The sequence below is a fragment of the Malus sylvestris genome, chromosome 4 (genome assembly GCF_916048215.2).
Source record: "Malus sylvestris chromosome 4, drMalSylv7.2, whole genome shotgun sequence".
NCBI lineage: Eukaryota > Viridiplantae > Streptophyta > Magnoliopsida > Rosales > Rosaceae > Malus > Malus sylvestris.
Genome location: NC_062263.1, coordinates 16,520,443 through 16,664,621, shown reverse-complemented (window position 1 = coordinate 16,664,621; position 144,179 = coordinate 16,520,443). Strand labels below are relative to the sequence as shown.

General features: G+C 39.0%; 6 protein-coding genes and 3 long non-coding RNA genes across 11 annotated transcripts; 5 read left to right on the top strand and 4 right to left on the bottom strand.

The window, feature by feature from the left end:
- Positions 1-29,083: 29,083 nt before the first annotated feature.
- On the bottom strand, positions 29,084-35,006 carry LOC126617708 (uncharacterized). The gene is made up of 8 exons (XM_050285750.1): positions 34,816-35,006; positions 32,389-32,482; positions 32,048-32,240; positions 31,546-31,598; positions 31,269-31,359; positions 30,573-31,171; positions 29,700-29,951; positions 29,084-29,450 (listed from the first exon to the last, which is right to left on the bottom strand). Exons 2-7 carry the CDS (start codon positions 32,440-32,442, stop codon positions 29,841-29,843), a joined length of 1,101 nt encoding a protein of 366 aa, XP_050141707.1. The 5' UTR covers positions 32,443-32,482; positions 34,816-35,006; the 3' UTR covers positions 29,084-29,450; positions 29,700-29,840.
- A 417-nt stretch (positions 35,007-35,423) lies between these two features.
- On the top strand, positions 35,424-37,624 carry LOC126618460 (uncharacterized). The gene is made up of 3 exons (XR_007621725.1): positions 35,424-35,769; positions 36,388-36,456; positions 37,097-37,624. It is a non-coding gene; the product is annotated as an uncharacterized LOC126618460 (long non-coding RNA).
- A 9,665-nt stretch (positions 37,625-47,289) lies between these two features.
- On the bottom strand, positions 47,290-103,266 carry LOC126618457 (uncharacterized). 2 transcript variants are annotated; one of them, XM_050286538.1, is made up of 4 exons: positions 103,235-103,266; positions 103,075-103,130; positions 48,477-48,575; positions 47,290-48,326 (listed from the first exon to the last, which is right to left on the bottom strand). In XM_050286538.1, the coding sequence occupies exons 3-4, from the start codon at positions 48,543-48,545 to the stop codon at positions 47,430-47,432; spliced, it is 966 nt and encodes a 321-aa protein (XP_050142495.1). In that variant the 5' UTR covers positions 48,546-48,575; positions 103,075-103,130; positions 103,235-103,266; the 3' UTR covers positions 47,290-47,429. The 2 variants fall into 2 exon arrangements, with proteins under 2 accessions (XP_050142495.1, XP_050142494.1); XM_050286537.1 differs by lacking the exons at positions 103,075-103,130; positions 103,235-103,266 and adding exons at positions 48,868-49,037; positions 49,212-49,307.
- On the bottom strand, positions 55,494-59,100 carry LOC126618458 (uncharacterized). Its single transcript, XM_050286539.1, has 8 exons — positions 58,943-59,100; positions 58,666-58,726; positions 57,184-57,326; positions 56,985-57,082; positions 56,823-56,904; positions 56,663-56,718; positions 56,125-56,243; positions 55,494-56,015 (listed from the first exon to the last, which is right to left on the bottom strand). The coding sequence occupies exons 2-8, from the start codon at positions 58,709-58,711 to the stop codon at positions 55,852-55,854; spliced, it is 708 nt and encodes a 235-aa protein (XP_050142496.1). The 5' UTR covers positions 58,712-58,726; positions 58,943-59,100; the 3' UTR covers positions 55,494-55,851.
- On the top strand, positions 60,214-62,094 carry LOC126618461 (uncharacterized). Its single transcript, XR_007621726.1, has 3 exons — positions 60,214-60,522; positions 60,924-60,982; positions 61,976-62,094. It is a non-coding gene; the product is annotated as an uncharacterized LOC126618461 (long non-coding RNA).
- LOC126618153 (autophagy-related protein 8C-like) lies at positions 102,264-103,487 on the bottom strand. Its single transcript, XM_050286243.1, has 5 exons — positions 103,423-103,487; positions 103,235-103,316; positions 103,075-103,130; positions 102,537-102,655; positions 102,264-102,427 (listed from the first exon to the last, which is right to left on the bottom strand). Exons 1-5 carry the CDS (start codon positions 103,485-103,487, stop codon positions 102,264-102,266), a joined length of 486 nt encoding a protein of 161 aa, XP_050142200.1.
- Positions 103,488-106,480: 2,993 nt separating this feature from the next.
- Positions 106,481-106,955, top strand: LOC126618151 (L10-interacting MYB domain-containing protein-like). Its single transcript, XM_050286242.1, has 2 exons — positions 106,481-106,810; positions 106,905-106,955. Exons 1-2 carry the CDS (start codon positions 106,481-106,483, stop codon positions 106,953-106,955), a joined length of 381 nt encoding a protein of 126 aa, XP_050142199.1.
- Positions 106,956-121,198: 14,243 nt separating this feature from the next.
- On the top strand, positions 121,199-121,913 carry LOC126618459 (uncharacterized). The gene is made up of 3 exons (XR_007621724.1): positions 121,199-121,458; positions 121,542-121,639; positions 121,815-121,913. It is a non-coding gene; the product is annotated as an uncharacterized LOC126618459 (long non-coding RNA).
- A 7,627-nt stretch (positions 121,914-129,540) lies between these two features.
- Positions 129,541-132,852, top strand: LOC126618456 (serine/threonine-protein kinase PCRK1-like). Of its 2 annotated transcripts, none has more exons than XM_050286535.1 (5): positions 129,541-129,730; positions 130,506-130,910; positions 131,397-131,654; positions 131,801-131,923; positions 132,036-132,852. In XM_050286535.1, the coding sequence occupies exons 2-5, from the start codon at positions 130,554-130,556 to the stop codon at positions 132,639-132,641; spliced, it is 1,344 nt and encodes a 447-aa protein (XP_050142492.1). In that variant the 5' UTR covers positions 129,541-129,730; positions 130,506-130,553; the 3' UTR covers positions 132,642-132,852. The 2 variants fall into 2 exon arrangements, with proteins under 2 accessions (XP_050142492.1, XP_050142493.1); XM_050286536.1 differs by having other exon boundaries at positions 130,495-130,910.
- The last annotated feature ends 11,327 nt before the right edge of the window (positions 132,853-144,179 follow it).

The window sequence follows — 144,179 nt, the reverse complement described above, 5'->3', positions numbered from 1 at the left end:
AATTCTTTATGTGTTTTCTACGGATGCATACTTAGTAAGCATATCTAGGATTCTAACGCTACGAATATGTGTGTGCTTGCCCTTGTAGAATGAGGACCTACATATGTTCTAGAGTAGTACTTGTTAATTGCGATTAACATGTGAACCAATTTCTAAGATAAGTAAGACAACGCCAGTACTTACGATGCCTTCTGATGACTCAAATTCTTTTCGTTCTTAATGATTTCTACTTGTTAAATCTATGAACACGCCATTCTAGATTGCATGCTAGGGACTAAGTTAAGTTGAAAACGTCATTCTCTTAACATACTACATATGAAAGAGCAATAGGTTGAGTTCTAACATTGAGCCAACTTGAGCATCTTCATCCGGAAATAAAAGGAATTTGAATGAAACATAACATGTTTGCATGATTATTTGGTGGTGGATAGCAATTCCCCTAACTCGTTTTTCTTAATTTGTGAACTACTTAAAATTTGTTTCTGTCCTGTTTTTGTTCAATTTAATTTAAATAGCAAATCGACTCCAAAAATCCCAAAAATTTGTAAAAGTGTAGCTCTGTGTGTCTAGTGTCTTCATATAAAATTTCGTAGAATTTAGGTAAGTGTAAGTTGGTCTAATAATTATTTTTTTGGTGGCTGGTCAGTAGGGACAGCAACCAGTTTTTGTGACATTTTAAGTAGTTAGATAAAACAATCTTCTACGGGAAAGACCCTTATTTTCATATACTACAATTGACAAATCTTATTGTTAATGAGGAAAATCAATAGGACATTTGTGTGCTACTTTGTTGTGTGTTTTTAATCTTATCACAATCCAATCGCAACAAAATGACATTCTCTTTTATGCAACCGCTCTAACTTGACATCTTCTTTGTATATATTTTTCTTCCTATCTTTTCACTATTTTATGTCTAGCAAGTTATTGAAAATTTTTGGGATGATATTTTCTTAAGGGGGTAGATTGTTAGGACCCATCCCTAATTTTACGATATTTTAATACTAAAAGTGTAAAATAACTAAAATGCCCCTAGAGGCAAAAATGTTGACTTACATTGATTGTTGTGTTGTGAGAAGTATGCCCCATTCTTGTACTAGACGTTATGAACGCGTGGGCACAAGCGGAACTGAAATTGGAGTTATAGTGAAGATTTTAAGAACTACGAAATTTGAGGGTATTCTAGTAAATTTATATCTTAGATATTTTCTTCTATTATTATAATATTTTATATGGGATTTTTGATGGCCTATGTGGCCCACACCCCACTTCTTATTTCCTTTCTTGCTCCGTGTCCTTTTTTCTCCGACACTCTCGGACTCTCTTGAACTCTCTCCCTCTCATCTTTCTCTCTCGTCTATCTTCTACCCTCTGAAAATAATTGACAAGTGCATCATGACCATTTTACCGTCCACCGTCCTAACGAGCTTCGATGCCACCAACTTTCTCTTTCAAACTCTCTTCTATCAACTTTCTCTCTAAATGGATCTGGAATATTCCTATAATATTTTTTGGAATTTTTCACGTGTTGATTTTTTGGGTTTTGCTGAGACCCCTTCTAGGCTAATTTTGATGCCCCCGAGTCCATTTTTGGCATTCGTTTAGTGAAAATTTGAAGTTTTGACGTATTTGACTGCCTTGGCTGCTTGGTTGACTTTTTGGTTGGCTGTTGATTTTTTACAAAATTTGCTCGTGACCCTTGTTAGGATATTTTGACTTGCTGATTCTGAATCTAGCACCCATATTTACGGCCATGAATAATATTATATGGGCTAGAATTATGAATTTACCATGGAATGATCATACTTATGTTATTGCTCATCATACATGGTTACACTGGTGTTTGTACTCGCCCAGGGCCACGGGCAGCCTCATGTATATGTTCATATCGTAACTATACACTCACCTTGGATCCATGGTAGGTGCCAGTCCTGTCCTAAATTGCTATAGGCAGTTAGGATTCGTATGTGATGTGCATATCGCCAGTCTTCACGTCATTGTAGTATTAGAGCGTAAATCATTATTACACCCAGTTCTGTTTTTGTCAGAATATCTCTACATGACTCGTGTGTCAGCATACTTGATGAGCACCAGACGTTATATGTTTTATATGCGAATGGGGACCAGCCGGTGGAAGAAAGAATGTTTTAAGGTGCGTAAAATGGATTTTTTTTTTCAGACTATTTGTTCACACATTTAGTGTACAAAAGGGATTTGCAAATTAGGCCATCCAGATACAATGAAGCTCAAATTTAATCTGCCGTTCAACAATGTATGCACTACCAATTTTTTTTATTTTTATTTTTGAATAATGATTTTATCTACACAAACGGGGGGTGGGCAGTGTGCTAAGCCTCACAATGGGTTAGCAATAATGTAGTTCAAATTCGCCTTTGGTGAGAATCGAACTAAAGACCTCTTACTTATAAATAAAGAGAAATACCACGTACTACAGTCTAGCGGCATGCCCTACCATATTTAAACTAAACACAAGAGGGGATAGACAAGGACATTCAATAATGTCTGGAAACTAAACTCGAGAAATTAGTTTATAGACTTTTTGAATTTTTTTAGTGAATGATGGAGGAAGGAATAACATACAATATTACAATTCAGTTAGTTTTTTCCCTCAAAAATCTTCTTTATTTTTAGAAGAATAGGTGTCACTTCTGTTTGGTTAAGTAACCATTCACAAAACCTTGCATTGCGTCACTTGGTTTATACATTTTAATCAAGAGGTGCCACTTCATACATATATATAAAACATGTCTTTTCAATTTGAAATTCTGAACTGGGAATTTTCTTTTTTTGAATAAACGATATTATCTACACTAAGGGCTAGCAATAATTTGATAATTAAACTTCTAAAGTATGTTTATGAGGTTTTTTATGAGTTAGATACCAAGTATTAATATTTAAAACCAAGGGGATCTTACCCTACCTTTGAAAAGGTACACAAATTTGAATTTTGAAACAGTGCCGACTAATCGTTCGACACCTTCGACCCGTCTGTTAATAAGTCAGAGAGACGGTCTTGCATCGACCGGGTGCCAACTTCCTCTGACCACTCGGGTTTCTCTGTTGTAATTCCCAAATTTCTCCTTTTGTTTTGAAAAATTTCCGATACACACTATCGTCTCATGTTACTAGGCACGTATAAAATTATATTTGCATAACTTTATATTATTAGCCCTCCGATGACGATGACAATGAACATGTTTCATATATGTGGAGCCAAAAATATTCACAAGGCGACACGTGGGTTTTTTGGACAAAAAGGACAAAAATACCCTCGAGGCATACCAGAATTCCTACGCACAAGCAGCAGGCAATCATCTTTCAATCAAGTCAAAAGTGCCCAAAAAAGGTAACAATTAAAAACCTCTTTCATCAAATCCTTTCTATAAGGTATTTCCCAAAACCTAGTATTTTCTATTTCATTATTTAGCTAATCAATTAGCTAAATAATATATACCTACCATATTTCCTAAAATCTTCCTTTAAAATCATAATAATTGACTAATTAAGGGATTAATTCCTAATCAATTCCTTAATTGTCAATTAAAACATCCATTCAACCCCAAAAACAAGTGAAGGGCCGGCCACCTATTGTTAGAAAAGGAATTGGCCATGTTTTGTTTATCTCTTGATATTTGCCCATTTCATCCCATTAATTAGCTAATTCATTTGGTAATAATTTTATTTTGCCAAATTAATTAGTCAATTAATCACATAACTCCCAAAATCATCTTAAACCTAAATTAAACCCAAAAAACCCTAGCCACCTCCTATCCCTATAAATATACTCTCATTCTCAACAAAAAGGAGATTCCAACACTTTGGCAAAAATCCCAAAATTCTCTAAACACTATTTCTCTCTAAATTCTAACTTTGGCATCGGAGGTTCTTCGGCCAAAACCCCCCCATTCATTGTGGGCGCGTGAGGCTTTTGGCCTTAACCTAAGGTGCTACTTGTTTTGTAGGTGCAAAATCGTCCAAGATCGAGGAGGAGAAAATTTGCATCCACAAATTGGTGCTTTCATTGAGAGTTGAAATCCATACTCGTAGAAGACTCTCGCACAAAAAGGTTTTTTCTTTATTTTCTAGTCCATTTGAATATTTTTCATACGTTCTTATTATTAGAATTTTTTACTTGCAAAGGTTCTTTGATAAAACGTATAAGCAAAATATAATGGCTAGAAATTTAGAAAATTCCACAAGTGAAAATTCTAATGTTCAAGAAATGGGATTGCGGAGATCCGTGAGGCTAAATGCGACAATAAGGGGAGCGGCATCATCATCACGAGCTTCCACCATGGGAACCACCGTGGTGGCTACCTCGGTAGCCACCCGCGGCGAGGTCCATGGTGCCTTCACCACGGCCACCATGGGAACCACCGCGGTGGCTACTTCGGTAGCCACTCGTGGCGAGGTCCATGGAGCCTTCACCACGGCCCGGAGATCCGTGAGGCAAAATGCGACAATAAGGGGAGCGGCATCACCACCACGAGTTTCCACCATGGGAACCACCGCGGCCCGAGCCGTGCCATCCAAGGCTCACGGTACCAAGACCACGATCCAAGCCGTACCATCCAAGTTTACGTGGACCCAAGCCCAAGCCTCGCATTCACATGCACCGCGCATTGAGCAGCCTGCTCCCGTCAAGCAACCCACTCTCACGGCCCAACCTGCTCCTGCCGAGCAGCCTGCTCTCGTGACCCAGCCTGCTCCCGACGAGCAGCCCACTCCCGTGGCCCAGCCTGCTTTCGTCGAGCAGCCCACTCCGGTGGCCCAGCCTGCTCCTGCCAAGCAGCCCACTCCCATGGCCCAGCCTGTTCCTGCCAAGCAGCCTGCTCTCGTGACCCAGCCTGCTCCCAACGAGCAACCCACTCCCGTGGCCCAGCCTGCTTTCGTCGAGCAGCCCACTCCCCTGGCCCAGCCTGCTCCTGCCAAGCAGCCCACTCCCGTTGCCCAGCCTGCTCCTGCCAAGCAGCCTGCTCTCATGACCCAGCCTGCTCCCGACGAGCAACCCACTCCCGTGGTCTAGCCTGCTTCTTTCGAGCAGCCCACTCTCACGGCCCAGCCTGCTCCCGTGGCTTTCCAAGCAGCCCAAGTCGACCCAAGACTATCTCAACCATCCAGACCTACCATCGAGCCGGGGGCATTCTCACCATATTTTTTTGCGGATTTGACATTTCCCAATTCAAATCTCGCGCCCGGAGTCTACCACATTTCCACTGCCCAAGGAGGCGCATTCCTTCCAAGCTCTTCCAATCCAAATGGCGAATAACACTTGTCTCGACAAGTCATAGAGTTGACGAGCGCCCTTGCACAACAGACAACTTTGGTGAATCAACTTTTGCAATGCATCGGGATCCAACGTGCCCCGGACGAGGTATCCCGAAGTAGGACAAGGGCGGACGAACCTTTCCAGCAGCGTCCCGGCAAGCAGCCATTTAACCAGCCACGAGCCAAACGTTCAGGCAGTGTACATTCCCGATTGGGCCCCCGAGATAGCATATATTCCCGTCTTAGCGCGCGGAGGAGCGTGTACTATCGACTAGGCCCACGGATGAGCATACATTCACGGTTGGGGTCACACTCCGATAGTCAACATGAGCAACCTTTCGGACAAAGTGTTCATTTGCGGCTAAGCCCACAAGGAGCATCATCCACCTCACATCAGAGTAGGCAGCACGACGGACGGAGAGAAGCAGTCACTCAATCCAGCTCAAGTTCAACCAGCAGCCTGCGAAGAACTCGCTCGCCTGCTAGGAACGCACCACATGCACTGCATCTGCGGCGTAGACGAGCCAAACACATGGAAGAACAGCCTAGACCAGCAAGTCATGGCTGGGGGCAGCCGAGAGCTCCGATACCCCAACAAAGGCAAATTCAGGAAGAAGTAGAGAGACTCTTGACCAAGCGATTGCATGGTTTCCAACGCAACGAGGTCACCGACGAGGCACTACGACGGAACATGACCAACATAAGCAGGTCACCCTTCACAGACGAGATCGAGCAGGTAGAGCCTCCACGAGAGTTCAGCATGCCACATTTCACATCTTTCAAAGGGGATGAAGACCCGGAGAGACACTTAAAGCGCTACCGAAGCGCAATGATCCTTTATCGAAACAACGATGAGCTTATGTGCAAGATATTCGCCACCACTCTACAAGGCGAGGCGCAAGATTGGTTCTACACCCTGCCGCCACAATCCATCCGGAATTTCTACGAACTTTCTTTGGTTTTCACCAAAGAATATTCATCCTATCGCTCGATCAAAAAGAAATCTGATCATTTGTTCAACGTCAAGAAGAACCCAAAGGAGTCACTTCGCGACTATGTGAGGAGGTTCAAAGTAGAGAAGGCAAAAATAGTCGGATGCAACGACTCGATAGCTAGAGCAGCCTTCCAAAAAGGACTTCCAGCAGACCACCCGCTATTCAGAAAATTGATCATGAAAGAAGATCTAACTCTGGCAGACTCTTTTGCTTTGGCAGAGAAGTATGCACTTTGGGATGAGGCTCGCCAATGCACATTCAAGGACTTGAAGAAGTACCCGACATCACCTCCCTAGAAGCAGCGGAGGACTTATTCACATGTTTGCCGGTATCTAAAGTAGCAATAAGCTCTACCATCATGCGAGAAGAGATGGGGGCCCGACTACCTGTATTCCACAGTTACCTGTATTCTACAGTTCAAAAGCTCTCCTCGATGTTATTAAAAATTCAAAAGCTAACTTTGGCGATAGTTGTTGCAACCCAGAAGCACAAGTTTTACTTTCAAACGCATGCAATCATCCTAATGACGTACTATTCTGCCCAATCCAGACGCGCGACGATAAAGGCGTAGACCCTGGCGGATGTAAAGTTTTCTGACGAACGCAACACTGGAAGGACACACTCGAAAGCAAGTTTTGTCCTCGTCACCCTAAAAGATTCTACATAGGAGCAACATGTACCGGCAGTTGAGTACCATTTCTTGCTGCGCATCACACGACCCTAGCCGACCCTTGCTCAATGATTCAACTCTAGAGTGGCCCAATACCGGCAGTTGAGCATCTCCTGTTGCGTATAACATGGCCCCATCTCCACAACTCCCTACTGCGTCTTCACGCCGAGCCTAGGTGACGCAACAGAGCGGCCCAATGATGCCTCAGAAGTAGCCGAGCACACTCTAGCTGCGCCTACTCCACCTGATGGAGACTTCTGGCATTTGCATGTCGACGACGCAGAAAAGCCTTCATCACTGCCGGCAGAGAATGCTCCAAAAAGATGGATCCCATCTGGGAAGGTCCGTACAAGATCAGCAGAGTAGGGGGCAAGAGTAATTACACCCTCACCACCATGAAGCGGCAAAAAGATTGAAAAGAAATGGATGGCCTACAATCTGAAGAAGTACCATGTGTGACCTCCCGCTACATCAAAACCCGAAGACTCAATAAGCTCGACGGGCACCACCTCACAAGCTGAGGACTATCCAGTTGTTATGCAGTTCCTACCTTACAGCTAAAGTTCTCGTTCGTTTCACTCGTTTTTCAATGAGGAATTTAGAAGTAATCACAACTTGGCTTGACTGCATGCTTATAACAACTAATCACTCCTGCACTTCAAAAGAAGATTGCGCCCTTCTTAGGGACTCATCGCAGGAATTGCGCCCCCCGAGGGACCAACCATGCTCTCCAGTGCGAGAGGGTAAACCAATTCTCCGACACCCATATGGGTCAGCTCTCCAAGACGGGAGGATAAACTTTACACTCCGAATATCCAGACGTGGATGAGCCTGGCTGCCCTAGTATAACTAGATGCACGATGGCTTGCGCCGGGATTCCTAGAAGTAGCCGCAATGGTCTTTTTCAAGGCTTAGCTAACTGAAGGATTTTGGGTCTCTTGGCCTAATCCGTAGGGAACCGGGCCCTAGAGACGGAGAGGGCACATTACGCAGTACATCCGATGGACGGCTGCCCTGGAATCCTAAAGCTGCTACCGAGTGCACTAAGGTAGCCTACGGATTCCAGAAGACTGCCTACGGCTTGCCCTTCAAGCAGTAAAGTCGCGCTAGACTTATACAACCGCACATTCTTGTGAAAGGTTAAACAAGCTAGCGCGTATATACAAAGTTTTATCCACTGTTGACATGCTACGTAGTCGATAAGCTTCACCTCTGCCAAGCGCAGAATAGCCTACACCAAGTCCTAGAGTGTTGTGATACTTGCTACGCAACCTACGGAATTGAAGAAAGTCAAGGTTAACAGCCTAGTGGTTACGCGGACTTGTCTGCTTCTATAAGTAAGGCATCCGGCTGCCAATCCTATGGCTAACAACTTTGCAAAGTTCTACACCAACACCTACGGCTGCATAGGCTACGCGAGCTTGTCTGCTTATAAAAAAGTAGCATGCCTGCCACTGGTCTATCAAGTCTAAAGGTTAGGGCATGAACAAAAGAAGTGAATATGAAGAAAAACGAAGTAAAACATGTTTATAAACAACTAGCAAAGGCTGAAGGAGTTCAAGCAAAACAAGAGCTACAAGGGAAAACAAAGAAAATCCTAAAGGCTACCTAAAATACTACACTACAGCAGCTTGGACATCCCACGACTACTCGGTCGCCACACCTTCAACAGCCGTAACGCTCTTAGCAGCAGCATCATCCAGCGCTTCACCCCCGGCTGCCCCAGTCTGGGCACTAACTTCTCCAACTACTTCACCAATGGAAGCCTTAAAAGTAAAAGCAAGCAAGTCTTCCGGAGAAATAGAGAATGTCTTAAAACCTCAAGCCCATCCTTCTCACCCTTCAGTTGCTCATTCTTCTCAAGCAGACTAACACGGACGCGCTGCAGCTCATCCACTCTCTTCTTAGCATAAGTAGCGAAACGAAGCTCAGAAATTGCAAGCTTAAGATCTTGAATCTGAGGCGAATCAATCTCAGCAGCAAAGGGAGCAGGCTTTGGCGCCACTTTAGTAGCAGAGTCCACCTTACCACTCTTCATAATAGCAAGTCTCTACAAAGGTGAACCGGACTTGGCTCCCAAAGAACGTCCTGGTACAGACTTCGGCACTGGGGGCATGATAAAACCTTTACGCTGAGTAATCTTATCCACAATTGTACTAGCCATTCTCAACATGGAAGACGCCACATGCTCAAATCTAGCAGCCTTACATTTCTTCCCATTGGAAGAAGTCATGTCAATCACATACCTCTTGGTAGCAAACGGACCCTCATGAGCAGCGAAAGAAGTCTTTGGTTTTTTCTCAGCCGGCATCTCTTGAGCAAGCAGAGAAGATCCATTTTCCCACCTTCATTTGCAGCAGGATCCACAACAGTGATTGGACGAGCCAGTGCATCCGCTTTGATCCTATTCCCCTCATCTTTTGGGAACAGCCCACGTTTCTCCTGACGAAAAGAGTTAAAGTAGCCAACGTCATTCGTGGTACCTAGCAGGGAAGTTCAACCCAACATTCCAGCAGTTCATGAGGTTCGCAACCTCTTCATTTCTCTCAATCACCAGCCTGGCCCGAGTCAGGTCCAAGAGCCCAAATGACGTGAGCCATGCGGCTCGCCTAACACTGTGCCCTAGCGCCACAATCCTCGACCCCAGCTGCACAAGCTGCCCTTGGCTCAAGCCAAGCCAAGCTGCCCAAGCAGTGGTCCTTGCCACGACATCTCCTCAGCTCATGCCGAGCCAGCTCCGGGCCCCTGCCAGCCGACGTGCCACACCACCCCGACGGCTACCCCGCAATAGCACTATCCAAGAATAAGGCAAGAAAAATTAAATTTTTCTTACATTGGTGCGGCACGAGGAAGACGAAGAAAGTAACGAAAGACGGTCCTTTGCACGGGCAAGATGTATAAGATTGCTAGAGGAGGGGGAACAAATATCCTCTAAGCTATCTCTCTCTTGTAGGGTAGAATAAATCGCTCTCCAAAGTTGATTTAATAACCCACTTAAGGTGGACTTAAATAGGCTTTGAGAGAAATTTATTTCCCTTTCCTAGAAGGATCTAATTTCCTATTAAAGAGAGAATCTACATCAAAATAGGAAGCAGTCCTAAGTTTCCTAAAGCAAGAAAATCTCTACACCTGCCACCCTTTTCTGCGAGCAGCCCAACAGGTGTGGGGGCATTTGTGGAGCCAAAAATATTCACAAGGCGACATGTGGGTTTTTTGGACAAAAAGGACAAAAATACCCTCGAGGCATACCAGGATTCCTACGCGCAAGCAGCGGGCAATCATCTTTCAATCAAGTCAAAAGTGCCCAAAAAAGGTAACAATTAAAAACCTCTTTCATCAAATCCTTTCTATAAGGTATTTCCCAAAACCTAGTATTTTCTATTTCATTATTTAGCTAATCAATTAGCTAAATAATATATACCTACCATATTTCCTAAAATCTTCCTTTAAAATCATAATAATTGACTAATTAAGGGATTAATTCCTAATCAATTCCTTAATTGTCAATTAAAACATTCATTCAACCCCAAAAACAAGTGAAGGGCCGGCCACCTATTGTTAGAAAAGGAATTGGCCATGTTTTGTTTATCTCTTGATATTTGCCCATTTCATCCCATTAATTAGCTAATTCATTTGGTAATAATTTTATTTTGCCAAATTAATTAGTCAATTAATCACATAACTCCCAAAATCATCTTAAACCTAAATTAAACCCAAAAAACCCTAGCCACCTCCTATCCCTATAAATATACTCTCATTCTCACCAAAAAGGAGATTCCAACACTTTGGCAAAAATCCCAAAATTCTCTAAACACTATTTCTCTCTAAATTCTAACTTTGGCATCGGAGGTTCTTCGGCCAAAGCCCCCCCCATTCATCGTGGGCGCGTGAGGCTTTTGGCCTTAACCTAAGGTGCTAGTTGTTTTGTAGGTGCAAAATCGTCCAAGATCGAGGAGGAGAAAATTTGCATCCACAATATACTATCCTTGAATGGACATGAAAAGGTGACTCACACAGCAAAATCCTTTTGTGTTGGATTGACTTAATTTGTGTTGGTGAATAATATAATTCCACCTGTAAAGGTGGAAGGATGGCTAATGTGGACAACAAAAATGGAACCGGATCCCCTCTGGACCTAAATAAACTGAGTCTCCTGAGCAAAGGATCCGAATTGTTGAAATTTGATCTAACGGCTACAAATAGAGGGGCCCTCTAAAAGTTATAGTAATTGTAGCCGTTAGATCAAATTTCAACGGTCCAGATCCTTTAATCCTTAGGCTCAGTTTATTTGGGTTCAGAGGAAATCCAGTTCCAGCAAAAATTGCTCTCAAATCTCAACCATCCCTAACTGATCGACATATTTAAATATTTATTTAATGTTGCATAATATGAAATTCCACTAAATTTATTATTTAAAGGTGAATAATATGAAATTCCTCTAAATCTTGTCTCAAATTTAGTGGAGACCCCATAATTACTCATTTTCCCCTTCCTCTATATATTAGCAAACTCCTTTGCTGGCTAATCACTCATCAACCCATAAAATTATATCTCAGTTTATGATAAATCCTCTCTTCCGGCAGTTAATTACCTTATTAAATATGAAGGTGGTGGCATTTTTATTTGTTGTGGTGATGGCCAGCTCTTGCTTGGCAGCACCAAGGAGGGCTATGTTGGGAGGAATGTATGGGCAAGAGCAGCTGCAGTACCACCGTGTCGAAGGTGGAAAAGCCATGGAGAAGAGCAGTGCTAAGTACACGGGAAGCAGCTTGAACAGCCACAATATCAACAACCACCATAACATACCTAGGCAGTTTTACGACCCCAGTGGCGGAGATGGTGGTGATGATGATAATGGGTAATATCGACCTAGTACTTCATCGACGTGGGGTTCAACGCTCACACTAGCTAGTCCAATGTCAAGTTAGTACTTAACAGATGTGGAACTCAACGTACGCTAGTAGAAGGAAGGGTGTCACAAGTCCTGCCGGTGGAGGGTAATATCTCTATGTGAATACTAAATGTATGATCTTTGGTGTGATTACTTGTTATAATTTGAAGTGGAGTGAGTATACTTTCTATAAGGTTTGATGCACATCTAGTGGTCTCTAGACATGGTATTTCTGCAGAAGTAGGGAGGTATGCCAAGACTTGAGATAATGTAGACCAAAAGAAATCGGGTTTTTACAATTTTAAAGTTGAATATCAATTGTTTGATTCTCTCCAATGAAGAAAAGAAGAAAACAATGATAATGAAAATGCAAAGATTATAGTGCACAAATCATGTTCTCGGTGCTTCTCATTTCATGCATTCACTCCATTACAAAATAACCGTTAGGCTAGAGAGAATATAGGAGAGGCTATCAGCTCATCCAACCATACATTTACAAAGTCCTATGAGACCTTGCCACATGCTCACATCTGAGCCTAAGACTAAAGAATCAATCTCAGCCCTTGATCTTTAACTAACAATTGCAACATCAACAAGATGTTAATTAAAACTAAATAAATCAGTTTAGACCTTAACAACTAACACTCTCATCTAAGGTCTTAATTGATATCACACCTAGCTTTCTCCTCAAGCAACCGAGGTTTGGTGAAGATATCAGCAAGCTGCTCCTCACTTTTGTAGTATTGCAAATCAATGGTTCCTTCCTGAATTACATCTCCGATAAAATAATGAAACTTTCTCTCGATATGCTTGGACCTTAGGTAAAATACTGGATTCTTTGACATAGCTATAGCTGAAGTAATATCACACATTAGTATACTAGGCTCAATTTGTTCTTCTCCAAAGTCTTGCAATACAAATCTTAGCCAAATGGCTTGAGTTGTGGCCTCAAATGCACTCATATACCCTACGTCAGTTGTGGAGAGTGCTACACTTTGCTACTTCACTGATGCCCAAGAGTATATGCTCACTGCCAAAGGTGAAAGCATAACCAGAAGTGGATTTCATGTCTTCCTCATCTCCACTTCAGCCATTGTCACATAAACCAATGAGTAGTGTTCAATTTCGCCTCTTGTAGTTTATCCCATAGTAAATTGTTCCCTGAATATATCGCAGAACCCTCTTTGTAGTACCAAGATGTTTGGTTGTAGGAGAATGCATAAATCTAGCAAGAACAAAAGCTAAGTACATGATATAAGGTCTTGTTGCAGTCAAATATAAGAGGTTGCCAACAGTTTTCCTACACAATTCCTTATATGTTGCTTCATTTCCATCATTTTTCCACATTTTATCAGTAGGAATTAAGGGAATTGACACTGGCTTGCAGTTCTTTAAACCAAATTTATCAAGGAAGTTCAGTGCATAATTCTTTTGATGGATAAATATGTTCCCTTCTTGCTGGATTACCCCAATGCCAAGAAAGTGATGCAACAAATCCTAATCAGTCATTTTATACTTGCTCATCATATAACATTTCAATTCTTTAGTCATCTTAGTACAATTCCCAGTGTAGACAATATCTCAACATAAATTGACACAATTAGTGTTCCTTGGTCTACTATGTGTTTAACATACAAAGTGGCCCCGCTGGACTTTTCTGAAATCCACATTGCAACAAGTAGGTGTCAATATTGCCATACCAAGCACTAGGGGCTTGTTTCAACTCATATAAAGCTTTCTTCAACTAGTACACTTTATGTTCTTCAATTTTGACCATAAAACTATATGGTTGATCAACATAAACCTCTTCTTCAAAAACTTCATTTAAGAAAACAGACTTGGCATCTAACTAATAGAGCCTTCATCCCCTCTTTGCTGCTAATGCAATCAGTGTAGTGTCTAACCTAGCCACTGGTGCAAAAGTTTCATTGAAGTCCATTACAGGCTTCTGAATGTACCATTTGGCAACTAACCTTGCTTTGTGTTTTTGCACAGAACCATCCAAATTAAGCTTGGTTTTGAAAATCCATTTTACACCCGCAATTGGTTTTTCACTTGGTCTATCAACCAACTCTCAGGTTTTTTTATTTTATTTTTTTTTTCCAATCATGGCAATCTCATCATTCATAGCCTTCTTGTAGGTTTCATCTTGAGCTACTTCATTGTAGTTTTCTGAATCAATCACACTGAGTTTGCACTGAAGAAACACTTCATTCAAATCTCTCCACTTCTTTGGAGTAGTATCATAAGTATCTGCAATCTTAATTTCATTTCTGGATTCTGAGATGTGAGGAGTTGAACTATGATCACTCATCTCAGAATTAGTGATTACATTCTAAGTAATGGAACCAACTTCATGGGAGTGAACCACAGAGTAGGGACTATGAACAGGCAGCTTTAGAGAATCAGAATCATTCTCAATCTCAGTAATAGCCACTGCCATCCTCTTCACTATCCCAAGGTACTGTTACATAAATTATTTATTGGATTTGCAAACTATTTAGAAATAAAATTTAAAAAAGAAAAAAAATATCATGGTTTTATTTCCCAAACCCAACTTAATCTATTGCCTAATGTAAAACAACCCAAAATTACCTGTCACCAGTAGATATTTCTAGTAATTAAAATTCTTAGTGGTAATGATTTCCAAATTTTATTGTTCCACTTTCACCAAGTGGAGGATCAAATCAAGAGTCTAAAAATGATATGATTTTCTTTCATAGCGATAAGAGATAACAGTAAAAATATATTAAACATAGTTGGCAACTTGGTAAGTATGATTCAAGATTACAAGGAGCTTTTATAATATATTATGCATGTAGTCAACTATCCTAGTGGATAGGGTGCTATGGGTTTCCACCATACGTTTGCATGCTCGAAACTCTCTTCACTTCTAAATTATTGTAATTGTTCTAAATTAATTTATAGACTTTGTAGTTTTTGGTGAATGATGGAGGAAGGAATAACATCGAATTCAGTTAGTTACTCAACCACATTACGTGCGCGTTGCAGGTTGTGAAGTCTAAACTTTTACATTTAACTTTCCATGTCAAATATTGTAATTGAACGGGGGGCGGGGGGTGGGTTGGGAAGGGAGTTCAATTTCTTCACATGCATCTCTTATTGGGGAGTTGGTTCACTTATCTGTATATTTTGTTTCGGTATGATTGTATAATCTTTTGCTAACCCTTATCCGATGTGCTTCTTCTACTCATGCCATATGTTATTTGCTGCCTATTTGAACATTGCATGTGATGTGCCGCTTTATCTTTGTCTTACCATGACAAAATGAGTGAGAAAATTTTTAGTTCATACCTTGCAAGCTTTTTTACCCGTGATAAATTTCACTTGTTCTTGTCAAGAGTTGTTCTTTTGCAGGAGTTGTTACTTGGTCTTCTCATGTGGATTGATGTTCTCCTCTTAAGTGTGGGTGAGTGAAATTAGTTATAAGCTTGGGTAATTTTTCAAGGAAAGCCAAAGGGGGAGATTATGAAGTCTAAACTTTTAGGTTTGGCTTTCCTTGTCAAATATTGTAATTGAACCACACACATGTTCAATCTAGTTTTAGGCTATTCTCTTTTTATAGGTCGTGTCTGCTGAGAAGAAATGTTCAAGAATTTAGCACATCTCACTTCAAAAGGTTTTCTCATGCATGTGCATCTCATGTCTACATTCTTGCTACATTTTGACTAGTTTGTTGTGTGGATCTTTGTATGAACCTTATTTGCATTAGTGAATTGGACTTAATGAAGAGTCCCCGATTTTTTAACCAAAGGTGGGTTTTTCTGGCCAAAAACTTATTGCGTCTTTTGTCTCTTAAACTTGTTCACATATTTTATTTACTAGTATATGTTTCATGCATCATTTGAGTTGTTAATTGATATATGTTTGTGACCAAGATTACACTGCATATTATATGCTATGAATTGAATTGTTATTGACTAAGATAACTTGTAGTGAACTAAATTTTATTTGTAATTTGTGTTTGGTTAACTGACGAATTTGTACTTATTTGACTAGTCAATCCGGTATACTTTAATTCATAATTGTTTTGTCACTGTTGTTTGAACTAATATGTAAATGTGTTCAAGTTTAGGATTTTGTGTTGTGAAATTGATTTGGGCAGATTCTAATTAGTTGTATGTACTGGTCAACCTAGATCTGCTCTTGCAAATACACTTTCTATCACTGTCTAACTTGTAATTAGTTGACCAGCTCATTTGACTAATCTACTGTGTAAAATTAAATTTTTATTTGCAGGATATTCCACTTGGTATCAATTTCACTGGTTTTAAAATTACGTCAAATGTTTTATTTAAACAATGTAAATATGATTTGAAAAGTAATACTATTTAAACTGGAAATGTTCAAAAAATTGTTGAACACATAGATGAAAGTGTGTGCGAAAAAGTTTATAAAATTTATGGTCATGTATTTAGGAAAAAAAGGTCAGAATCACATATTTGAGTTTAGGCAGTTTCTAGCTTTGTGTTGTTGCTTCCAACATCTGTAAAAGAAAAATAAAAAATAGTAGCAGGGTTTAGTAAGAAACTATTACAGTATGCCATTAAAAACTCTCTATTGAAGACTTTGCTGTAAAGGAAGAAACTTATCAATCTGTTAAGGACAATGTTTGTCGCAACAAAGATTGCAGTATAGAATATGGACTCTAGACTAGTAGTTGCTGGTATTGTGTTATTTACATGCAAAAAATGTTGCAACCAGACATTTCAGTTCGGTGGTTTCTAGTTTTGCATTGGCTTGCGAGGTGGTGCCCGTCGAGCTGCTTGAGTCTTCGGGCTTTGATGTAGTGGGAGGTCACACATGGTACTTCCTCTCATATTGTAGGTGTTCTACTATTGTTTTTATCTCTTTGTCGTTCATGGTGGCGAGGGTGTAACTACCTTTGCCGTCTACTCTGCTGATCTTGTACGAACCCTTCCCAGATGGGATCCATCTTTTTGTTCTCTGCATGTAGTGATGAAGGCTTTTCTTAGGACTAGATCTCCGGAGTGGAACTACTAGATCTTGGCCTTTTTGTTATTGCTGGAGATGAGCTACTGTTGGTAGGCTGCAATGCGAGTGATGACATTCTTGCATTCCTCATCTGCCATATCTAGATTTGTGGCCATTTTCTTTCCATTCTGCTCGATGCTTGGCAGCAGAGTGCTAATACTTGGCACAATGACATTGGGATGAATGATTGCTTTTGAACCAAATGCCAAAGAGAACAAAGTTTCACAGGTTGCTTATTGTTTGGTTGTGCAATACGCCCATAGACATCCGGGAAGTTCGTCTGGCCATTTTCCATTCTTCTCAAAGAGGGATTTCTTGAGGCAGTCAAGAATTGTCTTGTTATATGCTTCGGCTAGCCCATTTCCTTGGGGATACCTTGGCGTGGACATATGCTGCTTGATGCCATATTTCTGGAAGAACTTAACCAAATCTTTGCCAACGAATTACGTGCCATTGTTTGCGATGATGGATTGAAGGATGCCAAATCAGCAAATAATGTTCCTCCATATAAAGCGTTCTATGTCCGTCTGAGTTGTGGTTGTCATAGGCTCTGCTTCCACCCTCTTGGTGAAGTAGTCGGTTGCCACTATCATCATGCCTCTGCCCCCAGTAGCGGGCAACATTGGCCCTACCAAGTCTATTGTCCACTACATGAACGACTAATAACTCGTCTGCAGGTGTAGTTCGCTGGCAGGTAGTGCTAGTACCAGCTTGTAATGTTGGCAACGGTCGCACTTTTGTACTAATTTCTTAGTGTTTTGATGCATAGTAGGCCAGTAGTAGCCTACGTTAACAACCTTATGCGCTAAGGATCGGCTTTCAGGGTGATTTCCACAAACATCTTCGTGGATTGAACTTAAAACCTTTAGGTCGTCAAGAGGCGATAAGCAGCAAAGATGTGGGCTAATGTAGGATCTTCAGACGCGAATGTCATACCACATGTAATGACGTGCTGCCTTTGTTGGAGCTTTCTAGACACCAATCTTTCCATGGAGAGTGTGCCACTGACCAGGTAGTCTATAATGGATTCTTGCAAGTTTGGAATTGTACTAACTTATGACACTTTGGCTGCTGGCTCCGCCTTTATGCTCTGCTTGTCTAGATATTCCACCGAAATAGAGCGTTTGAGTTGATGGTCGAGGGCAAAGGCTAGGCCGGCTAGCGCGTCCATGTGGGCATTGTCTGCCCACGGAACTAGAGTGAGGGTGTAAGTCTGAAACTCCTCAAGTTATTTTCGTACCTTCTCTAGGTATTGCGCCATCTTCGAATATTTTCTCGTATACTCCCTAGTAGTCTAGCTAGTGATTAGCTGGGAATCAGAATGAATTGCAAGCTTTTTCACTGCTAAGTCATTTGCCATTCGAAGGCCTGCTAGTAGGGCTTCTTCCTCTGCTTCAATGTTGGATGCTTTTAAGCCTAGAGTGATTGCCTGCTCAAGCATTAAACCGTCTGGGGTGACAAGGACCACGTTAAATCCCGAGCCCTTGTAGTTGGATGCGTCGTCGATGTGAAAATGCCAGAAGTCACCATCCGGCAAAGCAGGCGTGGCTAGGCCATGCTTGGTTGCCTCTGGGGCATCGTTGGGCTGCTTTATTGTGTCATCTAGGCTAGGCGTGAATTCTACCATGAACTTCGCCAAGGCTTGGGCCTTTATTGCCGTGCGGGGATGGAAAACTAAATGGTATTGGCCAAGTCTCAACGCCCACTTCATTACTCGTTGAAAAGCATCTGGACCATATAAGATTGATCGTAGAGGATACTGAGTCATGATGATGACTATTTGAGCTTGAAAATATGGTTTAAGCTTTCAAGTCGCAACAACTAGCATTAAAATTAGTTTCTCGATCATTGGATATCTGGTTTCCATATTGAGAAGAGCTTTATAAGTGTAGAATACCAGCAATTGGGCCTCCAACTCTTCTCGTATGAGAGCAGAGCTCACTGCTACTTTAGAGACTGCCAAGTAGATGTATAAGTCCTCCACTGCTTCCGGCTTAGATAGTAAGGGAGGTGATGTGAGATACTTTTTTAGGTCTTAGAAAGCTCTTTCGCACTCATCATCTCATTTGTCCTATTGTGCCTTTTTATTGCTTTGAAAAAAAGGCTTACATCGATCGGTGGACTGCGAAAGGAAGCGGTTGAGCATGGCTGCTCGTCCGGTCAAGCTTTAGATCTCATTCAAGGAAGTTAGAAACTTCATATTTAGGATTGCTCGGATCTGGTTGGGATGTGCTTCGATTTCTCGTTGGGTTACTAGGTACCCTAAGAATCTACATGAAGATACTCCAAATGTGCATTTGGCTAGATTGAGATCTTATACTTTCTAAAGATGTCGAAAGTTTCCGCCAAGTTGCCGATGTGGTCTGATCCTTGCTTGCCCTTCACCATGATGTCGTAGACGTAAACCTACATGATTACTCCAATTTTCTTCTTGAACATCATGTTTACCAGTGGTTGGTAAGTGGCTCATGCGTTCTTAAGGCCAAATGGCATGACCTTGTAGCAGTAGGTTCCTCGCTCAATCACGAACACGATTTTCTCCTTATCCGGCTCGTGCATGGATATTTGGTTGTAGCCAAAGTACATGTCCAAGAAACTGAGCAGTTGGTTCATGGAAGTTGAATCCACTAGTGGATCAATTCGAGAAACTAGATAAAGATATTTCAAGCATGCTTTGTTGAGGTCGGTGTAGTCTACGCAAACCCTTCATTTGCCCTTCTCTTTCTTCATTACTAGCACGATGTTGGTAAGCCATGCTAAGTGTACTACCTCTTCTATGAATCCGGCTTCCAATAACTTGTCGATTTCTGCTTCGATGATCGCCACTCGTTTGGGTCTAAAATATCTTCTCTTTTAGATTACCAGTTTGGTAGCGGGGTTGATGTGCAGTTTGTGGCAAGCTATCTTGGGGTCGATGTTAGGCATGTCGAAAGGTGACCATGCGAAGACGTCACGATTTTCCCTAAGAAAAGCCGTGAGTTCCTCATTTTCTTTTGGGCTCAGACGTGAGCCGATTCTAGCAGTCTTCTTTGGCTGCTAATGATAAAAAATGATGTGTTCGGCATCCTCTTTGAGTTTTTATCCCGTCTCGTCTGTTTGCGCGTTAATTTAGACACCATCTTCTTGATCTATCTGCTGTAATTGCTATTTGGTAACTTCCTTTTGGACCTCGGTTACCTTTACAAGGGTAAATGTCTTCTTTTTTTACTCATTTAGTACTTGCACACTGCATCGTCGAGATGTGGCCTGGTCAGACTTGATTTCTCCAACTCTTCATCCCGGCATGTGGAATCGAATTTTTTGATACTTGATGGAGGTTACGGCATCCAAGTTTATCCACCAAGGTCACCCTAGAATCCCATTGTAGGGAGATGGGTCGCTTACTATCATGAGCATCTGCTTTAAGACAACTGGCGGTGTTCTCATGTCAAGTGTAATGTTGCCGATGACAATCGAGGTATGTCCGTTGAATCCGGTAAGTACCTCTGCTCGCATATGATTGTGTTTTCCAGGCCCATTTTCTGAATTACTGAGAGCTGAAGTAGGTTAACCGCACTTCCGTTGTCAACCATCATTTTGTCGACTATAGCGTGGGCTAGTTGGACGGATACCACTAGTGCGTTGTTATGTGGGAAGTCAATGCCCTCGGCATCTTGCTCAATGAAGCTAACGATAGGTCCAGGTTGGGTGTTGATTGCCTAGACCTATGAGACTAATAAAGCATGCTAGATCTTTCTCTTCTTAGAGTTGTTGGTGGCCCCAAGTGCTCGGACTAGGCGAAGATGCCATTAATCCGAATTGTCTTAGTTGGCGGCTCTTCGTCGATGTCTGTGTTCCTTCTAGGCTACGCACCTGGCTTGTCTAAGTATATGTACCTTGCCTTCTTTCACCAGTTTCTCTAGGTATGCGCAATACTTGGTATGGTCCAACTTGGAGGTATCTCTATTTGATTGCTTCAGTAGCTTGAACCAAGGTTCGCTCTTGATGTTGCGGAAGATTTGGTGGATCAGGATAGAGAACTTAAAGTAGTTCTTGGGTATCGGGCTTCCTTTAGTCGGGGATCGATCCCTATGCTTGGCCTCATGCCTGCTTTGTTGTTGTACTACTTCCCGTCCTCCTTCTTTTGAGCTACTGCCGATTCTTTTTAAGGCTGCTCAGGTGCCTTGTCTGCTCACAGAGCCTTGTCCCAAAGTGCATGCGTCTCTGCTAGAGCGAAAAAGTCTGCCAGAGTTAGATTTTCTTTCTTGATCAATTCTCCAAACAACTAGTGGTCTGCTGAGAGTTCTTTTTGGAAGGTTGCACTAGCTATCGAGTCGTTGCATCTGACTACCTTTACCTTCTTTGCTTTGAACCTCTTCACATAATCGTGAAACAACTCATTTGGGTTCATCTTCACGTTGAACAAATGATCAAACTTCTTCTTGATCGAGCGATATGATGAATACTCCTTAGTGAAAACCAAAGAAAGCTCATCGAAACTCCGGATAGACTGTGGCGGCAAGGTGTGGAACCAATCTTGCACCTCGCCTTGTAGAGTGGTGGCGAATATCTTGCACATGAGGGCATCGTTGTTTCGATAGATGATCATTGCGCTTCGGTAATGCTTTAGGTGTCTTTCTAGGTCACCATGTCCTTTGAAGAATGTGAAATGTGGCATGCTGAATTTGCGTGGAGGCTCTGCCTGCTCAATCTCGTCCTTGAAAGGTAACCTGTTTATGTTGGAAATCACGCAATCGCTCAGCCAGAAGCCTTTCTACTTTTTCCTGAATTTGCCTTTGTTGGAGTGGCGGAGCTCTTGGTTGCTCCCGGTCGTGACCTACTAGTCTAGGCTGCTCTTCTATGGGTTCGACTCCTTTATGTCGCAGATGCGGTGCATGTGGTACGTTCCTAACATACGAGTGAGTTCTTTGTAGGCTGCCAGTTGAACTTGAGCCGGATTGAGTGACTGCTTCTTTATGTCTGTCATACTTCATACTCTGATGTGAGGTAGAGGATGCTCCTTACGGGCTTAGCCGTGAATGAACACTTCGCCTGGAAGGTTAGTCATGTTGATTATTGAAGTATAACCCTAACCGTGAGTGTATGCTTATCCATGGGCCTAACCGATAATGTACGCTCCTTTGCGCGTTAAAACAATAGTATATTTATCTCGGGGGCGCAATAGGGAGTGTACACCACCAAAACGCTTAGTTCGTAATTGGTCGAAAGGCTACTTGCTGGGATACTACTGGAGAGATTCTTCGTCTACCCTTGTCCTACTTGGGGACACCTCGTATGAGGCATGCTGCATCTCGATATGCTGCAAAAGTTGATTTACCAAGGTTGTCTGTTGTGCGATGGCGCTTGTCAACTCTATTACTTGTCGAGACAAGTGTTGTTCGCCATTTTGGTTGGAAGAGCTTGGACGGTATGCGTCTCCTTGAGTAGTGGAAGTGTAATGGACTCCGTATGCAAGATTTGAGTTGGGAAATGTCAAATCCGCAGAGAAATGAGGTAAAACTATCCCTGGTTCAATCATCGATCCAGAAATCTAAAGTCGGGACTGTTAAACCAGTCTTGGACCAGTTTGGATTACTTGGAAGGCCACAGGTGTGGGCTAGATCTCGGATTGGGCTGCAATAATAGGTCGGGCCACTGGCGTGGGCTGCCCCGCATGCAATGCACGTGGGCTTTGGGCCTTGGCTCGACTCAGGAACACACTAGGCTTGCGCTGGCCTTAGGCCAACGAGTGTTGGGCCGCTTCTCCTATCGTAGCTGCTTGGTTATGAGCCTACTTAAGTTAGGCCGTGCTAGGCTCTTTTGTGGCGTGAGCACCTGGGCTTGCAACTATAAGGTGACGCCTTCACCGTGGGCTTGAGCTTTACCAAGGGCCGCTGCCGTGGTTGCTACCGTGGTGGCTACCATGGTGGTGCCCCATAGGGGTGGTGCCACTCCACTCGTCGTTGCGTTGAGCCTCGTGGATCGTAATGGTCTAAATCCTTGAATGTAGGAAGTTCCATTCATTATGGTTTCTAAATTTCTAGTAGTTGTACTTTTCTTTTACGTTTATTCAAAGAACTTTATAAAAAATTCTAGGAATAAGAACGTACAAAGAATCTACAAATGAACAAGAAATTAGAAACTTTGAATGCGAGAGTCTTCTTCGAGTGTGTGAATTAAGACCCAATTAAAGCACCAATTTGTGGATGCAAATTTATGTCATCTTCTCCTCTGACGAAAATGCACCTGCAAAATAATAATACCTAAGATTAAGGCCAAAAGCCTTACAAGCCCACAATGAATAGGGGGGACTTTGGCAGAAAAATCTTCGATGTCAAAGTTAGAATTTGAAATAGAATGTGTTTGGGAATTTTTGGGTAGAGAATGACTTAGCATTTTAGTGGGAAAACATGGATATTTGTAGGGGAGTGACCTACCCTATTTGGAGAATAGGGGCCGGCCACATATGGTCAAATTGTGAGTGTAATTGCAAGATATTATTAAATAGGAAAATTGGGAGTTACCTTTTGAGTGAGGATTTGATGAGAAGTGATGAGTGGGTTTTGAATAAATACCATTTTGATCACCCTTGACTCTTTCTTGATTGAGCCGTTATTGTCCGTTGCATGAGCGTGGGAATCCCGGTGTGCCTTGAGGGTAATTTTGTCTTTTTTACCTAAAAGTATACGTGTTACCTTCATAATTTTCTTAATTATTTTTTGCTCCATAATTTACATGACTTTATATTATTAACTCGAAACGCTACAATGACGATAAACATGTTTCATATCCTATCCTTGAATGGACATGAAAAGGTGACTCAAACATCAAAATCCTTTTGTGCTGGATTTACTTAATTTGTGTTGGTGATAATATAATTCCACTTGTAAAGGTGGGAAGGGCGGCTAATCTGGACAAGAAAAGTTGCTCTCTAATCTCAACCATCACCAACTGATCGACATTTTAAAAATTTATTCAATATTGAATAATATGAAATTCCACTAAATTTATTATTTAAAGGTGAATAATATGAAATTCCATTAAATCTTGTCTCAAATTTAGTGGAGACCCCATAATTACTCATTTTCCCCTTCCTCTATATAATTAGCAAACTCTTTGCTAGCTAATCATACATCAACCCACAAAATTATACCTCAGTTTATGATAAATCCTCTCTTCGAGCAGTTAATAATTACCTTATAAAATATGAATGCGGTGGCACTTTTATTTGTTGTGATGATGACCAGCTCTTGCTTGGCAGCACCAAGGAGGGTTATGTTGGGAGGAATGTATGGACAAGAGCAGCCGCAGCACCACCGTGTAGAAGGCGGAAAAGCCATGGAGAAGAGCATTGTTAAGTACCCGAGAAGCTGCTTGAACGGCCACAATATCGACAACCACCATAACATACCTAGGCAGTATTACAACAACCCCAGTGGAGGCGATGGTAGTGATGGAGAAAATGGGTAATATCGACCTAATACTTCATCGACGTGGGATTCAACGCACGCTAGCTAGTACAACGTCGAGTTAGTAACTTTGTAGATGTGGAACTCAACGCACGCTAGTACAACCGAGGGTGTCACGAGTCCTGCCGGAGGAGGGTAATATCTATATGTGAATACTAAATGTATGATCACTTGTTATAAGTTGAAGTGGAGTTAGTACTTTATGTAAGGTTTGATATACAACATCTAGTGTAGTCTCTAGACATGGTATTTCAGTAGTATGAATAGACTTGCGATTATGTAGGCCAAAATAAATCGGGTTTTACAGTTTTAAAGTCGAATATGTGTTTGATTCTCTCCAATGTAACAAAAGTGGATAAACAAATATGAAATGTTTACTTACAAAAAATGAGAATGCAAGTGCCAGGTCTCATTCTAATTTCTAAAAAATTCTATACGGCATGATATACAACATCCAGTGTGTTAGAATCTGGTATTTTGTGTATAATTTGATGATGATTTTGTTGAGCTCAGAAGAAAAGAAGAAAACGAGGATAGTGAAAATCCAAAGATCACATAGCACAAGTCATGCTCTCGGTGCTTCTCATTTCATTCATGTACTCCAGTTCAAAATAGCCGTTAGGCTAGAGAAAATATAGGGGAGCGAGCTCATCCAACCATACATTTACAAAGTCCTGTGAGACCGTTTCACATGCTTACATCTGAGCCTAAGACTAAAGAAACAATCTCAGCCCTAGATCTTTAACAAACAATTGCCACATCAAAAAGATGTTAATTAAAGCTAAATAAATTAGCTTAGACCTTAACAACTAACACTCCGTTCAAAAGTCTCAACTGATTTCTCCTCAAGCAACCGAACCTGTCCTCTGCCAATGGTTTGGTGAAGATATCAGCAAGCTACTCCTCACATTTGTAGTATTGCAAATCAATGATTCCTTCTTGAATTGCATCTCGGATAAAATGAAACTTTCTCTTGATATGCGTGGACTTTTGGTGAAATACTAGATTCTTTAACATAGTTATAGCTAAAGCATTGTCACACATCAATGTAGTAGGCTCAACTTGTTCTTCTCCAAAGTCATGCAATATAAATGTCAGTCAAATGGCCAGATGTAGCCTCAGATGCACTCATATACTTTGCTTCAGCTGTAGAGAGTGCCAAACCTCGTTGTTTCACTGATGCCCAAGAGAATGCCCATTGCCAAAGGTGAAAGCATAACAAGAAGTGGATTTCATGTCATCCTCATCTCCACCCCAGTCACTGTCACATAAATTAATGAGCAGTGTTGAATCTACCTTCTTGTAGTTTATCCCATAGTCAATTGTTCCCTAAATATATCTCAAAACCCTCTTTGCAGTACCAAGATGTCTAGTTGTAGGAGAATGCATGAATCTAGGAAGAGCACAAGGTGAGTACATGATATCCAGTCTTGTTGTAGTCAAATATAAAAGGCCGCCAACATTTTTCCTATACAATTCCTAACATGTTACTTCATTTCCATCATATTTCCTCAGTTTATCAGTAGGAGTTAAGGGATTTGACAATGACTTGCAGTTTTGTAAACCAAATTTCTCAAGCAAGTCTAGTGTATACTTCTTTTGACGGAGAAATATGCTCCCTTCTTGTTGGATTACCCTAATGCCATGAAAGTGATGCAGCAAATCAAATCAGTCATCCATACTTGCTCATCATATTACATTTGAATTCTTTGATCATCTCAATACAACTCCCAATGTAGACAATATCATCTACCTATATTGACACAATGAGTGTTCCTTGGCATTCTCCGTGTTTAACGTACAAAGTGGCCTCACTGGGACTTTTCCGAAATCCACATTGCAACAAGTGGGTGTCAATATTGTCATACCAAGCTCTAGGGGTTTGTTTCAACCCATATAGAGCTTTCTTCAGCTTGTACACTTTGTGTTCTTCATTTCTGACCATAAAATCATCTGGTCGATCAACATAAACCTCTTCTTCAAGAACTCCATTTAAGAAAGCAGACTTGACATGTAACTGATATAGCCTCCATCCCCTATGTGCTGCTAATTCAATCAGTGTCCTTATAGTGTCTAACCTACCCATAGGTGCAAAAGTTTCATTGAAGTCCATTCCAGGCTTCTAAATGTACCCTTTGGCAACTAACTTTGTTTTGTGTTTTTACATAGAACCATCCAAATTAAGCTTGGTTTTGAAAATCCACTTTACACCCACAATTGGTTTTTCACTTGGTCTATCAACCAACTCCAAGGTTTTAATTTTTTTTTTCAATCATGGCAATCTCATCATTCATAGCCTTCTTCTAGGCTTCATCTTGAGCTGCTTCAGTGTAGTTTTCTAGATCAATCACACTGAGTTTGCACTGAGCAAACACTTCATTCAAATCTCTCCACTTCTTGGGAGTAGTATCGTAAGTATCTACAATCTTAATTTCATTTCGATTCTGAGATTTGAAGAGTTGAACCATGGTCACTCCTCTCAGAATTAGTGAATACATTATGAGTACTAGAACCAGGTTCATGAGAGTGAACCCAAGACTAGGGACTATGACCAGGTAGCTTAAGAGAATCAGAATCATTCTCAATCTAAGTAATAACCACTGCATCTTGTTCACTGTCCCAAGGTACAATTACATAAATTGTCTCCTTGGTTTATTCAACTTTGCACTCTCATCAAATACAACATTCCTTGAGACAATGATCTCGTTGGATTTCAAATCATAAACCATGTACCCCCTTTCTCTGGTTCCATAGCCAACAAATATTCCCTTATGTCCAGCTTTATCTAATTTATGTCTTTGCTCTATCTAATTTATGTCTTTGCTCAGATGGGATGTGAGTGTAGTATATTGAACCAAAGATTCTCAAATGCTCGACTCCTGGCATTCTGCCACTAAAGTCCTCAATGAAGTTTTGTTCTGCAAAGTTTAGTGGGACATATATTTAGTAAGTAGACTATAGTGTGCACTGCCTCATCCCAGAATTACAATGGAAGCATTTTCTCATATAGCATAGTCCTTGCCACCTCCACAATGGTTTTGTTCTTCCTTTCAGCAGTTCCATTTTGTTGTGGAGAGTATGCCACACTTAATTCTTCTCAATTCCTCCATCCTCACAAAATCTTTCAAATTCTAAAGAGATGTACTCCTCCTCTATCACTTCTAAGCCTTTTCAGTTGAAATCTACATTGTAACTAACCACGGCTTTAAACTTCTTAAATATCATAAACACATCAGACTTGTTCTTTAGGAAATAAACTCAACACATCCTTGCCTTGTCATCAATAAGGTAAGGAAATACTTGTTCCCTCCAACGATCTTTGTCATTGGCCCACATACATCAGTATGCACCAGTTCTAAAGGATTAGATTCCCTCCAAGTCTTGTCTTTGTCATGCCTCTGTGAGCTTTTCCTGTAGCACATCCTTCACATACATGATCAACGCCTGACAATTTTGGCAAGCTATAGACCATTTCTTGCTCTTGAAGTAACCTTAAACTTTTATAGTTTAAGTGACCAAACCTCATATGCCACCTCCAAGAAGAACCAGCAATAGTAGCTTTGTTTGCCATCACAGGATTCAAAGATTCAAATGCTAAGGGAAAGCATTTGTTGCCCTTCATTGGCACAGTTGCAATGTCATCCTGCAAGTTTCTATATCCATAGATGCAAACCATGAAATCTCCAAACAAAAGCCAGTAGCCATGCTCCACCATCTGCCCTACACTCAGCAGATTTTCATCTAATCTAGGCACAATCATAACTTCAGGGATGTATCTAGAGCCCATCTTGGTTTCTACAATCAAAGTTCCCTTGCCAACAGACTCCACAAGTTCACCAGTTCCCATCTTCACGTTGCATCTCACACTTGTATCAAAGTTGATTAAGTGTGATTCATTACTAGTCATGTGCTTGCTACAACCACTATCTAGATACCAAATCCCATGATTCACTTGCGGCTTCTTGACAAACATAGAAAATCATGGCAGTGTCCTGAACTTGATTTGCATGGTTGACTACCTGAGTCTTCTTTGGTTGGTGACAATCCCTCATCATACGTCCAAACTTGTTGCAGTTATGAAACTTGATTTTCCCTTTGAACCAACATTCTCCATAATGAGCTTTATCACATAACTTGCATTTCTGTTTGCCCATATTTGTGTTCTCACCTTGCCTCTCAGCTTGCAGCGGTTTGTTTTCCCAATTCTTAGGCTTAGATTTCCAATTGTTCTTAGCTTTTGCTAGAACCTCCCTGTGCTTAAGATTTATTCTAAGCACCAGAATTTACACTCATGCTGGCAAATGCTCTCTCAGCACCCAAAGAATCTTCCACATGTCTATTTAACCTCTGCTCATAACTCTTAAGAGATCCTACAACTTCTTGCACGGTCATGCTCTGGGTGCTTCTCATTTCATTCATTCACTCCAGTACAAAATAGCCGTCAAGCTAGAGAGAATATAGGAGAGCCTATGAGCTCATCCAACCATACAATTACAAATTCCTATGAGACCTTGCCACATGCTCACATCTGAGCCTAAGACTAAAGAAACAATCTCAGCCCTTGATATTTAACTAACAATTGCCACATGAACAAGATGTTAATTAAAGCCAAATAAATCAGTTTGGACCTTAACAACTAACATAATGTAGTCTCTATACATGGTGTTTCGGTAGAAATATGTGTTCAATTCCGAATTTCATGCAGACGATCTTTTTATTTTGTTTTTGTTCCAAAATTTAGAGCAGAAAAACCTAACACCTGATCAAACCCGCAAAATGCAGACATTAATAATTTCCTAGCACAAGCAGCATGGATCGAAGTTTTCAAATTATCCGAAGCAAATTTCTACAAAAGTAAACGGGAGTGTGAAAACGTCAAATACAAAGCTCTTGCTTGCAATAGAAAATTTTGCTCAACTGTTGCAGAGATGACTAGTGAATACTGATTTACTGCACCAGTGATATTGACTTTGGCAAAGCACTCATCTCCTTTTGTTCAACCTGTTGTAGCCAAACGACACCTGGACAAGTTTAGGTTACATGACACTTTCTGTATCCTAATATGTAAAAGTACAAACAGATAAAAGTCTAGCCTCGTTCTTCAGTTCCTTTCCACAGCTCCTTAAAATATTTCTCCATTTGTCCTGCAGCGTGCACAAGTAGTGAAGTTAGAAGTTAAAATGCAAAGGCAACTGTTCAACTGAAATTCAACTCCTATCCTGTAGAACACAAAATGGAGAAAGCTAGTAGAAATCTGGACTGTAAATTGCGCATGACGCCTTCACGGAGCCTGCCCCAATTTAGGGGGGCCTGCGCTCTGCGTAACTGGTCCTCTCCATTTTCTGTGCAAATGGAGAGCATATTATTCCCATTATTGGAAAGCTGTGATGTACCCTGAGATCTAGTGGTGTGCAATAAGGAGAAGATGCAAATAGGAGCCTTTTTATATCTGTCCATTGCCCAACTCCGTATTGAGAAATACTATCAACCAATGTCGTCACCTCAGAGGCAGTCCACATCCTTTGATTCTTCCTTCAATCGTGCTTTGTCGATCTTTTTCTTGACACATAGTCATCTTCAGATTCAGATGTCAAAAGTTGCTCATTGGACTCATATGACTCGTCAGATTCATCGCACTCAAGCATCTGTGCAGAATAACAAAGACAATTGAACTTCTGAAACTGTGGCGTTACATGACCTAAAAGAAAATTTCACAACACTATTGATAATCATAGTTGTTCAAAGAAAAAACACAAATTCATTCTGATTTCTATATTTTTTTCTTTCTTTCCAGTCAATAAACATCACAACTGCCCGGAAGCACGCCAGCAAAACACAAAGTTAAGAAATGAGAGACATAATGTCAGGATAGATTTACAACTCCTGATACATTTAGAGTGCTAGTTTTCTTTGGCTAGGCATAATGCAGGATAGCAGTAGCCATGGATTCAATAGATTTTAAAGCTAAAGCAACACGCTCACATCGAATTCAACGCTATTTAGCAGGCACAAAGGAATAGTAGACCAACAGTCCAGTTCTACATGAAAATGTATAGCAATCTGCAGACGGTCATAGTTAAATTTCACTGTTTATGAAATTACTGATAACTGTTAAGAAAAATTAAAGCAAACATGGAAAGAGAAACAACCATACAACTAGACTAGAAAGACAGAGGACAAAGAAGTTGGGAGAAATTTTCTTCCAAAAATTTCAAATTTAATGTAATAATACTAATAAATATGTGCAGGGTTGAACATTTTCCTACCGAAATTGATGCATACTTCTTTCGACGTGCTCTTTGCTTCCTGAATTCAGCCAGTGTCTGGTTTTCAGAAATTAAATCATCCCCGGTTACTAATGCCAATGTCCTAGGCCTCAGATGATGATGTTTATTTTGTGATCTGACCTTCGAGCGTCGACTCTCTATAGCAGTAACAGCAGAACAATCTTCCCTCCCCTTGGAATCTTTTGACATCTTGTCCGAAAATTCCTCAATGTATCTTCGAGTAGGCTTACGTGGTCTTTTCTCCTTAAGAAAAGCAGCAGACACCATTCCACTTACTGAAGGTTTTTCATCAATATCTAACTCATCAAGATTTTGTAAAATGATTGAAGCAGGATAGGCGACTGGTGTTCGACGTCTTTTTTTCTGCCTGAAGTTTCCATGGAACCCATGAGTTACTGCCTTGTCAATAGAATTATTCTTGCATTCAAATTCTTGAATAGTCACAGTTGACGATTCAGATATCCCAACAGCACTGTTACTTAATCCTGGAGACTGACTTGCAGAACTTGAGTTTGTTTTACGTGATCCTTCACAAGAACCAAAACCCGGTTCAGAAGCTTGTCCCATGAATCCAATATCTGCACTCGGGAAAGAAATAAAGCATTAGAAAACACAAGCAAAGAGAAAGCAGACCATAAATGTTATTATGATGAGACAATTTACAAAAAATTTCACCTAGAAGATAATTATCGCAAGGGCTTGCAAGACCATTTATTGCATGTATATCGTCCACTTCATCAACTTCATCCAGCAATCCGTCAAGACCCTACTAAATCACTATCCCATCAAAACAGCAATCACATACGCGAATATTCAGCATCTAAATAGACCCAGCATCCCCTTCAAGTGTTACATCAAGTGTTATAGAGAAATGATGCGACATAATACTTGAAGGGGTGCTAATTTCACGAAGAGATCTGATATATGTTTATCCACGAAGTTAGATACATACTCCAAGTTCTAATTCATTGTGTCTTCCCTGAGGATGAGCAGAAAGCAACCCACCTTAAGAAGACCAAATAATATACAGCATTAGATTGAGAACAGACGCAATGCCAAAAATTTATTTAGAAAAATGAAACCAAAATACATTGTATGGTCCGAACTCAAAGGCAATTACCCGACATCAATTTCGATTAAAATCATTTGATGTCTATTTTATCATCAAAGAAACAAGATTTCATTACATGCTGTGCTGGTGTCAAATGACTCAAATGTTAAAATCCATTGTACAATCTTTTTCTTCCATTTTATATTGGTTTTTTCAGTAAGAGGGTCTTCCTGAGAATCTAACTTTAGGGATCGAAGGTCAAGAATTTAAATAATACACGTTCAAAGTGTTCATATTTCACATGCTTCATACAAAAGGAAAAAAAAAAACTAGGAGGACTTAGTGTTATACGTTTAACTAACAAGGGCACCGAAACCGCAAAAGTAGCATTTAGTAGCATTACCACTGCATGTATTAAGACCAAAGTCATATCCACAGGAAAAATCTTCCATGTTCAAGCACTGTCCTGCATTCTCCTTGTCAAAACATAAGACGCCATCTACCGTAACATATTCACTTTTAGGTTCGGCTAGTAAATGCTCAATAGTTTCGGATTCATCTTCTAATGCAGGATCGAAAGAATCTTCCACTTTCACCTATAACAAAATTGAAGAAAATAAATTATACAAGTGACAATCCCACTCAAGGAACTAAAGGGAGACGTAATTTTAATCACTAAGACTTGTGAGTGCACAGAAGCATGATAAATAAAAGCAGTTCCGTAAAAAACTAACAGCTCCTCACCCTCTGGGGTTTCATGTTGACGAAGTTCGTACGCAAATGTGCTTCATGATCCATGTCATATTATGCATGTCATATTATGCTTCTAAAATTGATCCTGCAGTTCTAAGCATTCATCAGTTTGATTGCCTCGAAAAACAACCAAGATAGACAAAATATGCAGATTCCGTTAAACAGCGGAGTACACTAATACAACAACAGAAATTATCTTCAAAGCTATTCTAAACAACCACACATCGAATATCGTTACTAAGTTCAGTCTCCTTAACATTCGAGTTAAGTTCGAACCACCATTCGAGAATATATGAAATCGTTCGCTGTCACTCGATGGGGTGTATTAAATTTGTATTTTGAGAGATTTTAATTCCTTTTACATATCTAAGGTTAAGCTTTGAAAGGAAGAAGTGGTTGTAACTTTGAAAAAGATGAAGCATAGAAAAGTAGTGGGCTGAGATGATATACCGTTGGAAGTGTGTGGAAAGTCTTGGGAGAGATGGGTATAGCATGGCTCACAGACGTTTTCAATAGGATTTGAAATCAAAGAAGATGCCAAATGAGTGGCGAAAGAGCACTTTGGTGCCTATCTATAAGAATAAGGGCGACATACAAAATTGCATGAACTATAGGGGTATTAAATTAATCAGTCATACAATGAAGGTCTGGGAGAGAGTAATTGAGCATAGACTAAGGCAAGAGACACGGGTGTCGGACAACCAATTTAGGTTCATGTCAAGGCGCTCAATCATGGAGGCAATCTATCTCTTACGAACATTGATGGAGAGATATAGAGATATGAAAAAGGATTCGCACATGGTCTTTATAGATTTGGAAAAAGCGTATGATAGGATCCCAAGAGACATTCTTTGGAGGATTTTAGAGAAGAAAGGAGTACGTGTAGCATATATCCAAGTTATAAAGGATATGTACGACACAGCAAGGACTGTTGTACGAACTCATGAAGGACAAACCGAAAGCTTCCCCATAACTGTAAGGTTACATCAAGACTCATCTTTAAGTCCTTACTTTTTTGCATTGGTAATGGATGAGTTAATGGGACATATTCAAGACGATATTCCTTGGTATATGCTTTTCGCATACGATATAGTGTTGATAGATGAAACTCAAGAATGAGTAAATGTGAAGCTTAACCTTTGGAGAGAAGTGTTGGAATCTAAAGATCTTCGCCTAAGTCGGTCAAAGACAAAGTATATGGAGTGAAAGTTCAATGCAAACGAAGGCTCAAATGTTGTGTGACCGTCGTACGCCACTGAAGCTCAAGAAAAAAAATTATAGGATGGCAATAAGGCCAACAATACTTTATGGCATGGAATGTTGGGCGATGAAGCATCAACACGTACATAAAATGGGTGTAGCGGAGATGAGAATGTTTTGTTGGATGTGTGGGCACACGAGAAATAATAAGATTAGGAATAAGGATATCCAAGGTAAAGTAGGAGTAGCCAAAATTGAAGGAAATATGAGAGAAAATTTGGACATGTGAAACGAAAGCCTATTGACGCTCCAGTTAGAAGATGCGATTACAGGACAGAGGTTCAGGACCGAAGAGGTAGAGGAAAACCTAGAAGGACTTCGGAAGAGACTCTAAGAAAATATTTAGAGTACTTGGATCTAACAGAGGACGTGACACAGAACCGAGTGCAATGACGTTGTAGGATTTATATAGCCGACCCCATTTAGTGGGAAAATGCTTTGTTGTTGTTGTTGTTGTTGTTACATATCTAGGGTATTTGTAAAAGTGCATGAATTGTGAAACTGATCGTGCAGAAGTGCACATAAATAAATTATTATAGATGATGTTAGTTTGTAGTTTTGGCTTGGCTAAGTAACAAGTCTATTGGGGGCATGGCTAGAATTTATAAATTTTGGTTTGATTGTTTTGAGGTTTAGCTTGTTGGGGTTTGAACTTTTGTCTCCTCCTTAAATGCTACAAAAAAAAACATTATGTCCTTAATTCATATACTATGCACACAATTAATTGTAGGTGACAAATAAATAATTGGTGATATTATGGGCATCCAAAAACTATAAAATGTGTGAAGTAAAACTTTATTAAAAAATTTGCTTAGGGAGAGTTTAGTCACTAAGTTTTTTTTTAACAAACAATATTATTTACAGGTGGTCTTAGCAAAACAACAGACTAGTAATAATGTGGTTGAAATTCACTTTTGACGAGAATGAAACTTAAAATCTCTCATTCAAACTGAAGAGAAATATCATTAGATTGTTGTACTAACCACTTGTTAGAACCTAGTCACTGAGTTTTAGTTAGGAAAAAAATAGTTATGTAGAGTTTTAGCTACAAAAAATTAAATTTCACGAAGTAAAATCATATTTTCATAAAATTTTACTACTCAGTGCTTGTTTTCTCAGCAGCAAAACAAAAAGTAAAAAGTGGAATGCAAACAATACCTCATCAATGAGCATGGAAACCCTAGCCAGCTGAAAGCTTGCCGATCTGTGATCTCACCGACAATACAAAAAATGAAGATCTAGCAGAACTCGGAGGTAGCCAAGCGGGGACACCGAGATCTGACCATAGAGAAATCCGTGGGAATGTTCGAAACCGAAAGGCCTCATAAGCGCCAAAAAGCGACACGAAGAGATGGAGGAGGAGATGGTGGGAAATAATGAATAGAATAGTGACAATGACATAGATAGTAGTGAGTGTGAACTGGGGGCAGTTTGGGTATTTTAAATTTGGATTCTTCTTCTCTGTTGTTTGTACTGCATGTTTTAGTGGTACTAGTTAGGGGTGGGCAAACGGGTACAGGAACCGCGGGTTGAGACAGGTAATGGCGGTTCGGGGCGCATACGGGCCGGTTCTTAATTTTGTAAAAATAGATCGGGGCGGGTCGGGCCGGGTAATTGAAGTATTCAATCCAAGTCGGTTCCAAAAGTGTAGGAACCGCGGGTACCCGGACCGGCCCGTGTGTGATACAATGGACGGACAAGATTTAAGATACATCTCTCCATCCAATCTCAACCGTCTGTTTCAACCTAGCCAATTCCACCTCTTGAGTTCAAGAAGCACCCTCTTAGACTTCAGTCTCTCAAATTCTCAGACTCTCCCTCGACTCCCTCTCCCTATCCCTTCCTTCCCTAGACTTCAACTCTCATACTCTCTCAGTCTCATTCACACACTTACTCTCACAGTGCTCACCGCCGTCGGGACCAACACAATAGCACCATCAACTCCGCTGTCGCGACCACCATCACTCACCCCATCACCACCGTCGAGCTCCAACTCTCAGACTCTCACAGCGATGTCGCGGCCAACACAACAGCACCACTTCCGCCGTCGCGACCACCATCATCACCCCATCATCACCGCCGTCGCAACCACCTACTGCTACTAAAATTTAGGTAATTTTGAATTAGGTTTTATTATTAATGTGAATTTCTGGTGTAGGGATTTTAGGGATTTGCCGAAGCAAGAAGAGGTTGCTGTGGAACGGGAATCGTAGATAGAGACAACGTCACTGCTGTGCAATACAAACTCAGTCGGAACTTGTTCCAACGTGACTCAATACGTGTTTTGGGATAGCGTCCATCAATCTCAAGCCGCTAACTAACCATTGGATAAGAGGATTATACAAATCTTTCTGTATCTCAAAAAATGTTTAAAGACTGCTACTACTTGCTTTTAAATACTGCTATGTTCTGATTGATTTAGCTAAACAGTTTTAACGGAAGAGATTTTATACAGAACCAATTAGATTTAGCTAAACATTTAGCAAATCTTTTGCAGTGTTTTGCAAATTTACCAAAAGACAGCACCAAAATGCTTTGGTTAGGCGTAGCTACTTATAGGTAGTTAGTTTGGTTTTGGCAATGTTCATCATACGGTTTTTTATTTACCATTCTTCTGTTCTTTTATGTATGAAGATGATCTGTTTATAACACAAGGATCGTATTTAAGAAGTTAAATTATGTTTTCCTTTTTGTCTTAACTGATTTTGTTTTCCCTTTTTTTCCTTGTAGGCACTCCATGGACTGAGGAGGAACATACTAACTACATAGCTTGGTAAAGGTGATTGGCTGACAATATAGGTGCCAGCATTGGTCTTCTTTAAATTGAAAGTAAGTGATTTAGTTTAGACCTACATTTACCATGGGGAAAAACACAAGAAATGTTATCTCTCTTTTCTTTTTTTCTTCCATGAAATAGATTGGTATTTGGCTGTCATGTCTGTAGACTCTGTATTGCTGTTTTCAGATTGCATTTCTGAGTCTTTAGCTATTTGCATTTTTCTAAGGCTCTTGGTGGTTTTAACAAAGCTACCGAGTTATATTTGTTATACATGGTTTTGGTTAATTCCATATGTCACTGGTCCTCTCGTATATTTTCTTTAAAATTTGTATATGTCATAGTGTGGGAAGTTAAGAGTTCCAGTCACCTTGTTAGATCCCTGTTAGTACAAAAAATAAACCTTTGAAGTAAACAACTATCTATTCAACTTCACTAATCTAAATAGTTCACTCATTGTAACACTATATTGGATGTGCTCCTAGATTTCGTCATCAACATTCATCCGTTTTTAGATTTATAGGATGCACTAGCTTACCCAAGTCATTGCACTTCATGTTATGTTAATGATGTGTTATTCACAAATTTGAATCCTTACGGAAACCTGTCAGATAATTTGACATTTTTTCACTGTTTCTAATAAAATCTGTTTATGTTATGCAGGACACAAATCTGTGCAGTTTTTTCAAACTGCAATCTGTGCAATATGTGCAATCCGTGCAGCAAACATTTTTAAACAGTTAAAAAAAAAAGGACTCGTGTACCTGGACCGAACCGGCCCGTTTCAACCGGGCCAGGTAAGGTCCATTTCTTATTTTCATAATTGTAATGCCCGGCCCAGCCCGCCCCGTCTCCTTTAATTTAGGGTCCGGTCCGGTCCCTTCAAAAATGGGCCCGTGCCCAGCCCTAGTACTAGTACCCAGAAAGTAAGAGAAAGGTGGCTGTGGCCAACGAGGACCCGTTGCCGACATTTAAACGGGGTTGTTGGCGATTGTGGTCATCAACGTTATGATTCGTTTGACGACGTTATGGAAGCATGTGAAAGCCGACCATATATTTTATTTATATTACGATAATATTATGAAGATTAAATTTATAGATAAAATTTATAAATTAAATGATGTATCATTAATAAGAATGAACACATTTATCAAAACTTAAGTAATAATTCAATCATCAATTTCCATATTATTTAGTTTACAAAATTTTACCTATAAATTTAATTTAGCTCTCATTACTCTTTATATATTTATTTTTAAACAGTTTACCATGATATCTTCGTGCTAATTAATATGCTCCAAGTATCAAATTATTGATTAGAAAAAATTTAAAGACCATTTAAATATAACACAACTCAATGTCAAATTTGCTTAATTTGTATTTATTATGATATGTTTGCTTAAACTTTGAGAAGATTACACACACACACACACACTTAGTTCTTAATATTTCAAGTATTAGATTATAAATTCTAACTTGAGCGCCTTATAACTTTAATTTTATATGTGCTAGTAAACACATAGAATGTCAGGGTAAAAAAAGTGTATTAACGCATAGGGAATCAGAGTTAAAAAAAAACGCATAGGAAGTCGGGAATAAAAAAAACATGTAGGAAGTCAGGAGTAAAAAAACACATATTAAACGCATAGGACGTCAGAGTAAAATAAATGCATAGGAAGTAGGCCTGGCAAATGGGTCGTGTCTGTCGTGTTCGTGTCGTTTTCGTGTAACACCTGTTATCTTAACGGGTCGTGTCGTATCACACCTGTTATCTTAACAGGTCCTTAACAGGTTGGGTCACTTTACCCAACGGGTAAAGTGACCCAACCCGTTATGACCTGTTAAGAAATATATATTGTTTTCTTATATTTGCACATACCACACTTTGCCACATAAATATTACTTCAAAACATTAAAACACATAATTTAATATATATATATATATATATAATTATATTATATTATATAATTATTTTAGTTTTTAGGGGTATAAAATTGTTAAATTAATATATATAATTATTATAGTTTATTCATACTTTCATTAAGTATAACATAAGATTTTGTGATATTCACTAGTGTAATTTTTTAAATTGAAGATCGAATTCATTCATTGTATTCATATAGGGTCAAGGAGTGTAGCTGTAAAAAATCATCAAAATCGGAGTTAAAATAAGCGTTAAATCGTGATTTTTCGTTTTATAACTGTAGAAAAGTTTTGCCCCATTACTTGATCTATGAATGTTTGTTTTTTACAATTTTTGGCGTATGCGATCTTGAAGTATATATAAACATGTTTGACGATTGGATCGTTGAAACTAGTTTCATAGAATACGTATCCCATCAAAACAATAGATTCATTAACACTTAAGAGTTTATTCTTACTTTCATTAAGTATAACATAAGATTTTGTGGTATCCACTAGTGTAAATATTTTAAATTGAAGATCGAATTTATTCATTGTATTCATATACGGTCAAGGAGTGTAGCTGTAAAAAAATCATCAAAATCGGAGTTAAAATAACTGTTAAATCGTGATTTTTCTTTTTATAACCGTCGAAAGGTTTTGTCCCGTTACTTGATCTCTATATTTTTGTTTTTTGCAATTTTTGGCGTATGCGATCTCGAAGTATATAAAATCATGTTTGACGGTTAGATCGTTGAAACTAGTTTCGTAGAATGTGTATCCCATCAAAACAAGAGATTCACTAAAATTTAAGAGTTTATTTATAATTTCATTAATTATAACATAAGATTTTGTGGTATCCACTAGTGTAAATATTTTTAATTGAAGATCGAATTCATTCATTGTATTCATATAGGGTCAAGGAGTGTAGCTGCAAAGAATCATCAAAATTGGAGTTAAAATAACCGTTAAATCGTGATTTTTATTTTTATAACCGTCGAAAAGTTTTGTCCCGTTACTTGATCTCTGAATGTTTGTTTTTTGCAATTTTTGGCGTATGCGATCTTGAATAATATACAAACATGTTTGACGGTTGGATCGTTGAAACTAGTTTTGTAGAATGTGTATCTCATCAAAACAATAGATTCACTAACACTTAAGAGTTTATTCATACTTTCATTAAGTATAATATAAGATTTTGTGGTATCCACTAGTGTAAATATTTTTAATTGAAGATCGAATTCATTCATTGTATTCATATAGGGTTAAGGAGTGTAGCTGTAAAAAAATTATCAAAATTGGAGTTAAAATAACCGTTAAATCGTGATTTTTGTTTTTATAACCGTCGAAAGGTTTTGTCCCGTTACTTGATCTCTATATGTTTGTTTTTTGCAATTTTTGGTGTATGCGATCTCGAAATATATACAAATATGTTTGACGGTTGCATCGTTGAAACTAGTTTTGTAGAATGCGTATCCCATCAAAACAATAGATTCACTAACACTAGAGAGTTTATTCATAATTTCATTAGTATAACATAAGATTTTGTGGTATCCACTAGTGTAAATATTTTAAATTGAAGATCGAATTATTTCATTGTATTCATATAGGGTCAAGGAGTGCAGCTGTAAAAAATCATCAAAATCGGAGTTAAAATAACCGTTAAATCGTGATTTTTCGTTTTATAACCGTCGAAAAGTTTTGTTCGGTTACTTAATCTCTGAATGTTTATTTTTTACAATTTTTGGCGTATGCAATCTCGAATTATATACAAACATGTTTGACGGTTGGATCGTTGAAACAAGTTTTGTAGAATGCGTATTCCATCAAAACAATAGATTCACTAACACTTAAGAGTTTATTCTTACTTTCATTAAGTATAACATAAAATCCACTAGTGTAAATATTTTAAATTGAAGATCGAATTCATTCATTGTATTCATATAGGGTCAAGGAGTGTAGCTATAAAAAATCATAAAAATCGAAATTAAAATAACCGTTAAATCGTGATTTTTCGTTTTATAACCGTCGAAAAGTTTTGTTCGGTTACTTGATCTCTGAATATTTTTTTTTTGTGATTTTTTAATGATGCGATCTCGAAGCATATTCAAACAAGTTTGACGGTTGGATCATTGAAATTAGTTTCGTATAATTCGTATCACATCAAGTTCAATGGTGTATATATATATTTATTAAGTATATTTAAATCTATTTATTTTGTACGTATAATTATTATAGTTTTTAGGGGTATAAAATTTAATTTAAATATATATATATATATATAATTATTATAGTTAATATTTTGGGGGTATAATTATTATAGTATATATAATTATTATAGTTAATTTAATATATATATATATATATATGATTATAGTATTTTTTTAGGGTTATAAAATTATTAAATTAATATTCTGCTTATCGTGTATCGTGTTACCCACGTGTATACCCGAATCAACCCGTTATCTTAACAGGTGCTTATCTAGTTACCCGATAACGACCCGATTCGTTATCGTGTCGACCCGAACACCTGTTAATTTCATGTCGTGTCGTGTCGGGTTATCGGGTCGTGTCAGGAATTGTCAGGCCTAATAGGAAGTCAAGGTCAAAATTATCTTTTACCCTTATTAAATGCATGGACATTTAAGAGTCAAAAAGGAAGTCAAAGAGTCATAACTCAGAGCTACCTTTTACCTTTATTAAGGGCTAGTTTGATATTACTGTACTGTTTGGATCCAAAATAATACTTTGGGCCGAGCCCATGATTGTCCTTGGTCCAGTAAAAAGTATCAGGAATATCCCCACTTTGGGTTCGACCTAGTGGAGTTCGGTCGAATCCTATCAGAAGATGGTTTCGCTTAGATAAGGGTGAAGTGGCTGAATCATAGTACCATAAGGATTCTTCAGAAGCTAAGGATGCTTCAAATCAGAAAAGATGTCGAAGGTCAAGGGTTGAATTTGAGTGATTAAGAAGCTTGGTTCAAAATCCTATAGGAGTTATGATTGGTCGAGACCTAATCAGATTGAGTTGAGGAATTCTAGTCCAAGTGAAATTCCAACTTGTTCATCGAGGAAATTGCTACAATAAATAAAAAAGGGAGTGCATTATTCAAAGCACCTTCAAATCAACACACCACTACCCTGCACAAAAACAACCTCTCAAACACCTTGAGATTTTTATTTTCTTTTTTCCTACCCCAACACATCTTTAATTTGGATAAATAGCACTGTGAAGGCAACTAGCAACATCTTCAGTTTAGCCTCTGAGGTCTTGTATTTTGAGACATATGCACGAGTCTCAGTCAATCTCGAACTGTGATCAGCATTCATCACTTTCTTCCTTGCTTTTTCTTGTTGGATAGTTGCACAAACATTGTTGAATGTGGGAAGCTCTTGACTCATCAAGATGTGACTCCTTAGATCCTCATACTCGGAGTTCAAACTCCCCAACAACTGGTAGATTTTGTCTTCCTCGGCTGGTTTTAGGAGAATGGTAGGATTTGTGGTATGTGGAAGGTATACATCCAACTCATTCCACATGGCCTTGAGGCTTCCAAGATGTTGAACAAATGTTTTCCCTTCTTGCTGGGCACTGATAATGTCCTTCTTAAGTTGAAAGACACGTGCATAGTTGTTTTGATTTCCATACATATCCTGCAAGGTTTTCCAAAGCTCACATGAAGAATTGTAGTAGTTAAAAATCTCAGCAACATGTTTCTCCATGGTGTTGAGCAGCAAAGACATGACAAGTTAATCCTTGTAAAGGCATGCACCTTATGTAGAGGACGAGCTGACTGGAGCTTCCACACTTCCATTTACAAACCCTAATTTCCCTTTGCCTCTGAAAGCTAGTGACACAGCTCGAGACAAAGGAAGATAATTAAACTCATTCAAGAGAACTGAGCACAAGCGTTGATTGGTGTTAACCTCGACGTCTGAGAAATTTAAATGAGAGGTATGCTAGATGTCACCCCCAATATTTATTGAATCTTCTTCAGCCATGGCTTAAGGTTGAAGGAAAGATGTAGCAGAAAGAATGGCCAGAGGCAGGTTACAAAACCTGCTCATATTCCATTAGGTGCACACACTCTTATTCCAACAAACAATGCAAAGGACAAAAGAAACAAAAAAATCTCCCCCTTCAGTAATGCAAAAAAAAAAAAAAAAAAAAATTGACAAGGTAGACTATTTGACTGAAAGTTCAAATTTTTTTAACCCATTTGACTATTTTTGAAATCTTTACTTTCTAGAGTTTGTTTCATGTTTATGAGTGTTAACTGAAAAGGTTTTTGCAGCCATGATGATGACACATAATGTGTAATGTACTTTGTTGGTGTAGAATGTTTCAGGTCGACGGGCCGAGGGCCCACTCCAACAACACGGATATTGTCCCCACTTAACCACCTGCACAATCCTCGGGTGTGAGATTTTATCACAAAAGACCTCGATGTTAGTTAGAGTGGGGTAATTCTATTTAAAGTACTCTTCCTCATTCCCTCTGTCCGATGTGGGACAATTGGTTTCAACACTCCCCTACACATCAGTAACCACATGGAGACATGTCAGGGCTCACCCATCGCGCGGGGCCAAATGAGGACCCACCCAATCACGTGGCATCTTTGGCCTACGTGGAGCCATGTCTGGATTCACCCATCGTGCGGGGCCAAACGGGTACCTACCCAAGCACGTGGCAGTACAGGCCCGTCCCTTAGCTTTGCTACCATGTATAATTTTTCAGGTCGACAGGCCAATGGCCCACTCCAACAATACCGATACTGTCCCCACTTAACCACCTGCATAATCCTCAGGTGTGGGGTTTTATCACAAAATGCCTCGGTGTTAGTTAGAGTAGGGTAATTCTATTTAAAGTACTCTTTCTCCTTCCCTCTGTCCAATGTTTGGTTTCAACAATTGGTCAGATAAGAAAGGTTTCATTTGATGCCAACATCCCCTGATGATAACAAACTGGAACCTGGCATGTCTACGGAAATGGAGCACAAGCGAGCACGTGATGGTAGTGATGAGGACCTCGATGTGCTTCCTGCTTTTGGTTGATGAGTTTTCATGCATTTCAGTTTTCACTGTTACTATTTAACCATCAAATTTTAGAGACAATGTAGTCCATGATCAATTTGTGGTAACCACTTAATGAATTTTATATTGAGTTCTTACAATGGAAAAGTTCTTTGTAATTCCTTCATAGAATGCGCTATGTTGACATATGTTGCATATGGGAATCTGGCCCTGGGTATTTAGTGTATTCAAAATTATTAGCTTCCTTAAAACTCTGTATGTCACGCGTAGCATGCCGTTATGTTAAAAAACCTTTTGCACCCACAAGGCGTGTGCAGAAAAACTAGTATGATAAAGGAGAAAAGACAAAAAAGGAAAAAAATTGAACATGGGATTCAAACCTCCACGTTTCCTCGCACGCATAGCATTGCTTTTTCCCCTAACTTCCCACTCCCACATTAGTATTTCCTCTACATCTTTGGCGTAGCAAATAGAGAACTTTTTTAGTGACACATGGTGTACCATCCCGTATTCCGGTCACATTGAAAAGTCTCTCTTGCAAACAGAGCGAAACAGTTATATAAGCGGTCAGCAAAAAAATGGGTACAAAATCCCAACGACGTGGCTTCATAAACTCAACTAGAAGCTTTCAAGAGAAGAGCAAATGAATTTTCAATACAAAAATGGAGTAGTGGTTTTGGATTTTTATTTTTTATTTTAGGTTTACTTCTGAATTCATAAGTTAATAATTCCTTTTGATTTTTGTTTTGGTTCTCCCAATCGCTCCTACAGTGGGTAATTATCCTTTTTTATCTTCCAGATTCATCCCTTTTTATCTTGCAGATTCATGATGAAAGAACACGTTCATTCATTCGGTCAACGCTTTAGGGTTTTATGGTGTCAAAATCGCATCGTATTTGTTTTGGATTTTTGCTTTTGCTTCAAAATTGACTGAATCAATCTTAATGGGTCGTATATTGTACAAAGGAGTGTTATGTAGCGTTCCATATTCCTATGAATAGCAATACCATTGTAGTTGTTTCTTGGCACCATGAAGATGTAGTTGACCCACGTCAATCTACTTTCTGCGTGGAGTTTCATGCTTCCAAAATGCTGCAGGTATTTATTCTTCAATGATTTAGAGCCAGAGGGGTTGTAATGATTGTATTTTTCTCTCTAATAAATACGTGTTATTGCCCAGCATCATTAGTCATTGGGTCAAGGTGAAGCATCATGTTATATTTCTCAAGGGTACAATGATTTTGTGTTGTTATCTTAGACAGTGGGCTTGCAGGTACATTTGTTAAGGTTTATGTCCTAAGAGCTCTCTCTCTCTCTCTCTGTGCGGGCTGTGTGTTGATTTCAAAGCTGTTCCTACATTTTCCTCCTCCCCCCTCTCTTTTCTGTCTGTTTTTGTAGTTGATATTTTCCCTCTCTCAGGTTATTCGACGGAGGTGGCATTTTTTATGTGTATTTCTTCATTCGTGCACTGTGTGTAAATCCGCTTCAAAGGGCAGTCATATTTCTTCTTTATTGTCATGTGGTTATACAATGTGGTATACTTTTTTTTATTTAACTATGTTCAGTTGGGTGGTGCCTTCTTCTTGCCACTCTGTAAGTGAAGGAAAATGTTTTGCAGAGGTGCAATGAGTCACAGACTTTTTAGGCTGTTTGGTTGGTAGTGATAGCATAGTATGCGAGAAAAAAAAAATTGGAAAATATAGTAGTAAGTGGACATAAAATAAAGACCATGATTAATGAGACTAAACCATTAAAACAGACCATGATTTGTTAATGGAACAATGAAGTTACAAGTTCACTTCATGTTTTTGTATGTACATATTGTTCATCTTTTGTTTTGAATTTATGTATCAAAACGTACCATATCTTGAAGAAACGTGACCTACGTCGTACAATTAAACATTAACGTTATTTCGTTTACACATTTATCAAACATATTTAAAAGATTTTTAGGGGCGCGCAGCACCTATGATTAATAAAACCCTGTATGCCACGAGTAGCGCGCGTGATGTAAAAGAGGACTTTTGCACGTGCCAGGCATGAAGAACACGTATGAATTGGTAAAGATGTCTTAACGTATGAACAAATGTGGAGAGAGAGAGAGAGAGAGAGAGAGAACCTGTATGGCGCGTGCAGAAACGCTAGTAAGTCATAAGGAGTTGAAATGTTGAAGTTAATGAGAGGTACCAAATCATACATTTACAATAAATATCACTTAAACTAACAATCAAATAATATAGCAAATATTATATTTGCTTCTTAATTTGTGTGTATGAAATAACCCCATAATCTAGTCAGATCCCTTGAATATGGTCAGAATGAAGAGTCGTTCTCTTTAGAAAATGGAAGAGAAAAGATTGGGAGGACAAGTCCGTTTTGGTCTTAAAATCAAAGAGCAATTGCTTTTACAGTTGAATCTCAACCTCCTTTCATCCACGTCCGAAGCCTAATGGGCACACGAGCTCATATGGGTTGTCCAAGTGTTTGTTTGATTGTTGGCAAAAAAATTCATAGTAGCTTCGATTCGCCATATCATTCTTCAGTGGCACTCACTATAATCTCTTGGCTTTTGATTTGGAACTTGTTTGAAGCTGCCCGTAATGATTAGGAATGTAGAGAGTATACATGAGGAGGTATTGTTGAGGTGAGTAAGAAAGAGAGGGAGCTTGTTTGCATGTAAAAGATAGGAAGAGATGACACTGCATTTCTTTACACTTAGGGCAGCTTGAAGAGTAATATTAGCACAGCATCTTAAATTTTCTTTGGAACAAGTTCAAATCCAAGGAACAATGCAAACAATTTGTGAAAAAAGACTTGCAGCCAAACTTCATAAACTGTAAAAATCGCAATTCCAATCCTCGAAAAATCTTAAAAAGTGCAAGAGTTGTGCCAAATGAAGCCCGACTTCAACGACTAAAACAAGACGCAACTAGTACCAAATTCCACTCAATTGGCCGAACAATTCCTGCAACATAATTTTCTTTCATCTGAAATGGATACCAACCACAGCACCACAAGTTTATGGAATAGGACGAGTCTGCAGGCAACAAGAATACAATGGTTGCAAGAGTTTGAAATTTCACTCAACTGTCAGTCACTTGCTTCAGAAGCAACTGCACAACATCATTCGAAATCCTTGAGCGCTCTGCTGAGAGGTGACTGATCTTTCAAGGCGCTTCACATTAGCACCGGAATCTCCATTGCTCAGCTCGGCGACAGAATGAAAACATGGGGGAAAAGAAGGCACAATTGCCACAACAAAATCTGGTGGCAGCTTCATGAGATTAAGCCACACACTGAGTCTATGTTTATAGTCCGTAGGTTAGTTTTCTAGAAATTGGAAGGCGCGGAAAATAGTGACATTGGCAAGTACATTGCTGGACGTAATGAACATTCAACGAATAGCTTTCAAAAATAAGAATTTACATTTAAGAAAGTTACCTAAAGAAAAATAGACTACAAATATTCTTTAATCGTGCAGGCCTAAAATTTGAAGCCAAAATCATCGGAGGATAAAAGCTGTTTCTCGGTTAGGTTTTGAGACACACACACCATTGCACATGGTCTAAGATCCTAAAATTCTTGAGTTTGATGGACCCAGAAGAAAGAAGGGAGCAAATGGGTTGCTTGGAAGTGAAGGAAAAATGGAATGTTGGGAAGTGAGACAAGGGGAAGAGTGGAGGTTGAAGACGAAGGTTGCGGAGGGGGCACGAGAGGAACAGATTATAGCTCATCAAGATCACCACTCTTATGCTCAGCTTTGTGGTTGGAAGGAAGGGAACACATGAGGCTGAGGAGCCAGTTTGGAGGCAGAGCCAAATACATTGTATTACAATTTGAATGAAATTGTGACGCCACGTGTGGCGGTGTTACAAGTGAACATGACAACTGGTCTACTCTGTATAATGGTGAAAGGTAAAAACAAAAAATATTTGACATGCTCTGAAGCTCCATAAGGAAGCTGTACAACAAAGAGAGGAAATATCATAAATCCCTATATTCTCAAGAAGATAAAAACAACATAAAAGCTAAAGCATCCATATAGCTAGATAGCGGCGGTCACTCGTTAACCAATTCCGGTGGTATCTCCATCATGTCGTTGCCAATCTCATCCTGAGGCATTTCTGCAGCAACAGCACCCATAACTGCAGCCTGACGGGCCGAAAAATCCCAACAATCAACTGCTGTCAAATACCTATCTATGACATTCCACTGCAAACCTAAAATCTGTTGTGTGGTCATGCATATCCCGTCAACCCAATACTGGAATGTGTGTGCAGGGAATTCCGCGAAACCCGGATAAACAAGAGCGACCATATCGGCCTCCATGTCAAGCACATTTCCATATGCTCTAATATTCACAGCCCCTCTGTTAGCCCATATGCCTCCCTCCAACACCCTAGAAAGATTGACAGACTTCCCATCCATATGCGGTAAGGCCAGCACGCAATCAGCGCTCTCGTAGAACTGCTGCCATGTGAGAGCCATGGCCTGCTCGGATGCCATCACCTGACCTCCACCTTCTCCAAAATCGAGCCAATAGGTGCAAATAAAAGGGTCCGGAACCAAAAAACCAGCATTAAGAAAAAGAGAGGTGTATGCTCCCCTGATGAAATGCTCCACCTCGTGCACACCATGGACTATGTCAAGATTCAGGGAGAACTGAAATCGAGAATTAAAGTTGAATGGGTTCTGCCATCCCAACATACTCCCATAGACCGAGAGTACTGGATCTCTGGGCAAAACTCCTCCTCCAGCCCCTGGTCCACCTCCACCATCCCCATCACCAACTACTGGGATGATAGCTCCTCCATCCACAACCTGATGAGGTGGAGCTGGAGCTGGAACTGGAACTGGAACTAGAGCCAAGGCTAGGGCATTACCCACAACTGCGTCTAAAAGATCACCCCCTCCGCCCCCTCCGGCTCCAGGGTTGTCATAGTCATAGGGCGTGGCCTGTACAACCAAAGAAAGCATAATGAGAACCGTTAGCAAAGTGTCAACTGGAAGAACACTAAAAGTATCAAACATAATTTGTGGAGTATATGTGAACATAAAATTGATGGAAACTGCAAGTGCATAGAACTAATAAAGTATGCGACACACCTCTGTTTGCCATTTTTCTGGAAGTTCCAATATTTGAGATTGAGCTGATCCTATGGTTATGCATACCATCAATCCACGATTCTTTACAATTTCACCCACCTGTGCAACACCAAGTCCCACCTTCATGAGTGAATTGAAAATTCTCAAGCTTAAGTTTGTATGTCCATAACGTGCCTTAGGAGTTGTATGAATTCAACTTTAAAACAATACTATACGATGGAAACTTGACGCACTTTTCTTCATCTTGTCGTATAATAAAAAGGGAAAGAAAGAAAAACTGAGCCTGCATTCTTTTTGGAAATTCGCAATCCTAGCACTACAAACGTACAAAACACGCAAATGTAGAGACGCAGGGCAAAAGACTGATTAGGTGAGAACTTGGAGTTCTTACGCATGAGGACAAGTGGCGCAGGTCGTTTTGTGAGATGGAACGATTGACAGGCTGTCGGATGGTAAACATAGGATGAGGAGGAGGCCTAGGAGAAACACTGCACTGGATTGGGCGGAGGACAGCCCACTTTGGAGGTTCCAGAGACATTAGTCTGCCTTCGGAATTTGTTTCTAACATAAACAAACTCAAGTCAGACAGATGTGGGCAAAATGTAGCCTTAACAGAAGAAAAAGTAGCAGCAAATGAAACACTATGAGCTCTATTTTGAGCCCATGCAACAAACAAATATTCTAATCGCGATGCACATTTAGATTCTAGGAAATGAAGAAAGTTGGGACATTTACCTAGCAGCAGCAGCAGATCCTCAGAGGCATTTGGGTCCAAATTTTTCACGCACACAGTCGCACATAATGGTTTGTCATGGGAATGTATCTTGTCAGTTTTCTTGATAAAATTTGACACATATCTGAGAGAAATGACAGGTTAGAAATATAAGCAAATGTAAGTATCAACAACTATACAGAATCGAACAACTAAAGACATGAAAGGGGAGGTTATACAGAATCTAACATCTGTAAAAATCAGCCATTGAAGTTTATTCGGTTAAGAATAACTTTTTGAGACAAGTTGTGAATATAGAATGCAACTGTACAGCGAAAAGAGTTGGAAAGAGGTTGGTAAAAATAGATCACCGAGAGCAATAGGTAAAAGAAATTTCCATCCAAGATTCAATAGTTGGTCCATCGGTAAGGTCCATCTTGTTGTGATAGGAATGAAGGAGAACAAATAAGTTTTAGCTAATGTAATGAACATGCGAATTATCTGTCCAAAAGCTCCACAGGTTTTACTTATTTCAAAAAGGTCAGAAACATGCATGTCCATTGTCCGGAATGGATATAATCCAACCTCCCAAGTAAAGAACATTAGAGGAGAAGACAGTTTGACAAATAAAAAGACAGAGAACAAGTGAAACAGAGGGCTCACAGCTTCTTCCCGTTAACGATTGTATCATTCAGAGCATTGATAGTGGTAATGGATGACTCCTTGAAACCTTTACTTTTCCCATTTTCTTTGAGCGCGTTGCAAAAGCGCTGCAAGTGAGTGCTGATGATTGAATTCTTCACCGAGACATTCCCAGAACCAGTTTTTCTTGGAAGATGATACCCTGAAAGTACCAAATAAGATCAGAACTAAGAAATAAACCTGTGCGTTCACAAAATCCAACAACAAATAAAGAAACACACACACACGCATTAACCAAGAAGAAAGAAAATCAAAAGCACAACAATTGCATTAACCAAGAAAATAAACCCATTCAAAAAATATCAAAAACTAGTTTAAACGGCTATTCATCAAGTAAACTCACGAAAATAATCCAAAGAAACATCACATTTACCAAAAGAATCTAATCAAAACTACAAGCACCCACAAGCAAGAAGATAAGAAGAGAGTTGGGGTTTGTGACGTTTTAGTTACCTTGGGCGTCACGGCAGAGACGAACTGCAACTTCTACTCCCGTCAGATGGTCTGCCGGAGGTGGAGGTGGAGGTAGTGGTGGTGGCGTCGGTGGAGGCGGCAGCGGCATTTGGGTTTTGGGGGTGGTGGAAAACGCCATTGTCTAGTCGTCGAGTCGGAGAGTTTTGTCCGAGGCTGCTGAACTTGTTTGTGTTGTACGGAATGAAATTGTGGACGGACAAATCGCGCGAGACTAGGAACGACGTCGGTTCCGTGCTTTATTTTTTTTCTCTTTCCTTATTTTTTACTTGGGTCCTAATTCGGCCGGTATGGTTTGGAGAAAAGGGCCTACTGTTCCAACATTGGGCCTCCGTGGCTCGTTAGGCCTGTCTTTATTTACTAGTAAATTCATGATTTATTCACACCCTAAACCTTATTATATTGAGAGTTTTAACAAAACACTCCGCTACTGTTTTTAGGCCTGTCCCTATTCCTATATTTAATCTCGCACAACTAATAGCTCGGTGATTTATTTACTATGGGCTAGCAATAATTAGACTTGGCATTCGTGTCGTGTTTTTCGTGTTCGTGTTGTTTTCGTGTCATACCTGATATCTTAACAGGTCGTGTCGTGTAACACCCGTTAAAATAAACGGGTAAATTGACCCGACCCAAAATCGACCCGATAATATTAACAGGTAATATGACCCGACCTGTTACCCGTTAAGGAAAATATATTTTAAACCAATAAATAATCAAATGAAAAACATAATACTAAATAAGTATATACATTCCATATTATCACATCCAAAACATTAAAACACAATTTTGTTTTAAGTATATTTTCGCTTACCTAAAGTTTTTAATAGTTTTTTAATTAATGTAGAAGTGTAAAAAAATATAGAAAAAAATATATAAACACTTGTAATGACAAGCTTTATAACTTTCATAAAGAGCTTAACTTCAAAATTCGCCACTATAGTCATATAATTCATAGATCAAAATTTAACCGTTGATTGTTGTTTACATTTATGCTTCATTGTTCTCATCAAATTTCGTTTTTTAAGATTTTCTTTTTTGAAAACATGATCTATTAGAGGGTGCAGGTAGATGAACTATTTGGATCGTTGATATTATATTTAGAGTTTTACGGTTAGTGAAAATATTGCTTGATGTTTATAAAGTTTCTACAAATTATATGACATTGACTCATATTTCAGTTAACCGTAAATATCGAAACGTGATATTATCTTCTTACATCCGCCAGATGATCATGTTTTCAAAAAAATAAAATTTTAAAAATGAAATTCAGTAAGAAGAATAAAGCGTAAATGACAATCGGCGGTTAAATAAATTTAAGGTTTCACTACTACAAAATTATCTATTGCTGGCGGTCCAAAAACTTTTTTCAACGATCAAACCGTCAAACTTATTTGTACACATTCCAAGATTGCATACGTAAAAAATCGTAAAAAACAAACATTCAAAGATTACGTAACGGAACAAAAGTTTTCGACGGTTATAAACGAAAAATCACAATTTAACGGTTATTTTAGCTCTGATTTTGATGAATTTTTACATATACACTCCTCGACCCTATAAGAATGTAATGAATAAATTTGATCTTTAATTTAAAGTATTTACAATAGTGGATACCATAAAAACTTATTTTATACTTAATAGAAGTATAATATTAACTCTAAGTGTTTGTTTAATCTACCGTTTTGACACAATATGCATTCTACGAAAATTTTTTCAACGATCCAACCGTCAAACTTATTTGTACACATTCCGAGATCGCATACGTAAAAAATCATAAAAAACAAACATTCGAAGATTACGTAATGGAACAAAAGTTTTCGACGGTTATAAACGAAAAATCACAATATAACGGTTATTTTATCTCCAATTTTGATACTTTTTTACGGATAGACTCCTCGACCTATAAGAATGTAATGAATAAATTTGATCTTTAATTTAAAGTATGTACACTAGTGGATACCATAAAAACTTATTTTATACTTAATAGAAGTATAATATTAACTCTAAGTGTTTGTTTAATTTACTGTTTTGACGCAATATGCATTCTACAAAAAAAATTTCAACGATCCAACCGTCAAACTTATTTGTACACATTCCGAGATCGCATACGTAAAAAATCATAAAAAACAAACATTCAAAGATTACGTAACAGAACAAAAGTTTTCGATAGTTATAAATGAAAAATCACAATTTAACGGTTATTTTAGCTCCGATTTTGATAATTTTTTACAAATACACTCCTCGACCCTATAAGAATGTAATGAATAAATTTGATCTTTAATTTAAATTATTTACACTAGTGGATACCACAAAAACTTATTTTATACTTAATAGAATTATAATATTAACTCTAAGTGTTTCTTTAATCTACCGTTTTGACGCAATATGCATTCTACGAACCTTTTTTCAATGATCCAACCGTCAAACTTATTTGTACACATTCCGAGATCGCATACGTAAAAATCGTAAAAAACAAACATTCAGAGATTACGTAATGGAACAAAAGTTTTCGACGGTTATAAACGAAAAAATCACAATTTAACGGTTATTTTATCTCTGATTTTGATGATTTTTTACAGATACACTCCTCGACCCTATAAGAATGTAATGAATAAATTTGATCTTTAATTTAAAGTATTTACACAAGTGGATACCACAAAAACTTATTTTATACTTAATAGAAGTATAATATTAACTCTAAGTGTTTGTTTAATCTACTGTTTTGACGCAATATGCATTCTACAAATTTTTTTTCAACGATCCAACCATCAAACTTATTTGTACACATTCCGAGATCGCATACGTAAAAAATAATAAAAAACAAACATTCAGAGATTACGTAATGGAACAAAACCTTTCGACGGTTATAAATGAAAAATAACAATTTAACGGTTATTTTATCTCCGATTTTGATAATTTTTTTCAGATACACTCCTCGACCCTATAAGAATGTAATGAATAAAATTGATCTTTAATTTAAAGTATTTACACTAGTGGATACTACAAAAACTTATTTTATACTTAATAGAAGTATAATATTAACTCTAAGTGTTTGTTTAATCTACCGTTTTGACGCAATATGCATTCTACGAAACTTTTTTCAACGATCCAACCATCAAACTTATTTGTACACATTCCGAGATCGCATACGTAAAAAATCGTAAAAAAAAAACGTTAAGAGATTACGTAATGGAACAAAAGTTTTCGACGGTTATAAACGAAAAATCACAATTTAACGGTTATTTTAGCTCCGATTTTGATGATTTTTTACAGATAGACTCCTCGACCTATAAGAATGTAATGAATAAATTTGATCTTTAATTTAAAGTATTTACACTAGTGGATACCACAAAAACTTATTTTATACTTAATAGAAGTATAATATTAACTCTAAGTGTTTGTTTAATCTACTGTTTTGACGCAATATGCATTCTACAAAACTTTTTTCAATGATCCAACCGTCAAACTTATTTGTACAGATTCCGAGATCGCATACGTAAAAAATCATAAAAAACAAACATTCAGAGATTACGTAATGGAACAAAAGTTTTCGACGATTATAAACGAAAAATCACAATTTAACGGTTATTTTAGCTCCGATTTTGATGATTTTTTACAGATACACTCCTCGACCCTATAAGAATGTAATGAATAAATTTGATCTTTAATTTAAAGTATTTACACTAGTGGATACCACAAAAACTTATTTTATACTTAATAAAAGTATAATATTAACTCCAAGTGTTTGTTTAATCTATCGTTTTGACGCAATATGGATTCTACAAAAAACATTTCAACGATCCAACCGTCAAACTTATTTGTACACATTCCAAGATCACATATGTAAAAAATCGTAAAAAAAAAACATTCAGAGATTACGTAATGGAACAAAAGTTTTCGACGATTATAAACGAAAAATCACAATTTAACGGTTATTTTAGCTCTGATTTTGATGATTTTTTACAGATACACTCCTTGACCCTATAAGAATGTAATGAATAAATTTGATCTTTAATTTAAAGTATTTACACTAGTGGAAAAACTTATTTTATACTTAATAGAAGTATAATATTAACTCTAAGTGTTTGTTTAATATACCATTTTGACGCAATATGCATTCTACGAAACTTTTTTCAACGATCCAACCGTCAAACTTATTTGTACACATTCCGAGATTGCAAACTTAAAAAATCGTAAAAAACAAACATTCAGAGATTACGTAACGGAACAAAAGTTTTCGACGATTATAAACGAAAAATTACAATTTAACGGTTATTTTAGCTTCGATTTTGATGATTTTGTACATATACACTCTTCAACCCTATAAGAATGTAATGAATAAATTTGATTTTTAATTTAAAGCATTTACATTTTTTTATATATGAGTGATTGTATATATATATTTTTACATTTTTTACACTTCTACAATAATTATTATTAATTTTATTAATTTTTCCCTCAAATAAAAAACATTATTCATGAGGGTTTGAAGGATTTTAAAAATCTAAACGATAATATAAGTGTAACAATTATCTATTCGTAAAGGAATAATGATAAATCACAAGTGTTTATATATTCTTTCACATTTTTCATACTTGTATGTATGTCTTCTTAGTTCTTGCATATACAAATACTATACTAATATATTTTAATTTTGGACAAGAATATGTTATGTAAAATTTATCCTAGTAATGATAATAAGGAACTCTCATAATAAAAATAAATAATGACAAACTTTTTTTTTATTTTTTTATAATTTATATAGAACGATAATACAAAACTATATATTTAATATAGAATATATTGTATATATTAATATGACTATTGTATTTTATAATAAATCTTTTAGTAATTAAACTTTAAAATTATTAAAATAATTTTTTTCTTAACGGGTCGAAACGGGTTACCCACGTGTTACCCGCGTGTATACCTGTTAAGAACCCGTTATTAACGGGTTCTTAACGGGTCACCCGATAGTGACCCGATAAGTTATCGTGTTGACCCGAAACCCGTTATTTTCGTATCGTGTCAAAGACTGCCAAGTCTAGCAATAATGCAGTTCAAATTCGCCTTTGGCAATAATCGAACATAAGACGTCTCACTTATCAGTGAAGAGGAATACCACTAGCTGTCAAAATCCAATTCAAGTCCACTCTTTAAAATTCAATGTGATACTTTAACAAATGAATTCCCGAAATTAATCCATCAACAAACCCACATCTAAATTTCAAATTTAAGCATTTTTTTATGGGAATAAAAGGCGTTATTGATGAGGAATTCCCAAGTGCATGAAAATGCAGACACACAAAATCCCTATTTAGACACAGAAGAAAGTTTATTATATTTACGCCGTCCGACGCATAGTCCTCAAAATATACTTCAAGTACATGCATTAAAGTCTCCAACCATGGAATGGAATGCCATAAACTTCAATATAGTTCCAGTACTGTTGATCCCCTCCCATTTCTGGATATCAAAGTTTGATGACTAAGCACCTTGCATGTACAACCGGCGATATCCAGGCAGTGCCTTGTCCATCCATTCTTGCTCGTGATTGATGGATCCAGAGGCATTCGCTTCTCCACTGTAGGACATGTGAAGAAACCCATCTTCATCCCTATTTTCCCCATCCACTTCTGACATCAAGGCATCTGTAACATTTACATTTGTTAGAATCATTACAACCATCACCACCACAACTTTAACTGTGCGACAAGGCGATATTGTTATGCCTAAAATAAAAATGAGTTTGTGGCTCACCAGCAGGAGGTTCAGTGTTTTTGAAGAAGACAAACAGAGGCTTGGACATGGGGAGCACGATCTGATGCCGAATAAAATAAACAAATTCCCCAACTGGCATCTCACCGTGGACATGATATCTGCAGTCGGAAATTAAACCAAGATGGTCCAACCAAAATGATGTGAGAAGAGAGGTGCAGACAAATGAACCTTCACTTTGGAGTTATATAAGTTTTGCTTTCTGTGTGCAAATCTTACACACTGATATGGCATACAATAATTACTTGGCAGGAAGCCTTCAACACACGCATACATTCATGCATACATCTAAACGAACAAGTGAACAACACACATGACCACATCCTATCTGTGTGCCTAAGGCTATGGCCTGCATGTAATCTTAAATTGCACGATAAAACAAATGTAGCAGGCATGTGGGGCTTTCTGTGCATATATCTTCGCTCTTCTTCTCTCTCTTTTCTGTCGGATTTGCAAACACATACCGAAAGGCATAAATGAAAAACGAAACAAATTAATTAAAAGGGAATTGGAAACTAACTTCTTCATGCTAATGCCAGGAATGCCATTACTCCTTGCATCTTTCTCCACAGTGACCTACATGAAGGTTCAATTTGGAACATATTATATACGTGTAGTATATCCACTGAATGAATGCACGGCAAGGAACTAAAACATGTTTGACGTGGTGGCATTCTTACTGGTACATAATCTGGACGCCTCTCCCTCAGTTCCCCAGCTCCTGGAATTGGGAACTCCCATCTGCGCTTCTTAACGAAAATCCTGAAACCGTTTATGAAGAAATACAATTAAATATAGCAAAAAATAAAGAAAGCTAGTGCACAAGGGAAATGGCAACCAACCTCCCCCGCCCCTTAACAATGCCAGGAATTTCGCCCCTGTCAATCTTAGCCTTCAACATAGCCATCCCGGAAGCCACAGCAGTTTCCTCTCTTTGAGCCTTCTCCCGGGTCACATGCAAGGAGGGAGGCTCAAATTAGAATAAAGTGTACGCATCGACTGAAAGCATAAATTAGGACTATGGTTGAAAGGAATTCTTACAAATCCGGGCATACTCCAAGGCTCTAAATAATAGATGGAATTTGAATATGCATGTCCTTTGAACGCCCGAGAAGCCTCAAGAACCTCAGCGTTGCGTGCCTGCGCTTGCTCCAGCATAGAACGAGCAGTGGTGAAAAACTCAGCTGTTACCTCAGAAATTGAACAATCAGAAAATAAATTATCTCCTCTCCAAGACTAAAAGCATGACAATATCAAGCCAGTGTCTGCGAGAGTTTGAAGTAAAAAAAAAAACGTTTAAACTACAGAGACCAACCGGCTTTTATCCTAGAGAAGAAAGATATCTACACGCCAAAAACCCTCACACTACGTTTGGATGATGAAATTGCAAAACAATACGGAAATTAGATTCCCATCATTTAAAACTCAGACAATTACAAATCCCATTGTTAGGAGATATGCATGTGGAATTTGAAAATAAAATACATTAGAAATTCTATTGATGGGATGTTTTGAATGAAATGGTCGTACCCAGTGCACAAGGCTCCCGCTTTACGCAGGGTCTGGGAGAGGTGAATGTCGGCTAGCCTTACCCCCATTTATGGAGAGGCTGCTCCCAAGTCTCGAACCCGAGACCTACAGCTCATGGGCGAAGGCACTTGCCATCGCACCAAGTGCTAACTTAGAGCAATTTTTATGTCATATTTCATGTTTTGAATGAAATATGACATAAAAATTGCTCTAAGTTAGCACTGACATTGTCCAGCAAAAAGATTTTAACCAAATAAAAGCAGATGCGTGTCCCGTCAGAGGTCCCATTTCACTATTGTAATATCACCGAACAGAGAAAGAACAGATTAACAAATTGTAATAAATTTGAATTTTAATGTGAACCAAATGGACCAACATCTAACATAAACCGAGATAGAAACCCATTTACTAGAGGATAGGAAACCAAATTCAGAAAAGAATCTTCAGGAAAATAATAGCTGCAAATCTCTCTTCCTTGTGAAGATCAATTTCTCCTTCCCATCCCTTACTCCATGAACCTTAAGTATCTTCAAGCACTCGTAAACGAGCTTTACACCTTCCTCGATTTTTGTCTTTAAATTTTCTATTACCCCATTTGGGAGATTCGGTTATGTGCTTTGTCCTGCAATGTCTTTCAACTGCATGGACTTGGTGATCACTTAAACAACAACAACAACAAAGCCTTTTCCCACTAAGTGGGGTCGGCTACTAAGTGGGGTCGGTTACTCGACGCCATTAAAACGTTAGGAGGGAGGGTTTGGGGCACGGGAAAATATAATTGCCCGCTTCAATTTTTTGGGTTATATATTCAAAGAGGGCAAAACTATAGTTGCAAAACAAGGGAAAACACAATTTCTATGCTCAATTACCGAGTTTTACTCAATTCCTGAGTTATTTTAACGAATCCAAACACAGTGTTACTGCAAAATATTAACAAAGCAACTTCCAATTCCGAAAAAATACCACAAAATTAAAAAAAAAAAAAATCCCTACCCGGAGGAGCAGAAGGTCTGCGAGTCCTGGAAAATCTTCCTTCCATGGCTACGCCCGTTGTCTGCGAAAATTCAAACCCACCAAACAAACATGAGAACAACAACATGATTATAAGTAAGCAATGTATGGCAAGAATTCAAAAGATTTAAAGGTCCACAAAGATAAAACAGCAAATACGAAAAAGAGGGATCGATTAGGGTTTTCGTTAATTGAAAAATTCCCAATTCAATTTTTGGGGAAATCATATTCAGGATTTGATATCAGCGAACGAACAGACCTGTTACTTTTGACCGAGTTTGATTTTCCAGCGCCGACTCCTTTTAATCGTTTTGCTTCGGCTTCGGCTCCGGCTCCCTATTTATATTATATCTCAGCGTCTATTTTTCTTTTTTTTTATTTTTACATGTATTCGTCGCATCATTTTTAGGCCTGGTTTGATACTGATGTGATTCTGAAAAAAGTTGGTATCAAGAAAAGTTGGGAGCTTTTTTGTGTTTAGTAAACATTCAGCTTCAGTTTTTTTTCACAGTTTTGGGTGAAAAAAAAGCCAAAAACAAGAAGCTGCAAAACCCAACTTTGAAAAACCGGTTTTTTTTCACATCTGTTTTACATAAAAATTTATCAAACACTATAATACTGCTTTTTTTTTTCAAAAGAATTTTTACAACAAAGTTTACTAAACACTCTACAACTTTATTTCACAGCCGCTTATTCTCACAGTACAGCAGAAGCAGTTTTTTTTCAAAGCACAGCAATACCAAACAAACCCTTATTCTCTTCTCACTTACAACTCTAAAAATATATGTCTAGGATGTTGTTTCTGCCTCTGCCCTTCCTCCCATCCAGGGGCGGATGCATTGAGTGGCAGGGGGGTCAGCTGACCCCCTCGAACTTCAGTAAATGTCCAGGGATAACTTGAGTGCTGACCATCCGAACTTCAGTAAATGATATCAAACATTGTTATTTACCTATGGCTTGTTTGTTGGTTGTGATTACAATTGTTGTGAAATTCCACCCCGGAATTTCACCAATTATTACGTATCTCGTATTTTAAAACTCGTATTTCGCGCTTATGTTAACTTTATTAGTTATCTTTAATTCCATTAATTTTAAGTTTAGTAATTGTTTAGTTATCGAGTTGAAAATTTCATAATCAATCTTTATCTTTCGTTGATATTTCGACGTTACAACTAGTGTTTTTAAATAGATCTCGAACCCCTGAACGCTTAGGCGAAAGCCGTTTGCGAATCCGAATTATAACGATATAGTTACGGACGTTTGAAGATGTGAACTATAGATTGTGGGAATTGTTTAATTTCCACGTGTGAATTAAAAGTTAAGTTAGTTTAAAATAATAATAATATAAAAAATAAAAAAGAACAATCAGATGGTTTTTGGGGGGGGGGGGGGAGGCTAGAAAAGGCAAACTAAGGGAAAAAGGGGACATTTTTCTTTCTTCCCCTTGGTGAACCGTGAGCACCACCAAACCATTTCAAACCGGCCATTTCAAGTAAGTTTCTCCAATTCTCAGCTGATTCTCCTATCTTCTTCACCTGTAACTTGCTTAAATATCTTCTCCCTTCCCTCTCTATAAAAAATGAAGGGTTTTTAAGGTCCAATTCGGGTAGAACTCCATAGGAGAACCCGAGGGGTTCTCGACGACGAATTGTCGTTCAGGAGAGTATCACCACTAACCATAACCCTTAATCAACTTCCCTTGGACCCAGGAACAAGACCCAACTGGTGGTTGGGGCATTGGAACACCAAGGAAGCCGAATTTAAGGACACCCACCTAAGGGTTTCGTTGGGTGCGAGCCAATTTGAGGGCCTTCCTGGCCAAATTGGACTCGGCCACATGTATAAAGTTTACTCTACTTGTTGAAATCTTTATTCCTGTAAAATTTGAGAATTTTTGGAGAAAGTCAAATTTTCTGGTGTGTGACATTCGATTTATAAAAATGTTGTTGGTTAAGTATTTTATCGATAAGCTCCGCCACTTGATTACTTTAGCGATTGATGATCTTACCATTGAATTGACACCACTTTTAGTATGCTATGGTAGTTAATGTTTAAGGACCTTAGGGACTTACAAGTGAAAATCTAATGATTGGATATTACGGAATAAGTGACGTAAGATCATGGACCCTACCTTAGAATGACAGTTCGATTCCTCATTAAATGTTGTTGTGGGAAATATATAAGAGTTTTAAGTATGTGAATTATCGAAGGAAATCTAAATGTGGTTTGTACCTTGTTAGGCGGTGATAGAACGTGATGCCTTGACTCTCGTGTTTGAGTGCTTTAGTGTGGTTCTCAGGTGAGTGATTATAATCTATGTGTTATGGTTATTGCTTTGAAATCTTTTGTGCTAATAAACTTTGTGGTTACACTATGGATTCTTAAAATAGTTCTGATGCTAAATAATTGTTTCTAGTAAATTGTCGTCGATCTACTTATGCAACATTAGGTGACTTGGATATTTGAACTGTTATGGATTGTGTTTTGGGATATATATGTGATGGATGATAAAAATGATGGATTGTGAAGGACCATTACCCTAGTGTCATGGGGTTAGGTGACACTAAGTCTGCACCACGTAGCAATGGTCCTGGATGGTCCTGCTTGGTTTATCCGCGTTAGGGGATCATACTATTTGTGGATCGCGCTTGGTTAATCCGCATTGGGCGATCCTTATAGCCTAGGTATGGCCATAAACGTTTAAAGGTGATCATGCTTGGTTAATCCGCATTGGGTGATCACCTTCCAATAGTTATAGGAGTGACTCTACTTGGTTAATCCGTATTGGGGGGTCACTACCTATTTGGTTATTTTCTTAGGGGTGACTCTGCTTGGTTAATCCGCATTGGGGGGTCACTACCTACTTGGTTATTTTCTCAGGGGTGACTCTGCTTGATTAATCCGCATTGGAGGGTCACTACCTACTTGGTTACTTTCTCAGGGGTGGCTCTACTTGGTTGATCCGCTTTGGGGGGCCATTTCCTATTTGGTTACTTGCGTAGGCTTCGGCCGAACGACGTCTCTCTAACTCTAGTTTTGAATATATATGTGAATGTGACTTTGAGAACTCTAATTTTTGATTTAGAAAACTTGTTGGATGTATGTGTGACTCCTTTGGAGGTGGTAAGGTTTGGTCGCGATTTCTTATGAATGATTTATATTCAAGGTTTACAAATTGTGAATGGTGACTGTTTTTTTTATTAGTATCATATACTTTGAATTATTTGTCGCTCACATAAGTTCGTAGCTTATCCGGGTTGTTGTTTGCCGGTGCACCATTTCGATGGTGTAGGCACTGATCTTACAGGTAACAAGTCTGAGTAGCTTCGAGAGGTTCGTAGGTGGGGTAGCGGTACAGTTATCAGAGATTTGGAGTGCTAGGTTACCCCTATATCCTATCTTGTACTTTATCTTGGGACTTTCTTTTGAGCACCTCAAACAAGTGTGCAGTATGCCTTTCCAAATGACTTCAGGCCTACCAAGACTCGATGAAATGATTATATGCATGTAATTTCTGTTAAAAAAAATTTGCGCGCTATTCTTACTGACCCCTTAATATTATTTCCTGAATCTGTCACTACTCCCATCTGATCGGATCATATTTATATATATTTTTACTTCAAATTCACTCGTCTTTTCTTAGTTAGTTCCTTATATTTTTGAGCTATTTACGTTATTTTTGTGTTTCTAGGATTTGTTATGCAAAGAAAATAAAAATAGCACAAAAGAATCTTGCTGCCAAAAATACTTTCCCAGCTTATACCTTGAAAAGAAGGCACATGGACTGACAGACGGAAAGAAGAAAAATATAAGGGGAGACCGACAGAAACAAGAAGGCAGAACAGGGACTCGTTGGCAGATGCTTTAGCAATTGCTCAACATCATGATGCAGTCAGTGGTACAAAGAGGCATGGCAGATAATAAAAAGCAAAGAAAAAAAAAATAAGGTTGGCGTGACTGCCAGAAAGAATAAATGAAAATAAGAGAAGTGGAGATATAAAAGGAGGTGATTTTGGGGGGGGGTCTGGGAGCGGGGTGGACAGAGGGGCTGCCCTTTGGGCAGCTCGCAGAACACGGGAAGAGACTGGGGGGGGGCTGCTTTGGCAGCAGTGCGCAGGAGGCGCAAGAAAGGAGAAGACGCGGGAAGCGCGAGGAAGGAGGAGAGGGGAATAGGCGAGAGGGGAGGGCTGCCCTTTGGGCAGCGTGAAGCTGCGAGAAGGAAAGCAGTCAGCGTGGAAGGCTGACGGGGCAAGTGAGGCGCGGGAGGTCAGGAAGAAGGAGAGGACGTGCAGGAGAGAGGAGTGACTGACAGAGCACGTACTGACGACGCAGTGAAGCTGCACAGCAACAGATCACCTTCTTTCGGTTTAATCTTTCCAAACTCCTATTTTATTTTTGTTTTAATAATGTGTAATTAATTTTATTTTGGCTAGAGGTTAATTCAAAGCCATGATTTATATTTGTAATATGAATTGATTACCTTCGGTTGTGATTTCATAAGTTGTGATTTCAATTTACTTATCTGTTCGTATAAAAACTGATTTGTGTATGTTGGTTGAGAGTGCACGCTTAATTTACATGCATGAATTTGACGCTAGAATATAAGGGAATTTCACCTAATCGTTATGAACTTATATTCATAAGTAGTGAAGGTTGCTAGTCACAATCACGTTAAGTAAATTCTTGGCATAAGTTTCATGCAAATCATAGTAACGAGTGTCTCGTCAATGCTTATGTTTTTCATAGAACTTATTGATTCTTGCTTGTATCTCTATTATGCAACTCATGTAGGGAACTTGTAGGGAATGTTTTGGGTTGTCGTATGCAATCATCCAACCCAATAACTTGTGGAAAAACTGAGGGTTAATTTAAGCGTACCTAATTAACTTGGGGCATTGAGAATTAATAATTTATTGAAAGAACAACTGAAAATCAATTTAGGTTGCATATGTGTCATGTGTGGAGAAGAACCCTCTAGCTAGTCCGTCATTTATCATTTTACCTTAATTTTATGTTTTTGTCAATTCTGTAATTTAATTAAGTTTAATTTACTTTTCATCAAAACCAAACACCCATCCATTATTAAATTATATTATTTAGTTAGTTTTCTTTATTGTTAGTCTTTTAATTTAATTTCCGTCCATTTCAGTTCCTAGTGTTTAATTTAATTGTTTTCATTATTTTGAGTCATTTTAAGTGTGTTTCGAGTTATTAGAGTTTTTAGCCTAATTTTGTGTCCTTAAGTCTTGTTTAATATTTTTAAATTAATTTAGAATAGATTAGCAATCCCTCCTAATCCCCGGCCTAGAACGATACCCTACTTACATCCATACTACAATTGTCAAAAAGAGGGTTTAATTTGTGTGCTTATATATTTCGCATCAAATTTTGGCGCCGTTGCCGGGGATTAGCAACTTTGCTAATCCTTTTATTTTTGTTTTTGTTTATGTTTATATTGGTGTTTGTGTATTTTACTTTTGATTTTTGATTTATTTTTCTTTCTTTGATTTTAGGTTCAAATGGAGCCGAGGGAAATTTAAAGGAAAGATGCGTCCGGCTAAAGACGTTAAATCAAGCGCTTCTTGGGAGGCAACCCAAGCATTCAACGAAGGGAGATTTTGGAATCACTAACCCAATCAGCTTTGCATTCTTCCATCCTTATCTTTACTGCTTTCATTTTGTTTTGTTTAGTTAGTTGTGTTATTTGGTTGATTTCTGTGAGTTTGTGTTATTTAGTTTAAGTGTGGGGGAAGATTAACCAAAATCTCTTTACATTAATTTACATATTTAAAAAAAAAAAAAAAAAAAAAGATAAAATTTAAAATTAATGATAAAAAAAAAAAAAAAAAACAATTAAAAAATCAAAAAAAAAAAAAAAAAAAAACATAAAATTAAAAAAAAAAAAAAAAAAAAAATTAAAATTAAAATTTTACAATGATGTAAACTAATAGTATTCATTGGTCGGGTGGTGCTTCAGTAGTAGGCGGGGCTTTAGCAGTCGGCGGGGCCACAGAAGTAGGAGGCGGCAGAGGTTGATCAGTTGGAGCTTCACTACGCGGTGCCGCTCCAGAAGACGAAGGCAGATGTTGTTGGAACAAACCCACAAACCTCCGATGATCAAGTAAAATTTGACCATCGGTGTCCTGCATCTGGTCAATCTTTCTCTTCATGCTGGTGGCATAACTGTGTGCGAGCTTGTGCAATTCTTTATTCTCATGCTTGAGCCCTTTAATCTCTTGTTTGAGACTCTGTATTTCAGCCACCAACGACTCAACATGACGGGTTCGAGCATATAGGCGTTGGGCCATGTTGGATACAGAACCCGCACACTGCACGCTAAGGGCCAGAGACTCCTTAACCGCCAATTCATCAGACCGTCTAGCAAGTAGTCTGTTATCTTTAGGAGTGACAAGGTTCCGGGCCACCACCGCAGCTGTCATATCGTTCTTCATCACCGAAGCCCCAACGGTAAGGGGACCAGTAGGGGATATGAAGGAAGGGCGCCATATGTTGTCTGGTGAAGGCGGAGCTGCCTCTTCACGAATGTTCAAGTCAAAACGTCGATCAGAAGGGCCTGCCATTTTCTGAAGGTGTTGAGAAAGAAAGATCGGACAAATTAAGATTTCGGAAGTGCAAGAAGGGAGTGTTTACTGGAGGGATAAGTGTGTTGTGGAGCAAGATTAACGCCTCTATAAAAAGGAAGAAATCAAAGAGGCGCTCCTCAGAGAAGCGTCCTCTCGCAAATCGAAGAGTCGGGGCTCCTTTCTCAAACGCCTGATTCTTTTCTCAAAAGAGGACGCTCCTTTCTCAAAAGCCGGATTCTTTTCTGAAAAGAGGACGCTCCTTTCTTAAAAGCCGGATTCTTTTCTCAAAAGAGGCGTTTCATTTCTTAAAAATTGGGCTTGCTCAGAAACCACGAGCCGAATCCCGGATTTCGAAGGATCACTTTGTCCAGACGTGTCGTCACTCGTCACATGCAACCGGTAACTTTGCGGAAATTACGGGCAGCTTTGTCAGAAAGCGCGTAATTTGTACTATTCATCCATCCACCGGCTGCCGACAATGAGTGAGAGAACAGTTCCGGTTGTGAAGAAAAGCCCTATAAGTATTTACCTTCACCTTCCACAGCAAGGCACACCCTCTCAGCACTTCTTCATCTCCGAAAATGCATTCCCAAAGAATCCTCCTAAGTCACTCTGTATTCCTCATTCCCTGGGATACCCTTGCTAACAACCCATCCAGAGCAAAAGTATTTCATATCATAAAGGTTGAAAGCAAGAGTATCTCATATCATGCTTTCTCCATGTCCTTCTCCTTGTCTTTGTTTTCCGACAAGGAGAAAGAGAGCAATCAGCCAGCACTTGGTATCAATCTTCCAATCTGGAGCCAACTGCCTGGAACCCCTTCCTGATTGCTTACCTAGCCTTGCTCTCGAGTACTCATCTTCTTCATCTTATGCTTCCGTTTTGTCTACCACATCTACTTGGGGGACAAGTAAGGGAGGTGAAAATGAGACCTCGAAGCATGTGGAGACAACGTGCTGATTCATCCTCAGCTAGGGACAAGGAGAAAGAGAGCAAGAGGTGGGCACTTGGAAAGATTGAAGAAAGAATCAGACCAACACCTCTACCTCGTGCCTGCCCGCCGTGCAGAGGAAACAAGCAGAGAAGAATGCAGACTGCACAATCAAATAATCCCAGCAGAAGAAGTCTGAAATGAAACCAAGGCACGCTAATATTCCTCGCTCAGAATTCCAACCCCGTTCAAGAGGAAAGCTGTGGAAAGTCAACACGCACGACCAATGATCACTTATTAGTTCTATTCATTGTCTTTTATCGTAATTTTCAATTTTTCGTTTGCAATTTTTTTTTATTTTCTTGTGTACTTAACTGAATTATTTCTTTTCTTTGCAGGAACTTTTGGTTATTTCCACCCTTGAAGTTGATTGCAGAATTTTAGCTTGGGGGTCATCGCTTGATTTTACTGCAAATTAGGGAAGTTTTCAGTCCAATTGCGTTATTTTGTTTCTTATTATTTATTTATTTTATTTTATTTTTTTATTTGCATTATAGTGTTTTCTGACATTGGGGACAATGTCAAGTTTAAGTGTGGGGGTAGAAATCTCTAGAATTTCATTTGTTTCTGTGTTGTTGCTTTTTGTTTTCTTTAAAAAAAAAAAAATTATAAAAAAAAATTATAAAAAAAAAAAAAAATAGGAAAATTTAAAAAATCCAAAAATATTGTCTTGTTTCCCTTATTGTTTTGAATTAGATTTTTTGTTAGTTTCCATACCCAATGATATAATTGGATCAAATTTGAACCATGATCATCAAGAACTTAGTTAACATGTGTTTTGTGAAATTCCTAATTCTCTTGTTAGTTTTGTACATGTTTGATCATCTTTGAAAAAAAAAAAAAAAAAAAAAAAAAAACCAAATGCACATAGCCTTGTTGATGTGAAACTAAAGCATGACTTAAAGCTTCATATGTGAATTTAGTGACCATATACATCCTATGTGAGTTTTTGAGCCTATTGAAAGTGTGCATTTTTCATACACTCCTATTCTTTCATGTGTGATGAACTTATGTGAGATACATCTCTAGAACTTGCGTAACGATCTTTCGAAATGTTTGTCATTGATTGCATGAACTTGGAAATGATAGAGGCATTAGGTTTACCACTATGGCCCAAATAACCATGTTTCCCAAAGAAAAATGATATCATTAGATTGCCAATTTGAGCCGTATTTGTTGAGCCTTTTATTTCTTATCACCAGATATGTCTACCCTTATACCTGAAACATTTTTCCTTACCCTTTCCAAGCGAGCAATGCGAGATTGTCTTATGAGAAACGTTTGTGAAGTACTGTGAAGATGTTTAGCAAAAGATTATGTGTGGGGGTATTTCATGTTTGTATTAAAAAAAAAAAAAGAGAGAAAAGAAAAAGAAAAAGAAAGATTGTATACGAAGAAAAAAAAAAAAAAGAAGAAAATAAAAAGAAAATAAAAAGTTTTTTTTAAAGTTTCAGTTTAAGAGTATGGTTGGAGGTGCTAGAAGAATTGTTGGAGAGCTTGAGTTCTTATAAATCTAAAGAAAAGAATTGCTTGCAATGTAGCTTGGAATTTGTGTTTTCCTATTCTTTTGTTTCAATAACCCTATCCCTAAACCTCATTACATCCAATAAAAGTCCTCTTGATTTAAGTTTTGCAATTATGACTGTGGAGAAGTGATCTTTATGCAAGCTTATGGTAGAAATTTCACATTTGATTCTTTGAGCGAAACACATTAAAACTAAACACATGTGTGATTGAGTGCATATCCAGTGAGAAGGTCGCTAGTTTGCATATGATGATCTTAAAAATAAAAACTTGAAATTGCATTAGCATGGCTATCTCACACATTACACTTCAAGGATGATTCAAAGATTACTGCTAATATTTGAATAAGGAAGATGAACTTGGATTAGTTTGTTGGTGCTAGCTATGGTTCTTGATGATTTGTTTTCTCGAATGAATCTCTATGAGGGTCACATAGGGGGAAACTAATGTTTTTCATGTTAGTACTTTTTCATGTTTTCTTTGTTTTGCTCGAGGACTAGCAAAAGCTAAGTATGGGGGTATTTGATCGGATCATATTTATATATATTTTTACTTCAAATTCACTCGTCTTTTCTTAGTTAGTTCCTTATATTTTTGAGCTATTTACGTTATTTTTGTGTTTCTAGGATTTGTTATGCAAAGAAAATAAAAATAGCACAAAAGAATCTTGCTGCCAAAAATACTTTCCAGCTTATACCTTGAAAAGAAGGCACATGGACTGACAGACGGAAAGAAGAAAAATATAAGGGGAGACCGACAGAAACAAGAAGGCAGAACAGGGACTCGTTGGCAGATGCTTTAGCAATTGCTCAACATCATGATGCAGTCAGTGGTACAAAGAGGCATGGCAGATAATAAAAAGCAAAGAAAAAAAAAATAAGGTTGGCGTGACTGCCAGAAAGAATAAATGAAAATAAGAGAAGTGGAGATATAAAAGGAGGTGATTTTGGGGGGGGGGTCTGGGAGCGGGGTGGACAGAGGGGCTGCCCTTTGGGCAGCTCGCAGAACACGGGAAGAGACTGGGGGGGGGGCTGCTTTGGCAGCAGTGCGCAGGAGGCGCAAGAAAGGAGAAGACGCGGGAAGCGCGAGGAAGGAGGAGAGGGGAATAGGCGAGAGGGGAGGGCTGCCCTTTGGGCAGCGTGAAGCTGCGAGAAGGAAAGCAGTCAGCGTGGAAGGCTGACGGGGCAAGTGAGGCGCGGGAGGTCAGGAAGAAGGAGAGGACGTGCAGGAGAGAGGAGTGACTGACAGAGCACGTACTGACGACGCAGTGAAGCTGCACAGCAACAGATCACCTTCTTTCGGTTTAATCTTTCCAAACTCCTATTTTATTTTTGTTTTAATAATGTGTAATTAATTTTATTTTGGCTAGAGGTTAATTCAAAGCCATGATTTATATTTGTAATATGAATTGATTACCTTCAGTTGTGATTTCATAAGTTGTGATTTCAATTTACTTATCTGTTCGTATAAAAACTGATTTGTGTATGTTGGTTGAGAGTGCACGCTTAATTTACATGCATGAATTTGACGCTAGAATATAAGGGAATTTCACCTAATCGTTATGAACTTATATTCATAAGTAGTGAAGGTTGCTAGTCACAATCACGTTAAGTAAATTCTTGGTATAAGTTTCATGCAAATCATAGTAACGAGTGTCTCGTCAATGCTTATGTTTTTCATAGAACTTATTGATTCTTGCTTGTATCTCTATTATGCAACTCATGTAGGGAACTTGTAGGGAATGTTTTGGGTTGTCGTATGCAATCATCCAACCCAATAACTTGTGGAAAAACTGAGGGTTAATTTAAGCGTACCTAATTAACTTGGGGCATTGAGAATTAATAATTTATTGAAAGAACAACTGAAAATCAATTTAGGTTGCATATGTGTCATGTGTGGAGAAGAACCCTCTAGCTAGTCCGTCATTTATCATTTTACCTTAATTTTATGTTTTTGTCAATTCTGTAATTTAATTAAGTTTAATTTACTTTTCATCAAAACCAAACACCCATCCATTATTAAATTATATTATTTAGTTAGTTTTCTTTATTGTTAGTCTTTTAATTTAATTTCCGTCCATTTCAGTTCCTAGTGTTTAATTTAATTGTTTTCATTATTTTGAGTCATTTTAAGTGTGTTTCGAGTTATTAGAGTTTTTAGCCTAATTTTGTGTCCTTAAGTCTTGTTTAATATTTTTAAATTAATTTAGAATAGATTAGCAATCCCTCCTAATCCCCGGCCTAGAACGATACCCTACTTACATCCATACTACAATTGTCAAAAAGAGGGTTTAATTTGTGTGCTTATATATTTCGCATCACCATCTCTTGTCAATTGGTAACAAAATCACGCCGAGAAATACCACCATCTTTTTTGGCGATGACTAGATTCGGTTTTGGCATCGCAGATTTGCCCGTATTTCCCAGATTGCACCGCTTATAAGCGACTAATCTTCGTATTTCTGCAAATTAGGAAAGCCCAGATTGCCCAAACGAACACCAAAATTCTATTATTCCAAATATCCAAAATTAAATATAGGAAACTACTTCGTATGATCAAATTCACACTATATAGTTTCAAAAAGAAAAAGTGATTAGTCCCGGAAGAAGAAAGAAACCAGCATCCTGGAGCGTTGGCCCCGCCTGATGTATATAATGAACTCCTCGAGTAGCTAGACCATGTATGTACTGCAAATTAGATGACAGATGAGAGATTGAGGAACGGAGCAGAAAATAAAAAGGAAGAAGATGGAGCAAAAAAACATAAAAACTGAGAAAATTGGGGTTGTGGGGGAGACTTCTAGAAAGATGTTTTTGGTTTTTGAAAAGTCTGGTTCAGTAGTGGGGTAGTGGGAGAGACTTCTCGATGCAAATGGAGAAAATAAAGGGGGAAGACTTAAGAAAATTAAATTAATGGCACATATAGTATTATACATTTTTCTCTTCTCACTTACAACTCTAAAAATATATGTCTAGGATGTTGTTTCTGCCTCTGCCCTTCCTCCCATGCATTGAGTGGCAGAGGGGACAGCTGACCCCCCATCCGAACTTCAGTAAATGTTCATGGATAACTTGAGTGCTGACCGTCCAAACTTCAGTAAATGATATCAAACATTGTTATTTACCTATGGCTTGTTTGTTGGTTGTGATTACAATTGTAGGCAGAAAAAAAGAACCAAGTAAAAAACTATCCAAAAATGCAAAGTAAATGAAATGGTGATCTCAGAGAATAACAAAGCATCATCATTCTTGGACAAACATATTAATGGGATGCAATGATATCAAACATTGTTAGTGTGTTCAAGATAAGTGTGTTTCTTTGTTAAGTATTCATGTGGGAGCAGCCTTGGAACATGTTAGTTACCCACGCAAATGAGGCATTAACAGGTGTGCAATATGCCTTTCCAAATGACTTCAGGCCTACCAAGACTCGATGAAATGACGATATGCATGTAATTTCTGTTAAAAAAAATTTGCGCGCTATTCTTAATGACCCCCTAATATTATTTCCTGAATCCGCCACTGCTCCCATCTCTTGTCCATTCCTAACAAAATCGCGCCAAAAAATACCACCATCTTTTTCGGCGAGGACTAGATTCGGTTTTGGCATCGCAGATTTGCCCGTATTTCCCAGATTGCACCGCTTATAAGCGACTGATCTTCGTATTTCTGCAAATTAGGAAAGCCCAGATTGCCCAAACGAACACCAAAACTCAATTATTCCAAATATCCAAAATTAAATATAGGAAACTACTTCGTATGATCAAATTCACACTATACAGTTTCAAAAAGAAAAAGTGATTAGTCCCGGAAGAAGAAAGAAACCAGCATCCTGGAGCGTTGGCCCCGCCTGATGTATATAATGAACTCCTCGAGCGGAGTAGAAAATAAAAAAGAAGAAGACAGAGTAAAAAAACATAAAAACTGAGAAAATTGGGGTTGTGGGGGAGACTTCTAGAAAGATGTTTTTGGTTTTTGAAAAGTCTGGTTCAGTAGTGAGGTAGTAGAGACTTCTCGATGCAAATGAAGAAAATAAAGGGGGAAGACTTAAGAATATTAAATTAATGGCACATATAGTATTATACATTTTTCGGTCATTTCACACAGTCACAGCTGTTTTACATAAAAGTAATACTGCTTTTTTTTCCAAAATCACCTTTACAAAAAATTTTACCAAACACTCTACTGCTTTATTTCACAGCAGCTTATTCTCACAACTCAGCAAAAGTAGTTTTTTTTTTCAAAACACAGCAATACCAAACCAACCCTAAGTAGGTCATCACAAGCAACACCGTGTTCGGGTCTTGAGCAGCATTGAGTGCGGATCGTGACCGACAATTTTCTTAACACAAGTGTAGATCGAATTCGGGTTTGACGCGACTAGATGGATTTGCAGCATGAGCAAGTGGGTCGTGGGTCGTGGTTCATGGGTTGCAAGTGAGGGAGTCGGTCGTGGGTTTGTTTATGAGTCGGTGGGTTAAGGCTCTTTTCAATCCAATCCAAAGCAGTACACCAAGCAATACAAGAAAAGCTCAACCTAACCAATTCAATCTTAACCAGTCCAAAATAGGCATCCCATCATATCCGTCCCACATTTAAACGACTTACATAGCACTAATTACAAATGCATATAACGCATAAGTCACAAGAAGTTGAAATGTTGAAGTTAATAAGAGGTACCAAATCATGCATTTACAATAAATATCACTTAAACTAACAATCAAATAAGGATAATGCGGAAGACCAAATTTTTTAAACCAAATGATGTGGTTGTTGATGATTGGATTATTACTTAAACGTTGATTAACGTGTTTATTTCTTATTGGTGGCACATCATTTAGTTTACAAATTTAGTTTAAAATTATAGCCTCCCTAGCATTACCTATCAAATAATATAGCAAATATTATATTTTCTTTTTAATGTGTGTGTGTGTGTATGAAATAACCCCATAATCTAGTCAGACCCCTTGAACATGGTCTCAATAAAGAGTCGTTCCCTTTAGAAAATGGAAGAGAAAAGATTGGGAGAAGTTCGTTTTGGTCTTAAAATCAAAGAGCAATTGCTTTTACAGTTGAATCTCAACCTTCTTTCGTCCACGTCCGAAGCCTAACTGGCACACGAGCTCATATGTTTTGTCCATATGTTTCGTTTGAATGTTGGCAAAAAAATTCATAATAGCTTTTGATTTGGAACTTGTTTGAAGCTGCCCGTAATGATTCGGAATGTAGAGAGTATATATGAGGAGGTATTTTTGAGGTGCGTAAGAAAGGGAGGGAGCTTGGTTTGTTTGGTTTGGTTTCGGTTCAGGGTTTTTTGTATTTTATCAATGTCGCACACATAAACAACTGACCTTAGCATTCTTCTTGAGTCTTGTAGTAATAAAAGCAAATCAACTTGTATCTTATCTCCTCTGTAATGGGGAATATCAGAACAAGCATAACAATCCTAGAGAAGATGATCGCTACCATTGATATTGTTAAGGTAAAAGGGCAATTTGTTGGTTGTGTTGTCACATGCATTGGTAGAAATTGCCCACCGGTTCTGTCTCTGTCTCTCTTGCCATGTTTCTATTTGCAAGCACATGTCTTCAAATGTTAATATTTGCACACACACACACATACACACACAATATAATAGAGAGTATAATTTATATTTTATTATTTTTAATCCCACAAATTATGTTAAGATCCCACATCACCCAAGGGAGTGATCCTTATATGTATATTCTCATCCCTACCTAGTAGGAACTCACTGGCTTCGGGTTCCGTAGGAACTCCGAAGTTAAGCAAGAAGGAAGCCAAAGCACTCCCAGGATGGGTGACCCACTGGGAAGTTGCTCGTGAGTTCCCAAAAACAAAACCGTGAGGGAATGGTAAGCCCAAAGTGGACAATATTGTGCTACGGTGGTGGAACGGGCCCGGGATGTGGTGGACCCGGGCCGGGATGTGACAATTTGATATCAGAGCCTAACCCTGGCTGTGGTGTGCCGACAAGGACGTCGGGCCCCTAAGGGGGGTGGATTGTAACATCCCACATCGCCCAGGGGTGTGGATCCTCTAAGCCTTATATGTATATTCTCATCTTTACCTAGCACGAGGCCTTTTGGGAGCTCACTGGCTTCAGGTTCCATTGGAACTTCGAAGTTAAGCGAGTAGCACGCGAGAGTAATCTCATGATGGGTGACCCATTGGGAAGTTCTCGTGTGAGTTCTCAGAAACAAAATCGTGAGGGCGTAGTCGGGGCCCAAAGAGGACAATATCGTGTTACGGTGGTGGAGCAGGCCTGGGATGTGGTGGACCCCGGGCCGGGATGTGACATTATGGGTTATATTTAAAATCTCATTAATATAAACAAAAACAAATTTCAAATTTTAACTTTTAATTTAAAAAATATAGTAACTTACACTATTACATTAATGTCAGGGACCTCAATAAAAAACTAAAAACAGACAAGGTTTCAGTAAAAAAATATTGATAACTAGGGACCGCATCCAAAGTGTCCCATTTAATAATTATATACCCCTTGAAATACTATAATAATTATATATATTAATTTCATAATTTTATGCCCCTAAAAATATTATAATAATTATATATATTAGTATATGCCCACACACAAAGTTTGTGAACTTTTTTATTTTTGTTGTTAAAATTGAAGGAGAGAGGAAGAGAGTCGAAGAGAGCGTGGAGTGAGGAGAGAGGGAGAGAGGTTTTTTTATTTTGTTATTTTTAAATTAGAGATGATTAAATTACATGTAGGTGAGGTTTAAAAAAAACAGCAAAATTTTGTCTAGTGAAATTACGTTACTGTCCTTAACTTTTTTGTTGTGATAGAAGACAAAGATGTCTTTTCACCCTCTTTTGGTTTTATTAATGTAGTTATCTATATATATATAATTAAATTTAGAAAATTGATGACCATTGGATTGGCTAAGATTAAATCTCAGCCGTCCATTGTACATTAGGTTGGAGCCCAGACTATCCTTCTCTCTCATTCACTCTTGATCTCTCCAGACTTAGAGAGAATATCTTCAACTGTTGCATCAGAATCTTTATTTAGTATTGGGGGTAGAGTACTAGATCAATATCGTAGTTCAGTGTTGCTAGAAACAGTTCAAGCTTTGTTATGCACACAAGATTGGCTATTTGGAAAAGGAGGTAATATATTTTTATATGGTATAGTACTATTGTTTTATTTCTTTTCATAATTATTTTGCTAAACTTCACATAATTTGAATGGTTTTTAATGTTTGGTCTTTCTATACTTAGTTTATGTGGAAGAGAGTTCTGATGTGGAAAACTTTACTGAAAACATCATCAACATAACTCTTGAAGGCAATAGATCAAGCTAAAATTCCAATACAATGTCCGCATGATGATCGATGAAAATTGAAGGATTTTGAATAAGGAATAACATGCAATCCAATCCTATCAGTCCCCACATTTCAACGAGTTATATAGTACTAATTACAAATCTCTAATATTAGAAAGCCAAAAGTGAGTTTTGGTGTCTCAAGACTTCGCCAAAAATAACTGGATATAAATGTCCCTAAAACAAAAAAAGTTCAAACCTTACTGAAAATAATAGAACAAAATTTGCAGGGATAATTTTATCATAAAAAAATAGATACAAAAAAAAACTAAAACAAAAAAAATATTGGAAAAGAGATCGGATACTATCAAAACAACAACAACAACAACAACAACAACAAAGCCTTTTCCCACTAAGTGGGGTCGGCTATATGAATCCTAGAACGCCATTGCGCTCGGTTTTGTGTCATGTCCTCCGTTAGATCCAAGTACTCAAGTCTTTTCTTAGGGTCTCTTCCAAAGTTTTCCTAGGTCTTCCTCTACCCCTTCGGCCCTGAACCTCTGTCCCGTAGTCACATTTTCGAACCGGAGCATCAGTAAGCCTTCTTTGCACATGTCCAAACCACCGGAACCGATTTTCTCTCATATTTCCTTCAATTTTGGCTACTCCTACTTTACCTCGGATATCCTCATTCTCAATCTTATCCTTTCTCATGTGCCCATACATCCCACGAAGCATCCTCATCTCCGCTACACCCATTTTGTGTACGTGTTGATGCTTCACCGCCCAACATTCTGTGCCATACAACATCGCTGACCTTATTGCTGTCCTATAAAATTTTCCCTTGAGCTTCAGTGGCCTACGACGGTCACACAACACGCCGGATGCACTCTTACACTTCATCCATCCAGCTTGTATTCTATGGTTGAGATCTCCATCTAATTCTCCGTTCTCTTGCAAGATAGATCCTAGGTAGCGAAAACGGTCACTTTTTGTGATCTTCGCTAGATTGCTCCGGTCATTAGTGTGGATAAGTATATAAATGGATAGAGATAGGAAAGCAAACACAAGATGTACGTGGTTCACCCAGATTGGCTACGTCCACGGATTAGAGGAGTTCTCATTAATTGTGAAGGGTTTACACAAGTACATAGGTTCAAACTCTCCTTTAGTAAGTACATAGGTTTAAGCTCTCATTTAGTGAGTACAAGTGAATGATTTAGTACAAATGACATTAGGAAATATTATGGGAGAATGATCTCGTAACCACGAAACTTCTAAGTACCGGAGTGTGGTATCGTCTTGACTTGCCTTCTCTGTCTCATAGGTAGATGTGGCATCTTTTCTGGAAGTACTCTTCCTCCATCCAGGGGTGGTATTTGTAACTGGTGGAGATGCACAAGGTAATGTATCAATTTCACTTGAAGCTTACTTGTAGTTTCAGGCTTGGTCAAGTGCGATACAAACCATGTAGTAGGAGTCCCCCAAGTCGCCGAGCTAGGGGATCTGCTGAAAGAAGTGATAGACAAGGTAAGCAATCAGAGCTCCGGCTGATTGTTCACATTCTCCCTATCTTGCAGGCAGCATGAAGGATAAAGAGAAGAAAAATGAGAAGAGATGATATGGGATACTTTTGCTTTTGAAGAAGTAACTTTCCACAGGCTTATTCTTGAACTGGGCTGGAGGGTTTTCTGGTTTCCTCCAGAGTATAAGGCCGACTGAAGAATTTGAGGGTCAAAACAAGTCCATCAAATCTAGAGTACGTTCGACCCTGCTGATATGTGATACTTTTGCTTTTGACAGAGTAGTGGATGTATCGGCACGTGTGCTGTTACGCTTGTCTCCACATGCTTCCTTGTATCCTTCTCACTTGCCCTATCTGTTCCTCAGGCAGATGCAGTATATTCCCTGGAAGCATAAGATGTTGAAGATGAGTACTTGAGAGCAATGCCAGGTAAGTAATCAGGTAAGGGGTTCCAGGCAGTCAGTTCCTGGCTGGAAGCTTGATTCCTAGTGCTGACTGATTGCTCTCTTTCTCCTTGTCTTGCAGGTAAGAACAAGGCCAAAGGAAAAGACAGGGAAAAAGCATGATATGGGATACTCTTGCTTTTAACCCTGATGATATGAGATATTCTTGCTCTAGTATAGCTTGTTTACAGAGGTATTATCGGGGGGAAAAAAAGCTGAATATTTCGAAAGGCTTCGTTGGGAGTGCCTTCTCAGATAAGAGGAAGGGTTGAGCATTTTTGCAGGTATGCCTGTCCGTTGGGGATGGAGGTCGACATATATAGGAGTCTCCCTAACATCAAGTAATAATGCTATTCCTTTACCCTGCTTGGTCGTAGCACGGTAGTGGGAGCTGCCAGCTTCACATGTTTTAACTCTGTCAGAGCACTTTGAAAAAGTGGTCTGTGGTATCTGGAAAGCTGATGTTGCGTGTGAAGATTACAGACAAGCTTTATCCAAGAAGATCCAGCTCTTGAAGTTGGGAAAGTGGTGCCTCTTCGGTTTTCGAACAAGCAATCCTGTCGGGGATCTGGCTATTGAGATTCGGAGAACGATGCCTCTTGGATTTTTGAGAAAGCAATCCTGCTGGGGGTCTGGCTCTCGAGATTCGGAGAGCGGTGTCTCTTCGATTTTTGAGAAAGTAATCATGTTGGGAGTTTGGCTCTCGAGATTCGGAGGGCGGTGCCTCTTCGATTTTGGAGCAAGCAATCTTGTTGGGAGTGTTTTCTCGAATGTGAGTAAAGGTTGGGCATGTTTGCTAGTCTACCTTGCCACGAAGCACAGAGGTTGACACACAGGGACTTTCCAATTATCCAGCAGTGGTACTGTTCCTTTACCCTCTCTTCGATTTTTGAGAAAGTAATCATGTTGGGAGTCTGGCTCTCGAGATTCGGAGGGCAGTGCCTCTTCGATTTTGGAGCAAGCAATCTTGTTGGGAGTGTTTTCTCGAATGTGAGTAAAGGTTGGGCATGTTTGCTAGTCTACCTTGGCACGAAGCACAGAGGTTGACACACAGGGACTTTCCAATTATCCAACAGTGGTACTGTTCCTTTACCCTCTCTTCGATTTTTGAGAAAGTAATCATGTTAGGAGTCTGGCTCTCGAGATTCGGAGGGCGGTGCCTCTTTGATTTTGGAGCAAGCAATCTTGTTGGGAGTGTTTTCTCGAATGTGAGTAAAGGTTGGGCATGTTTGCTAGTCTACCTTGCCACGAAGCACAGAGGTTGACACACCGGGACTTTCCAATTATCCAGCAGTGGTACTGTTCCTTTACCCTCTCTTCGATTTTTGAGAAAGTAATCATGTTGGGAGTCTGGCTCTCGAGATTCGGAGGGCGGTGCCTCTTTGATTTTGGAGCAAGCAATCTTGTTGGGAGTGTTTTCTCGAATGTGAGTAAAGGTTGGGCATGTTTGCTAGTCTACCTTGGCACGAAGCACAGAGGTTGACACACCGGGACTTTCCAATTATCCAGCAGTGGTACTGTTCCTTTACCCTTGTGGGTAATAATATGGTAGCTAGACCTTCAAAATTTATGTGTCTAAACTTTGTTAGTGTTGTTTCTTTGCTATTCTTTTACCCTTCTTGGTCAGAGCGATGTAGTGGGAGCTGCAAGCTTCACGTGTCTCAACTTTGTCAGAGAACTTTGGCAAAGTTATCTGTGGTACCCATGAGCTATTGTTGCGTGTGGGAAGTGGGTGATTGAACAGTACGATTCATGTTCTTTCTACTTCGCCAGAAATCTTCGACAGAATGCCCATAATTTCCACAAAGCTGAGTGTGCGTGTGACAGGTGTTGACAAGGCTGGAAGAGTAGGTGCCTCTTCGATTTCTGAGATCGGCCCTCGTGGTCTCTGAGCAGCCCAGCTTTTGAGAAAGCAAGCCTCTTCGATTTCTGAGATCGGCCTTCGTGGTCTTTGAGTAGCCCAGCTTTTGAGAAAGCAAACGCCTTTTCGATTTCTGAGATCAACCCTCGTGGTCTCTGAGCCGCCCAGCTTTTGAGAAAACAAACGCCTCTTCGATTTCTAAGCAGGCGCCTCTTCGATTTCTGAAGCTTCGTCGAGTGCAGATTTTTATAGGGGCTGACATTAAGTTCCAAAACACACTTGAATATCCACCAGTAGAAGCTCCATTCTTGCACTTCTAAAATCTTGATTTGTCCGACCTCTTCTCTCTTCAACACCTTTGAAAATGTCTGGCCCCTCCGACCGTCGTTTTGACTTGAACCTTGTTGAAGAGGCAGCCCCGCCTTCTCCAGACAACATATGGCGCCCATCATTCGTCTCCCCTACTGGTCCTCTTACCGTTGGGGATTCCGTGATGAAGAATGATATGACCGCTGCGGTAGTCGCCAGGAAGCTTCTCACTCCCAAAGATAACAGACTACTTTCCAAACGGTCTGATGAGTTGGCTGTTAAGGATTCTCTGGCTCTCAGTGTTCAGTGTGCAGGTTCTGTGTCTAATATGGCCCAACGCCTATTTGCTCGAACCCGCCAAGTTGAATCATTGGCGGCTGAAGTGATGAGTCTCAAACAGGAGATTAGAGGGCTCAAGCATGAGAATAAACAGTTGCACCGGCTCGCACATGACTATGCTACAAACATGAAGAGGAAGCTTGACCAGATGAAGGAATCTGATGATCAGGTTTTACTTGATCATTAGAGATTTGTGGGTTTGTTCCAAAGGCATTTATTGCCTTCGTCTTCTGGGGCTGTACCGCGTAATGAAGCTCCAAATGATCAACCTCTGATGCCTTCTCCTTCTAGGGTTCTGTCCAGTACTGAGGCTCCGAATGATCCCCCTCCGGTGCCTTCTCTTTCTGGGGCTCTACCGACTGCTGAGACTTCTCCTAAGCAACCTTTGTGAAGGTTTCCTCTTGTTTGTTTATTTTGACTCAAGTATATGTACATATTTGTAACTTATCGAGGATATCAATAAATAAGCTTTCCTTCATTTCAACGTATTGTGTTAAATTCACCAAAGCCTTCTTCGTTAAGTTCTTTAAATTTTCTTTTGTTGAAGCTTGTATGTTGAAGCTTTGTGAGTGGAGCATGTAGGTTGAGGTAGTGTTCCCTTAATTTCCCGAGTGAGGAAAACTTCTCGGTTGGAGACTTGGAAAATCCAAGTCACTGAGTGGGATCGGCTATATGAATCTTAGAACGCCATTGTGTTCTTTCCTGTGTCATGTCCTCCGTTAGATCCAAGTACTCTAAGTCTTTTCTTAGGGTCTCTTCCAAAGTTTTCCTAGGTCTTCCTCTACCCCTTCGGCCCTGAACCTCTGTCCCATAGTCGCATCTTCTAATCGGAGCGTCAGTAGGCCTTCTTTGCACATGTCCAAACCACCGTAACCGATTTTCTCTCATCTTTCCTTCAATTTCGGCTACTCCTACTTTACCCCGGATATCCTCATTCCTAATCTTATCCTTTCTCGTGTGCCCACACATCCAACGAAGCATCCTCATCTCCGCTACACCCATTTTGTGTACGTGTTGATGCTTCACCGCCCAACATTCTGTGCCATACAGCATCGCCGGCCTTATTGCCGTCCTATAAAATTTTCCCTTGAGCTTCAGTGGCATACGGCGGTCACACAACACGCCGGATGCACTCGTCCACTTCATCCATCAAGCTTGTATTCTATGGTTGAGATCTCCATCTAATTCTCCGTTCTTTTGCAAGATAGATCCTAGGTAACGAAAACGGTCGCTCTTTGGTATTTCTTGATCTCCGATCCTCACCCCTAACTCGTTTTGGCCTCCATTTGCACTGAACTTGCACTCCATATATTCTGTCTTTGATCGGCTTAGGCGAAGACCTTTAGATTCCAACACTTCTCTCCAAAGGTTAAGCTTTGCATTTACCCCTTCCTGAGTTTCATCTATCAACACTATATCGTCTGCGAAAAGCATACACCAAGGAATATCATCTTGAATATGTCCTGTTAACGCATCCATTACCAACGCAAAAAGGTAAGGACTTAAGGATGAGCCTTGATGTAATCCTACAGTTATGGGAAAGCTTTCGGTTTGTCCTTCATGAGTTCTTACGGCAGTATTTGCTCCTTCATACATATCCTGTATAGCTTGGATATATGCTATTCGTACTCCTTTCTTCTCTAAAATCCTCCAAAGAATGTCTCTTGGGACCCTATCATACGCTTTTTCCAAATCTATAAAGACCATGTGTAAATCCTTTTTCCCATCTCTATATCTTTCCATCAATCTTCGTAAGAGATAGATTGCCTCCATGGTTGAGCGCCCTGGCATGAACCCGAATTGGTTGTCCGAAACCCGTGTCTCTTGCCTCAATCTATGCTCAATGACTCTCTCCCAGAGCTTCATTGTATGACTCATTAGCTTAATACCCCTATAGTTCATGCAATTTTGTACATCGCCCTTATTCTTGTAGATAGGCACCAAAGTGCTCGTTCGCCACTCATTTGGCATCTTCTTCGTTTTCAAAATCCTATTGAAAAGGTCAGTGAGCCATGTTATACCTGTCTCTCCCAAAACTTTCCACACTTCGATTGGTATATTGTCTGGGCCTACTGCTTTTCTATGCTTCATCTTCTTCAAAGCTACAACCACTTCTTCCTTCCGGATTCTACGATAAAAAGAGTAGTTTCTACACTCTTCTGAGTTACTCAACTCCCCTAAAGAAGCACTCCTTTCATGTCCTTCATTGAAAAGATTATGAAAATAACCTTTCCATCTGTCTTTAACCGCGTTCTCTGTAGCAAGAACCTTTCCATCCTCATCCTTGATGCACCTCACTTGGTTTAGGTCCCTTGTCTTCTTTTCCCTTGCTCTAGCTAGTTTATAGATATCCAACTCTCATTCTTTGGTATCTAGTCGCTTATACATATCGTCATAAGCCGCTAACTTAGCTTCTCTCACAGCTTTCTTCGCCTCTTGCTTCGCTTTTCTATACCTTTCACCATTTTCATCGGTCCTATCCTTGTATAAGGCTTTACAACATTCCTTCTTAGCCTTCACCTTTGTTTGTACCTCCTCATTCCACCACCAAGATTCCTTTTGGTGTGGGGCAAAACCCTTGGACTCTCCTAATACCTCTTTTGCTACTTTTCGGATACAACTAGCCATGGAATCCCACATTTGGTTAGCTTCCCCCTCTCTATCCCACACACACTGGGTGATTACTTTCTCTTTGAAAATGGCTTGTTTTTCTTCTTTTAGATTCCACCATCTAGTCCTTGGGCACTTCCAAAACTTGTTCTTTTTTCTCACTCTTTTGATATGTACATCCATCACCAACAAGCGATGTTGATTAGCCACGCTCTTTCCTGGTATAACTTTGCAATCCTTACAAGTTATACGATCCCCTTTCCTCATTAGAAGAAAATCTATTTGTGTTTTTGACGACCCACTCTTGTAGGTGATCACATGTTCTTCTCTCTTCTTAAAGAAGGTGTTGGCTAAGAAGAGATCATATGCCATTGCAAAATCCAAGATAGCTCCCCCATCCTCGTTTCTCTCCCCAAAACCATGGCCACCATGAAAACCTCCATAGTTGCCTGTCTCCCTGTCCACGTGTCCATTTAAATCTCCTCCTATAAATAACTTCTCCGTCTGAGCAATTCCTTGCACCAAGTCTCCAAGGTCTTCCCAAAATTTCTCCTTCAAACTCGTATCCAACCCTACTTGAGGTGCGTACGCACTAATCACATTGATAAGTTCTTGTCCTATTACAATCTTGATTGCCATGATTCTATCTCCTACCCTCTTGACATCTACAACATCTTGTGTCAAGGTCTTGTCCACGATGATACCAACACCGTTTCTCGTTCTATTTGTGCCCGAATACCATAGTTTAAAACCTGAGTTTTCTAGATCCTTTGCCTTACGACCAACCCACTTAGTTTCTTGTAGGCACATAATATTTATCCTTCTCCTCACCATAACTTCTACTACTTCCATAGATTTTCCCATCAAGGTTCCTATATTCCACGTTCCTAAACGCATTTTGCTCTCTTGAACTCTACCCTTCTGTCCTAGCTTCTTCACCCTTCCCCGTCTAATAGGATCAAAGTACTTCTTTTGTGTGTCCCGTGTAAAGTTGATAGGAGCATATGCTCTCAAACAACTTTGAGTGGAGTCGTTCGAAAAGAAGTTTCTATAGCCCCCTTGCTCAATTAACACTGCATCCTTGTGCCGATGGAGATACAGCGACCCTTGCTTACTTATCACTGTGCTCGGGCCACACAGCGCGCCACTTACGGGTGACGCCCTAGCTTTAGCGCGATTTCGTTCTGGATTCATTTTCATAAGGATTCGACGTAATCATGGAGTGCCGGCTGTCGACTACCTGACGCCCTCCCCCTCCTCCTTTATCCGGGCTTGGGACCGGCAATGTAAGATAAACTTACACGACGGAGTTATCGGATACTATCAAAACAAATAAAGAAAATAAATAACAGAGACATGCACATTCTCATCCCACAGTCTGCCCATGTAGATTTTACAAAATTGATCAACGTCAACTACAAAAGTGGTTTGCTGAATCAATGGGCATTTATAAGAACCACCCTCATGTCCATACACACCTCTCTCTCTCTCTGTGAATCGCGGTCATAATTTTTGTGTTTGTAGGGTTTTGTTGCAAGCTGGAGACTTTACCAGATGAAATGGTTAATTTGATGGTGTGGCATTGCATGATTCATGGCGTAAGCGCTCTGACTTATTGGGCACTATTAATTTAACTGTTTTTATGTATTTAAAAAAAAATTCTGGTAATATTTTCACTCAAAACTAAATTAAGGTTTAAAGAACTATGATGACATCGAGGGGAACTATAACCTGGTGTCTGTAATTCCATTATCCATTGGAGCAGGTGATCAGAACAGCCAATCTGGTCTCGACGGTGCCGTCGTCTTGCTGATGGGGATGACCATCTCTCCAAGAATTTGGAAGCTCCTAAAAATAATCGTAAAATGTCTCCGATAAGGTCTCGGGTACCAACTGCTGGAACCCGAGACCTGACGGTTTCCGGTGAAATTGAGGGTGTCTAATTAGTAGGGATGAAGGTTTGGAGGGTGGATATTAGTGTCGATTTATGTTTTTATTCCCATTTTTCTTCTAGTTCATGTTTTTAACATCAAATTTTCCTTATTTTATGTAACGACCCGTCCCTAAAAATTGTAGTTTTTATAATTTTAATAAGTGAATTTACAAAAGTGCCCTTCGAGGCAAAGGCGTTGACTTTTGTTAAATGTTGTGTCGTGTCACGCAAGATTCGTTTTCTTGGCATATCCTTGTAGTACTCGTCGCTACAGATGCGTGGGCGCAAACGGAACGTAATTTGGGGTTCTAACGAAGGAGACATTAACGTTTAAAATTAGGGACAAAATGGTAAATTGGTTGTTAATCTGGAAGGCTCCAGATTTGTTGGAGCTTTGATCATGAGACACGTGTGTGGCTGAGATGAAAAGAAGAGGAGAATGCGGGAGAGAAAAAATGATAGAACCGGCCAATGGGAGAGGAGAGCAAGGAGGGGAAAGGAGGAAGGAGAAAATGAGGGAATCGGGTCCTCTTGAAGACCCGCAACCTGACCCGCGACTCCCATAGTTTCTGCGAGTGTTCTATGTGTTGTTCCGGTGGATGAGGATGCCTTCTAAAAATTCCAATGCAAGGTTTCTATGCGCTGTTCCCGTGGATGAGTAGGCGATGCAAAGGTAGGATTTAATTTTGATGATGGAGTTCGTTTCTTTATTCTATTTTGCTCATTTATGTTTGACTGGATTTTGATAATTTGGTGGTCTATCTTTCAGTTCTCATGTGTACCTTCAATCACCATCTAACTTTTCTGAAGGTCCATGTGTGTACTTCAATCACCATCCTCATTTTCTTCTTTCTTTGTAGAATTACGAACAATGATGGGGCCTCTAGAGAGTAACTGCAGGCTCTGTAAAAGTTTGAATCACTTTGTTGGTGATTCCATTAGGTGCACACACTCTTATTCCAAGAAACACTGCAAAGGACAAAAGAAACAGAAAAATCTCCCTCTTCAGTAATGCAAAAAAAAATTGACAAGGTACACTATTTGACTGAAAGTTCAAATTTTTTTAACCTATTTGACTATTTTTGAAATCTTCACTTTCTGGAGTTTGTTTCATGTTTATGAGTGTTAACCGAAAAGGTTTTTGCAGCCATGTGATGGCATATAATGTGTAATGTACTTTGTTGGTGTAGAATTTTTTTGGTCGACGGGCTGAGGGCCCACTCCAACAACACCGATACTATCCCCACTTAACCACCTGCACAATCCTCAGGTGTGAGGTTTTATTACAAAAGGCCTCGGTGTTAGTTAGAGTGGGGTAATTCTATTTAAAGTACTCTTTCTCCTTCCCTCTGTCCGATGTGGGACAATTGGTTTCAACATTACCCCGCACGTGAGACCCCCAATTTTATGGGTCACATGTGGAGATCCACACATCGGCAACCACGTGGAGCCATGTCGGGGCTCACCCATCGCGCGGGGCCAAATGGGGACCCATCCAAGGCATCTTTGGCCTACGTGGAGCCATGTAGGGACTCACTCATCGTGCGGGGCCAAACGGGGACTCACCCAATCACGTGGTAGTACGGGCCCGTCCCCTGGCTCAGATACCATGTAGATTTTCTGGTTTAAAGTTTTCATGTATATTTCATGGTAATGTTCCATGTACAAGAGACCGCCTATATATGAGAAGAAATAGAGGAATGAGAGATGAGAGGGTTGGCTGCTGCAAGCAGCCGACAAGAAGAAAGAAGGCATGTTGCCTACCTTATCTAAATCTTACACAAAGACATTACACCTAATCAGTCACCTCCCTTAATTCAAGGGATAGCTGATTTACAATAATACATTGAGCCTTACCCTAGATATTACATTGAGCCTTACCCTAGAGATTTACCCTAGGGATAGCTAACTCTAGAGACTGGTAAGGAACACTTCAACAACACTCCTCCTCAAGCTGGATCGAGGAGATTAATTGAGCCAAGCTTGCCCAAAAAATGATGAAATGAAGCGAATGCAAAAGCCTTGGTAAACAGATCTGCCAGTTGATCATGGCTTCGTGTGAAGATGGTTCTAATGACTTGAGTTTGCACTTGAGCTCTAACGAAATGACAGTCCACTTCAATATGTTTCGTTCTTTCATGGAATTTGCCTCGATGTGCATGGCTGCTTGATTATCGTACATAAGAGACATGGGAGTAGTAATGGGAAGCCCTAAATCTGAAAGAAGCCCTTTAAGCCAAATAAGTTCACAGGCAGTGGCTATCATGGCTCGATATTCAGCCTCTGCGCTGGAGCGAGCAATTACATGTTGCTTTTTGTTCTTCCAAGTGACAAGATTTCCACCAACAAACGTGTAATAGTGTTGGAAATGTACCCTAAAACCAATCATATGATGATACTTTACGGACATTTCACATGTTAAACTAATCTAGTTTAACTATAAAGGGCATAGATTATTGTTTGAGCCGTCTCATATAAATGTTATATGCTTAAACGATAAAGTCCAAGGAATATGTGGTTGGGAGAATACGATCTAAAGAAGTTAGATTCATGAGACCATTCTTTCGTAGACACATCCTAAACGTTCCTGATCATAGGATTGCCAATTGGGCATTGACAGTCCGTTAAGATCAGTACGTACTGTGTCTTCTCTCAGGAAGAGTGACTAGTCTCGAGTCATTGGTGTGTGTGACATCAAGACAAGTATGTAGGTGCTCAATAGAGAATGAGTTCACTGAACACGATCAACGAAGAGTTCTCATATTCATGTCACATGAGAACTCATGGTTAGGATAATGCAAAGTAGTCCTTTGACCTGAGGCATCATAGTTATCTTGTGGTTAAGTCCTTGATCTTTGATTATGTCAAAGTCACTCCATCAGGAGGGTGTCCACGGCATCATTGGGGTTAAGCCACTTAGTCATGGAGACAAGTGAATGCGCAACAAGGGATCTCTAACCTTCAAACCGTTTGAGGGAGAATACTCTATGATATGATTTAGAACCTTTGGCCAGAGTATGAATGAGATTTAGGAAAGCGTTCCAAATCACATTCAAGGTAATCATATAAGCACATGAATCACATTGGATAGTAGACATGAATAAATAAACTATCAAACCAAACAATGTGGTCAAGAGTATTGTATTAGAGAAAGACCGTATTGCATTTGTAATCCTAAACTGAATAGGTTCTCCACCTCTTCTGATTAGCTTGGGTAACCATGATATGCTGCTAGGTGTCACTCATGGTTTGTGGAAGCCCTAGACGTGTAAAAACACTAAAGGGAGAATTGAAAGTAAGTTTCAATTCACAATCGATTTGAAAGAGTTTGAATCGCCCACTGCCTCGCTAAAAGGAACCTAATGGATCGTACACCGTGTAAGGTAGAGATTGAAGAAACAACAGAGATGAGTAAGAATAATTAAATGGTTTAATTATTTATGGCAAGGATTAATTAATATGTTAATTAATCAAACGAATAAAGTTCGTTAAAGACCTCGGGATAGTTTTGGACCTTAAGGCCCAATGGGCTTCGAACGTCAAGTCCATTGACTTAAGTTGTATGACAACTTAAAGAATAATGATTCACAAAGGCCCAATTAGGCCAATAATATCCCATGGCCGGCCATTTGGTTTTGGAGTGGGTTTTGGACTTATTTACAAGTTTGCCACTCCAATGAATTAAGGTATAAATATGACTTTATAGCCAAAATTCATTTAGGGTTTCTTTTGAGGAAATTGGTGAGAACATTTCTCTCATTTTTCTCTCTAGGAGGCCGGCCCCCTTGGAGGGTGTAGCTAGCAATACTACTCCTCCAAGGTCACTCATTTTCTTCTCCAATCTCTCCTTGGTGTGGAGACTTAGAGGTTCTCAATTTTGGGAACTTGGAGAAACCTTTTCATCCATCCAAATCCATAGATTTTAGATGCAAGGAATGAAGGCCCTCTCTTTGGGTGATTAGCCTTTGCTTATGCAAAGAGGAATCTACAAAGGTATATATTTCTCAACTCACTTTGATTTGAGTTGAGTCTTGGTTCACCAATCTACTAGGCTTTGAATTTCATGGGTAATGTTTTGTTTTTGAGTGCATGTAAGCATGATTCCGCCTTTAATTGTTAATTGCATGCTATATGATGTTGCTCAAATGAACATGTTTTCACAAAATAATCCTTCAAATAGCCCGTGGTAGATTTCCTATCAAGTGCATTTCCTGCCCAATCTGCATCTGTGCAGCCACGTATGGCAGTGGACTTATTGTTACGCATGATGATTCCTTGCCCTATCGAACCCTTGAGATAACGCAGGACTCTTTTAACCATGTTAAGATGATCAACAGTGGGAGAATGCATAAATTGACTTGCCAAGCTCACTGCATAAGTGATATCTGGACGTGTGATGGTGAGATATATAAGCTTACCCACTAATCGTTGATAGTAGCTCACATCATGCATGGCTTCTCCATCTGTGTTGAGCCTTAGTTTACAATATATGGGAGTGATGGCAGGTTTGTAATCAAGCATTTTTGCTTCCTAAAGAAGGCCTAAAACATATTTCCGTTGATGTGGAAACATCCCATTTGAAGAGGTTGCCATTTCGATGCCCAAAAAATACTTTAGCCTTCCGAGATCTTTGATAACAAATGTTTGACGTAGTGAGAGCTTTAGTGCTCAATTTCAGTAGCACTATCTCCTGTGATGATGAGATCGTCCACATAAATGAACACCACCAACTTTCCACTGGTACTAGTTCTTACAAACAATGAGGAATCAGCATTACTTCGTAGAAATCCAGCCTTCTCTAGAACTGAACTGAGCTTGGCATACCAAGCTCTTCCGGATTGTTTCAATCCATAGATTGCCTTGTGCAGCTTACAAACCACACTTCCTTGAATACCATTAGAACCTGGAGGAGGCTATATATACACTTCTTCTTGTAACTCTCCTTGAAGGAAAGCATTCTTCACATCCATTTGATAAAGGGTCCACCCACAATTGACTACAATTGAGAGTAGAACCTTCACTGAATTCATCTTGGCAACATGTGCAAATGTTTCCTTGTAAGCTACCCCAAAGGTTTGTGTGAAACCTCGAGCAACAAGCCTGGCCTTGTGTCTTTCAACAGAACCATCAGCCTTGAATTTAATCTTGTAGATCCAATGACCTCCAATAGCCTTTTTTCCTGGTGGTAATTGGACCAAGCTCCAAGTTTTATTTTCTTCTAAAGCACGGAGCTCATCTGCCATGGCTTGATTCCATTGTGGGAGGATAGATGCCTCTTGAAAGCTTATTAGTTCACTGTGTTTATCAAATTCACAGAGAAATGCAGCATGAGAAGTTGAGAACTCACCAAGTCTGATACATTCAGTGATAGGATACCGTGAGGCATAAGTAACATAGTCCTGCAACCTAGTTGGAGGTTTTCTGGTTCGAGGATGATTTCTTCTAATCACTTGAGACTCTGTAGGGGATTGTAAATGATCAGAATGAGACTCATCGTCTCTCTCATTGGCATGAATATGGCTAGTAGTGATTGAGTCAGTTTGTACCTCTTAAATATCTGGTATCACAGTAAATGAGCTTTCTTCTAACACTGGATTATTAATGCTCGGAGGGAGTGGAAACATTTCAAATAGTTCCTCCCCTAATTTGTAGTATTCCCCTTGTGACTAAAATAAGGGCAATCTTCTTCAAACTTCACATCCCTTGACACAATGAACTTCTTAGTGGCTGGATTGTAGCACTTGTATCCCTTTTGGGTGGAAGAATACCCCACAAACACACACTCGGTTACCCTGGCATCTAATTTGTCACAGTTCAATGCTTGAATGTGAACAAAGCAAACACATCCAAATACCTTGAGGTGTGTCAAATTAATTTTTCTACCCTTGAGTACTTCATAGGGAGATTTAAACGCTAGCACACGACTTGGGAGTTGGTTGATGAGGTAAGTGGCAGTGAGGATGGCAAATGACCAAAATTTCTTTGGAACATGCATGTCAAGCATGAGGGCACGAGTCTTCTCCAAGAGATCTCTATTTTTTCTCTCGACTACTCCATTTTGTTGGGGAGTCACTACACAGCTGGTTTGTTCTATTATGCCCTGAGAACTTATGTATTGAAGCATGTTGTTGGATAGAAATTCAGTGCCATTATCGGATCTTAATGTCTCATTGAAATTGTGTTTTAACATGCATATGAAAGTCTTTGAAAATAGTTTGAACTTCACTCCTTGATTTCATAAGGTACACAAAACTCATTCGAGAGAAGTCATCAACAAATAAGACAAAGTACTTAAACCCTTCTATTGATTCAGTTGCTGGTCCCCATACATCGGTATGCACCATTTCAAAAGGTTTACTTGTCCTAGACATTGAATTACCAAAAGGTAGTATAGTAAACTTAGAAAATTGACAAGTATCACAAGTAACATTAAATTTACAAAAGTTTGGAAACAGTTTAGACAAGATTACTTTAGAGGGGTGAGCTAATCTTTTATGCCAAAGTTGGTTTTCATCTATGGACTTTGATTGAGCTTGAAGGGCTTGAGTAAAATAGACATTCTTGCATAGGTAGTAAAGTCCATTTATGAAAACCCCTTGACCAATCATCTTCATGGTGATAACATCCTAAAACATCACATTATCTGGTGAGAAAATGGCAAGGCAATTTAGGGTGTTTGTGATCTTTCCAATTGACAGAAGTTGGAAAGGAAAAGTTGGTACATATAAGGCAGTGGAAGGTGTTTTGTGTGAGAGTAAGTTTATTTCTCCTTTTCCCAAAACTAAGACATTTTTTCCACTTGCAATAGACACATGTGAGGGACTTAAAAAACGTTTAAAATGATGCAAATTTGTGACTTTGTTTGTCTTATGATATGTGGCTCCTGAATCAATTATCCAACAATCACTTTCAGTACTAGTTAATAGGGCAGTAGTGAAGGCTTTGAGTATACCTGGTGCTTCATCCCTTGGAACATGCTCATTGCCAGCAAGAAAGCCGGCAAACTGTCCCAACATGGTTGTGTAACTGCTCTCTTCATTGCCTTGAGCTTGTGAACCTCCTTCATGTCCCTTACTTTGAAGGTAAGTTGCAAACTCATTGATAAGTGACAATGGGTTGACAGTGAACTCCATGGATCCTTGTGAGATAGTAGAAGGATGAGCATTAGCAAGTTGAGCCTTGTAATGAGGTTAAAATTGCTGTGAGGACTTGGTATCATTTTTCCATCTTTGCTGAACTTAGGCTTAAGTTCAGGATGAAGTTTCCAACACTTGTCTTCCACATGGTTAACGCCATTGCAATATTTGCATTTCAGATGTATATTTCTACCCTTGTACACTTTAGCCTCTGAGGTCTTGTAGTTTGAGACATATGCACAAGTCTTAGTCAATCTCGAGCTGTGCTCAGCATTCATCACTTTTTTCCTTGCTTCTTCTTGTTGGTTAGTTGCACAAACATTGTTAAATGTGGGAAGCTCTTGACTCATCAAGATGTGACTCCTTAGATCCTCATACTCGGAGTTCAAACTCCCCAACATTTGGTAGATTCTGTCTTCCTCGGCTGGTTTTAGGAGAATGGTAGGATTTGTGGTATGTGGAAGGTATACATCCAACTCATTCCACATGGCCTTGAGGCTTCCAAGATGTTGAACAAATGCTTTCCCTTCTTGCTGGGCACTGACAATGTCCTTCTTAAGTTGAAAGACAAGTGCATAGTTGTTTTGATTTCCATACATATCCTGCAAGGTTTTCTAAAGCTCACATGTAGAATTGTAGTAGCTAAAAATCTCAGCAACATGTTTCTCCATGGTGTTGAGCAGCAAAGACATGACAAGTTGATCCTTGCAAAGGCATGCACCTTATGTAGAGGACGAGCTAACTGGAGCTTCCACACTTCCATTTACAAACCCTAATTTCCCTTTGCCTCCGAGAGCTAGTGACACAGCTCGAGACAAAGGAAGATAATTAAACTTATTCAAGAGAACTGAGCACAAGCGTGGATTGGTGTTAACCTCGACGTCTGAGAAATTTGAAGGAGAGGTATGCTAGATGTCACCCCCAATATTTATTGAATCTTCTTCAGCCATGACTTAAGGTTGAAGGAAAGATGCAGCAGAAAGAATGGCCAGAGGCAGGTTACAAAACCTGCTCAGATTCCATTAGGTGCACACACTCTTATTCCAAGAAACACTGCAAATGACAAAAGAAACAGAAAAATCTCCCCCTTCAGTAATGCAAAAAAAAAAAAAAAAAATTTGACAAGGTAGACTATTTGACTGAAAGTTCAAATTTTTTTAACCCATTTGACTATTTTTGAAATCTTTACTTTCTAGAGTTTGTTTCATATTTATGAGTGTTAACCGAAAAGGTTTTTGCAGCCATGATGATGACACATAATGTGTAATGTACTTTGTTGGTGTATAATTTTTCAGGTCGACAGGCCGAGGGCCCACTCCAACAACACCGATGTTGTCCCCACTTAACCACCTGCACAATCCTCCGGTGTGGGGTTTTATTGCAAAAGGCCCCGATGTTAGTTAGAGTGGGGTAATTCTATTTAAAGTACTCTTTCTCCTTCCCTCTGTCCGATGTGGGACAATTGGTTTCAACACTCCCCCGCACATCGGCAACCATGTGGAGACATGTCGGGGCTCACCCATCGCGTGGGGCTAAATGAGGACCCACCCAATCACGTGGCATCTTTGGCCTACGTGGAGCCATGTCAGGATTCACCTATCATGCGGGGCCAAACGGGTACCCACCCAAGCACGTGGCAGTACGGGCCCGTCCCCTAGCTCTGATACCATGTATAATTTTTCAGGTCGACAGGTCAAGGGCTCACTCCAACAGCATAGATACTGTCCCCACTTAACCACCTGCACAATCCTCAGGTGTGGGGTTTTATCACAAAATGCCTCGGTGTTAGTTAGAGTGGGGTAATTCTAATTAAAGTACTCTTTCTCCTTCCCTTTGTCCGCTGTTTGGTTTCAACAATTGGTCAGATGAGAAAGGTTTCATTTGATGCCAACATCCCCTGATGATAACAAACTGGAACCTGGCATGTCTACGGAAATGGAGCACAAGCGAGCACGTGATGGTAGTGATGAGGACCCCGATGTGCTTTTTGCTTTTGGTTGATGAGTTTTCATGCATTTCAGTTTTCACTGTTACTATTTAACCATCAAATTTTAGAGACAAAATAGTCCAGGATCAATTTGTGGTAACCGCTTAATGAATTTTATATTGAGTTCTTACAATGGAAAAGTTCTTTGTAATTCCTTCATAGAATGCGCTATGTTGACATATGTTGCGTATGGGAATCTGGCCCTAGGTATTTAGTGTATTCAAAATTATTAGCTTCCTTAAAACTCTGTATGTCGCGCGTAGTGTGCCGTTATGTTAAAAAAACCTTTTGCACCCACAGGGCGTGTGCAGAAAAACTAGTATGATAAAGGAGAAAAGGAAAAAAAAAGGAAAAAAATTGAACGTGGGATTCAAACCTGCACGTTTCCTCGCACGCATAGCATTGCTTTTTCCCCTAACTTCCCACTCCCACATCAGTATTTCCTCTATGTCTTTGGCTTTGCAAACAGAGAACTTTTTTAATGACACGTGGTGTACCACCCCGTATTCCGGTCACATTGAAAAGTCTCTCTTGCAAACAGAGCGGAACGGTTATATAAGCCGTCAGCAAATAATTCCTTTTGATTTTTGTTTTGGTTCTCCCAATCGCTCCTACATTGGGTAATTATCCTTTTTTATCTTGCATATTCATCCCTTTTTATCTTGCAGATTCATGATGAAAGAACACGTTCATTCATTCGGTCAACGCTTTAGGGTTTTATGGTGTCAAAATCGCATCTTATTTGTTTTGGATTTTTTCTTTTGCTTCAAAATTTCACTTCATTGGTTCTTAGGTGCTACACCGTCTTTTAAATTATTGTGTGTAGAAATTATGCATGTGGTTAAGGTTGGTGCATTCAAGTCCCGCAGCAACGCGCAGGCATTTTTGCTAGTACCTATCTATGACATTCCACTGCAAACCTAAAATCTGTTGTGTGGTCATGTATATCCCGTCAACCCAATACTGGAATGTGTGTGCAGGGAATTCCGTGAAACCTGGATAAACATAAGCGACCATATCGGCCTCCATGTCAAGCACATTTCCATATGCTCTAATATCCACAATCCCTCTGTTAGCCCATATGCCTCCCTCCAACACCCTAGTAAAATGTTAGAAAATTCTTTCTCTGGTCTTAGGACGTTCCAGCCAATGCTAGTTTCCGAGTTTTCTTTTAGTGTTGTACTCGTCATTTCGATGAGTATAGGCACAGGTGTACGAGTTGTTACACTTATGGTTAGTAGAAATCCCCGAAGTAGAAAGTATTTTTCCCTAGAATTAATGAACAACCTCACAGGATCAATTCCTTACCAATCGTCCAAGACCAACTATCCGAGCAGGCTCTAGCCTGTAATTAGCCTATGGTGGCGTTATTAATTGACAATACTGTTTGATATCTTGGAAATGTCAACCAGTATTTAGGCAGTATGATTTCTAATATCGGACACATGCTAGTATCTGGAAGTGATACCCTTGTGCCAAAATGCTGGTTTACAGTTTCAGAGTAGCGAACAATATTAAAGTTATCGTATATGCGTTAATTAGAGGAGCAACTGATGGGCTGATTAACAGTGACTACTTGAGTCGGAGAAACTAAATTGTGGAAACTTAGTAGCAGACCTTGTTTTAAGACGGTAAACTCACGAGTATGTTAAGCATATTACCTATTTAGGCAATTAAAACTTCTTCGACTAGCCACCTCTCGTTCACTTCCACAGACAGACAGTGGTATCGAAATACGAAATGACATCTCACTGTTAGAATGTTTTGTGTGTCGAGAAAATTGTAAAGATCTTTTAGTTCATGTCGTAGAGTTGGTTAGTAGTTTAGTACGTTTCGAGGATGTATATCTTTGGCATCATTTCTCAAAGTTCTACTTGGGATGCCATCGAGTGCGAGAAGTAGTATACATCAATGATTTACCTTGTTAACACCACATCTATTCTCCCTATTTCTTATCAAACAACTTCTATATAAGTTTCCTTGTGACTTTTCGATCGAGTCCTACCTTATTGGGAGAACTTAGTCATTACGGCTTACCGATTAGAGAACTTCAAACCTATTTGCGAAGGCGAAAGATTGAACCCTAGATTTGTACCTAGATTTTAACAACTTGATCGGGTGTTCGAACTGATGGTTTAGTCAACTAACCTTTGTAACCCGAGTTGCTTCCATGGTCTGACGAATTCATAGTGGTCTTATCGGTGATCTTCTTATCTACCTTGACAGTGAGACCAAATTCTTTAAGCTCTGTTAGTTAGCTTTATACCAGATTCCTCAATTGTAAACTTTGATTAAATTGATACTCTTCTTGGGAGACGTGATCTCAGTGGACAAGATTATTTTCTTTTCCCAAAAAGGTTGTAGCGGAAGAAAGTTGAAATTCTTACAAAGTATTGTGGAATTACGAGATATCTTTGGTCTTGTCAGTTTTATCGACAATTGGTTAGAGATTTTTCGAATGTAGTATCCTTCTTCACTTTTGACCGAGGAAAGTTAGCTTAGTTGGAAAGTTGGATATGAATAAAGTTTCTAGCAATCGAACTGTTGTCTCATCTCACCATCGCTTTACACTCTTCGATGACGGGCTCCTTGGATGTTTCAGTTATGTAGAGGTAGCAAGATGGAGTAATTGCCTATATCTCTCAATGGTTAGAACCGTTTGAAATGAACCATCCTATTCATGACTTAGAGTCAACATTTATCATCTTTGTTTAAAAATCGAATGACATTTCTCTGTGGAGAACGTGTTCAAAATCTTTATCAACTTTAGATTTCTCAAGCACATATTCATCTGAATAGAATTAGATTTCTGACCAAGACGGTAGACGTCTACTCTTACACTATTGTATATCATCCCGTTTATGCAAACTTAGTTACTGTTTACCACCGCAAAAGATATAATTACCCTTGAACATTCCCAGCCATTCCTATACTATTTCAGCTGGAGTTCATCAGCATTGATTTAGCATTACTCCTGAATTATCAAGAATTGTTCGAATGATTATAATCACTTTTTGTATCCGACTGGAGATGGGGAATCATCACTGTAAGCTCCTTATTTGAGCTATTTTGTACATGTAGGGAATGTGAAAATCAATAGCCATGATGTTGAACCAATGTTACTCTTATGTGGTGTTTTAATTGGTGGTAGCTTTTCTCAAATGGAAGGCAGTGTTCTTCTAGCCCCAAAGCTTAAAGTCGAAAATGGTGATGATTTCTTTCCTTAAAATTGGCGCTGGAATTTCAACAACAAGACACTTGTGAAACCAACTAAGCCAGAAAAGTGAGTTGTTATTAATTTCTCGGCACCCTGTGATCTAAAAGCCCTTGTTTGTGATCTAATAAAATGTGGAGATATGAAAGGAATTAAAATTGAGGCTCCATTTGATGTGGTTGAAGAGAATTCTCAGTCTAGGCGTGCCCCGCCTTTGGTTAGAGTAGAAAGGATGTTTGAGGAAATAAAGTCCAAACTTCCTGGACAACCACAGTTTATTCTCTGTTTGCTTTAGGAGAATGATGGCATTATGTGAGAGATGCTTCCAGACTTTTATATGAGTTCAGGCAAACAGAAACCCGACCAGATTATCATCTTGATGTATTGTTATTTCACTGTGTTACACGTTTCACTTCCAAGCCTTGGGAAGCCTTTCCAAGGGTCATAAGTACTAGATTTTGTCTAGTATCACATTGCCACCCTAAGACTAAGGATTAGTCTGAAACGAGTTACTTAGATCTTGTTAGAGTTATGTGTAACTGCGGTTACATTCCTGGTTATGAGCATAGCATCGTTTGAGAAATGGTATAAATATATATGCGCAGTATGTCATTTATAGAAGACTATTGCAAACAGGTATTGAATGATCGAGATTGTGACATAGAAATTTTATGATGTTGAAGATGTTGCTTGAGAAGGTAGTGCGTGAGCACGATCGAGGCTTTGTTCAGGCGATGTATGTGTATTTCCCAATGAGGGGCAAGATGGTAATATTGCACCATCGGGAATTCCTTACTTGTTTGTTAAGATGACAGTGAGTTATTGGTATTGCGGGCTGCAGACTGTAATATCAATAACTTATTGTTGGGTTCATTAAGCAGGTGGACAACTAGGTCCGTTTATGAGAGCATAGGTGAAATCTTTCTATGTTCGTTTTTTTTTTATTTCAATGCAATTACTTTAACTTTATGTTATTATATATATATATATATATATATATATATATATATATATATATATAAAATAGTACAAAGTACTTAAACCCTTCTATTGATTCATTTGCTGGTCCCCATACATCGGTGTGCACCATTTCAAAAAGTTTACTTGTCCTAGACATTGAATTACCAAAAGGTAGTATAGTAAACTTAGAAAATTGACAAGTATCACAAGGAACATGAGATTTACAAAAGTTTGGAAACAATTTAGATAAGATAACTTCAGAGGGGTGAGCTAATCTCTTATGCCAAAGTTAGTTTTCATCTATGGACTTTGATTGAGCTTGAAGGGCTTGAGTAAAACAGGCATTCTTGCATAGGTAGTAAAGTCCATTTATGAAGACCCCTTCACCAATCATCTTCATGGTGAGAACATCCTGAAACATCACATTATCTGGTGAGAAAATGGCACGGCAATTTAGGGTGTTTGTGATCTTTCCAATTGACAAAAGTTGGAAAGGAAAAGTTGGTACATATAAGGCAGTGGAAGGTGTTTTGTGTGAGAGTAAGTTTATTTCTCCTTTTCCCAAAACTAAGACATTTTTTCCATTCGCAACAGACACATGTGAGGGACTTGAAAAACTTTTAAAATGATGCAAATTTGTGACTTTGTTTGTCATATGATCAGTGGCTCCTAAATCAATTATCCAACAATCACTTTCAGTACTAGTTAATAGGACAGTAGTGAAGGCTTTAAGTATACTTGGTGCTTCATCCCTTGGAACTTGCTCATTGCCAGCAAAAAAGTCGGCAAACTATCCCAACATGGCTGTGTGACTGCTCTCTTCGTTGCCTTGAGCTTGTGAACCTCCTCCATGTCCCTTACTTTGAAGGTAAGCTGCAAACTCATTGATAAGTGACAATGGGTTGGCAGTGAACTCCATGGATCCTTGTGAGATAGTAGAAGGATAAGCATTAACAAGTTGAGCCTTGTAATGAGGTTGAAATTGCTGTGAGGACTTTGATATCATTTTTCCATCTTTGCTGAACTTAGGCTTGAGTTCAGGATGAAGTTCCCAACACTTGTCTTCCACATGGCCAACGCCATTACAATATTTGCATTTCAAAAGTATATTTCTACCCTTGTACACTTTAGCCTCTGAGGTCTTGTAGTTTGAGGCATATGCACGAGTCTCAGTTAATCTCGAGCTGTGCTCAACATTCATCACTTTCTTCCTTGCTTCTTCTCGTTGGATAGTTGTACAAACATTGTTAAATGTGGGAAGCTCTTGACTCATCAAGATGTGACTCCTTAGATCCTCGTACTCGAAGTTCAAACTCCCCAACAGCTGGTAGATTCTGTCTTCCTCGGCTCATTTTAGGAGAATGGTAGGATTTGTGGTATGTGGAAGGTATACATCCAACTCATTCCACATGGCCTTGAGGCTTCCAAGATATTGAACAAATGATTTCCCTTCTTGTTGGGCACTAACAATGTCCTTCTTAAGTTGAAAGACATGTGCATAGTTGTTTTGATTTCCATACATATCTTGCAAGGCTTTCCAAAGCTCACATGAAGAATTGTAGTAGCTAAAAATCTCAGCAACATGTTTCTCCATGGTGTTAAGCAACAAAGACATGACAAGTTGATCCTTGCAAAGCCATGCACCGTATGCAGAGGAGAAGCTGACTGGAGCTTCCACACTTCCATTTACAAACCCTAATTTCCCTTTGCCTCCGAGAGCTAGTGACACAACTCGAGACTAAGGAAGATAATTAAACTCATTGAAGATAACTGAGCACAAGCGTTGATTGGTGTTAATCTCGACGTCTGAGAAATTTGAAGGAGAGGTATGCGAGATGTCGCCCCCAATATTTACTGAATCTTCTTCAACCATGGCTTAAGGTTGAAGGAAAGATGCAGCAGAAAGAATGGCCAGAGGCAGGTTACAAAACCTGCTCTAATTCCATTAGGTGCACACATTCTTATTCCAACAAACACTGCAAAGGACAAAAGAAACAGAAAAATCTCCCCCTTCAGTAATGCAAAAAAAAAAAAAAAAATTGACAAGGTAGACTATTTGACTGAAAGTTCAAATTTTTTTAACCTATTTGACTATTTTTGAAATCTTTACTTTCTGGAGTTTGTTTCATATTTATGAGTGTTAACCGAAAAGGTTTTTGCAGCCATGATGATGGCATATAATGTGTAATGTACTTTGTTGGTGTAGAATTTTTCAGGTCGACGGGCCAATGGCTAACTCCAACAACACTGATACTGTCCCCACTTAACCACCTGCACAATCCTCGGGTGTGGGGTTTTATCACAAAAAACCTCGATGTTAGTTAGAGTGGGGTAATTCTATTTAAAGTACTTTTTCTCCTTCCCTCTGTCCGATGTGGGACAATTGATTTCAACACTCCCCCGCACATCGGCAACCACGTGGAGCCATGTCGGGGCTCATCCATCGCACGGGGCCAAATGGGGACCCACCCAATCACGTGGCATCTTTGACCTATGTGGAGCCATGTCGGGACTCACCCATCGCGCGAGGCCAAACGGGTACCCACCCAAGCACGTGGCAGTACGAGCCCGTCCTCTGGCTCTGATACCATGTAGAATTTTTCAAGTCGACGGGCTGAGGGCCCACTCCAAAAACACCGATATTGTCCCCAATTAACCACCCGTACAATCCTCAGGTGTGGGGTTTTATCACAAAAGGCCTCGGTGTTAGTTAGAGTGCGGTAATTCTATTTAAAGTACTCTTTCTCCTTTCCTCTGTCCGATGTTGGACAATTGATTTCAACAGTTGGTCAGATGAGAAAGGTTTCATTTGATGCCAACATCCACCGATGATAACAAACTGAAACCTGGCATGTCTACGGAAATGGAGCACAAGCGAGCACGTGATGGTAATGATGAGGACCCCGATGTGCCTCCTGCTTTTGGTTGATGAGTTTTCATGCATTTCAGTTTTCACTGTTACTATTTAACCATCAAATTTCAGAGACAATGTAGTCCAAGATCAATTTGTGGTAACCGCTTAATGAATTTTATATTGAGTTCTTACAATGGAAAAGTTCTCTGTAAGTCCTTGATAGAATGCGCTATGTTGACATATGTTGCGTATGGAAATCTGGCCCTGGGTATTTAGTGTATTCAAAATTATTAGCTTCCTTAAAACTCTGTATGTCGCGCGTAGTGCGCTGTTATGTTAAAAAAACCTTTTGCACCCGTAAGGCGCGTGCATAAAGACTAGTATGATAAAGGAGAAAAGAAAAAAAAAGGAAAAAATTGAACGTGGGATTCAAACCTCCACGTTTCCTCGCATGCATAGCATTGCTTAAACTAACAATCAAATAATATAGCAAATATTATATTTGCTTCTTAATTTGTGTGTATGAAATAACCCCATAATCTAGTCAGATCCCTTGAATATGGTCAAAATGAAGAGTCGTTCTCTTTAGAAAATGGAAGAGAAAATATTGGGAGGACAAGTCCGTTTTGGTCTTAAAATCAAAGAGCAATTGCTTTTACAGTTGAATCTCAACCTTCTTTCATCCACGTCTGAAGCCTAAGGGGCACACGAGCTCATATGGGTTGTCCAAGTGTTTGTTTGATTGCTGGCAAAAAAATTTTTAGTAGCTTTGATTCGCCATATCATTCTTCAGTGGCACTCACTATAATTTCTTGGCTTTTGATTTGGAACTTGTTTGAAGCTGCCAGTAATGATTAGGAATGTAGAGAGTATACATGAGGAGGTATTGTTGAGGTGAGTAAGAAAGAGAGGGAGCTTGGTTGCATGTAAAAGATAGGAAGAGATGACACTGCATTTCTTTACACTTAGGGCAGCTTGAAGAGTAATATTAGCACAGCATCTTAAATTTTCTTTGGAACAAGTTCAAATCCAAGGAACAATGCAAACAATTTGTGAAAAAAGACTTGCAGCCAAACTTCATAAACTGTAAAAATCGCAATTCCAATCCTCGAAAAATCTTAAAAAGTGCAAGAGTTGTGCCAAATGAAGCCCGACTTCAACGACTAAAACAAGACGCAACTAGTACCAAATTCCACTCAATTGGCCGAACAATTCCTGCAACATAATTTTCTTTCATCTGAAATGGATACCAACCACAGCACCACAAGTTTATGGAATAGGACGAGTCTGCAGGCAACAAGAATACAATGGTTGCAAGAGTTTGAAATTTCACTCAACTGTCAGTCACTTGCTTCAGAAGCAACTGCACAACATCATTCGAAATCCTTGAGCACTCTGCTGAGAGGTGATTGATCTTTCAAGGCGCTTCACATTAGCACCGGAATCTCCATTGCTCAGCTCGGCGACAGAATGAAAACATGGGGGAAAAGAAGGCACAATTGCCACAACAAAATCTCGTGGCAGCTTCATGAGATTAAGCCACACACTGACTATATTTGTAGTCCGTAGGTTAGTTTTCTAGAAATTGGAAGGCGCGGAAAATAGTGACTTAGGCAAGTACATTGCCGGACGTAATGAACATTCAACGAATAGCTTTCAAAAATAATAATTTACATTTAAGAAAGTTACCTAAAGAAAAATAGACTACAAATATTCTTTAATCGTGCAGGCCTAAAATTTGAAGCCAAAATCATCGGAGGATAAAAGTTGTTTCTCGGTTAGGTTTTGACACACACACACACACCATTGCACATGGTCTAAGATCCTAAAATTCTTGAGTTTGATGGACCCAGAAGAAAGAAGGGAGCAAATGGGTTGCTTGGAAGTGAAGGAAAAATGGAATGTTGGGAAGTGAGACAAGGGGAAGAGTGGAGGTTGAAGACGAAGGTTGCGGAGGGGGCACGAGAGGAACAGATTTCTGGATATCAAAGTTTGATGACTAAGCACCTTGCATGTGCAACCGGCGATATCCAGGCAGTGCCTTGTCCATCCATTCTTGCTCGTGATTGATGGATCCAGAGGCATTCGCTTCTCCACTGTAGGACATGTGAAGAAACCCATCTTCATCCCTATTTTCCCCATCCACTTCTGACATCAAGGCATCTGTAACATTTACATTTGTTAGAATCATTACAACCATCACCACCACAACTTTAACTGTGCGACAAGGCGATATTGTTATGCCTAAAATAAAAATGAGTTTGTGGCTCACCAGCAGGAGGTTCAGTGTTTTTGAAGAAGACAAACAGAGGCTTGGACAGGGGGAGCGCGATCTGCTGCCGAATAAAAAAAACAAATTCCCCAACTGGCATCTCACCAGGGACATGATATCTGCAGTCGGAAATTAAACCAAGATGGTCCAACCAAAATGATGTGAGAAGAGAGGTGCAGACAAATGAACCTTCACTTTGGAGTTATATAAGTTTTGCTTTCTGTGTGCAAATCTTACACACTGATATGGCATACAATAATTACTTGGCAGGAAGCCTTCAACACACGCATACATTCATGCATACATCTAAACGAACAAGTGAACAACACACATGACCACATCCTATCTGTGTGCCAATGGCTATGGCCTGCATGTAATCTTAAATTGCACGATAAAACAAACGTAGCAGGTATGTGGGGCTTTCTGTGCATATATCTTCGCTCTTCTTCTCTCTCTTTTCTGTCGGATTTGCAAACGCATACCGAAAGGCATAAATGAAAAACGAAACAAATTAATTAAAAGGGAATTGGAAACTAACTTCTTCATGCTAATGCCAGGAATGCCATTACTCCTTGCATCTTTCTCCACAGTGACCTACATGAAGGTTCAATGTGGAACATATTATATACGTGTAGTATATCCACTGAATGAATGCACGGCAAGGAACTAAAACATGTTTGACGTGGTGGCATTCTTACTGGTACATAATCTGGACGCTTCTCCCTCAGTTCCCCAGCTCCTGGAATTGGGAACTCGCATCTGCGCTTCTTAAGGAAAATCCTGAAACCGCTTAGGAAGAAATACAATTAAATATAGCAAAATCTTGTTCTGCTGAAGCGGTGCAAAAAATAAAGAAAGCTAGTGCACAAGGGAAATGGCAACCAACCTCCCCTGCCCCTTAACAATGCCAGGAATTTCGCCCCTGTCAATCTTAGCCTTCAACATAGCCATCCCGGAAGCCACAGCAGTTTCCTCTCTTTGAGCCTTCTCCCGGGTCACATGCAAGGAGGGAGGCTCAAATTAGAATAAAGTGTACGCATCGACTGAAAGCATAAATTAGGACTATGGTTGAAAGGAATTCTTACAAATCCGGGCATACTCCAAGGCTCTAAATAATAGATGGAATTTGAATATGTATGTCCTTTGAACGCCCGAGAAGCCTCAAGAACCTCAGCGTTGCGTGCCTGCGCTTGCTCCAGCATAGAACGAGCAGTGGTGAAAAACTCAGCTGTTACCTCAGAAATTGAACAATCAGAAAATAAATTATCTCCTCTCCAAGACTAAAAGCATGACAATATCAAGCCAGTGTCTGCGAGAGTTTGAAGTAAAAAATAAAACGTTTAAACTACAGAGACCAACCGGCTTTTATTCTAGAGAAGACAGATATCTACACGCCAAAAACCCTCACACTACGTTTGGATGATGAAATTGCAAAACAATACGGAAATTAGATTCCCATCATTTAAAACTCCGACAATTACAAATCCCATTGTTAGGAGATATGCATGTGGAATTTGAAAATAAAATACATTAGAAATTCTATTGATGGGATGTTTTGAATGAAATATGACATAAAAATTGCTCTAAGTTAGCACTGACACTGTCCAGCAAAAAGATGTTAACCAAATAAAAGCAGATGCGTGTCCCGTCAGAGGTCCCATTTCACTATTATTGTAATATCACCGAACAGAGAAAGAACAGATTAACAAGTTGTAATAAATTTGAATTGCAATGTGAACCAAATGGACCAACATCTAACATAAACCGAGGTAGAAACCCATTTACTAGAGGATAGGAAACCAAATTCAGAAAAGAATCTTCAGGAAAATAATAGCTACAAATCTCTCTTCCTTGTGAAGATCAATTTCTCCTTCCCATCCCTTACTCCGTGAACCTTAAGTATCTCCAAGCACTCGTAAACGAGCTTTACACCTTCCTCGATTTTTGTCTTTAAATTTTCTATTACCCCATTTGGGAGATTCGGTTATGTGTTTTGTCCTGCAATGTCTTTCAACTGCACGGACTTGGTGATCACTTACTCGACGCCATTAAAACATTAGGAGGGAGGGTTTGGGGCATGGGAAAATATAAGGGCCTGTTTGGTATTGGATTTGAGTCCAAAGTTTTTAACTCAAAAACAATTTTTAAGTTTTAAGGTAAAAAAACTTGTTTGGTAAGCCCATTTTGCAAAACTGGACTCAAAAATTTTTAAAACAGCCCATTATAATTTGAAAACAACAAAAGTCAGGTTTTACGGTTTTTTTTTTCACAAATTCGTATCCCTGCGTTGCAACTCGCGATGGAGGTCTGAGAGACCTGCGCCGCAGACCACGCCTTGCGCCTCACCTACGACGAACGACCAAGAGATTCCGGCCAATAGGGTGAAGGTTCTGGTGAATAGCTTTAAGCCTCGAATCTCTGAGTGCTTGATTGGGGACGAAATTGGGCCATTCTTTTCACTGCAAGAAACGATCAAGGTAATGGGTCTGTCTCTTACTATTTTGTTTGGTTCCTTGGAAAATGGAGGAAATGATGGGAAAGTTGATTTATGTGTTTTGTTTGTTGGGTTGTGAGAAATTGAGTTTATATATCTATTGGTATGATTTATTTGTGTACTGTGTGTATATATTAACCTAACTGAGCTCGATCGAGCTCATAGCTTGGTAATTAATCTGAAAACTCTATATTTATGTTTTCTGATGTGCCCATGAGGATTGATTTGTGAACTGAATTTGTTGTGATGTGGGTTTTCTCCGATTTGGGATATTTCAGTCATACTGTCATTTTTGTGGATTGAATTTGTTGTCAAGTCTAACTGATTTTGGGTTGAATGAGATGTTACTTAAGGTTCGATGACTGGTTTCGGATGTAACTTATAATCATGTGGTGCTTCTTGTGTTGTGTTGTGGTTATGTTGAGTCCATAGCCTTTGGTAGTTGATCCCTGTGACCTGAAGTTTGATTACTTACTGTCACTCTTTGAGTTAGTAGCAAGTTCTGTTAGAAAATATCAGAAAGTGATATCTTTTCTACCATGTTTCTTTCTAATTGTGTTCATCTACCCTCATGTGGCTGGTCTCGCATTAAAGATTTGATAGTTGTGTGTGAATGTAACGTGGAAAGTCTGCTTAGAAATTCTGGCTTTAGATTGTAGTTGTCCTTGCATTTCTTACCATGAAAATTATTTGGTTGGCTTACGTAGTCTGGTTGAGCGGTGCCATATATTTGAAAGAAATAATACCACAACTCGATAAGGAAATAGAATTCCCTATTAGTCGAGGAAGATTGTAGTTATACAGTTTAAGATAATTTGCTTCCATCCACAGAAGAAGTAGAACAAATAATACCAAAGCATTATAAACCAAAAATGTATTTGATATCAAGCATGTAGTTTCGTGACAATTTTTGAAGTTACCTTCGGAACATGGCTTCCTTATCGATCCTCAAGCCTACCAATTTGAACTCCAAAATAATTTCACATATCATATCAACCATCGGATATCAAGCACCTTTTAAATGCTTAGACAAACACCATCCCCCAACCCAAACCACAACAAAGAGGAAAAATAAAGGTTTTAGTTAGACAGTTCAAACACCAGAAAGCTTTGTGAATATGAGACAACTAGGAACAATTACTTCGATAGGAGCCCTTGTGAATATCCTGTTTCTTTGCTGCTGTCCTAATAGTCAAGACAATTGAATGAAGTCTCATACCATCACCAAATTAACTGAGTCTCTGTTTTACACCAAATATATACGTTGTCAGTTATTGTTAAACCTTTGTCTTGTTCATGTGTAGTTTTCTGTTGTTTTTGTGTTTTGTACATTCATACCTTAAGTTTTAATATTATACTTTAGCATTAGCATTCGTAAGTGAATGTAGCTTTTAACTTTGTATTAATTTTCGATGTTTCTATTTACATTGTTCTAGTACGTGTCTGAGAGATGTCAAACAAGGACTTTGAAAATGACCTTGATGATAAAGCTAATTGGCCAAAACCTATTGAAGACTACTTTATTAGTCTGTTGTATGAAGAGACAAAAAAAGGCTTGCAAACCAACACTTTAGAAAAGAACCAGTGGGATGCGATTGATATGAAGTTGTTTGACAAATATGGTAAGAGATACACTCGTGAAAAATTGAAGCAAAAATACAATCGATTGCGGAAGATTCATCGTGAGTTTGCCAAGCTTGTTAATCATACTGGGATGGGTTGGGACCCTGTTGCAAACACTGTTCAAGCATCGGACGAAGTTTGGTCAGCTTATATTAAGGTATTTATTGTATTATATAATGTATTTTCTTTATAGATATGCATTATATAATATTATTTTCTAAGTGTGGACAACCTATATTAAAATTTTACAGAAAAACAAGTTTGCTAGCCGTTTCCGTAGCAAGTTTGCTAGCCGTTTCTAAGTGTGGCCCTCATAATGAGAACACCCCTTGCTACGGAAACGGCTAGCAAACTTGTTTTTCTGTAAAATTTTAATATAGGAGAAAACCCAAATTCAGTCCACAAAAATGACAGTATGACTGAAATATCCCAAATCGGAGAAAACCCACATCACAACAAATTCAGTTCACAAATCAATCCTCATGGGCACATCAGAAAACATAAATATAGAGTTTTCAGATTAATTACCAAGCTATGAGCTCGATCGAGCTCAGTTAGGTTAATATATACACACAGTACACAAATAAATCATACCAATAGATATATAAACTCAATTTCTCACAACCCAACAAACAAAACACATAAATCAACTTTCCCATCATTTACTCCATTTTCCAAGGAACCAAACAAAATAGTAAGAGACAGACCCATTACCTTGATCGTTTCTTGCAGTGAAAAGAATGGCCCAATTTCGTCCCCAATCAAGCACTCAGAGATTCGAGGCTTAAAGCTATTCACCGGAACCTTCACCCTATTGGCTGGAATCTCTTGGTCGTTCGTCGTAGGTGAGGCGCAAGGCGTGGTCTGCGACGCAGGTCTCTCAGACCTCCATCGCGAGTTGCAACGCAGGGATACGAATTTGTGAAAAAAAAAACCCTAAAACCTGACTTTTGTTGTTTTCAAATTATAATGGGCTGTTTTTTAAATTTTTTGAGTCCAGTTTTGCAAAATGGGCTTACCAAACAAGTTTTTTTACCTTAAAACTTAAAAATTGTTTTTGAGTTAAAAACTTTGGACTCAAATCCAATACCAAACAGGCCCTAAATATCTCTCAGCCTCTATTTTTCTTACTTTTCTTTTACATTGCATGCGTCCGTCGGATCACTTTTATTCTCTTCTCAATTAATCCAAGAGTATTTATCATAATAGACAAAATTTAACATCCAATTTCATAAATGTCATTTTTTTTCAAATATAACAGAAAAATCATTTAAACAGTCTTAAATATCCTCAAAAATTAAAACCAGTTAAACATAAGAGATAAAACCCTATTAGATGAATTTAGGAAAAATGAGAGGCTACAAAATCGTGGAGAAGAGGAGATTGTACGTGAGAACTATTGGGAAGAGTTCGATCATTCTAAAGAAAAATTATACATATACTAAAACCCAACACAAAATCATTGTTCATTAATAGTAAACGGACTAAAACGCCTTTCAAATGCCTCTTTATGTGTCACTTTTTGCTCTTTCTCCACAGTAAAAAGACATTTCTGCCCTGATTGCCCACGCGTCCCCTAGGCACCGTTTGGTACGTGGGACGGGACGGAACGGAGTGAGACGAGATGTTCCGTCCCACTTTTGGTGCGCCTAAAACAGGTGGAACACGTTGTTCCACGGGACGAATTTTGGGTGAATTTTCGTTCCGCCTCACCCCCTGGAACAACTCGTTCCACATTCATGGACCACAAAATTATAACCTCTTCGTCTCATTCTTCTTCCTCCTTGTTTCCATCCGAGGGAATCTTTGCTCCCTTTCTGTTCCGTTCCGTTCCGTCCCGTCCCATTCCGTTCCGTCTCATCCCGTCTGCATACCAAATGATACCTTATTGCTCCAGCTTCTGGTTTCATTTTTTTGTCCCTATGTACCGTTTGGTACGCAGACGGGACGGGACGGAATAGATGTTTCGTGTTATGTTTGGTACGCGCAGGATGGAACGGGACGATTGTTCCGTTCTGCGTTTGGTAGCACATGGACGGAACAGAATCAAAAGATTAAAATGATTAAAATGCCCATGTTCCATCTGTTGTTTGGTACAAAATATGAGGGGTGGGTTCGAAAAACTAAAAACCGAACCGAGGCCGAAAAAAATCGAACCGAAAGTGTAAAATTGGACCGAATCGAATCTGGCTCAGTTCGGTACTGAACTGAACCAAACCGAACCGAAGTATAGGCAAAACAACGTCGTTTTATATTTAATTATAGATTAATGATTTTTTTCCTTGAACGGCGTCGTTCAGTCACTCTCTTCAGTTTGAAACCCTAAACACTAAACAGATCGATCAATTGATCCATTCCCTTCCTTTCCCTTATCCTTCTACTCTGTATTCTCACTTTGGACCATCTTCTTCCCAGCTCCGTTGCGCTTCCGCTTTGTCTTCTTCCTTCCCAATGATCTGCAACCTGTCTCACACATCTCGTCGACGCGACGCCGTCTCACTCTCAATCTCTCACCCCCATGACCAGTGGCGGATCCAAGAAATAATGTTTGGGGGGTCAACAAGAATAGCGCGCGCAGCGCAAAATTTTTTTTTAACAAAAACGGCATGCATATCGTCATTTCATCAGGTCTTGGTAGGATAGCGTGATCAGCCTCTCGCCGATAGTTACCGTACTGAAAGGTGCCTTTACTTTCCCTACAACCAAAAATAAACATAAAATTGGGTTGGATGGTTCATAATAAACATAAAATTCTGATGTCAATATGGTGGTTCATAATAATATTTTTTAGAGATCATATTAATTTATGTTGAATATAAAGAGAAATAAAGTTGTTAAATATGTGGATGTGGAAAGGGGGCACACACATCATTACCATTAATTTATGTCAAATATGTGGATGTGGACGCATGGAACTTTGCAATCTGCACCAAGACTTAATGGTGAACTGACAGCCTATGGCTTTTTACACAAAGCAAGCAATTTGATGCTAGCTGTACAAATCTGATTGGAGAGAAACTAAGAAAAAAAATTAAATAAGGAGTGTGTGGTCACGTGGTGTGAAAGGAAGAGAGAGAGTCTTCGTCTTCGTCTTCCTCTTCCGCCAAACCGAACGAAAACCAGAAGAAACCCAGAAAAATGCAGCAGCTCCAAGAGGTCGCACCCACAGTTTTAAGGGGTCGCACCAGCAGCTCCAAGGGACCTCTAAGGTTATTTCCATGGCTTCCAAGGGGTCGTGCGACCCCATTGACCCCACTGTGGCTCCGCCTCTGCCCATGACCCGTGACCCACGCGAAACCCACGACTTCCTCTCGCCGTTTCAAGTCTCGAGTCTCGACCCACAAATTCCCTCATTTGCAAGGTTAGTCTCTCACCCAGTCACCCTTGTGATGCGTTATGCAGATTTTTTTTTTTCAATTTCATTGGTTCTGATCTGTAGACATTTCTATTGGGTATGCTATAACCATTGTTTTAATTTTGGTTTATAAACATTGGGTATGCTCTGCAATAGACATTGGATAACCTTGTTCAGACATTTCTAATTTTGGTTATAAACATTGGTTCTGATCTGTAGACATTTTTTAGACATTTCTATTGGGTATGCTATAAACATCGGGTAATTTCATTTCTGAACAACACTATTAGACTATTAGTTGATGTTTGATTAATTTGTGAGAAATTTTGGTTCTGCACTGCAATTTGTTTTGGGTATTCATTGGTTCTGATCTGTAGTTTTTCAACTCATTATTTGATATGCAAGATGGGAAACTAAAATATTCATACATGTGAACTCTTTTCCGTATCTTTTTGTCTTTAGAACAGCATTTACTGTCGTTTTCTTTGTTTTAGCTTCAGTTGATCAATGATGCTTGCTTGTTTTGCTATGTGCATGTCTTTGTGCCTCGGTTTATTGATGCCTGATGATATATTATATAAGGAAACATGTTTGCTTTATCTATGCATTTCTTCAATTATTTTTCATCGGTCTGTATATTCTCATTTTAGTGTTTAAGAAATGTACTACTTGTCTCTAATCAAGTTATGATCTGATATTTCTGTTAATAAGAAAGAAAAATCCCGCCAGATGCCAGTATCATGTATCTCAAAGCCTCACACCCTCTTTTAATTTTTATTCTTTGGTGGTTAGTCGTCTGTTGTTGATGGCATCATGGCCACAGATTGTTTTATAATTCATGTTAATGGCATCAGAAAACTTAATTATAAATATGTTCTTATAATATTGTGAGGACCATATGGAGTCATTATGGTTGGTAGCTAATGGTTTCATGACAATATATATATATATATATATATATATTTGTATCCGTAGTCTTTAATCTGTTATCTACTATTTGTAATCGTTATATTTTGATGCTGATATCTTTTCCAAAGTTCATATATACTCAATATTGTAAAGCTGTTTTTTCGGTTCGGTTTATTATGTGCATTCGTAGCTTTTGCATGTGCATCCTACCTTTGCTTATTATATGTTTTGTATCTTAATTAGATGAAGTCAAGTGCATCAAAGGCCTCGAGCTCAAGCTCAAACCCAATGAGATCATCAAATAGCTCCCGTGAAAAAAATAAGCTCATCTACTTCTACTCCATCGCAAGTAAGTTGTCATCTCTACACTTTCTCTATGGTTCTGATGTCTCAATTTATTTAATAATTAATTGTAATGATTCTTTGTCTTATTTTTGAAAGACATTGTTGGTGAATCAACTCCACCTCAACTCCCCATGGTGGCAACTCAACAAACTCCTCTTACTCATGGTGAATCCACAAATTTATCCGATGCAACTCTAAAACAATGTGGCTCAAGTGATCAAGTAAGTAAAGAAGACACTCTCTTGGATTCACTAAAAAGTCATTCAAGATCTACAATTTGGGAGCATTTTGATAGGATAATTGAGAGAGTAGAGTTAAAGGGGTGTGCAAGTATTGCAACAAATCGTATATGGCCGATACGGATAAAAATGGTACAACTAGTATAAGAAATCACTTAGCTAGATGTAGGAGCTATGGTCCTAATAACGAAATATTTGTCGCAAATAGGCAAAAGATCTTAAGCTTTGCCGGCACAAAAGATAAGTTGGAAGCGATTGGTTTTTCTTAAGTGGAAGTTACTAAGGCTTGTGTTGAGATGATAATTATAGACGAGTTACCTTTTTCTTTCGTCAAGGGAGTTGGTTTTCGTCATTTTTGCATGCATGCATGTCCTTTGTGGAGAGTACCTAGTCGTAAGACAATAGATAAAGATGTACTTGACTTGTTTTACTCCGAAAATGAGAAATTGAAAAGTCAGTTGAAGACATTTAGGGTGTGTCTAACAACAGATACATGGACTTCTATGCAACAAATAAATTACATGGTTATCACCGCTCATTTTATTGATGATGATTGGATGTTACATAAAAATGTTTTGGACTTTTGTGTCATTCCAAATCATAAAGGAGAATCCATTGCTCAACTTTTGGAAGAGTGTTTGGTGGAGTGGGGCATAGAGAAGGTGTTATCTATTACGGTTGACAATGCTTCGGCAAATGATTCCGGCTTAAGGGATTTGGTGCACTGAATAAGTGGGTGGGGGTTTCTAATGCACTTTTGCATGATGGAAAATATTTGCACGTGAAGTGCGTTGCTCATATCCTTAATTTGGTGGTGAATGATGGGATAAAGATGTTGAAGACCGCCATACAAAGCATTCGTAATGCGGTTAGGTATGTAAGATCTTCCCCTCAAAGGTTGGAGAGCTTTAAAAGGTGTGTTGAGAAAGTGAGAATAGAAAGCAAAGGGCTTGTGATTTTAGATGTCCCTACTAGGTGGAATTCCACATTTTTAATGTTGGAATCGGCTTTGAAGTTCAAGATGGCTTTTGATAGGTTGAAAGTAGATGATGATCATTACCTTCCTTACTTTACTAAAAAAAATCATGATAATATAAGGGAGGGGCCACCTTCGACTCATGATTGGAGTGAGGGGGGAATAGTTGCATCATTTTTGAGACCTTTCTATGAAGTCACTTTAAAAGTGTGTTGTTCTAATACTCGAACAATTCATACTACTTTTGGTGATTTGTTTAAGATCAAAAGTGTCCTTGAAAACAAAGATAATGAATTATTATCTATAATCTCCATGTTGATGCAAGAAAAATATGATAAATATTGGGGTTCAATTGAGGATATGAATCAATATGTGTTTTGTTGCACTTGTGCTTGATCCTCACCCTAAATTGGAGAAGGTGATTGATTATTATGAGATACTATATGACGAGGACGAGGAAAAAGTTGAAATTGCAACCAATGCGGTGAAAGATTTGTTGTTTGATCTTTACAAGATTCATGAAGAGTTGTCTTTTGATACACAACAAAGCACAAGTAGTGGTGGTAGTTCTCAATCGGCAACTACAAGTGGAGATCCTTTATTAAGCATGACAAAGATTGAAAGAAAGTTGAAAGAGAAAAGTGAAATGAGAAAAACAAAGAGAGCCCGTATTGTGCACAATGATTTGGATAGGTATCTCTCGGATACTAATGAAGGGGAAGAAAAGGCAAACTTTGATATCTTGAATTGGTGGAGGGTGAATGGGCTTTCTCAGTATCCTATTTTGGCACGAGTTGCAAAAGAGATTTTAGTTAGTCCCGTATCAACCATTGCTTCAAAATCCTTCTTTAGCACAAGTGGAAGAACAATTGATCCATATCGTAGTTCTATGAGTCCAAAAATGGTGGAGGCTATGATATGTACACAAAATTGGCTTAGGTCAATTCATGTAGCATTACATCATGAGCCAACCATTGAGGAGATTGAGTTTTGTGAAGAAGTTGAGAAAGGTAATTTTACTTATTGCATTTGATTTTGTTAGACTATTTTAATTAGATGCTAAGTTGCATGCTTGCTTTACATCATGTTGTTTCTTTTTTTATTTGTATGTAGAAATGGCAAGTGGAAACTCAAAGAAAGGTGCTATGTTGTCTCCTAGGCCGCCTAAGTGTTGAGCTTGAGCTTGAGGACTTCGAAAATTTTATTTGTGCAAGACATGAAGTGATGAAACCTTGAAGGTTTATTTGATTTGTGTGATGTTTATTTTAAATTTGGACTTTCTGAAGACTTAAACTTTGTCAGTAACGTTGGTATATGTCAATTTGTTGCCTTATTCTTTGTTGCAAACTTGCAGTGTTCTTTCCCGAAGTTGGTGGATCGTGGAGCAACTTTGGATTCTCATTATGGTTTTGTTGTTGAATATGGTCTAAGGTTATGATAGTAGTACCACTTATCATAACCTTTGCTGAATATCACAGACGAATTGCATGTTCATATTTGATCTGAATATCACAGACGGATTGATTATTATGAGATACTATATAGCTTTTTTTGAAGATCACATGAAATACTTGCAAGAATACAAGGATGTTGTAGTATAGATGCTCATGCAAGGTCGTTCTTCTCAAGGACTATTTGGATAAATTATGTAGAAACAATTCCTAATTAAATACTTAGAATTAAAACTTGAGAAAATAGATTCTGAAATTGGGTAATATTAAAAACGGATTTTAATTAAAAACTAATATGACAAAAGAAAAGAGTTTTAAATACCAATTTATAATAGCACTAGGGTTCCACCATCACCTAGCAATCCTACGAATTTCTACCAATTACTCATGATTTACACATGCCACTTTGAAGGTTAGGTTTTCCTAATATATATTCTCCTCGTGATATTCAAGCAAGAACGTATATCTAACATGCAATCCATCTATGATATTCAGATCAAATATGAACATGCAAGACTCATTAAGTTTTATGAAAACCTTTAGAAGAACCATGCAACCCCTAAGAGCGTGATATGCGCCTTAGATGAAATTACAATCATCAATCACAAGAAGCAATACTCAATTCTCCGGTGATATTCTGACCGAATTGCATCCGATTACTTGTCTAAACATCCTAATTGTGGCTAGTCATCAAGATAATTAGATAGTTTAAAACAGTGATCAATAATTCAAAGTGTGCATGCAATCAATCATAAGCAATTAAATAAAAATTACATATTCATGCTAAGGCTCAAGGCTTCGCCCTAGCAAGAAGAACTAGTTACGCATATTCATAATTGAAATCATAGACAATATTATTAAGAATAAAAGGAATGAAAGCACCTTAAAGTAGAAAATCTCCAAGAACCCTAGCAAAGTTCTTTGTCTCTGAAGTTGAATAATAATAAGCGTCCCCCCAATAACTGTAGACGGCAAGCAATATATTTGCTTAGCCCTCGCACAAACCCTAAGATATAGGTTTCTTCTTCCAACTAGGAAACTAAATAATAATAAAATAACTTAGAAAATAAAGTTCTAATTAAACTAAGAGAATCTGCCAAGTAACTGTACAGCCACGTTTTAGTCTCAGATATCCTCCAAATCCGGCCCATGATAGCTTTTTTGAAGATCAAGACGTTCTGAACACATCTCCAGAAGGCCACGAATCCATCCGAGGTCATCTTGGGCTCCAAAAACGCAATTCAAGCCCAGAAAAGTCATTTTCCAGCACCGCACATCTCTCCTTTATTTTATCGCCAGAAAATAACCGCCTGGTAGAAAAATCCCAAATTTTGATACGATCAAGCTAAGTGACTCACGAACGTCTTCCAACTGGAATTACTCAAAAATTCGTCCATTTGGCCATGTTTTGCTCCAGAGGAAGTCGAAAGTCCTATATTGAAAATACAATTCAAAGTATCAAAATTCTTCCAAATATGAACCAAAATATACTAAGAATAAGGTTAAATATATAATATAAAATTCACTTATCATCCTCCTCATCCAAATTTCTCGGTCTCTCTCTCATTTTCACTCTTTCTTTATTTCCCTTTTATCTCTCATCTCTCACCTTCATCTCAAAACCCTCTATGCGTGCACAGTGCACTGATCCTCCACCACCAACAACCACCTACGATGGTGGCCACTCTGGCGAACGTCAAAAATCCAGATCATCAGCTCACTCAACTCCCTACACTCTTAAACTCTCTCATTCAAACTCTCCATTGTCATGCAGACACTGAGATGGTGCAACGGCAGCATCACCATCACTGCTTAAACTAGCCACCTCAACAGAGTTCAACAATATTTCATCCTAGAAACTAGGATCTTGAGCTGAGAACTCAAAATCAAAGAACAAAATCGTACACTGCATAGTGTTGCTGCACTGTTCACTGTGTTTCCTGGCGAGTTTCCTCTGTTCATGACTAAGGTAGGCTTCGGGGTCCCTTCCTTTCTTCCCATTTCGTTAAAATGGTTGATTTATGAGCTTCAATGTAAGTTGTACACATGATTTAACATAGAAACATCACGAGGAAGAAATTCCCAGATTCTGGAAAATTTGACCGTGACCATCAGACACTTTTAGGCAGTTCCCCCGGTCAACTACGACCACGACTGGACCTCAAAATGGTATAAACCTCTTCCCCACATTCCTAGCTTCTAGTTGGCTTTTGAATCATTGCATTTGATTTAGATATGAGCTCGTTTTGAGCTCTAAAAGTTAGCTAAAAAACCTGCAAAAGTCTGGAAATCGAGTGGTGATGACGCGTGTGGCTGCCTGTGCAGCCACCTTATGGAGGTGCGTGGAGGAACCTGAGGTCCCTCCTCAGGTTTCTCGATGTACCGAATCTGAATCCACCCTCCGTTTTCCAAAATTCGACCGTTTAAAAAAAATAGTTCCTTTATTAGCCATACTTTGGACGAAAAACGCATTTATACATTAGTATGTTATATATTTACGTTAATGGTTTCGTTTCTAGGTGAAACGCATCGCAAGGATCTTAGAAGCCCGCGAGGAGGGTTTGACCCGACGACATGATCTATGAGTGGGTCTATGCTTTTAAATATCATATATTTATTTAGTTTCCATTTATACATTGAAAAAGAATTTCCTACGTATGCCTAGATTAGACTAACGTTTATAAGAATTAGCGAAATGACGGAATTTATGAAATTATCCTAAATCCTATAGGAGCCATAGGTATGCGTACCATTATGTGATTTTATTTATGATCATGATTAATATGTTATTAATTAGTATTATGTTGACTAGAATTATCGGTTTATCATGATACAACCACATTTACATTATCTGCTCATCGTGTGCTACATTAGTGTTTGTACTCGCCCGGGCCAGGGCTAGTCTTTCATGTGTATGCTCACATCGCATCGTACGCTCACTTTGGATCCATTGTAGGTGCCAGTCTTATCCTAGATTGCTATAGGCAATTAGGACTCGTATGTGATGCGCATAGCGCCAATCTTCATGTGATTGTAGTACTAGAACGTAAATCATTATTTCACATAGTCCTGTTCATGTCAGAATACCTCTGTATGAACTCGCATGTGTCGATGAGCACTCGATGTGATATATTTATTTCTGCGAGATATTGTGATTACTAGAAGTTATATGCTTATTCACGAATTTGTGACGTATTGAAGTCATGAGATATTGTAGGCTACGGTAAGTATTTTTCATACTATATGTAGTATGTATATTTTGGAAACTATACTTGTTTTACAACGAGGGGTTACTATGTTTTAGAAAAGGTTTTTACAAAACTTTATTTTTAGGCCCACTCACCCTTGTTTTTGGCCCCTCCAAGTTTTAGTGCTGAGCTTTCGTGTTGACGAAGATTCTTGGCAAATCTTGGTATAGGTGGTTACCTTCGATCTTACTTTACTGTACCTTCGATCTTACTTTACTGTACTTTACTTATACTCTGACATTACGTGTGAAATGGGTTCGTTCCTGCTCACAAGCGCACTCTTATATTTAGGCACTTTTAGGTTTAAATTTATTCACATTTTCCACATCACTATACTTTATGGCTTCGTCACCCTCCTAGTGTCGACCAACACTGCTCGATTCGGAGTCCAGGTGGACATTCTGGGTCGGGGTGTGTCAGTTTAGTATCAAAGCATAAGTTTGGGCAGTATTGCTTTCATCACATGCGTGATGTAAGCATTCTTTGTTTTTTAGCCTAATTTTCGAATCTTGCCACCTCGTCGAGCACTAAAAAATGTGTTAATGTGTTCTAAGTTTTGAGTGACTTAAACGACTTATCGACTTTCTAGAAGAATATTTTGGCGACCACCTCTAGACTTTAAATAAAGAACCTTACTGCCAAGGAAAATGCCGATTCTGAGACGAGTTTGTGGCCCTGAAGCATGGCTATTGTGTCGGTAATTGTGTACCACCGAAGACTTTACTCATCAATCCCACTATTATTTCCTCGTCATCTTTACCAACCCTTTCGAGTTAGGAAACCAATAATAGTTTTGATTCCTTGGCAATATCCATTAGTATACCATCTATTAGAATTCCTACAAAGTTTACTTTCATCAAGATTTCCAGAAATGTCTCTTGTGACAATGTAGTGCTAAAGTGGTAACACTTGACGGAAGAACATCTGGGGGATAGCCACTTTTGGCCCCCGATAGCACTAATCTTTTCAAACGCACAAGTGATCATTCCAGATCTTCGGGAGGAAGATTGACTTCCATTTAAGTCCATTCTAAAGTAGATTATTAGCAAATTTATTTTTTTTCGGCCTTAGGATATTCCAACCAATACTAGTTTCCAGAATTTCTTTTGGTGCTATTATCCTAGAATCAACGAAACCACCTCACAGGACCAGTCCCTTACCAATCATCTGAAACCATCTATTCGAGCGGGCTTTAACCTGTAATCAGCTTACAGTGGCGTTGCTAATTGACTATAATGTCCGATATCCAGGGACTATCAACCAGTATTCAGGCAGTATGATTTATGATACTGGACGCAAGTATTAGTATCTAAAAGTGATACCTTTATGCCAGAACGTCGGTTCATAGTTTCAGGGTAGCGAACAATATCAAAAATATTATATGTGCGTTAATTAGTTGCGCGACTGATAGATCAATTAACTATGACTATCTGAGCCGAAGAAATTAAAATCGTGGAAACTTAAGGGCAAGCCTTGTAGGATGATAGTAAACTCGTAGTTGTTTTAACCACATTACCCATTTAGGTAACCCGAACATTCTCGATCAGTCATCCTTGAGGTCATTTTCGCAGACAAACATTAGAATTGGGGCACAAATTAATTCCCCCTGTAAGAGCAAATTGAGTATCGAGAAAGCTTTAAAGACATATTTGTATGTGTTGTGGAGAAAGGAAGTAGTATGATACGTTTCGAGGACGAATACCTTTGGCATCATTTATCAAAATTTTACCTGGGATATCACCAAATGGTGAGGTGAAGTATACCATCGATCCACTTTCTCATACTACACCAGTTTTCCTTGCGTCTTTCCGAACAAGTCCTACATCATTGAGAGAACTTGGTAACTAAAGATTACCGATTAGGAATTTATCCAACCAAACACCTTATCTAGGGAATTTCAAACCTATCAGCGAAGGTGAAAGGCCGAACCTAAGAATCGTATGTAGATTTTTGCAACTCAATCTCGTGACGATTAAAAACTATTAACTCATACTTCGAAGCCTGACGAATTCGTAGTAGTCTTATCCACGACTTTCTCACCTATTCCAACGACAAAATCAAATTCTCTAAACACTGGCAATCAACTTTATACTAAATTCATCAAATATGTGATTTGACGCAGAAACATCACGAGGAAGAAATTCCCAGATTGTGGAAAATTTGATCATGACCATCAGGTCATTTTTAGGCCATTCCCCCAGTCAACTCCGGCCACGATTGGACCTCAAACTGGTATAAACCTATTCCCCACATTCCTAGCTTCTAGTTGGCTTTTGAATCATTGCATTTGGTTGAGATTTGAGCTTGTTTTGAGCTCTGAAAGTTAGCCCAAAAGTTTGGAAATCGTGCGGTGATGGTGCGTGGCTACCTGTGCAGCTACCTTGTGGCGGCGCGTGGAGGAACCCGAGGTCCCTCCTTAGGTTTCTCGACGTGCCGAATCTGAATATGCCCTTCGTTTTCTAAAATTCGACCGTTTTAAAATAGTTCCTTTATTAGCCGTACTTTGGACGAAAAACGTGTTTATACGTTAGTACGTTATATATTTACGTTAATGGTTTCATTTCTAGGCGAAACGCAGAAGCCCACGATGCAGGTTCGACCTGACGACATGATCTGTGAGTGGGTCTTTACTTTTAAATATCATATATTTATTTAGTTTCCATTTATACATTTGAAAAAGAATTTCCTACGTATGGCTATATTAGACTAACGTTCATAAGAATTAACGAAATGACGGAATTTACGAAATTATCCTAAATCCTATATGAGCCATATGTATGCGTACCCTTATGGGATTTTATTTACTATCATGATTAATATGTTATTGATTAGTATTATGTTGACTAGAATTATCGGTTTATTGTGATATGACCACATTTATGTTATCTGCTCATGGTGTGCTACACTGGTGTTTGTACTCGCTCGGGCTAGGGCCAGCCTTTCATGTGTATGTTCACATTGCACTGTTCTAGAATTATGGGTGCCAATCCTGTCCTAGATTGTTATAGGCGATTAGGATTCGTATGTGATGCGTGTTGATGCACAAAATCAGCGAAGACTTTGGTACAACAGAAAGTGTCAGGTTTTATGACCTTCGCTTGGTTGCTTCGGTCACTAGTGAGGATAAGTACGTAAATGAATAGAGACAGAGAAGCAAACACAGGATGTACGTGGTTCACCCAGATTGGCTACGTCCACGGAGTAGAGGAGTTCTTATTAGTAGTGAAGGGCTTACACAAGTACAAAGGATCAAGCTCTCAATTTAGTGAGTTCTTGTGAATGATTTAACACAAATGGCATTAGCCAATATTGTGGGGGAATGACCCCTATTTATAGAAAAACTTGTAGCTTTGTCACATTGACATGTGTCATGTTATGATTGGTTCTTGATGTCGACACGTGCTGCGCTCTGATTGGCTTCTAATCTTGACACGTGTCGAGTAGTGATTGGCCTCCTGGTCGGAGGGGAACTCTTCTGGGTCCTTGACAGTATAGCGTTGGCCGGTGCTCGGTAGTTTCGGGATTGGTCAAGTATGGTACAAACAGTGCTCCCCTAAGTTCCCGAGTGAGGGAAACTCCTCGGTTGGGGACTTGCAAGATCCAATCCCTTGAGTAATCACGAAACTTCTAAGTACCGAAGTGTGGTCTGATCTTCATCTGCCCTTCTCTGGAAGTACCTTTCCTCCATCCGGGAATGGTGTATTTAGCCTATAGTAGGAGTCCCCCAAGTCGTCAGGCGAAGAGAGTTGCCGAATGAGGTGTCTCGCGTGTTACTAATTTGTCAAAGTAACGAATCCTTGTTTCGATGTCACACATTCGTATATGCTTTATCTAAAAATATTTCCAACTTTTGTGTGTTTGATGCTGCATGCTATTGACTAGACAAGATCAAGTGCAATTAGTAGCTTTTCTCTCTTTTTCATCTTTTCTTTGGTGGAATTGCTTTTCGTTTCCACTAATCAGCCTGAGTGGATGCAAGATAACACCTTTCTCTATAGCTCAGATTGCAAAGTCGTCTTCATGAAAGTTTTTCCTTATCTTGTGAACTACAACATATCCAAATTTGAGATCCATCGGAGTAGTACAACTTCAGAAATTCAAGTATGATGAGTAACTGTTCATCAATGTTCTGTTAATCCGTCAGACTTGTTGTGAGCTTCGAAACTCCATTTTCTCTTGTTCAGATCAACATACTTTCTTCATCGAAGTTGTTCCTTAACTTGTAAACTACAACATATCCAAATTTGAGGTCCATCGGAGCAGTATAACTCCAGAAATCCAGGTATGATGAGTGACTGTTTATCATTTGTCTGTCAACCCGTCAGATTTGTTGTGAGCTTTGAAACTCTATTTTCTCTTGCTCAGATCAGCATGCTTTCTTCATTGAAGTTGTTCCTCAGCTTGTGAACTACAACATATCCAAATTTGAGATCCCTCGGAGCAGTATAACTCCAGAAATCCAGGTATGAGGAATGACTGGTTATTATTTTTCTGTCAACCCGTCAGATTTGTTGTGAGCTTCGAAACTCCATTTTCTCTTGTTCAGATCGGTATGCTTTCTTCATTGAAGTTGTTCCTCATCGACGCTTTCATAACATATCAAAAATTCAGGATGAACTAACGGTTAAATATTTCCAGATCTTCGAAACATCACAACAGCTTCGAAATCTGCAAGAAGCCGACTATCATGTTTGGAGCTTCAACACTGTAATTTCCGTCGCTCAAACAGAAATGGTTCCTTTTATGAGGCCCAGTTGAGGCCCAATATATGGTACATAATGTAGTCCCCCAAGTCTTCGGTCAATAGAGTCTGTTGGCTGGAGACTTCAAATTGAATCCATGTATGGGCCGAAGTGGCGGTTGTTCGGAGGCGGTATTTGTATACCCTGCACTGAAGCTTTGTAGGTGAAGCTTTGTAGGTGAAGCTTTGCAAGTGAAGCTTTGAAGCTAGAGCTCTGTAAATGAAGTCTTTGAAGCTAGAGCTCTTGTAAATGAAGCTTTTGAAGCTAGAGCTTTGTAAATGAAGCTTTTGAAGTTGATTGACATGAGTGATGCTCATGAATGTTTATGTTGATTGACATGAGTGATGCTCATGAATGTTGTCATGAGTGATGCTCGTGAATGTTAACATGAGTGATGCTCATGAATGTTGACATGAATGATGGTCATGAGTGTTTATGTATGATTGTCATGAGTGATGCTCATGAATGTTTATGTATGAATGACATGAGTAATGCTCATGTATAATTTGGAATACTGGGCGTACTTTTGATCGCCTGGTTGGAGCGATTTTGGGCTTATGGGCCTTCGCCCTCCACAACATTCCAGTCCAACCCATTTATTTTGGGCTTGTCGTTGTTCTTCTTTTTTTTTTTTTTTTTTTTTTTTTTTTTTTTTTTTTTTTACCCTCTGATGGGGTTTATACATATTACCCTCGGATGGGGTTTATACATATGTCTCCGAAAGATAATAAATTACATCATTCTGGTAGAATGTTTATTCCTTACTTTTGTTTTTCTCTTTCTTTTCTACTTTTCTTTTGTAATTATCTCAGTGGGTAGCCATATTTTCTGCTTTGCTCTTTTCCACCGCAAATCTCATGTTGAAAGGGTAGCCATGCTTTCTGCTTTGCTCTTTTACTTTGCTTTGCTTTTGCTTTCCACTTTCTTTTTTTTTTTGACCCTCTGATGGGGTTTATACATATTACCCTCTGATGGGGTTTATACATATGTCTCCGAAAGATAAATTACATCATTCAGAAATAACAAAAGTAAATCACATTATTTTGATGGGATGTTTATTCCTCACTTTTACTTTCTTTTTGCTTTCTCTTTTCTGCTTTGTTCCCCATTGCTTTTCTGCTTTTCTTCTCTTTTTTTTGCTTTGCTATGTGCTCCCGAGGGAGCCTTCCTTTTTCTTTTCTCTTTTTGTGTTGCCCACCATGTGTTCCCCATGATTCTCCCTTTTTCTTTTTTGTTCCCTCTTTGATCTCTCCACTTCCAGACACACTCACTTGCTTTTGCTTTTACTTTCCCTTTTCTCTTTTTTTTTTTCTTTTCACTTTTGCTTTTGTTTCTGTTTCTTTTTATCTTATTCCTTTAGGCATGTGGCAGACAACACAAAGGAGAACAAAAGAGAATAACACAAACGAGACTCCACCATCACAGTAACTTCATCATCTTCTCCATCTTTGTCGGCCCACCAGCAGCGTGGCTCGCATTCTTATCGAGAACAGGTCCCTTCACCATCTCACTGTCGTCCACGGTTCCTCCACGTTTCGATTGCGGCATTAGAAACTCGGAATCACAATGGTTTCTCGCCTCTTCGCATTCGGAGCCTGTAATCAAATGACGCGTCTCCTCTGTCAGGTTCGAGAAAACACTGCATCAACACCCATCACCAATCATAAAAGCACTGCCTGTACTTGTATATTGTCTTCGTTTTTGCCAAGGAAGGGAGTAGTTGGGCGCGGTATGGGTGCAGTAAACCTTAACAACGGCATTGAGAAAATCGGCATCCTGGAGACTTTTCGATTCAACCTGCTGCTCTTTCTGATTAAGTACAGACTTCTTCTGCTCTTTTCGTTGCACTCCGAACCTCTGTACGCCACCGATTGGGATTGCTCCTTCTTCCCTCTACCATTTCTGCTAAACTTATTAGGAACGCTTTCTCCCTCCGGTTGATATTTATCAGCGGACGACAGATGCGACGACGGTGAGCCCTTTCTCGAACTGGAAGCTCGTTCTCTCATGCCCTGGCTGACGGGCTTAAGAGCTTGGTACTGGTAGCTACCGGAACAGAGCCACGTGTCGAAGAAGGGTTGGACAGAGACGGAAGAGCAAATTTTAACAGTGGAGGTGAGGTGAGCGCAGAGAAGCAGCAGTTGCCGACCCCAACGGCCATTTGAAAAATGGAAGCTCGGAGCTCGCGGCTGAAAAGAAGGTTTTTGGAAGACGAAGTTGCGTTTCCTTATCTGTAAATAATTGGACTTTTTCTGGCGTGGGTAATTTCGATAGGGGATTACAGGTTTCGGATCCCGAGATCCATGAAATTATGGAGAATCAGAGGCTAGGTTGGAGACAACCCAGCTTTTGGAGGTCGTCGGAGAGCCGGTATCCAATACTAGCTCCGGCGACAGACAGAATAATGAGCACAGCCATTTTTGGTCTCTTTCTGGGGAAGAAGAAGTCGATGCCTAATTGAGGAGGTTGTTGGGTTTGTGTTTATTACCGTAATGATGTTGTGATGGACGGCATAGATTGAAGTAGCAGAGAAGCTCATTGTGAAATAAACAATGATGAGTTGAGGTTTTCTTGAGCTGAGTTGAGTGGTGTTTGGAGATTTGAAACGGATTTTGCAGATTTTGCAGATTTGCATATTCTGCAGATTCACGATGGAAGTGAAAAAATGAAAGAAAACCGACATAGTTTTTTTGTGTCGTTTCCCACAGACGGCGCCAAATGTTGATGCACAAAATCAGCGAAGACTTTGGTACAACAGAAAGTGTCAGGTTTTATGACCTTCGCTTGGTTGCTTCGGTCACTAGTGAGGATAAGTACGTAAATGAATAGAGACAGAGAAGCAAACACAGGATGTACGTGGTTCACCCAGATTGGCTACGTCCACGGAGTAGAGGAGTTCTTATTAGTAGTGAAGGGCTTACACAAGTACAAAGGATCAAGCTCTCAATTTAGTGAGTTCTTGTGAATGATTTAACACAAATGGCATTAGCCAATATTGTGGGGGAATGACCCCTATTTATAGAAAAACTTGTAGCTTTGTCACATTGACATGTGTCATGTTATGATTGGTTCTTGATGTCGACACGTGCTGCGCTCTGATTGGCTTCTAATCTTGACACGTGTCGAGTAGTGATTGGCCTCCTGGTCGGAGGGGAACTCTTCTGGGTCCTTGACAGTATAGCGTTGGCCGGTGCTCGGTAGTTTCGGGATTGGTCAAGTATGGTACAAACACATTTCACACGTAATGTCAGAGCATAAGTAAAGTACAGTAAAGTAGGATGAGAATTATACGATTGAAGGTAACCACCTATACCAAGATTTGCCAAGAATCCTCGTCGACACGAAAGCTTAGCACTAAAACCTGGAGGGGTGAAAAATAAGGATGAGTGGGCCTAAAAATAAAGTTTTGTAAAAACCTTTTCAAGAACATAGTAACACCTCGTTGTAAACCAAGTATAGTTTTCAAAATATACATACTACGTATAGTATGAAAAATACTTACCATAGCCTGCCATATCTCAAGACTTCAATACGTCACAAATTCGTGAATAAGCATATAACTTCTAGTAATCACAATATCTCGCATAAATAAATATATCACATCGAGTGCTCATTGACACATGCTGACACACGAGTTCATGCAGAGGTATTCTGACATGAATAAGACTGGGTGTAATAATAATTTATGCTCTAGTACTACAATCACATGAAGACTGGCGCTATGCGCATTGTTGATGCACAAAACCGGAGCGGTCTTGAAACAACGTAAATCCGACCGTGAATCTGCAAGAACGCTCAAGAACACGAAGAACACAAAGAACACAAGGATTTTATCGTGGTTCACCCCAAGGTTTGGGCTACGTCCACACTGATTATGTATTTATTTGAGGGAATAGAGAGGGAGAGGGTGAAAGCTTTTGAGAGCTTCTGAGGATGAGAGAGGGGATCTCAGGCCTAGGAATTGGCCTCCGAGAGTGAGAGTGAGGCCTCTCCTAGAATGAGGGTAGGAGTCCCCTTTTATAGAATAAGGGGCTCCTCCTCTATTACATATTTGCCCCTTCCTTTATCCCATAATTACATTTAAGTCCCCTGAGTATTTGTACGAGATCTAAATACGAGGCCCTAAATATGGTATAAACAAAATGAGTTTATTCCCGCTCACAAGCGTACTATTATATTTAGGCACTTTTAAGTTTAAATTTATTCACATTTTTCACATCACTATTGTAACATCCCACATCAATCAACGGAGAGAGGCTGATGTGCCTTATATGTACATGCCTACCTCCATATAGCACGAGGCCTTTTGGGGACTCACGGGTTTCAGATTCCATTGGAACTATGAAGTTAAGCGAGTTCGGGCGAGAGCATTCCCAAGATGGGTGACCCACTAGGAAGTTCTCGTGTGAGTTCCCAGAAACAAAACCATGAGGGTGTGGTCGGGGCCCAAAACAGACAATATCTTGCTATGGCGGAGCCGAGGCTGGGATGTGACATAATGATATCATAGCCACTCTGCCGTGTGGTGCGAGTGTGCCGATGAGGACGTCGGGCCCCTAAGGGGGGTGGATTGTAACATCCCACATTAACCAACGGAGAAAGGGTGATGTGCCTTATATGTACATGCACACCTCCATATAACACGAGGCCTTTTGGGGACTCATTGACTTCGAATTCCATTGGAACTCCGAAGTTAAGCGAGTTCGGGCGAGAGCATTCCCAGGATGGGGTGTGTCAGAAATTGCAAGAGATTCTAATAGTCTAAAAAAAGAAGTAAGACAAAATGTCTTAAAGAAATTAAAATCCGGTAAATCACCTGTAGCGCAAGTTCTTTCAAGGGAAGTATTATCGAGACTCCAAAAATTTAATCGTGCACGGCAAATTTTTTATATCTAAAAAACATATTTTTATAAAAAAAAATACATAATTAGATTTCTAGAATGCTAACAATAATTATCCTCCACAAAATGAGAGTTTTATACAATGAAATATGTACATGAATCGTACCAATGATTTAGTCATATTATATTAACTCTCTGAGTTTTTCCTACCTTATTTCCCGACTTGAGAGTTTTTATGATATTAAACATTTCCTATTCAATAAAAAACACATTTCCTATACTATTTTCTACTCTAATCGACTTTTTTGTTTGGGTCAACGTCGATTTTATTTTTTTCATCATCTTAAAGAACTATCCAACTACCAACATGCTCTTTATCCTCTTGATTAATAGACGGATGACCATTTCTTTGCCTTGTTAAGGGAAAGGTTTTGGGTGCGGCCATAATTGGTGGTAGGTTCTTCTGTGTTATGTGAGAGAGGAGTGGAACACCATGAAGCTGGTGAACATGGAAAAATCAGTGACAGTGAGCCCCGGCCACGTTAAGGGCTACACAAGGCTATAGCCCATGTAGCTTTTAGTAAAAAATAAAATTTTACATGTAATTTTTAGTGATTTTCGAATGTAACTTAATATATATTTAGTCACTGATTCGAATTTTTTTGGTTTAATTATATAAAAATTATATAATACAGTTTACAAACCATCTTTTTTTTCTTACATCCTTCTTGTACATGTATAAGTTTAAATTTGTTTGAATCTTAACAATGAAAATTTTCTTAAGCTAATTGATACTGTGAAAAATACAATATCAAGTTTCTTTGTTTATAAAGATTTAAAAAAATCTTTAAGCCAATTCACCCAGTGAAAAATTTCTAGTACCACCATTAATTGTGAGATAGAAATAATTTGTCTGTGGATCCTATGGCCACTTAATCCGATCTCAAGAATTTCTCATTAGGGAAAATGTTAAGAACCTGAGACGTTGGATGTTCAACTTCATTGTTGCAGTTAGCCGCAATGACATTGACAGCTACGGGTGCAACTCGAGCTGGTTGGAAGGTCAACCTAATTCTAACCCAACTTTTACAATTCGGGATTGGGTTCGGGTTGGGTTTTAATCGGATTCATTTGGGCTCGGGTTTTATCGGGTTCGGGTTTACTTGGATTGGGTTCGGGTTGCCCAATTTTTTTAAGTTTTAATTGGATTCGTGCAAAGTTTGAATTAAAATACAATAAATACCAAAGTTAGTACCCCAACTCAAGTTTTTTCCTCGGAAAGTCAATATAATATTAAATATAGAACAAAACAAAATAGTTACATGCTGGCATGCTGCTGATCTCACTCCAGCCTTTATGATTCCATGCATATCTTATTTTCTCTGTACTGGTGATTTGTGCTTATACCTGGTTCTTCATTTTGTAGCTTGTCACGGCTAACGGTTGTAAGAACATGACAAACGTTCCTCGGGAAATATCGGAGATTGAAGCAGTAATGGCAGGTTTGAATTCTGCGGTTTATCACAGAAAGAAGAAGAAGATACTCATATATAATATATAATCACAGAAGCACATAATAATTGATATGGGCTATAGTCGGGTTTGGTTAATCGGGTTGGGTTGGGAATGGACAGACAAATGATCAACCTAACTTAACCCAATTAATGAACGTGTTGAAATTTGGTTGGGTTCGGACATGTTATAACTATAAAAAAACCCGTTTGTTCGGATTTAAAGTCGGGTTGGACATGGACGGGTTCGGATTGGCCCAACCCAAGTTGCATTCCTATTGACAGCAGCACCACAAGAAATCAAATATAAAAGAATGTAGCCTCAGATTAACTTTTTCCAAAAGGCTTTTTATCTAAAATAGTTTTTGAGATTTGCATAACTCCTCATTTTGGTCCATGACATTTGAAATTGATAAAATTGGTCATTGAGATTGTCCACCATCAATTATTTTGGTCATTCTGTGAAAAATCTACATTAAATAAGGATAAAATGATAAAAATACCCTCAATTTTTGTTAAATCATTTTGGCCTATTAATTAAATTGAGGGTAGTTTTATCATTTTAATATTTATTTAACATAACCATTCATGGAAGGGTCAAAATGATTGATGGCGGATAATCTCAAAGACCACTTATATTAATTTCAATTATCAAAGATCAAAATGAGAAGTTTGCAAATATTAAAGACTATTTTAACTAAAAGCCTAAAATGCATTTCCGAAATAAAATTCCTAGTTCATATGCAGGACTAGTTGACCAGCACTCAGTCCCGTTCCCATCTTATACCCTTTTCGTCTCACCTTCCAACCCTCCATTCACACTTAAATTATCATTTACCAGCTGCGGGATGATAATTGTAAACTTTTACACCCTGTTCATATATTTGTAAACTTTTACATTCTTGATTGCTTAACATCAAAGGAGGGAAGTCGAAGAATAGGATGAGAAAGTTCAAATGGAAAAATTGCTATTACTTAACTACGGGATGATCTTGAGGTTGAGAACGAATTCTAAGCTCATATTTTACACAGTACATTTTGAATTCGATTGCTGCTACCAATGAATCTTACAATGATGACCATAAGAAACTAAAATGCCTGTTTAAGTCATTTCAATCTCTAAAAAAAGTAAACTACCATTACAAAGCCACCAGCTAATATCTATTTTAAAAAACAAAGAAAAATTGCTAGCACTTCTCTTTGTGTATATATAATATTTTGGTAAATTGGTTGAGATTCGTGCAGACTCTGTAGACTGGCTCAAAAGTCAAAAGGTGCCGTGTGGAGGCTTTGGTCTTACAGGTTTAAGCCATGGACTGCTCTTTCTCTAGCTTCACAGGTCATTCGGTGCAAATTAACTAAGTGGGTTTCTCTCAAAGCTCCTCACTTGTTAGAAATTTGTGAACTTTACCAGCCAGAGGACTTATTTCTGTGCAATCAGACTGAGATCATAAAAACAGGTGCTTTCTATTTACTTGTTTTTCCCAGAATTTCAATTTTTTCGTTATATTATTATTATTATTATTATTTCTTTTGTTTGAGTTTGCTTTGTTAGATATGTTTATGATGGAAATGACCGAGAATGTATCTGAATTTGAATTTTCTTGGGTTCTAAGGAAGATTGATAAATGAAGTTGGTTTATTTAACATAGTTGGTGATGAAATCTGCTAACGGAAGACTTGACGTAAAACCGAGCGCAATGACATTTTAGAATTCATACGGGACCCATTAGAGGGGTAATGTTTTGTTGTTGTTGTTTGTTGGTGATGAAATCTCGGTCTTTAGGATTAGTTGGATTTATGTAAAATGAAGAAAGCACAGTGGATTTCTAATTTAGACTGGATATTGTTGGTAAGAAAACCAGAAAATGAATGAGAATAACGGGTATTGGGGTTTTATTTAACTACTAGATATTGGTTTTGAACTTTTGATCAAGTTACTAGATGAGGAAAAATATGATTACTTGTTAGTTGTTACATAGTTGTATCTGATCGTCTCGGGTGTACTCGCGAAAGACCTGTACTAGGAAAGAAAACCAGCAGGAGTAAACAAGTTAAAATCTTTAATTTGAGCTGTGTGATATTTGTTCATCATAGTAATGATCACATTTGTAGAATTGGTGAGTGACATTTTGTAGTGTTTGCTTTATGTCGTCTTTTCTTATCATACTTTCAATGGTTTTGATTCTTGAATTTTGCTTTTTATGAACTCCCTAATTCTAAGGCTTTCTTCAGCTACCGAATCTTAGGCGAGGATTAGAGCACTTCACAGTGTTAGGTGATATGAAGTGCTTCTCATTCTACATTGGAGAAAAGAAGGACGAACCAAAGAGTACAAATACAACTTTTACCGATGTTGATATGAAGAGATCTGGATCTGAGTTAGATTCACAGAATATCTCTGATGCGAGCACAGAATCCCTGAGGAGGAACCAATATCCTAGTTTCTCTCAGAGACCCAGCAACCTCAGAGTATTCTCAGTTTCGGAGCTGAAGTCTGCCACGAAGAACTTTAGCCGCTCTGTCATGGTTGGAGAGGGCGGGTTTGGGTGTGTCTATAAAGGACTGATTAAAAGTGAAGAAGATCCTTCTAAAAAACTTGAAGTTGCTGTGAAACAGCTCAGTAAAAGAGGCTTGCAGGCAAGACTGTTTTTCAATTGGCATAACTTTGATAGTTTATACAGATTCTTTTTCATTATCTGCAATTCTGCGTTAAACTTTTTTTGTGATTTAAATGTCGGTTCCACATCAAAGGAGATTATTATCGATAGTTACTAGATATATACTGAATAAGGTACTGTGTCACTCATTAAGTTTGATTAAAAAGAATCCTAATGACTCTGAATGATATAAACATTGTAAGGATGCATTCACACAGAGACATTGCTTTCTTGTTTCTTTTATTGGTTATTAGCAGACTGAGTCCTTTCTTTCATCATTTACTAGTTTTGCTTCTTCCTAATTTGGAATAAAACATTGTCCTGCACTTACTGGTAATGTAGTTTTATCCTTATCTCCGAGTTTGTTAATCAAACTGATATAAAGTCTAATAAGATGCCTTGTTTCCATGTATGTGAAAAAAAACAAATTCGGTCTAATCTAAAGATTCCGCCTTTTTGCTACCAGGGGCACAAGGAATGGGTGACAGAAGTTAATGTTCTTGGGGTGGTCGAGCATCCAAACCTTGTCAAACTAGTGGGTTACTGTGCTGAGGATGATGAACGAGGAATCCAACGACTTCTAATTTATGAATACATGCCTAATGGAAGTGTAGAGAACCATTTAGCCAGTCGTTTAGATCCTCTTTCATGGGCCATGAGATTGAGAATAGCACAAGATGCTGCTCGTGGCTTGGCATACTTACATGAAGAAATGGACTTTCAGGTACTTTTAAATTTTGTTTTCGTTTTCATTTTGTAACAGTGTCCCTTTTTATGCATTAGATATTTGTTTTAAAAGTTAAGAAATGAAAAGAGGAGGGGAGAGGGAATAAGTTTGTGTGCTGACATTTTTCTATGTTTTTGTTCTAGATCATTTTCAGGGATTTTAAATCTTCAAATATTCTTCTGGATGATCAATGGAATGCAAAGCTATCAGATTTCGGAATGGCTAGGTTGGGCCCGTCAGAAGGATTAACCCACGTCTCAACAGCGGTATGATTTTATACAAATGATCTTATGATAATTACCACCCATTACATAATTCATTATCCTTCAAACCATGTGCTACACTCTTGCGCTCACGTGGCTGGGGATTTTTAATCAGGTTGTTGGAACCATGGGATACGCAGCACCTGAGTATATCCAGACCGGACGTCTAACATCTAAGAATGATGTGTGGAGCTATGGGGTCTTCCTTTATGAACTCATCACAGGTAGGCGTCCTCTAGATCGAAACCGCCCTAAGAATGAGCAGAAGCTCTTAGAGTGGGTAAAGCCTTACCTGTCAGACGTGAAGAAGTTCCGGCTAATAATAGACTCTAAGCTTGAAGGTAAATACCCCCTCAAATCAGCTCAAAAGCTTGCAATTGTAGCCAACAAATGCTTGGTCAGACTCCCCAAGAATCGTCCAAAGATGAGCGAGGTATTGGAGATGGTAAATCAAATTATAGAGGCTCCATCAGGCCAAAGGAAAACTATGGAGGTACCCTCAATCGAAAAGAAAATAAGGGAGGCACCATCAAGCCAAAACAAGTTTATGAAGACACCAACAGGAACGGAAAGTCAGCAACTGCCCCCTAAGAATTTGGCACCAATAGAAACTTGCCGGGATGTTGAAACAATGGACAAGAGAAGAAATATGGATTTGAGGAGGAGAGAAACTGGATGGTTGTCTTGCTCGTGGACACCAAAACTTTTAAGGACAAGCTGATTGTAAGTGCATTTTAGCAATCTGGTCCTAGTGTGATTAGGACCATGGTATAAAATATCGATGATATCGGAAATATCGGTAGTTCAAAAACATGGAAATTTCGATGAAAATATTGAGATATTATCGATATCGATAAAAATTGAATAAAAACCACGGAAATTGTAAGAAAAACTTGGAAATTTTTATTGAAACTTTGGAGAATGTTTATTTAGTCAATTATCTATTAGTTTATAAAAAAAATTATAAGGAAATGCATTACATGATGGATTTAACTGATTTAAGTTGATTATACAGCGAGTTGGCAAACTTGTGAGTGTAGAAAATATGTAGTAATTAATGAAAAAAAAGATTAAACACATCATAATTATTTATATATAATGATTTACTACAATATTTTACACTTTATACATTGCATGATAAGATACATGAGTGATTTAGTACCACATAAAGTTCCTATGAAGTTCAAAATTTTCACTATCTTCATCATCTCTATGTGTAGAGTAAATTTATTGTGAAGAGTATTCATCAAATGATAAATCCTCAAAATAGTTTTGCATGTAATTGTTGACATGTCACTCATATAAATATAAATATTTTAGCATATTATCACTAAAACACAAGTGATATATGGTGGTTACAGCGTTGGAGGAGTAAAATGGGAGGGGTTCAAATCCCTTCCGAAATATCCTCGATATTTCGTCGATATTTCAGACTATGATTAGGACTTACATGAAATTGGTTCATTGTTGTGTGGCGTCTCAGTCTAATAATGTATAGTCATGTGTAAGTTTCTTTTTCATATGACGATGTATTATTGGATCGAGTCGATACAGCAACTGTGAACTCGTTTTATACAAGCTGCTCTCATTTATTAAAAGTACATTGGCACTATCGATACTTGCCACAGTGCTCAATTATCGCACAAATGTTTTTTCAGACTCAAAACAGAAAAGTCATGTTACTCAACTCATTCGTCGACATATTCAGGGATGGACCAACTAACTTTGGATCTATCCATAATTGTCTCTACTTCGTTGGGAGAAGATTCAAGTTAGAGTAACATGTACATATAACGAGAAATTACAAACCAAGTCAACTATAAAACAAACTTGGGCCCAGAAAATGACTGAATTATTGACGCAGTTTTGGACCATTAGAGCAACTCCAGCCATCCTTGTTGCTCGGGGGACAGGCTCCAGGAAAGGGCCTGAGGGCCGGTGGGAGGAGGTCCAGCTGTGAAGGGCCCGAGTGAGGGTGGGAGCCCGAGTTGCAGGCCCGTGGAAAATTGACAGGCCTGGTCCCCGAGCCTTGTGACGTCACGCTGACGCCAGGGCTGGGTCCGGCCTTTTTTTTATTTTTTTTGTGTCAGGCGCGTGCCCCTCACTCGCGAGTGGGGGCGCGTCGCCCGACAGGATTTCAGGGGGGAGGGCTTGCGCGCTTAGACATCCCAGTTACCGTTGGGAAGCCACGTGGCTTCCCACGGTCCGTTCGATCCCAATGGTTCTTTAATAAGAACCGTCCGATTTGCAACGGTAATAAAAAAAAAAGCTGATTTTATATCAACCGTTCGATCTGAGATCAAAAGTAGATATTAATCTGCTTTATAAATTAAAAAAAAAAGAAAAAATAGTTTTAAAATTAAGAAAAGTTACTGTTGTGACACGTGGCACAATCTGGAGTGTTGGAATTCAAATTTTTTTAAATCCAACAGCAGAGATTAATTTTTTGAATAAAAATTTAAAAAAATCTGAAAAAATTGTAAAAAATCTGAAAAAAATTTGTAAATAATTGTTTTTACTTTTCTATAAATACCACTTCTTCTCCATCTACCTTATACCACAATTTCATATTTTCTCAACTACTTTCGATCAAATTCCTATCTTTCTCTCAAAGTTTCAATCCAATTTTTTTCCACAAAATGACTACTGATGCAGGTACGAATTGGTCGCTTCTTGAAGATGTTGCGGTGTGCACTAGCTGGGTTGAAATTACTCATAATTCCCTTACGGGTAATGAGATGCAGTTGCGAGAAATGTGGAGTTTAATTCATACCAAATTTCTTGAGCAAATAGGTGGAAAAAGAACCAAAGAATCGATGTCCAGTCGTTGGAAAATACTTTGTCATTCCTTTAGTACGTGGAGAGATGCCTTGACACAAGCTAGTAGTAATGTTCGAAGTGGGGCAAATTATGCGGATCAGGTAAGAATATATTATAATGATTTGTTTGTATTATTTATTTGTTACCTAATAATTTAATTATTATTATTTGTTTGTATTATTTATTTGTTACCTAATAATAATTTCATTATTATTATTTGTTTGTATTATTTATTTGTTACCTAATACTTTCATTATTATTCATTTGTAGCAACTTCAAGCACAAGCATAGTATGCTGCCAAAATCAAATCAAGAAACAAATCATTCCACCGATGGGAATGTTGGAATATTGTTAAAGATTGTCCTAAATTCAAAGTTGTGCCTGTTGGTCCAGAAGTATGCATGAACAACACCCCTCTACACAGCACCTTTGTACACAGCACTCCTCCACACTCTACACCCGATCATGGCTCCCATGTTGATGAAGAAGATGGAGAAGAAGTGCCTGAAACGCCCATTCCTGAACAAGCGTCGGGGTCGACCCGTTATCCAATTAGGCCTCTAGGTAAGAAGGCTTCAAAGAGGAAAGGGAGTGCTTCCAAGAATGATTATGGAAAGTACATGCAATAACTTGCTCGTCAAGGTGAATTGACGTTGGCATGGGAATTGGCGAAATATGAGGCTGAAAAGGCTAGAGATGAGGCAAAAGCTGCAGCTATTCAACAAGCATTTCAAGCTGAACAGAGGGAAAGAGAGCTACTTAGGCAAGAAAGGGAGTTGCTTAAAGAAGAAAGAATTGCACAACGAGATCGTGACATTATAAACACGCATTTAGAAGGGATGTCTCCAAATTCTAAATATTTTTGGCAGTCGGAGAAAGCGGATGTGGTGCAAAGGAGGCGTGCAAGAGAAGTGAGATCAAGACAAGATGGTCCTAGCACAACAAGACAAGATGATCCTAGCACCACAGATTGGTTAAGTGGTGATGAATAGGGTACTTTTGTAATCGGAGCCCATAGTTTTCCAATCACTTTGGGTTGTAATTTATTATTTATGTTGTTTCCATTTTATTGAAGTTAGTACTTTATTTAAAGTGAGAGTACATGTATTTAATTTCGTAATATATTTATCCTAATAATAGAATCTTTATTCATCAAATTGTTCACGTATAATGACGTAATTATAAAACACACCAAATAAAACTAAAAAACTCACCAATTGGAATTACATAAACATACGAAATAATAAAAAACTCACTACAAAAAACACACCAAATAAAATTACATAAACATACCAAATAATTCACACCAAATAAAATTACATAAACATACGAAATAATAAAAAACTCACTACAAAAAACACACCAAATAAAATTACATAAACACACCAAATACAAACAAACATACTAAATAAACTTAAGTATCTTCAGCTTGTTTCAATGCCCACTGGTGCTCTACCAAGTCAATTTGTCGATCATTGTGCATAGATGACCTTTGAAGTGCAGTATATCGTTGAATGACCCTTTCATTGTAACGTCCATCCCTTTCTAATGGCTCGTGTTGCACGGGTTCTTCGGTGGCATCATGCGCACAATATATCCGTGTTCTTGAATTGTTCATCGTGTTTGGCTATGGCTCATATTCATCAACCGCATCATAATCGAACTCATCTTCCACAATCATGTTGTGAAGAATGACGCACGTCATCATGATGGATCGAAGTGACTCTACATCGAACATTCTGGCAGCACCCCTGACGATCGCCCAACGAGCTTGAAGGATACCAAAACAACGCTCCACATCCTTCCTGCACCCCTCTTGACAGCTTGCAAAGTGTTTTTCCTTTGCACTTCGCGGACGTGGCACTATTTTGACAAATGTTTCCCACCATGGGTAAATGCCGTCAGTTAAGTAGTATGCCCCGTCGTACCTACGTCTGTTGACGACGTACATGACTTTTGGTGCTTTTCCTTGTAGGATGTCGTTGAACACTGGGGATTGGGCAAGGACGTTGAAATCATTTTGAGCCCCCGGAACCCCGAAAAAGGCGTGCCATATCCATGTATCAAAAGATGCCACTGCCTCCAAAATGATAGATTTTGATCCTTTTCTGTCCCCATATGCGCCTTGCCATGCACTTGGATAGTTTTTCCACGTCCAGTGCATACAATCGATGCTTCCTATCATCCCAGGAAAACCTCGCATCTCGCCCTTCTTTGGAAGCCTTTGCAAGTCCCTATGAGTAGGTTTTCGGAGGTACTCTGCGGTGTACAAAGATTCGACTGCTCCGCAAAACCTCATCAGGGCCTCAAGAATGGTTGATTTCCCCATCCTCGTTATTTCATCCACTTGGTCTGCAGATGCTCCATACGCAAGCATCTGCATTGCAGCAGTGATTTTTTGCTCAGGCAGGAGACCCATAACACCACAAGCATCCTTCTTTTGCACAAAGTAAGAATCATGGTTGCAAACATCAGTCATGATTTTGTTGAACAAATGTCGTTCGATACTAAAACGACGTCTGAAGTATGTATCAGGAAATGCATTGTTATAGACAAAGTAATTGTCCAACAGCTCTTCACCTCGTCGTTGTCTGCTTCTATCAAGGTTTCTTGAACGGTTGGGCCTGCATATCTGAGCAACAGTCTGGATGACTCGACGGGAATGTGAGGCTCTGGCCATTCTTGTTTCGTCATCTCTCCTACTACGCTCCTCATCCTCTTTCATCTCATTTTCGGCCATCTGAAGGTTGAACATTCCTTCAGATTGGTTAAACAATTCTTCCTCTTGCTGATCGATTTCCCACATCATCCTTGATGAAGAAGAAGACATTGTAATGATGGATGGTGAAGAAGAAGCAGAAACTATGAATAATGAGATAGAGATGTTGAGAAAATTGGTGTGAGATTTGTGAGGATGGATGGTGGATTATATGGACGATTCAGAAAGGATTGGATTGTAGATAAGGCCACGTGGCATGCTGTCATTCGTTAAAAATCTGATCGAAATCTATCCTCAAAGATAATGACACGTGGCACGATCGTATTGGATAAATATTTTATCGAAATCGATCTCCAATAATTATCTTTTCGGATAAGGACATGTGACGCAATTTTGAACGAGTTAAAATCTGATCGAAATCTATCGTCAAAGATTTTCAAAAGATAACGACACGTGGCACGATGACATTGGATAAAAATCTTATCGAAATCCATCACTAAATAATTGTTTTTTTTATAAAATGACATGTGGTACAACGAGAACGATTTAAAAAATCTTATCCGAAATTACAAATAATTTTATTTTGTATTATTTCAACAAACAAAAAAAAACTAATATTTTATTGCCTATTGCCTGGGGGGAGGGCTCCAAGGGTGGAGATGCAAATGGCAATTACTGTTCATTAATGGCAGTTATTATTCATTAAAGGCAGTTACTGTTCAAAATGGTGGATTCAATAGTGGATTGCCAGGGGGGAGGGCTCCATGGGTGGAGTTGCTCTTATGATTAATTGTTTGTTACGTGTAAACCAAGTCATTGCACATCCCAGAATCAGAAGCCAACATTCTTTACTGAATTCATAAAACAACTGGCTTTTGAAGACCTCACACGTATAGAAATTGGAATATATATATATAGATATATATGTATGTATATGTATATGTATATGTATCTATCTTCAACTTCAACTGTGGTGCCTAATTGACGAGCCACAATTGACTATAACACTTATATAGATTAGCTTACTATTGCTCAACTTCAACTTCCGGTCCGGAGGGGATCCGGTTCCTATTTTACAAAACCAACTTACTTTTAAAAGTTAAGTCTGCCAAGCCAGCAGCCACCTAAATTGGCTTTTGAATATCACAAGTAAGCGATTGACAATTTGGGTCCTCAAAACATTATGTGGTTGATCCACAGAATTTCGTACTTATGATAACAATTATGCACATTATAAATTAATTTCTAAAAATCATCTTTAAATAATGAAATTTTATTTATTGAAGTGTATAAAAACAGATGGTTGGAATCAGTAAAAGTATTACGAACTGTATACCTGTCTGCTACAGTTTATTGACCAAACGGCCTTTGTTTTAATTGAAATTTTGTAGAGATAATCTACATATAACAATTACAATATTAACGGTTTTGATTGTAAACACAAAATTATGTAAATCAGCTACGAAGCATTTTGAGGATGAATGTTTTCTCGTCTTTGATTAGTGTATGGGATGTGTTATATTTTCTTAATACATAATAAGGAAGAAATATATATATTGGTTTAGCAAATCTAATATAGAACGCTCTCTCAAATGCGTACAAACATTTTGCAACTTTTTGTTATTTATTTTTATTTTAGTTTATACAAGTGATATTCCACATTACGCAAGATAATTTGAGTGCAGGAAAAAAAGTTTTGCCAGCGGACGTTGTCTGGTTATTAGCCTAGCAATGCTAAAAAAACGCTTAGTCCGAAAGTGATTACTGACTTTGTTAGTAACTTATTCATGAAGATGCTTATAAAAAGCCTAAAGGTGATTATTGACTTTGTTAGTACGTAGTTTAGCAAAATGAACTGTTCTCTTTTCTTTTTTGGAATAAAAAACTCACAGAAAAGTTATGAAACGCGCAAAGAAAATTGCCGATCGATAAAAGCAATTTTGTGCTTTTAAACTTAAAGTAAGGGAGAGAGGATCCTTGCCGGATCTTCTTTGTGAAGATTTCGGAAATTCTCAAATCATATATGTTCATTATATATCGTGCGATCAGAAATTATTGTAATTTTTGTATTTAAAATTAAATATAAACAATATCTGACGAAAACTGATCGCACAATATACGATGAATGAATATGATTGAAGGATCCCAGAATCCTCACAAAGAGGATCCAGCAAGGATCCTCTCTCAAAGTAAGGTTAGCGAAAGCTAATTATGTAGTTATTTTATAGGAGCTTGATGTAAACTTTTGGCCAACATACAACAGGTGATACTTGCATGCTTAATTCTATAAAAAAAAAAAATTAAGGATTTGGCCAAGTGAGAGAAAAGCATGTATCCCATCCCACAATCATCTACATTTAGGAGTCTTCTTCTCTTAGAGTTCATGGTACAAAAAAAATTGTCGCAATTCACCGTCTAATTTAAATTCAACGACAGAGGAAAAAGTATAATATCAAAAATTTATGACCACTTACCGTTGGATTAAGATTGAACAATTAGCGATCACTTTCCTTAAACCGTGAGGTCTAGGAGAACAGGTCTGCTACATCTAGGGCTTTATTAGTTTTCGAAACCAAGTATTCCTATTATATTTTCTCCAACAATAAAAGCTGCAGGATGACAGAGGAAAACTTTTACAGAAAATAACCAAGTAAAGAAGCTGGAAATATGTCACAAATTTGACTCAAATGAAACGGTAATTAAGACACAAAAGTACATGGATGAAACAAGAACACAATCTTACTTCCCTTTCAAAATTGACTTGAAGATTTTTTGATGATATTCCGCTCGGAATACTGTCGAAATATGTCACAAATTTGACTCAAATGCATGTGAAACTAAGCATATTTGTTATCACTTTGATATCTAATTGTAGCTGATCCGCTAATAACTCCTTTTTGGTGAATTATAACGTTGTAAAAATAGTCTGCAACAATCATCTTTTGTTATTTTCATTGAAGACAAAGTGTTGAATAAATACAGTATAATTAGAGATCGCATGACGTTGGTAGTGTTTTAAATCCAATCATGAGATGATATTGTACGAACATTTCACATATTAAACTTGTTTGTACCATACTTAGGGGCTCCGTATTTAGATCTCGTATAAATACTGGGGGGACTCAAATGTAATTATGTAATAAATGAAGGGGCAAACATGTAAAAAGGGGAGGAACCCTTAGTCTATAAAAGGGCCTCCTCACCCTCACAATCCTCAAGCTCTGAGATTCAGAGCAAAGCCTCACTCTCATATTCGAGCTCTCTCTCCCTCACAATCCTCTCACAAACAGAGAAATACAATATCAGTGTGGACGTAGTCCAAACATTGGGGTGAACCACGATACATTTTGTGTTCTTTACTTTCTTGCAGATTCACGGTCGGATTTACGTTGTTCCAAGACCCCTCCGGTTTTGTGCATCAACATTTGGCGCCGTCTGTGGGAATCGACACGAAAAGTTATGTCGGTTCTCTTTCAATTTTTCACCTCCACCATGAATCTGCAAAAACCCAAGAACCAAACAACCCAACACCCACACTCAGAGACACACCCATTTAATCTACGGAGAAAGAGAGACAGAAGAGAGAGAGAGATTTTAAAATGCAGCAACAAAATTGCAAGAGCAGATTATAGCTAGTTCTACCGAAGCGGATAATCCTAATGCGGCACGGCGAGTCCCAAGGGAATCTCTGACTACCACACCTGTCAACATCATACTACCATGATAACACGTTCAACAATTCCTCAGTTTTCAAACAATGGAGGCCTCCTCGAAATTCCATGTTGCTTCTGTGATTATTGTTGCGCTGGGACTATTCCTCCTAATAGACAACGGAGTCGAAAAGAATGGATGAGAAGCTGTTTTTGCACACTACTCCTTCGGCCTTAACTCCCACCTGAGAAGCTTTATTAGAACAAAACGCGCGCAGAGTCCGCATTCCAAGTTTTGATGGACTCGTCCTCCGCATCCTCAGCTCCATCAACTTCCTCTGTGCACTTAGCCATGGCGGCCTTCATCGGCGCCTTTCTCATGGCCATCTCTGCCTTCTACATTCACAAGCGCAGCGTCGATCAGGTCCTCGAGCGCCTCATTGAGTTCTGCCGCAAGCCTAATCGAGTTTCTAGCAACCGCGCCGCGGTCGAAGCCGAAGAGGAAGAAGTTTACAACAAGGACAGGGAAGAGCTGAAAAAGAACCTATAGGAAGCAACAATGGCGACGACAGAAGAAAGATCTCGGAGGTGTCGGAGATTTTCAGCCTGAGCGAGAGCATGTCGGCCACCACCGTTACTAGAGACAACGACGAAGAGGTTTATCAAAGGTTAGTCAACAGGTTGCCAATTTATGGTGCCAACTCTTCTTCTTCTTACATACAAAAACAGACAGAGAGAAAGAATGGCAAGTTGCAGCTCCTCCCACAACCCGGGTAGACAAGAATCCGACCCGGATCCAAGAGGGTCCTCTCTGTTGGCGAGTTTGGTGCAAAAGAAGATAAAAAAAAAAGAAAAAAGGAAAAGCATTTATGGGTCATCTTCCCTTTGAGAGATCCAGCTGAAAGAAGCTTTCCCATCCATTGTTCTCACTTTCTTCGGATTCCCTTCTACTCATTCATCTCAGCGCAGAGACAAACTGTAAAGAAGATATTAATTGGGTGCACATGCATGACAGCAGCGCAGAGACATAAACAAAGAGAGAGGCGCAGTGGAAAGAGATCAAGAAAAACAAAAGCAGAAAGCAGAAAGTAAAAGCAGAAAGCAAAAGTAGAAAGCAAAAGAAGATAAAAAAGCAAACATAATTGCGGTAGTGATGGCATTATGGGCGTGACCCATTGAGCAGAGGGTCGGATTTATTTCTGAATGATGTAATTTATTTTTCTTATCTTTCGGAGACATCTGTATAACTCTATCAAAGGGTAATTAAAAAAAGAAAAAACGGCAAGCCCAAAATAATGGGCTGGAATGTTATGTGGAGGGCCAAGATCCATATGCCCAAAAGAGCCAAGCCCTATGGCTCCAAATTTATTCAACACCTTGCCGCTATTATCATCCACCAGGTGATCAAAAGTACGTCTAGTACTACAAAAAATTATTCGGCAGCCTGCTGCTATTATCACCAACCAGGTGATCAAAAGTACGTCTAGTACTCCAAAATTATTTGGCAGCCTGCCGCTATTATCACCCACTAGGTGATCAAAAGTACGTCTAGTACTCCAAAATTATTCGGCAGCCTGCTGCTATTATCACCCACTAGGTGATCAAAAGTACGTCCAGTACTCCAAAATTATACATGAGTATCATTCATGTCAATCATACATAAACATTCATGAGCATCACTCATGATAATCATACATAAACATTCATGACCATCATTCATATCAACATTCATGAGCATCACTCATGTCAACATTCATGAGCATCACTCATGTCAACATCCATGAGCATCACTCACGTCAATCAACATAAACATTCATGAGCATCACTCATGTCAACATTCATGAGCATCACTCATGTCAACATCCATGAGCATCACTCACGACAATCAACATAAACATTCATGAGCATCACTCATGTCAATCAACTTCGAAAACTTCATTTACTAAGCTCCAGCTTCGAGAGCTCCAGCTTCAAAAGCTTTATTTATAAAAGCTCCAGCTTCAAAGCTTCACTTGCAAGGCTTCACCTACAAAGGTTTAGTGCAGGGTATACAAATATCGCATCTGAACAACCGCCACTTCGACCCATATATGGATTCAATTTGAAGTCTCTAGCCAACAGACTCTATTGACTGAAGACTTGAGGGACTACACTATGTACCATATATTGGGCATCATAAAAAATAATTAGGGGACTTAGCCCATTATTCATGTATTGAGGAGCGAACCCTTATTCTATAAAAGGGACTCCCTCACTTTCATTAGAGAGCACCCATTATTTATGTACTGAGGAGCGAGCCTTTATTCTATAAAAATGACTCCCTCACCTTCATTAGAGAGCATCGCCGCCAGCTGAGCAACCGCCTCACCGTGAGCATCACTCCTAACCCATCACTTATGTATTGAGGAACGAGCCCTTATTCTATAAAAGGGACTCTCTCACCATCATTAGAGAGCATCGCCGCCTGCTGAGCAACCACCTCGCCGCGAGCATCAACTCTAGCCTATCACTTATGTATTGAAGAGCGAGCCCTTATTCTATAAAAGGGACTCTTTCACCATCATTAGAGAGCATCGCCGCTTACTGAGTAACCACCTCGTCGCGAGCATCAACTCTAGCCCATCATTTATGTATTGAGGGGCGAGCCCTTATTCTATAAAAGGGACCCCCTCACCTTCAACGCCACAAGCCGAGCCAACCAAGGCAACATAAGCCACAAGCCGAGTAGCCTCGCAACATGTGCTACTTCTAATTGAGCATCATTTCACATTGAGCACCGCCTCATATCAAGTATTCAGTTCTAGACGACATCTAGTTACTTCAGCCCACACATGGACTGAATTGTAAGTCTCCAGCCAAAAGACTCTCTTGACTGAAGACTTGGGGGACTACTGTTTGTACCATACTTAGGGCCTCCGTATTTAGATCTCGTATAAATACTCGGGGGGACTCAAGTGTAATTTTGTAATAAATAAAGAGGCAAATATGTAAAAAGAGGAGGAGCCCTTAGTCTATAAAAAAGCCTCATCACCCTCACAATACTTAAGCTTTGAGATTCAGAACAAAGCC

Bases quoted from the DNA above. Each gene is read 5' to 3' on its own strand.
- LOC126617708 (XM_050285750.1), bottom strand. From the start codon at position 32,442: ATGGATCATGAAGCACATTTGCGTACGAACTTCGTCAACATGAAACCC. The intron at 32,241-32,388 runs GTGAGGAGCTGT...ATTTTGTTATAG, and splicing joins TCAACATGAAACCCCAGAGG to GTGAAAGTGGAAGATTCTTT. The intron at 31,360-31,545 runs GTATGTATCTAA...GTGATTTAGTAG, and splicing joins ACAATGAATTAGAACTTGGA to GGTCTTGACGGATTGCTGGA.
- LOC126618457 (XM_050286537.1), bottom strand. From the start codon at position 49,014: ATGTCTCTGGAACCTCCAAAGTGGGCTGTCCTCCGCCCAATCCAGTGC. The intron at 48,576-48,867 runs GTAAGAACTCCA...GGTGTTGCACAG, and splicing joins TGCGCCACTTGTCCTCATGC to GTGGGTGAAATTGTAAAGAA. The intron at 48,327-48,476 runs GTGTGTCGCATA...TTGGTTGTACAG, and splicing joins CAGAAAAATGGCAAACAGAG to GCCACGCCCTATGACTATGA.
- LOC126618458 (XM_050286539.1), bottom strand. From the start codon at position 58,711: ATGGAAGGAAGATTTTCCAGGACTCGCAGACCTTCTGCTCCTCCGG. The intron at 57,327-58,665 runs GTAGGGATTTTT...CTGAGGTAACAG, and splicing joins CAGACCTTCTGCTCCTCCGG to CTGAGTTTTTCACCACTGCT. The intron at 56,016-56,124 runs GTGAGCCACAAA...TAAATGTTACAG, and splicing joins AAACACTGAACCTCCTGCTG to ATGCCTTGATGTCAGAAGTG.
- LOC126618153 (XM_050286243.1), bottom strand. From the start codon at position 103,487: ATGGCTATGTTGAAGGCTAAGATTGACAGGGGCGAAATTCCTGGCATT. The intron at 103,131-103,234 runs GTAAGAATGCCA...ACCTTCATGTAG, and splicing joins AGCGTCCAGATTATGTACCA to GTCACTGTGGAGAAAGATGC. The intron at 102,656-103,074 runs GTTAGTTTCCAA...TTCCGACTGCAG, and splicing joins CCTGGCATTAGCATGAAGAA to ATATCATGTCCCTGGTGAGA.
- LOC126618151 (XM_050286242.1), top strand. From the start codon at position 106,481: ATGTCAAACAAGGACTTTGAAAATGACCTTGATGATAAAGCTAATTGG. The intron at 106,811-106,904 runs GTATTTATTGTA...AAAATTTTACAG, and splicing joins TTTGGTCAGCTTATATTAAG to AAAAACAAGTTTGCTAGCCG.
- LOC126618456 (XM_050286535.1), top strand. From the start codon at position 130,554: ATGAAGTGCTTCTCATTCTACATTGGAGAAAAGAAGGACGAACCAAAG. The intron at 130,911-131,396 runs GCAAGACTGTTT...TTTTGCTACCAG, and splicing joins TCAGTAAAAGAGGCTTGCAG to GGGCACAAGGAATGGGTGAC. The intron at 131,924-132,035 runs GTATGATTTTAT...ATTTTTAATCAG, and splicing joins TAACCCACGTCTCAACAGCG to GTTGTTGGAACCATGGGATA.